The sequence below is a fragment of the Neofelis nebulosa genome, chromosome 9 (assembly GCF_028018385.1).
Source record: "Neofelis nebulosa isolate mNeoNeb1 chromosome 9, mNeoNeb1.pri, whole genome shotgun sequence".
Lineage (NCBI taxonomy): Eukaryota > Metazoa > Chordata > Mammalia > Carnivora > Felidae > Neofelis > Neofelis nebulosa.
In genome coordinates, this window is record NC_080790.1 from 44,281,654 (window position 1) to 44,425,832 (window position 144,179).

At 36.2% G+C, this 144,179-nt stretch overlaps 1 long non-coding RNA gene across 1 annotated transcript; it reads left to right on the plus strand.

The window, feature by feature from the left end:
* Nucleotides 1-3,510: 3,510 nt before the first annotated feature.
* On the plus strand, nt 3,511-121,448 carry LOC131484836 (uncharacterized). The gene is made up of 3 exons (XR_009248465.1): nt 3,511-3,795; nt 112,546-112,875; nt 119,953-121,448. It is a non-coding gene; the product is annotated as an uncharacterized LOC131484836 (long non-coding RNA).
* Nucleotides 121,449-144,179: the final 22,731 nt, after the last annotated feature.

Here is a 144,179-nt window from a genome sequence, read left to right on the forward strand (position 1 = left end):
AAAGAGATCATATAAATAAGAAAATTGAACCCTTGTGACTTACTGACATTTTTATGGGATCAGAAGTCAGATTGTGGCCCCAAAGGAGAAGATTTCTTTTCAGTGATTAACATATTACCCAGAACTCTCTGGCTTCCTGGAATTCTCAGTAAAAATTCCAAATCTCTTGGCAATAACTTTCAAGCATCACAATATCTGCCAATAAAAGAATGATCATTCAAGTTGTGTTAAGCATGCTCTCACTTTGGTTGTCTGAGAGTCCGATTAGGGAAGACCAAATTGCTATTGTTCTGTGAGTATTGCTTGACATGAAGAATGTATCTGGAGTGGAAATCACTCAGTGCTACTTGGTGCAATAAACTAGGTGTGTACCTTGTTTGGGGAGAATGTTTATCATGGTACAAAGACCTCATTTCAAATGAGAAAAAAATTCAGGTTAAAAAGTATTTATGATTTAGAGCTCAGGATTTCCATCCCCTAAATTTATGATCTTTGGATAAATAAATGTGGTAAGACACTATGTGCAGCTTTCTTGGAAAACAAAGTTTCACTTAGGGAACCTGAAGGTGATATACTAAAGGGCACTAAGGCATTTGAAAAATTACAAATAGGCTATGGCAATGGGGAAAAGCTATATGGACCCACCCAGATAAAATCTTTGGGGAATGTAGCACAAAAAGAAAGTGAGCAAAGGATCCTGTGAGAGCCAGATGCTCATTCTTATATGAAGAGAACTACCTCAAGCAAGATCCACTTCAATCTGGTTGGAAAGAAGTTTGAATCAGGAAATAACTGTTGTCATGTTCTATGTAGACAAGGAAACTACATGACATAATAAGCCATTAATTGTTTTGCATTCTGGTATCATTTTCCAGATGCATACAGTCAAAATAACTTAATGAAAACATAAAAAAGTAATCATAGAGACAATATTCACTTCTTTGGAATTAAACAGAGCAGGATTTGACTCCAGTTGTGTCATTTCATCTTTTTTTTTTTTTTATAGAGAGAGTGTGTGTGTGTGTACCTGTGAATGGGGTAGGGGCAGGGGGAGAGGGAGAGAATTTTTTTTTTTTTTAAACGTTTTATTTATTTTTGAGACAGAGAGAGACACAGCATGAATGGGGGAGGGGCAGAGAGAGAGGCAGACACAAAATCGGAAGCAGGCTCCAGGCTCTGAGCCATCAGCCCAGAGCCCGACGCGGGGCTCGAACTCGCGGACCGCGAGATCGTGACCTGAGCTGAAGTCGGACCCTTAACCGACTGAGCCACCCAGGCGCCCCGAGGGAGAGAATCTTAAACAAGCCTAGTGCTGAGAGCCTGACCTGGGGCTTGATCTCATGACCATGGGATCCTGACCTGAGCCAAAATTAAGAGTCAGAAGCTTAACCAACTGGGCCACCCAGGTGCCCCCCAGTTGTATGATCTTGATAATACCATCTAACTTCTTTGGTTCTTAGTTTACTCACTTTTTTTTTTAACCCAGGAATAACATTTCCTGCCTTCATGGAATTGTGAGTATTAAATGAGTTATTCCACATAAAGGATTATGTATGTTAACGTCAAAGTGCTGTAACATTTTTGAGTACTCAAAAAATATTTTCAGTGGTAGTACTAGAAGTAGCAGAATATATGACCTGAGGCCCAGAGAACTGATGATTTGTAAGGTCAATGGTTGGTGGCAGAATTGAGTTTCAAATTAGATCTCCAATCTCCCTTCCAGGGATTTTTCTACTACATCACATGCCCTAAAAAAGCTCATCTCTGAGCTTTGATGATTTCATGTTCCAATATGATCAGGACCTATCTGGCCTCTTCAACCATGAACTTCCCTTATAGTCTAATAAAAAAAAAATGACACAAATATATAGAGGCAAGCAGCAGTAGCAAGTCAGGATTTCATCAAGGAAAAATAACAAAGTCCAGTTAGCTAATGCTGCACTCAATTTGCCAGTTTAGCTTTAACTTCTCCAAGTATTTTGTACATGAGATGCCCATCTTCATTCAAACTGTTGCATTTGAATTTGTAATATTACTTTCAAATTCAATTTTATTAAAATTGAAGCAAAAAAAGAAAAAAAAGAAAAAGAAAAAGAAAAGAAAAACAGAGGGTGCCTGGGTGGCTCAGTCAGTTAAGAGTCCAACTTTAGATCTTGCAGTGCATGAGTTCGGACTTCACATCGGGCTCTGTGCTAACAGCTCAGAGCCTGGAGTCTGCTCCCTCTCTCTCTGCCCCTCCCCTGCTTGCCCTTGGTCTCTCTGTATCTCAAAAATGAATAAACATTAAAAAAAAATTAAAGAAATAAATTGAAAAAACCAAAGCAAATTGAAAGATGGGTTCTTTGAAATAAGGCAGAAGTAGAATTCAGAAACCACAAATGACCTCTTATTTATGCATTTACATACTTAAGTATTTATTCTCTTAAAAGATGTAAAAGAACTTATAATTAAAATCATTCCATTGGTCAATTTTTCTGCCTCAACTGCTCCCAGGTGTCCTCTGATATTTTCTGGAGTCCTGCAGGTTGCCAAGCACTTGTGGTGCTGGATCTGTGGTGAATCAGTGAAGGTGTGGCAGCCTGAGATTTTATTCTAGCTATGGACCTGGATGTTGATAATTTTGCCTTATCTAAGTATATTAGGCAGAATAATGACCTGTCAAAGATGTCTACACCCTGATCCATGGTATCTCCGAATACATTACTTTATATGGTAAAGGGATTTTGCAGATATGCTTCAAGTTGAGATGGGAGAGGATCCTGGATTATCCAGGTGTGCCCAGTCTAAGTATATGAGTCATTAGCAGTGGAGAATTTTCTCTGGCCACAAGGAGAGATGAGGCAGAAAGAGGTCAAAGAGATTTCAAGCATAAGAAGTATTTGTGCCATTGTTGCCTTTCAAGATGGAGGAAGGGATCCACTAGCCAAAGAAGGCAGACATCCTCTAGAAGCTGAGAAAGTCCCCCGGGCCAACAGCCAGCAAGGGAATAGGGCCTGCAGTCCTATAATAACACGGAACTGAATTGTATCAACAAATTGTATTAACGTGGAAGCAGGATTTTCCCTTGAGCTGACACTCTGATTTCTAAGCAGACAAATCAGCTGGACCCACTCGGCTTCTGATCTGAAGAAATGCAAGATACAAATTTGACTCATTTTTAGATACTAGCTTTATAATTTCATCACAACAGTATGCATATAGGTTTTTGTTGTTTGTGGTTTTTTTCTTTTAATTTTTTTAACGTTTGTTTATTATTGACAGAGACAGAGACAAAGCATGAGCATGGGAGGGGCAGAGAGAGGGGGAGACACAGAATCTGAAGCAGGCTCCAGGCTCTGAGCTGTCAGCACAAAGCCCGACGTGGGGCTCGAACCCACAAACCGGGAGATCACGACCTGAGCCAAAATCGGACGCTTAGCCAACTGAGCCACCCAGGTGCCCCAATGTTTTTTGTTTGTTTGTTTTGTTTTGTTTCTTAATGCTATTTTGACCCAGTTTTGATGCCCTCAGTAGAGGCAGGTCAGTTCTCTTTCTTAAGCAGCTGAATCCAGGTCCCAATCAATTCCCCTATCTGGCTCTTACCCTCTGGGCCACCACACACCCACCCTAATACTCCCAGGTTCAGTTACCAGACTCTCAGGGACAGCCCCTGTGCTCTAGAACCTGCTCACCTCACCCATTCCTTTCCCTGGAAACCACAACAAATGTGCCTGCCAGTGGTTTCCTTCTCTTTGCCTCCTGACTGACCCCAGCGCTTCCCCCAGAGTGTCATGGCCGTCTTCTTCTCAGGCAACTGTGAGTAAACATAAAACCCTTACCAGTGTCTCTTTCTTCAGCTGTATCTGGTCTCATTATACCTCACCTGAACTAATGTGGGTAGAACACAGGGATAGAAAACTAATACATGAGGTTACACCAAGGTTATACAATGACTGTCATATGTTCCAACCCTCACAATTCACTTAACTGTCCTGAAAAGGAGGCCATAGGTTTATTGGGGTACTTGATGGCACTTTCTTCCCTTCCCCCTCATTAGCAATTCTGCTGCAACTCTGTCCTGTTGTAACATTTTTATTTACTGGTGAGACAGAATTAAGAATATAGGCTTCAGAGTGATGTTCAACCTATTTCTGTGAAACTCTAATATCTCTAAACATGTATTTCCTCATCTATGAAATTAATAAAGTTGCCTTACCAGGTTGCTGTGAGCATGAAGTGAATAAAATGTGTTAGTATATGCCTTTGCTTGGTAGAGTGCCTGATATTCAATAACATAATATAGTAGCTACTGTTTACTGTTATAATTAACTTTGGGATTATTCTTGTCCCACTGAGTCTCTCCTTTCCCTTTTACTGGCTCTCTATTCTCATCTTTCACTTAAAAGATAGATTCACAGCAAAGTTTATGTATCAGCATTCTCACCATCTTCTCCTTCTCTTTTTCTCCCTTCCCCAACCACATTCAGGGGTAAAGGCCAAAGAAGAAAATGCTTCAGTAATTTGACAAACATGCCAAAAAAGTACCAAAATGATTTAAAGAACCATAAAAACATTATTCGAAGTGAAAGAAGTCAGGCAAAAGAACCACATATGTTTTCCAGGATTTCCTTTTTAATTCCCAGACAAGTTCTTGTTTCCCCAGCTGAAATCACAACCTTAGGCGATGAGACATTGCCAGCAGTTAGCTGTTGTTTTGGAAATGCCTTGGAGGTAGGCTGCAACTCCTTTGTGAGTTGAGCTTAAATCAAATGAAATAGCCACCATATGTTTGACAATAGAAGTTTACCGGGTAACTGCAAGTTCACACAAATACTGACTATACCCTAGAGATGGTGCTTTTAACAGATCTCCAAGTGGTCATATATTACTGTTGTCCACAATGCTGCCAGATCCTGGTAACAGTAGCACTGGGATGGGAGGAGATATGGGAAAAGCCATACATGAAAATGCCCCAGACTGCTGATATTAAAGTGTCTGTAGATTCCCTGGGATAGAGAATTTTCCGTTGATTCCGTGACTTCATTTAATTGCCAAATGTCTGCACTGGTTGATTTTAGTTGTTTTGCTTTTATTTTTATTATTTATACAGAGAGCAAGTTCACCTATTCCTCATTTCACTGTTCTAGAACTGATTAAACATTATTTTTAAATGCATCATTAATCTCTTCTATGTTTGCTGATTTTTCATCTATTGTATCTATCAGTTAATCATAGAAATTTGTTAAATCTCAATTTGATGATAGATATTTTTTTTTTAGTTCTGTCAATTTTTGTTTTATATGTTTTGAGACTATCTTGGGGACTTGATTTGATTTGATAAGGATTTTGATTATGTATAGTATAGTTATACCAGCTTTAATTTGATTATAACTTCCCTAGCATATATTCTTCCAATTTCTAAATTTTATGCATAGTTAAGTCATATCTTTTTCTTATAACAAGTATCTGAAGTAAAAATTTCTATTCTGACAGTCTTTCAAAATGTAACTTTTGGTCCATTTACTTTTATTGTAGCTGTATTACCCCATTTAGAGTTCCCTCTGTTACCTTATTTTGTGCTACTTGTACCCCTTTTAAAAATGTCTCTTCTTTCCTACCTTAATTTGAGTAATTTTTCTTAGTTAACTATCCAGTAGTTTGGAGGTTATATACTTTATTTCTATTTTATTATTTTAGATATTTTGATGTGCACATTTAAGGTATAATCGCAACAGTCTTCTTACTTTTCTTACCTTAAAATATTAACAAAGATTATAAAGCACTTCAACTATAATTGGTAAAAGTACATGGTATTGTTTTTGTTCTTTTAGATCTGCATTGATATATTTTTAAAATTTATTTATTTACTTTGAGAGTGAGTGAGTGTAAGTGGGGGAGGGGCAGAGAGAGAGGGAGAGAGAGAATCTCAAGAAGGCTCAGCACTGTCAGCACAGAGCCAGATGCAGGGCTTGAACTCATGAACTGTTAGCTGAAATCAAGAGTCAGATGCTTAACCAACTAGGCCACCCAGGTGTTCCAACTACAAGTAATTCAAAATTACTTGTTCACATTTACCCATATATTCACCATTTTCATTGTTCATCATTAGTTTACGTTTCTCAGATATTATACCTTGGATACTTTCCTTCTGTCTGAACTATAACCTTAAACTTTTCATGAGTAAGTGTTGGTTGGTAGACAATTATCTTTTTGTTTGAACAAATCTTTATTTTTCCCCTATTGCCAAAAGAATGTTTTGTAAGCTATACAATCCTAGATTGAACAAGAATATTAATATATTGACAGTGTCATTTTTGGTCATCTGGTTTCTATTATTTTTGTTAGAAGGCAGCTGTCAGTCCAATGTTTACTCCTTTTTAGAATATCTGTCTTTTCTCCCTGGTTGAAATATTTTTCCTTTGCAGTATTAGACTCATTCTGATGTATCTTGATGGGGATTCATTTTTATTTGTCATGATTGGGATTTTTGGCATCTTGAATCCATGATGTTCATGTCTTTTATAAATTCTTGAAAATGTTTGTTATGGACTGAATTGTGTCTAACCAAATTAATATGTTGAAGTCCTAATCTCCAGTGCAATAGTATTTAGAGATGCCTTTGAGAGGTAACAGACTTACATCAGGTCATGAGGTTTGGGCCCTAATGTTGGGATTAGTGCCCCTTTAAGAAAAGACCTCAGGTTGTTTTTTTTTTAATATCTTTGTCATGTGAGGACACAGAAAGAAAATAGCTGCCTGCAAGCCAGGAAGGAGTTTTCACCAGAAATCAAATTTGCTGGCACCTTGAAACTTGGACTTCCCAGCTTTAAAACTGTGAAAAATAAATTTTAGTGGTTTACACTATCTAGTCTATGGTATTTTGTTATGGCAGCCCAAAATGACCAAGACAGTTCTAAATCATTATTACTTCAAATATTTCTTTGCCTAATTTTTTCTCTACTCTTTTCATTTAACACTTTTCATCTGTTTCACTTTCCTACTTTCTAGACATTTTTCCCCCAAATCTATCTTACAAGTAATTATTTAGTCTCTAATCCTGTTCAATGTGTTCTTTTAAGAAATTTTGTGTTAGTTTTCAGTTTTAGAGGTTATGTTTGATTATTTTGTGAGTATAATTAACTTGTTTTTAAGTTTCAGATGTTAAGTTTGCAATTCCTTCTTTTTTATTTAAGTATATTTAACAAATTGTTATGTTCTTCACTTGATAAATCACAGTATCTGAAGATTTAGGGATTTGATTTTATATTTTCTGCTACTGTTTTTTTAGTGGTTCATGTGTGTTTGTGATCGAGAGAGAGAGAGAGAGAGAGAGAGAGAGAGAGAGAGAGAGAGAGAGATTTTTGAATGGAGATATTGTAGTTTTTAAAATTAGTCTATCAGGAAGCTTTACTGCCTGATTGAAGATAAGTTCCTCCAAAAGAGAAATGTTTCCTTTAATCAAGAACATGAGAACACTGAAAAGCCACTTTTTAACTCAAAATCCCCTTAGAACACTAGGAACATGCAAACTGGGACTTCACATACAGGTGATCACATACAGTTTAGTGATCATGAATTATTTCTAACATAGATTTTTCACTGTAGGGCCTGTTTTGACTTGAATTATATACTGTTAGTAACAAAGGAATATTGGGTTTATTTCTAATTCATCTTTACATGGAAGGTGCTGTATTTCAGGGTCAACGTTGTGCTAATGGTAGGCTTGTTTCTCTTGGATTCTCCACTTGGATGAGTCCTAGACTTCCTTCCTCTTCTCTACACACTGAGGGGCTGCTAAAATCAAAACTCTGTGGTCTTCAGTTTCAGCAAATGTTCTCAAAGGAAAAATTGCTTTAATGCCAAATTTACCTGTCGGAATTCCTACTTCCTTAAGCCATCTTTGACCTTGAAATATTTATTATTAGACCATCAGGTCATTGATACAGTTCAAGAAATTATTTTAAAGCGATTTTTTTCAAATGTTTAGAACATGAGTGTCATACAGTTTCCTATTATTTCATCCTGCCTGAAACAGAAGTAAAAAGAGTTGGTGTGATTCTATTGTACATAGAATTTCTGTTACCTAAAATTACTACTCTGTTGTATAATTATCTATATTTTGTGTGTGTGCATATATGAAATACATATTATATATTGTATATATTTACTCTGAACCTGGTATCTTCCCCTCTCTTTACTGGCCCCCACCATATCCATCCTTTGTTAATCACTCTTCCCAGTCTAAGTACGTTGGCAGTTATAACATCAAATGGATTTCACTCTGCCATGTGACCTGACACTACACAGAGCTGATATTAGGATTAGTATCAAATAAAAATTGTTGTTTATTAACTGACTACAGTGCTGGTGGTTTCCTCAAATCTAAAATTGGGGGCCTTAATTAAAAGTGAAGACAAACAGGGATGCCTGAGTGTCTTAGTCGGTTAAGTGACTGACTCTTGATTTCGGCTCAGGTCATGATCTCACAGTTTGTGAGTTCAAGCCCCACGTTGGGCTCCAGAACCTGCTTGAGATTTTCTCGCTCTCTCCTCTCTCTCTGTCCCTACCCCATTCACTTGCTGCCTCTTTAAATAAATAAACTTAAAAAAAAAATTTTAAATGAAATCAAACAAAGGAGGGCTATGCACATGAAGTATTTACAAATGTGATTTTCTAACACCGTATCCCCCCTTCTGCTGAGGTCGTTCTCTGATGTTCATGAATCTTGTTCCTCAGTAAATCAGATCTGCTTCTTTTTGTCTTTGATGATTTCAGTAGTTTGTATATATGGCAATTCATGATACACAACATTTAATCTTATTTGGCATTAAATAAACTCTTACAAATTAAAGGATTAATTATTTTTCTTCAATTTCAGGAAATGCTCAGGTTCGGATATTTCCTCCCCACTGTGTAATTATTAGTGTTCCTGGTGCTCTTATTACACTGATGTTGACACTTTAACTTCTGCCTCCCTCATTTCATCGCTTTATCCTTTCCTTCTAAGTGCTGGGTAAAGTTCTTTACATTGATCCACTGACTTACTCATTTATTCTCTGAATGTGTTCATTTTGATGGCCAACCTATCCACTGAATGCTTTCGTTTAACCTCCTGCCTCCACCACTTATGATGAGCTTTCCTTTTCTTAGCCTCCTGCTAAGTGATGAGAGTTCATGGCAGTTTAAGTGCTCTGGCTGCTCTAATGGCATACTACCACCCCCAAATTGCTCAGCCCAATTCTAACCGCATCTTTCAGTGCACTTAACTTAAGATTATTAACGATAAAATGTCTCCCATATAAACGGGGAGATGATTATGGGGAGTGGTTGCTGCTGTTGCTTATTTCTTTTAGTTTTGCTTTTGTTTAATTTACAATGGGATTTTTCATGAATAGTACTATTATAACAATCTAAAATTCAGCTTGGTAATATTTTCATCTCTGTCCCTAGAATTAGCTTTATTTTATAAAATTGAAGATTTTGACTTCTACTTAAAAATTGGATTCATTCTTCTTATAAAAATATATGAAATACTGTATATTAATGTCTATTTAGTCAAAACAAAGATAACACCTACATAGCCTGCAAAAGAAAAAAAATATTGAATATGAAAATTTTTCATTGTATTAGTGTTCCTGCTCTTTTAACAGTGTTTAATCATGTTAATACAACTCCACCATATGTTATTTTTGACATATCAAAGTGGTTTTACTCTCAAAATATTTTTTCACTTGTTTGCCATGAATATAGTCTCTCTTGATGAATGTCTCACCTAAATATGCACCTGGAAAAAAAAAATCACTGTTGTTAGGTGGAATTACCTGTAAAATGTCAATTAGATTAAGTTTGTTGGCCGTGTTGTTCTATATCCTTACCTATTTTCTGTCCTTAAATGTTATATGACTATTTAAATTACCTGTATCATATTGGCTGAGTTGTGCTAGTTTGCACCTTTAGAGGAATTGATCTAGTTCATCTACATTGTTAAATTTATGTTTATAGAGGGGCGCCTGGGTGGCTCAGTCGGTTATGCGTCCGACTTCAGCTCAGGTCACGATCTCACGCTCCGTGAGTTCGAGCCCCGCGTCGGGCTCTGTGCTGACTGCTCAGAGCCTGGAGCCTGTTTCAGATTCTGTGTCTCCCTCTTTCTCTGACCCTCCCCCGTTCATGCTCTGTCTGTCTCGGTCTCAAAAATAAATAAATGTTAAAAAAATTAAAAAAAAAATTTATGTTTATAGAATACTTAATTGAATTTCTTTATTATCCTTTTTATGTCTGTAGTCTATAGTGAGGTCTCTAATACTAGTTTTATATTATTTATGGCTTTTTCTTTTTTTTCCTCAATCACGCTAAATGTTTGTCAATTTTCATTGATATTTTCAGAGAACCAATCTATGTTTCATTGACTTTCTGTATTTTATCTATTTTTATTAATTTCTCCTGATTTTTCTTATTTACTTTCTTCTGGTTTGTTTACCCTTTCTCTTCTAAGTTCTTGAGATGGAAGTTTACAGTATGGATTTGAACGTTTTCTCTTTTCAAAGATATGCATTTAGCAGTATGAACTTTCTTCTCAGCACTGCTGACCTGCATACCATACATTGTGATATGTTGTGTTTTTATTTTCATTCAGTTCCATGTACTTTAGAATATCTATTTAGACTTCCACCTGGCATCATGATTACTTAGAAGAGGGGGAGGTGTTATTTGTTTGTTTGTTTGTTTTTAGTTTGGAAATATATGCACATTTTTCTGTTATCTTTATTGGTTTCTAGTTTAATTCATTGTTGCTAGGAACACACTCTATATGACTTCTTTTTCTTTTTAATTATTCAGTTTTTTTTTTAATGGCCCAGAACATTGTCTATTTTGGTGTATGTATTGTCATCACTTGAATGTGCTATTAAGTAGAGTAATTATGTTTAATTATTGATAGTTTAGGACACAAGCCTGACATTTTTATTTTCTATTCTCCATTTTTGTTTCAGTGTTTTCTTTTTTATGCCTTCCTTTCAATAACTTAAACATTTTTTTTGAATTTCATTTTTATTTCCATATAGTGTTTTTGGATGTATCTTTTTCCAACTTTTATAGGGGTTGATATAGGTTTTATATTATATATACATAACATATTCCAGACCACTGGTGTCATAATCTTACAGTTTGAGTGAAGTACAGAAACCCTGCCTTCTTCATGTCTCCATACCCTCCTGCATTTACAATATAGCTTCTTCAATATTTTGTTTACATATATTTAAGCAAAATCAGATGGTGTTATAATTTTTTGCTTCAAACATCAAACACAATTTATAACACCCAAGAGAAGGTAAGCCTACTACATTTAACCCGTATTTTTGCTTACTGTGTTCTTTCTTCATTCTAGATATGCTAAAGGTCCTTCCTTGTTATTTACTTTCTGTTTAGAGAACATCCTTTAGCCATTCATTTAGAGTGAGTCTGATGGTGACAAATCTTCATTTTTCTTCATATCAGAATTTTTTGAGAGAGAGAGAGAGAGACAGAGAGAGCGCGAGCAAGGGAGGGGCAGAGAAAGAGGGAGACACAGAATCTGAAGCAGTTTCAAGGCTCTGAGCTGTCAGCACAGAGGCCAATGTGGAGCTTGAACCCAAAGACCGTGAGATCATGACCTGAGCCGAAGTCAGATGCTTAGCCAACTGAGCCACCCAGGCACGCCTTCAACTGAGAAGTTCTTAATTACCTCTTCATTCTTGAAGGATATTTTTTCTGGGTGTATAGGTTTCCAGGTTGACAATATTTACGTTTAGCACCTGAAAAATATTCTGCAATGTCCTTTTGGTTTCCATGGTTTCTAATGAGAAATCTACTGTCCTGCAAATGTTTTTCCTTTACAGGCAAATTGTCATTTCTCTCTTATTGCCTTAAAGAACTTTTGTCTCTAGCTTTCAGGTGGCTCGTAGTGTGGATTTCTTTGTATATATACTATTTGGGGTTTACTCATTTTTTAAAATCTGTAGACTTATATATCTTACCAAATTTGGAATTTCAGTGATGGTCTCTTTGAGTATATTTACAGCCCAACATCTTTCTCCTTTTTTTCTTTGATTTCAACAATACATTCATGCTAGAGTTTTTGTTATAGTCCCACAGTTCCCTTAGGCTATCAGTTTTATCTGGCTACTTTCTCTCACTATCTACATTTGCTAATTTCTATTACTCTATCTCCTGTTAGCTGATTTTTTTCCTCTGTCTCTCCTCTCTGCTGCTGTGTTCATCTACTAAGATTTTTATTTGAGTTACTGTATTTTCCTGTTTTATAATTTCCATATAGTTCTTCTTTTTATCTTCTATTTCTTTGTTGATTTTTAAATTTCTTGGATGGAACTTTTTATTCTTTTAAATTTTGTTTCAAGCCTGTTTGTAGTTTTTCACTTATATCATACTGATTAGTTATCTTTTTTTGTCAGATGATTCTAAAATCTAACATCTTGGTGTTTATTAATTTGTCTAGTCAATTTGAGATCTTTCTGGTCCTTAGCATGAGTGCTTTTTCAATTGTATCCTGATCATTTTTGTATTATGTCAAAGGATCTTAATTATACCATATATTCTAGCTGACTTTTTCTGACACCACTCTGGCAGAAGAAGGGGATTGCTACATAGTTACTGATAGTAGGAGATAGAAGCCTAGATTCTCTACTTGGATACTGTGGATACCTGAGGGAAGGGGGCTCCTCATTACTGTTGAGTAGGGGTGAGAATTCTGGCTCCCTATGTGGTCTCCACTGACACTGTAGTTGCATTGATCTCATAATTGCTGGGAAATGAGGAAAATGCTGATTGTCCACTAGACCTCTTCTGATACCACTTTTTTGGGGAGGACTATGGTTCTTGTTACTGCTGTGGCTAGAAATCTTGGCTTTGCACATGGTTTCTATTGCCACTGGAATAAGTGTCCAATGTTAGTGTCCAGTAGGAATGAAGGTCCTGGCTTCCTGTTCATCCTTCTGACACCACCCAGCACAGTTAGGGCATATATCATTACAGTCTTCCAAGAAAAGATGTCTAGGATTCCCACTTGATCTTTGTTGTCATGAGTACAGGTGGAACCACAGTTTTTTTCTGTGGTGCTTGGCTGGAGTAGAGAATACTGTCAAAGGGTTTTCTTCCTTGCTGGGCTACCACTTCCTGGTCTTTGACTAGGGAATTCAGGTTTTTGTTGTTGTGTTTATTGTCATTATTGTTTTTCCTCTTGGGTCTGTGCCCCTTAGTGTTTCAGTGTCCTAGCTTCTTTGCCTCCAAAACTGGAATATGTGACATAAAAGGAAATTATTTTTTTAATATTATTTTTTTGAGAGAGATAGAGAGAGAGAGACAGAGACAGAGATGGAGTACAAACAGTGGAAGGCAGAGAGAGAGAGAGACACAGAATCTGAAGCAGGCTCCAGGCTCTGAACTATCAGCACAGAGCTGGATGTGGGGCTCAAACTCACAAACTGTGACATCATGACCTGAGCCAAAGTTGGATGCTTACTTAAGCAACTGAGCCGCCTAGATGCCCCCATAAAAGGAAATTTCAGAGAACTCACCACCATGTCATTCCTGAAATTCCAAGTTCAGTAGGACTTCTGCCTTCTTCTCCACACTTTCCAGAGTCTCCTTTTTGGGTTTCATGTGTAATATTGAGAGTATTTAGTTGTATCTAGGAAAATAGGGAAACATACCTACTCCATTTTCCTGAAAGCATAAGTTCCAGATTGAATGTTGTATATAATTATATTGTATTTCCAATACTGGATTATTATTTATAGCTCTTTTAAAATAATTTTGTAGTTTACCATAGAGTTGCAGTATACATCTTTAATAGTAACAGTCTACCTTCAAGTAATATTATACTACTTCATGTATAGAATTAAAGCTTTATTAAAAATGGACTCCCAGTTTCCTCTATCCTTTTTTGCCATCATTATTTTAATATATATTTACCTTTTACATATGCTATAAATATACTGACCATTGATAATCTTTTTGTTTAGACAGTCATTTTTTGAAGTAATTAAAATGCCAAAATAATATTGTATTTACCTTCAAGTATGTCACTCAGAGCACTCTTCCATTTCTTTGTGTAGGTGAAATTTGCTTTTTGGTGTCATAGTCTTTCTGCCTGGAGAAATTCCTCTTGACATTTCTTAGAAGGGATGCTGGCAATGAATTTTTTGTTAGTCTTTATCTGGAAAAAAATCATTATTCCTCCTTTATGTTTTGAAGATATATTTGCTGTTAGGATTTTTTTTTCTTTTTTGCACTTTAAAGACATCATTCCATTTTCTTCTGATTTGCATAATAACTTCTAACAAAAAGCCTGTTGTAATACTTATCTTTGTTCCTCTATATATAATGTGTCTTTTATTCCTCATTACCTTCCATATTTTTTCTTTATTTTTAGTTTTCAAGAGTTTTATTAGGATATATCGTGTGTGTGGGGGGGGGAGGGATGTGGCTGGGAGGGGAGATTTATGTTGTTTAGTCTTACAGAAGATCCTTGGATCTGTTGTTTGGTATCTTTCATTAATTTTACAAAATTATCTGCTCTTATCTGCTCAAACATCTTTCTTCTTTTCTCTGTCTTGCTCTTCCTTCTGGGATTACAATTACATATGTGTTAGACCAAATGAAACTGCCTCGTCTATCTTGGAAACTTCAGTTGTTTTTATTTGCTTTTCTCTTTGTACTCCAATTTACATTGTGGCTATTGATCTAGAATCATATTCACTGATTCTTTTCTCAGCTGTCAGTCTATTGATGACCTATTGAAACTAGTTTTCATGTTACTGTATTTTTATGTCTACCATTTATATTTGATCCTTCATTATAGTTTCTGCTAAAATTCATCACCTGTTCATTCATATAATGGACCTTTTCCAGTAGATCATTAAATATTTTAATCATAATTATTTATATCTCCTGTCCTAATATCACTGTAATATTTGAATCTTATTCTGTTGACAGTTTTGTCCCTTGACAATATTTTTATTTTTCCCTATTCATTTGTATGTTTCATCATTTTTGGTCAAAAGAGATATACCTTTTGTAAGGTAGTAGAGATTGAGTTAAATCTTATTTATTCTTGGAAATGGGCTTTCCTCTTATTTTTCTAGTCCTTTGCATGGAGGATTGAGTGAATTGAGCTGAGATTAGAGTTTTTGCTACTAAGGTTTTACTCAGTACATCACTAGTCTTTAAATTTTTCTAGCATTGCCTTCTGTTTAGAGTGGAGCTAGAGAATTGTTTATAATATTTGCTGAATTCTGCATTTAAATTTCCTCTCTGTTCCTGTATCACAAAGAGCATTTTGCTTCTTGCTTTTGCTCCTTCCCCTGCAGTATTTTGGACTGCTCTTTCTTGTTCTTTTACACTTGCTAGCTTTGTGGCAGAGCCAGGGGAGGTGGAGGAGAGGGGTCACATGAAGGAGAAAGTCTTCTCTGTTTTTCTGGTTCAGCCTTAATCTTATGCAGATGGTACATCCCTGAGTCTCAGGGATAGTCTTTCTCAGAGATCTGGCCCTGTCCCCAGTGGAAAGGGATCTTTGATGATCTGGATGTTTTCCTGTCCCTTCCCCAAGGAAAGAGGGATTTCTTTTGTTTCCTTTAAACAGTTATTATTATTATTATTATTATTTTTAATGTTTATTATTTTTGAGAGAGAGACAGAGTGAGAGTGGAGGGATGGGGGTGGGTCGGAGGAGGGGCCGAGACAGAGGGAGACACAGAATCTGAAACAGGCTCCAGGCTGAGCTGTCAGCACAGAGCCCTTTGCAGGCTTGAACTCACAACCAAGAGATCATGACCTGAGCCGAAGTCGGATGTTTAATGCTTAACCTACTGAGTCTCCCAGGCACCCCTCCTTTTGCCAGTTTTGATAGGTATTTATCTGTACTGAGAATATGACAGAGTTTATTGTTCTTTCCCCAGCTGATGTTGAATTTTCTTCCTTGGGGAGTAGAGAAGAAGTATCCGGGCAAGGTTTCAAGTTTTGCTCCCATGGCAGCTGCTGTTCCCCTTACCCAGGTCTTTATAATAAGAGATACTCTTTCTAGTCTCTTGCCCTGCTCCCAGTATTTCTCATGATAACTTAGTGACGCCAGTGGAGAGGAGCCAATGAACTGGAACTCTTGTGTTTGCAGTTTCCAAAATTTCTATACTTTCATACTAGTCTATAATCAGCATTCAGATATTGATTTATATTTATTAAAAATTCACAATGAGTTATATGATGATTTGTGTCTTCCATAGATAAGCAAGCAACTCCTTTACTCTCTCCTTGGAAGAGTATCTTATATTTTGGGCTAGTTGATTTTCTTGTGAGTTCAGCTCTGATACATTCAAGAAGGTTGTAATTTTGTAGATTACTGTTTTTTTGTTGTTATTGTAAGTGTGGGTGGGAGTGATGGTCTTTTCAACTTTCCATATCCCAAGACAAAGTTGAAAGTTATGGTGACATTTTAAAGTAAATTGTGCAATGGGATTTGTAACTCTAAGATAAAAGATACACTTTTGCCAAAATTTGGAAATGACTAAGTAACTAAATATGAGGATAAAGATAATACAGCCCTTAGTTTCTGAAATGTTATATGAAGTTAATGAATATGAAACATTATGTTTTAGTTTATCCAGAGTGACCACATTACTCTTTCTGTATTAAATGAGGCTCCATATATCAAAGCTCTAAGAACAGTCTCCAAGAAGGAAACTTATACTACTCATGGTATCTAAAGCTCTCCCATGTCTTTCTGAAGAACAGAGAAAGAGGGATCAAGGAGGTGTTTGTAGCCATTAGAAAAATAAGCTGACTCTAAGTGCTAGCTAAATTCCTGAAATTAAATATATATGTATATGTATATATACATATATATATTTATATACATATATATATACATACATTTATATATGTGTATATATACATACATTATGTATGTGTATATATATATAAATACATTTATATATATATTATATACATATATATACACATATATATGTATATTATATAATATATATATATATTTATTTATTTATTTATTTATTTTTTTACATACAACGATAAATGATGAAACTTACTTCCCAGAACCTTCTCTACTTGGGGACTTCAATTTACAAATCTCTCTCACAACATGCTTCCCTAAACTTCCGGGATAATTTTATCCATAGACACAAGTAGAAAACCCACCTTTGGTTTATTTTCATAGCCCCATGTGTTTTAGGACTTCTAAAGGAAGTACTGTTTTGATTCTTGCAAGAGGTATAATACAATTACACCCTCAAATATTTCTATAAACAAGTGGATTTTTTTGAAGGAGGATAACATGGATTACATTTCCAATTAAACTAGTCAATCCTAAATTTTAAGTAACAATCAATATTATAAATATTTTCTTTCAAAATCAACCTGTGCTTATCCTTGAAAAATTCTTGCCCTTAGAGTATTCTAGAAATTATTACAAAACAACAACAACAACAACAACAACAACAACAACCAAACCAGACAAGCAAAAGGGTGAAGGAAGATTGCTGAAACCTTGACTTTCATTTTGCTTTAGCTTTGAGAGAAGCAGCTATTTTTATCTTGCTGATTTATTTATGAGACATAAGAAAGAAGTCGGTAGTGGAACATTTCCTCTGAACTGGATTTGAGCATCAAGGAGAAAACCATAAGGGACGCTTTGGTTACAATAAGAACCGACCCTACTAGTACCCTGATTGTGAAACACAGCTTTTGTGACTGATGTTGTTGTTTGAAAGGGTTTCCTTTCTTGATTAGCTTTCATTCTCACCTGTTCTATACTACCTGGTCCCTGCTGAGCTGACCCTGAGAATAAAGGTGTTTTTGTAAAGTTTTCAATTCTGTTCCCTGCCAGTTGGAGTTCAAAGTTTGTCTGAACTCCATGGAGCTTTCTTGATTCACATGCAACTTTTCGGCTTTTGAAATTTACCCAGTAAGAAAAGAACAAGGTTTGTGGCCAGTATCAGATGAAAATACTAGGACAATTGTGAGATCTTGTAAAGCCCATTGTATGCAGCATATCTCACAAATGTAACAGGAAGGACCCCATCTGACATTCATGGCTCCTATAGGTTACTCTGTCCACAGTCCAGCATGTATTAAAGAAAAATATATCTCTTATTTACTTGTCTTTTCTGAGTGGTTCTTTATGTGGGTAAATATTCTGCACTTTAAGAGATTTTTTTTTAATTTAGTAAAACACCTCAGTTAGTTTCAAGATATGTAAATAATGGCCTTGTCCGGAGATAGAGAACTCTTCTTCTTAACAGGTTAATGAAAATGTTTAGGTTTTTGACTAACACCTGAGGGAAAGGGATAGAGGAAATCTAATAATATGGTGAGAGACTGGGCCTGGAGAGTAAATACATGAAGATCTCTGAGGTACTGTAATGAAGAGAGAGATCTAGTATCAAATTTAGAGTTTTTCTTCATCACGCACTAGTATACAATTTCCCAACCCCTGCTACCCCAAACCTTCAATGACTACCTGCCATACAATATTATGTGTTGTAATATTTGATGCTAGAGATGGGTGGATGAAGCAAAGAGAGACCATACAATAGAAGGATACAGCACAATGGTGAGTCACTAGATGCAGGAACTAAGTAAACAGGCAGGTTTAAAGGCTTCTGCTTTAGCCTCTGGTTTTCTTCCTTGACTAACAGGAAAAGACTATTGAATGAATTGCTGATGCTTATGCTCAGAATCATATAGCATATCAGTTTTCTTCCAACAGTCAAGGCCAGTAAGAATGGAACGAGTCATTAATAGCTAGATTCTAAGCATTGTGGCAAATTAAAATGTCTTTTAAAATATTTGGTATTTAAATGAAAAGTGAGAAAACAGGTAACAAATATAGGGATTAAATGGGTCAAATTAGAAATTTGCTGGGCAAAAAAAGCAGTATGAAGTTGGGACATGCTCAGACCTTTACTCATTTACCACTGTGGTAGATATTAGTGCTGTTCACCAATATTTCCGGTTGCTTTCCTTACCTGTTTCCATGATCCAGAAAGTAAATATCTTTATAAAAGCGCAATCTTGGTTCTTCAGATGAAGGACAGGTAACCTGGAAAAATGCGTGGACTCTCAACATACTTTATGTAAGCAAGAAATCAATCTTGGTTGTTTAAAACCACTAATATTTTGAGATTGTTACCAAACAAATCCTAATTAATGCCATCACCTGCATTCACATTGTTTTTAGAGATGTCACAAAGTAGTTGTATGATACACTTATCCTATCTTAGGCTTTAACAGACTTCTTTCCTCAGCATTTGTAAAACTTGTTTGAGAATTATTTTTATTTGCAGGTAGCATCACTACATGTGCTTAATCCTCCCACTCCTCAAACATCAAGCCATTAGCATTATCTAAGGCATAGATCAATTCTTGTCAATGGTGTCTTAATGAAAGTGTGTTGCAATTATTTTGAGGTATGTCTCAAGTGATCTATTTACTAATTATTATTAAATACATAAGTTCATGAGTGGAATAACGTTTTCCAAATTAAAGTGGGTTCAAATTTATTACATAATGGAAATTTTACTTCTTGCATTCTAATATTGAATTGAGGTGAAAGGTGTAAAAATAAAGTTAGTTCATACAGCAAACCTGGCTATACCCATTGGACCACACTGCACTCAGGACTGCCATCTTGTGAGTTTCATGATGAAAACAAGTGTTGCAGTTCTCTGTCTCTGGTTGTAGAATACCAGAGGTGGAACAGACCTTGTACAATCTACTGATTTTATATTGTTTTTTGTAGTCATGTGAAGGCCATAGAGCAGGCAAAATTAAGTTCTTATTGGGCAAATGTCAAACCCACCTTTTCTACTTCACACAAAACATTTTCATTTGTGTTCACATATATATCATCTGCTTAAAATATAATCTGACAACACAATGTGACACATTGTGACAACACAATGAAAATTCTTGATAGGTCAACCCTCTTATTTACTGGTTTAAAAAGCTTAAAAAAGTGAAGCACTGCTTAAACAGAGTAAATTTTATAACTTAGACTTAAACTTAATTTTCTTAAACACTGTTTAGTATTATCCAAATAATATTTAATTCAATAACAGACAGCAAACCCATTTTGCTTTTTATTTTATTTTCTCTTTTCACCTTCCACGGATACATCAAAACCAGGCTATTTACAACCATGATTGTTAGATAAAAGAGCTTTCTTTTTTTAATAAGTACTCTACTTCATCCTTGTAGTTTCAAGTAAAAGAAAGCTTAATTATTCTTTTTCTTCTGACCTATGACCAAATTTCAGAAAACATTCAGAGGCAATGTAATTAAATAGAAAGAACCAGGGCTTTAGAATGAACAGATCTGAGTGGCCATCTGAATTGTTAATTAAGATTTTTCAGAATCATTTTCTTCATCTAAAAAGTGAGGAGAATAATACCCTATCACATATATGAATTACACAGATCATCCAGCAGGGTTCCTTGAACACAGTAGACAACTCACAAATACCAAATCCCTCCTCTTGAAGTTTACCTTTGAATTTATCAAATAATAAATATATCAGACCATTTATTCAAAGGCAGAGTAGAACAGTGCTCAGGAGAAGTGGGCATATGGGCAGCCTGCTTTGGTTCAAATATGGCTTCAATATATGCTTGCCATTGGACTGTGGTCAAATTATTTAACTTCCCTGTGCCTTAGTTTCTTTACCTGCAGAACAGGGATGGAAAAGTATCTACTTCATAGAATTGTTATGACAATTAAATCAATGTATACATTTAGAAAACTTTCAAAAGTACCTGACACCGATTAATTAGCCAATAAATTATGTGTTGTTGTTATTGTTAAACATTCACAATATGTAAAGACCTACCCTGAGATTTGGGGCAATATGGAAAAGGCAGATTTACTTAACTAATTAGTCATGTCAAAATGATTTTGAAGATAATGTACAAATTTCTTATGAGTATAGGCTGCTTTAAAGTACTTTTGATACCTTGAAAAAAACCTCATTGATAAGCTGGCATCTTTTGAAAAACTATTGATGGCAATGAATATATTAGCATTCTAATTTTATCACAATACAAATGTAATAAAACCTGTTTTATTTTAAAATATTTCATTATTCAAGCTTCAAAAGAATTCAAAATCTGCGTTAGTCCGAATTTACTCAAATTAGCCTTGTTTGACACTTTCCTATAATTTGATAGACTCTTGACTGCAGAAAGAAACCCCAATTATTGAAGTCATATTGTGACTTAACACACAAACACACCCAAGAGATGAGGATTTGCCAATGTGTTATCCATTCAGGTTAAATGATTTTGGGTTCCACTCCAGTAAAATTCTGCTTGAAGCATAACTGTGTTGCCAATGTTCTCTCATATGATGAAAAATGAGTATACCAGCCAACTCTGGTCTGAAAACTAAATTAGAAATGAACTTTGAAGAAAAAAATCCCTCACTTCTAGAGAAAAATAAGATCTTAAAAATGAATTAAACCTAGAAATCAAACATTGATAAGGGCCTTGTATCCATTAAAGCAAGTACTATTAAAACTATTCATTCATCTGAGTTTAAAGGGTAATGCTAACACTTTCAACCTAAAGGCCAATTTCATCCTTGATGTCTTGAAAATTATCATTGGAAGCAGTGATAGCATTCAATTATAGGGATGCTTTCCAAGAGAGCACTAACAATCCCCACATGTACCCCTGATTTTGCCAAAGTCATACAACATTTTTATCATAAAATCTTATCTGTTTGCTTTACAATTTTTATTAACAAATAATGGAAAGAATAGCTCAGATTTAGCGTTTGATCTGTTTCCAAGTGTTGACTGTTGGACTCAGTGAAAATCAAGCAGGAGAGAAGAAAGGAAGGAAGAGGAAAGAACAGTCATTAGAGTAGATGGTAACATAGAAAAGAAAATAGGCCAAAATGAATTGTCAAATGGCAGAAGGTAAGTGTTAGTAAAGGACAGGGACATGTCAATTTAACTGGCAGTACCTAGGCATATCCCTCATAAAAAGATAGTCACAAGCAGGAATGGATCCAAGTTTTGATTTATCACTGATGCCAGACAAAGATAAGGACTCCCATAAATAGTACCCCTGTTATCTTGCAATAGCTTGACAAGCCTCTTCAAATGAGGAGAGGGGGAAAAAATAGGCAAATATACTATTCCTCACAGGATCAGAGAAATGCAATCTGACAGAAAGTTCACATATTAGCTGTTGGGCATCAATCAGTTGACTTCAGGCCAGAACACAAAGAGCAAATTGCTCTCCAGGTATCTCAAATATTGAGCAATAGAGCTGAATACTGAGACCATGGAGAAATCATCATTTTTGGAGAATGATTAATGGTTAAAAAATCTTGAGTACCCACTGTGACCATACATTGTCCTTGGCACTTGATTTGTGATGTAGAGAAAACAATTTGTACTTGGATGAAAATCTATGCATTGTCTAGAACATACCCTTTAGAGTTTTCTGGTTCTGGTTTTATGGGGGGGCCATTTTACAACTCTCTAAATTGTAGATAACTAATAGCAATGAAAAACATGCCTACAAACATGTAAATTTTTTGTACCAGAGGTTCAAGTGACTTCCCTAAGGTGGAAATAGCTAGTTGGACCTCTGTTCGTATGTTCATGATTCTAGGTTTATAAATATTTCTCTTCTTTGTATTCTCCTATAAACTGGTTGTAACATCTCACCTATTTCCTCATTGAAATGATGAGTTAAATAATATATTTAACACATACTTATGTTTTATGTACTTGGGAGTCTTTTTTTTTTTTTTTGAGAATTAGACTGAGATGAAAGGAAATTTACACATACTCTTTTTCAATCCCATCACCCTATAGGTAAACAAACTGAGTCCCAATGTGATAAAATGACTTTTGTGAAGTTGCCCACTTACTGGCAGAGCTAACACTAGAACCTAATCCTTTCCCAACCACACCCAAAGCTGCATGAATTAGCCTTTTTATTTACTATTAAGACTTTACTTTTTAAATATAATTTTTGATTTTTTTTTTTTTAATTTTAGAGAGAGTGCAAGTGGGGGAGAGCAGCAGAGAGGGAGAGAGAATCTCAAGCAGGTTCCGTAGTCAGCGTGGAGCCCCACACGGGTCTTGATCTCATGACCCCGGCACCATGACCAGAGCTAAAATCGAGAGTCATATGCTCAGCCTACTGAGCCACCCAGGAACCCCAAGCCTTTGCATTAAAAAAAAAAAAAAAAAAAAAATTTAACGTTTATTCATTTTTGAGAGACGGAGTACAAGTGGGGGAGGGGCATAGAGAGAGGGAGGCACAGAATCCGAGGCAAGCTCCAGGCTCTGAGCTGTCAGCACAGCGTCCCACATGGGACTTGAACTCAGTGAATCGTGAGATCATGACCTGAGCTGAAGTCGGACGCTTAACCGACTGAGCCACCCAGTAACCACCCCCCCAAAGCCTTTGCATTTTAAAGCAGTTTTAGGTTCACAGCAAAACTGAGGGAAAGGCAGAGAGATGTCCCATATACTCCCTGACTCCACATGTGAATAGCCTCCTCCATTATCACTATCCCCCACCAGATGGTACATTTGTTAAAATTGATGAGCCTGTATTGACATACAATCATTTGGGTTCACTCTTGGTGTTGTACATTTTGTGGGTTTGGTCAAATATATAATGACATGTAACTATCATGAAGGTATCATGATAGGGTATTTTCATTATCCTAAAAAAAATTTCTGTGCCCTGCCTAGTCATCCCTACTCACATACACACAACCCCTGGCAACCACTGATCTTTTAACTGTCTCCAGTTTTGCCTTCTCTAGAATGTTGTATAGTTGCAATCACACAGTATGCAGCCTTTTCATATTGGCTTCTTGAATTCACTTTTTAGTTAGCTTTTTAAAGAGAGAGAGGCATATAGCCCAGAGAATGGATGGATCATAATAAAATTTCAGGCAACTGTACACTGGTGTGTTTGGGAGTACAGGATTTTGAGAGAGAAAGGAACCTTTTTGGACATCTTTTCATGTCTGAAATAAATCTTTCAAGATGATACCTAATTCACTTATATGTAAACTTAGCTCTGCGTGTATAGTAGAGTAAATGGCAAGACCTGAGAATTAACTGACAGTCTGGGAATCACTGGGAGCTAATAATTATGCTGGCTTCCCCTCCTGATTCCAAAGTGCAAACATGCTTTAAACAGATTGCCAGTTCCCCCAGGGAAGAGAGAAGGAAATGGCTGGATTAAAGTCAGAAAGCAGGGAGCCAAAAAAATCTAGTATTCATTACCATCCCCATCAATGAATATTTATCGAGCTCCCACAGAGAACCTAGTATCAGGGCTCAGGAATTCAGAGAAGTAAATACAATTTAGAGCAGTAAAAGTTCTCTCTATCCAAGTCTGCCACATTGCAGTGGGGAAGAACCCTAGATGCCAAAGGAAAGAGAGGAAAGAGCCAGGAAAAAGCAGACTTTCTCTTCCCTCTTCCTCAATGTTCAGAAAGGAATACATTCTGTCCTGTAGGCTTGATTTCTCATTTTTGTTTAAATACCTGAACGTGAAGATGTCCATTTTTTAGTTTCAAAATTTATATTCACTAAGGCTATCTTGGTGTTTTTAAAAAACTTCCAAGTGCCTTCAGACTCTCAGATTTGGTGATAATTTGACCCGTAATGTGAAGAATAACAAAATCTGTGTGATGGCAGATATTCTCGACAAAGAATTCCTTTACGTAAGATCTTCACTTTCCAAGAAATGACACTTCATAGACAGACTTTTGTACCTAAGCAGGATGGTGTGGCTTTGAAAAAGGGTGGAATTTTGCATCTTCTATGAAAATCCTATCTTTGAATTATAAGAGTGTGTGGCTTCTAGTACTATAATTAGAAAGGATCATTGGATTACTTGTGTGCTGGCAGTCATGCTTATGAAAGCCTACCGATTCTTGATGAGAATTTCCAATTATTTCAAAAAAACGTCAGGCTCTGTGGCTCCTCCTCCGGGGGTTCCTCGTATAACAAGGTGAATTCAGTTCATGCTGATGCTGGAAACTGCTGGCACAACCAGAGTCCCCCTTTTGTCCAGACAAGATAGATCTGGTGGTCACTGGAGAACTCAGGCTTCTCAAATGATGCCCACCCTCCCTTCTCCATCATGCTTGTCTCCTGTCATGGGCCTCAGCTGATTTTTCCTGGAGTGAGACAGTTATGCTTCATCTCTGGGCTAGCGATTAGACCTAGGAAGGGAGAAGGTTTACTTTGATATTATTCATTCCTGGCAATTCTGTGTTCTCAGTGGAAGGAGACACTCAATTTTAAGAAAAAAAAAATTGCTTTAGGTTTCATGTTTGAAACTAGGGTAATAGAATTAAGCCATTTTTTTCACAAGATCATTTTCCATGGAAATGCTGCCCCTAAGTGAAACATGCATAATTGGTGTATCTCGTTTAAGTCCTCCAAAACAAGTGAGTAAAGAACATGCCATCATGCCCCACATCTCTCTATTCTGTCTCCTCCTTCTGTTTACTGTCATTCTGTATTCATCCTTCTTTTTAAAAATTTATTTTGAGAGAGAGAGAGAGAGAGAGAGAGAGAGAGAGAGAGAGAAAGAGAGAGAGAGAGCAAGCAGGGGAGAGTCTGAGAGAGAGGGAGAGAGAGAATCCCAAGCAGGCTCCACGCTGTCAGCACAGAGCCCTGTGTGAACCTCAAACTCGCAGTGAGATCATGACCTGAGCCGAAATCAAGAGTCAGATGCTTAACCGACTGAGGCACCCAGGCATTCTCATCCTCATTTTTATGTTCTTTCTTCACGTCAGAGTTTCTCAACCTTGGGACTATTGACAGAACCAAATAATTCTTCACTATAGGGGACTATCCTGTTCAATATAAGGTGTTTAGCAACATCCCAGGAGCTAGCACCAGGAGCTAGCTGCACTCCCCAAAGTTGTGACAACCAACCAAACTATGTTTCCAGATGTTGCCAAATTTCCCCTGGGGGTTAAATCTCTCCTGGTTGATAATTACTAATCTAACCCTGGATATAATTCTTCCAACTCTGCCGTAATCAGCTGTATAATCATGGCCATGTGACTCCACCTCTATGGGCAACAGTTTTAACACTTTAGTAGTTGCAGAATTTTCTACACGGCATCCCTCTTCATTCTTTAAACCCATTCTCCTGCTCAGGGCTTAAGCTTACCAGTGGGCCCAGTTCATATTTCCTTTAACACCTCTACATTATATATGTATATACTTTACACACTCTACCTGCATTGTAGCCAAAGTTAAATCTGCTTTTTTCACTAACATAGTTCTGCCAGCTTCACTCAACATTTCAGTAATATGTATTCCAGAGACACTGAGTTTTGGATAATAAATGAATGAATGAAATTATGAAATGTTGAATTAATTGCTGAATCAATGAAAGAATGTATTAATAATTTTAATGGCTTGAGTTACCTTCACATGACAAAAGTACTGCGCACCTTCTAAAAGCAATTTTTCCTCAGTTTCTTCTGCTTATGTCTAGAGATTGACTGAATGAAAAGATTTTTAAGTCATCACATCAGTTTTTCCTACATTATTTTGTCCAAATATCAAAGCAACCTTATTGCTAACCAAACAACTCTCATCTCACTTTCAATCTCCGTTGTATATGGCCTCTGCTTCCCCAGGTTACTACCCCTGGATTATATAATAAGGAAGCTGGACCAAATAATAACAAAAAGGAAAAAAAAATCTTGTTAAAAACTTACTAGTGAAAACACTGGAAGGGTTATTTAGAAAGTTCCACTTCTGGGGCGCCTGAGTGGCTCAGTCAGTTAAGTGCTGGACTTTAGGTCATAATCTTATGGTGGGTTTGAGCCCTACATCTGTGCTGACAGCTCAGAACCTGGAAGCTATCTAGGATTCTGTCTTTCCCTCTCTCTCTGTCCCTCCCCCACTTGCACTTTCTCAAAAATAAATAAACATTAAAAGAAAAAAAAGAAAATGCCACTTCTAATTCATTAAATTATTACCCCTGTCCAGCCTTATATATCTTGCTTCTTCTCCTTCCTCTGTCCCCTGGGTTAAATCTTTCCCAACAAAATACATTTCTGAAGAAGTTATAAAGAAGCAATTATTTCCATTGGGGTTTTTATCTCTAGAGGAAAGCATCATTTCTGATGGCCAAAATTGCCTGTCCTGCCTGTACAACTTCCTGAGCTTTTATGTAAATATAACCACAGCTTTTTTTTTTTGCTAAAAAAAATCACACATTTTTAGTGAATCCATAGTTTAATAAATAAATTTTTCCAGGGTGCCTGGGTGGCTCAGTCGATTAAGCATCTGACTTCAGTTCAGGTCATGATATCCCAGACTGTGGGTTCAAGCACCACATCAGGCTCTGAACCTGCTTCGGATTATGTCTCCCTCCCTCTCTGCCCTTCCCTGACTCATGCTGTGTCTCTCAAAAATGAATAAACATTAAAAACAAACAAACAAACAAACAAACAAACAAACAAACAAACCTTTCCTTGGAGTACCCGGGTGGTTCAGTCAATTAAGTGTCTGAATTTGGCTTAGGTCATGTTCTCACTGTTCCTGAGTTGGAGCTCCATGTTGGGCTCTGTGCTGACAGCTGAGAGCCTGGAGCCTACTTCAGATTCTGTGTCTCTCTCTGCCCCTTCCCTGCTTTCTCTCTGTCTCTGTCTCTGTCTCTGTCTCTCAAAAACAAATGAACAAAAAAAAAAAATTTTTAAATATGTAAACCTTTCCTTTACAAGCATCAAATATAGGTTTAAACTGTATGCCTTGAAGTTGGCTTAAGATCCTATGGTTTTATCATTTCAAGCTCCAATAAGTTTCAAAGTTGAATGGTTATATCCTACTCTGAAGGTCTTAGAATTTGGATACTTAGGTACCCATGAATAAACAATTAGTGCTTCTCAATTATGTAAAAAGCCATAGATAACAAACAAAATGAATGGGCTCTCTTCCTAGGGGCAGGAAGATGAACTCAACTTGACTGAGAATAATGCTAAGGAAAATGAGATCAATGCTTAGATGCATATGAGAAAAACAATTACTGCATAGGCTAGACTTGCTTGGCCAGGACCTTTGCCTCCTATGTTATGGTGCAAAGTCACTGGGAGAAAGATTACCTTTGAGATGACTGCCTCTGCACTGTTGAAGACCTTGTTTACAGTGAATACCTCAACTGAGTGTTCCTACTTAGAGAATCATCCTCATCAATGTTATTTGGGTTGTGTTAATGGTTTGAAGCATGAAAACATAGTATTATTGAAATATAACTTGTGGGTTATCTAATGCAATCATTTTTTATAGTCAAGGAGTATTTAATGCAGGAAAATGACCCATAAACCATCTCTCCAGCAATATACTGTTTGTTTTCAAAAATTTAATGTAAATTTCACCTAAATTTGGTAAAAAGATTGATGACAATCACAGTGTAGAATTTTGACTGTTTGATTAATGTCTTTTAATCATTCAAAATCTTTCCTAATTTCCTTTATGAGCCAAAGGACATTATTACAATACAAGTCATTCCTAATATTCTATATAAATGGATACTATAAATCCAGTCAACTGGTCTTCTGCTATTCCTTGAATAAGAATTCAGCCTTTGTTCTTGCTGCTTTCTTTGCTTGGGATTCTCTTTCCCTAGAATCTGCATTGATGGCTCCTTTATTTTCTGTTCAAACTTCATCATATCCCTGAAGCCTTCTCTGTCTACTGCACGTAATATAACATCATGCCATTTCTGGCATTTCCTATCTCTTTATTCTGTTTTATTTTTCTCAAAAAAATACATTGTATTATTTGCTTGTTTTCTTGTGTCTTCTAATAGAATGTAGGTGCCATGAGAGCAAGGGCTTTGTTTTGTTTTCTCTTGTATTAATGGCACCTGGAAGAGGGACTGACACATCATAGGCACTTACTACATATTTGTTGAAGAAGTCAACTAGATCATCAATTATCAAGTCAAATTAAAGTTGTATTTTTAAAGAAATCAATCAGAACTGAAGAAGAATATTTAGTAATTTAGATCTGTTATAAGACTCTCCACCAGATCCCCAGACTTTAAATTAGAAGCCAAATCCTTCTGATACCTTATGATGAATTTAAAAAGCATATTTCCTTACTTTTATCAAACATTGAGGAAAATAAAGTTCACATAAAAATAAGGATTTCTGGATTACTTTGAATATCTGAATCCCACTCTCTATAGTTGGAGCCAAACAGTGGCTCATTCACATACATCAGTTGTATGCTCTGTTGACCATCACAACCTGCAGACCTCTTATGGTTTCTTTAATCTGGCCGCTTCTAGTTATGTCATTTGCTTGGCTACTGAAAGCATTTTAAGTTACAAAGTTTGCTAACTGAACTGCTGAGTGCTTTGTCTAACCACTTAGAGGAATTAATGACTAATCACTGAAAAGGTGAATCATCACAACTAGAGTTATTAATGGTCACCAACACACCTTTAATACACAACTCACAAAACAACACTAAAGCAGAGAGTTGGGGGACCGGGCTTGTTTGGCAGTGATCACGCGAGTGGAATCTGTCAGACACTATCAACACTCCTGCAACACATCTGTGCCATCGCATTCTTCCCTCATTGAGCCCTTCTTTCAAGTTTACATACCCAAACTCTCAACCCTGAATAGAGTTAGCATACCGTTCTTGAAATGGTAACCTACAGTCTTTAGCTATGATTAGTCCAGTGACTTGTATAGAGCAGTGAAAGAAGAGGACATGGAGCCGGTTAAAATGACAAAATAGGCAGTAAGGGAAATTTCAGACTTCTCAATTTGGTCAAGTAAAACTCTGTCTCAGATGCCACATCTGTGAAATAATCACTGTTGCTTATTGAGAACTCAATATACATGATTCTAGATACTTTATACATATTAACTTATTTTACCTTTGCAATGACCCAATAAGCAGTTAATTAACTAGGTCGAGACCTAAAGCTAGGAAATGTGAACCAGGATTTAAACCCAGATATTCCAGCATTAGAGAACATTTTGCCACCACATGCCAGAGCATTGTCTTCATAAAACCCACTAATGTATGTGAAGTTCTTTTTAAATTAAAAAAGATTATTTTACAAACCTGATTACCCTTTATTCTTCTACAAATGAACTTTGAGAGTTTGGAGGTTGTGGCAGAGAAGTGCAGCTACTCTTATACCCTGAGGGAAGAATGGTCTTCCTCTATGGAGAAGGTCTCCTCCTGTTTGACCCAGTGCTCAGCTTCAGAAGGGAAGCACGTGGAGTGGTGTCAATGTGAAATGAACAAACCTTTTAGAACTTCTGTAAAAAGGAAGAGAGTTTAATTCAAGCCCAAGTTAGGACAGCTTCCCTGCCTGAGATATACAGTCTTCACAAAGAAGACAATGCTCCATAAGTGAAGGTTTGGAGGTGTGGGGATATATACATTTTTTTTTTTTACATTGAAAGTTACAAATTATTAGACAAAGGACATTTCAGAAAGTTGCAGACCTTAAGTTCTAGTGTATGCAGGGATATATGACTTGAATCTTATGGAAGTCAGAGAAGTTTCTTACTTTTTCTTTTGTGTTCAGAATGTACCCTTTTGGTCATTTTCTTTAACGAAGCAGGTGTACAATGTGTGCTTGGGGCAGAAATAGAGTCCATGCTTTGGGGTTTCGCAGAGTCATTTTGACCTTGGTAAAAATGTTAAAGTATAGCTTCCCTAGGAGCCTAGGAACAGGGCCCACAACCAGTAAAAGTTGAAAATTTCCTTTATCAATAGTGAGAGAGAAGGGAACATTTGCCTAGATAGACGATTGAGCCATATCAACCTGGCTGTCAGTGGGGTGACAGATGTCACAGCCAGATAGTCCTTACATCCCTTATGTAAAGTTCTTAGCATAGCTCCTGACAGGTAAGTTGTCAATATAGTCGAGTTATTATGTAACTTAGAACTTTGAAGTCCCAGTGGGTTTCTTTTTTAGTTTCCTTTTCTTTTTTTGTTTTTCGGTATAGTCTCCTTTGCCCCATTTACAACATCCCCAAAACAATGCTCTTGTTAAAATTCAAGACTCCTTCATTGGCATTTCCTGAGCCAATTGTGGAACCTGAGTCTCTCTCCATCTGCTTCTAGCTCCTATAACTGGATTTCTATTTCATTTTGGTCTGCTTTCTAAATTCGTCATCCAACAACCTGTCTAATACCCCCAGCAACACCTGCATCCATGAATTAATCTTGCCAGGCCCTTCCCAATTTCTGGAGCCCTGCCCCTGGGACTTTGTGTTCCACTTGGTAAATAGAGTTCTGAAACTGGTCCAAGCTCTGTTCTGTAATAAAATATGCAAGCTCAAGATGCTATTAATGAAGCTACGGCAAAAACCCAGGGGTTCTACCTCCAAGCTGCTGTCTGAGTCAGTGGTTAAAATAATCTAAAATACCAAATCTAATTTTCCTACACACATGCTTATATATCCAAACAAGTATATTAGAATTCTGTGGGTTTTAGACTATCCCTCAACAGAATATTAGACAACAGGAACATACACATTTATTAGATAAGATTCTTTAAATTATTCTATCATCTCAACTATGCCATTATATATTTTGTACTTGATTTTTCTCATACCAAACTAAATTGAAAAATTATTAAAAAACAAAACTATCTAGGCATCTCTAGAAAAAAGAAAAACAGCAAAAACACTTTCTCCATTTAATCACCCAGCTATGAAATCACCACGTGATTTCTCAGTTCTGTTGGCTTTAAGTGAGCATGAGGAGTGAGTTGTCACAAAAGACTCCTCAGGTTGCTTCCATATCCTGGTTATTGTAAATATTGCTGTGATAAACATAGAAATGCATATATCTTTTTTCATTAATGTTTTCCTTTTGGGGGATAAATACCCAATAGTGGTATTACTGGATCATATGGCATTTCTGTTTTTAATTTTTTGAGGAACCACCATAGTGTTTTCCACAGTGGTTGCATTTTTGCATTTATATTCTCACCAACAGTGCACAAAGGTATCCTTTTCTCCACATCCTTGCCAAAAGTTGTTATTTCTTGTCTTTTTGATTCTAGACATTCTAATTGTTATGAGGTAACATGTCATTGTGGTTTAAATTTGAATTTCCCTAATGATCAGTGATGTTGATCATATCTTCCTGTGTCTGTTGGCCATTTCTATGCCTTTTTGGAAAAATGTCTATTTAGGTCCTCTGCCTATTTTTTAATCAGATTGTTCTCTTTCTTTCCTTCTTTTCTCTTTTCTTTCTTTCTTTTCTCTCTTTCCCTCTCTCTCTCTCTCTCTCTCTCTTTCTTTCTTTCTTTTTTGGTGTTGAGTAGTATAAGTTCTTTATATATTTTGGGTATTAATTGCTTATCAGATACATCATTTGCAAAAATCTCCCATTCAGTAGGTTGTTTCTTTGTTTTTTGATGAACTTTTTTTTTCTGTGCAAAAGCTTTTTTCTTTTGTTATATATAGTCCCAGTAGTTTACTTTTTGCTTTTGTTTCCCTTGTGTGAGACCTATCCATAAATATGTTGCTAGGAGTGATGTCCAAAAGACTACTGCCTATGTTTTCCTTTAATAGTTTTATGATTTCATGCCTCACATTTATGTTTTTAATCCATTTAGAGTTTATTGTTGTGTGTTGTGTTAAAAAAAATAGTCTACTTTCATTCTTTTGCTTGTTAATTATACTTCAATTAAAAAACTATGCCAAAAATAAGAAAAAAAAACATAAATCATACATAGCAGGAAACAAAGTATTATGGGCTGGTAATGCTAAGAGAATAATAAGGTGGCATTATAATAACATTATAACAACAAAAAGTCTTTTCAATGTATGCTGGGTCTTTTCAAACTATAGCCAAATCCCAAATTATGACCTATACAATTTAAGGGAACTTCACAACGTAGGAATATAATCTTTATGTTGTGGAGACTAAGTTTTTAAATAGTAAGATCCCAGGAAGTTTTCAAGAAGGAACATTTTATCCACCAGCATTGCAACTAGGGCAATAGGGAGTATTTTGAGATTGGACACAAAAAGAAATGAACTAAGACACAGACATAGAGAGCATAATAATGGATTGTGGAAGGAGAGAAAAATAACTGAAAACCAATGGCCAAAGCCAAATGTATTCAAATGTTGTAATGTGAAAATAACTTTCATATGATCATTTGAGGAGTAAAAAGACTAAAGATTTTATAGAGTAGATTGAGGAAGGTAAGTCAAAGTTCAGTTTTGTCCCATGAATTATTCACTGTTCGAATTCACCAATGCTGTATGACAATAATCAGAAGGATATAGAGGCAGCAAAGCTAGGGTCACAGCATTTGGATCGACAGTTGGGATTAATGAAGAGGGAATTTGAGGAATAAGGATGGAGGCTTAGGTTTTACAGGTTCACAGTGAAGAGCTTATGGTCCTTAAGGATCATTCACAATACACAAGGAATATTTTTCAAATTTTGATAGCTTGAGAATAGTTTTAAATCTGGAGACAGGTTTTCTTTCTGTTCTTCTCCTCTTGTTTCTAAGAGAGTATATGGATAGGGCAAGAGTTAAGGATACCTAGATCAGGATTTCCTTAGAATTTTAACCAAGAACTAGAGTTGAAATAATTTTGAGGTTTGAAACTTCCCTGTGACAGCAATGGCTGTAGATCATTAAGATGTTCCATCAAGAGAGAATCTGCTGTGAGGAGAATTGTTGCTGACAGACTGCAGCTGCCACAATTTCAGGATCCAACCGAGCATTTTTGATGAAGCTACCGTACCCTTTACTGCTCCCAACCAATGACTGCACACAAGGATAAGGCTAGAGACGGGCAATCACTGCCTGGAGCAGGTCTCCCCTGATGAAAAGCTTTGCTTTGGGGGCTCTCAATAAGCCTGGACAAGACTTTGTCTCCATCCATCATCCTCCCTCTTTCCTTCCCTTCTTTTCCAAGGTCAGACTGCATTATCATCCAAAGGCTCTGCTTGACTGCTCCTGCTCCTTCTTTCATTACCGTCAGAAATGTTTCCCCCAGTAAATCTTCTGAACTTTTAAATCTGTCTTGACGTCTTACCTTTTGGGAGACCCAAACTGACACATTAACTCATTTATCAAAATAGTGAAAACATATCTGAGGAACTGTGTTTAACTAATGGATACATCTCTACTCCATATCCAAAATCTTCTAGAGGTCATGACACCACTACAAAGAGGCGGGCGAAGCAATCCACAGTAACCACATTGATCCAGAGAGGTCTTCAAAAACTTCCTTGGTCTTTCTTAGAAGAAAGGAGACACTATAGCTCACATTCATATAAGTGGATATAGCCATTTTCCTTGTAATAGCCTGGATTATCTACAGAGGGATTCTGAAATGTGAAACAAATTAATTTGGAACAAGTCAATGATGATTGATTGTATTTTCAACCTGTTTTTCCTTCATATCTACTTAAACATAGGCATTAGAATATTATTTTTTTCTTTATTTTGTACAAGTGAGTTAGTGATTGTTGTAGATATTTTCAAGAACATCTTCTTATTAATTGCTTTTTTTGTAAGGCCAATTACTTTTGTTCTTCTTAGTGGTTAAAATTCACTTAAATACTGTGCTGGGATAACTGGCAAGGAAAGGTACTCTATTTCCTACATGTAATTAAAAGTATGTTGAACCCCAAAGTCTGAAACTACAAATAATAAATCCTAGCAGTAAACATTATAATATTTATTGATACTTCAGTAAACAATAAGTCAAACACTATAAAAAAGAGTTTACACAGTAAATGAACAAACATATTAACAGCATTAATTGTGATGATTAATGTATATTATAGTAACTAGGGTGAGACCAGATGCTTATCTAACGATTTGGGGGAGAAAAACAGCTTATTTTAAGGAGGGTTTATTTGGAATTGAGATGGCATCTTAGAACCAAGAGAAAATACCAGGCAATGCACTATGAACATACCCGAGTATTAAAACATATCAGATAAATAATGTCATGTTTCAGTAGACTCCAATTACCTTTAGACCCATTATTACTGCTATTCTTAATGCTTCATCAGGAATACATTTTTTTCCTTCAAGTTTATTTTCAATTTTGTTACTGTATTCTTTAGTTCACTTTATTAAGCACCAGTCAGGTATGAAGCCTTGTGAATATCAACAGCAACAAAATGAACAAGATATAGTTTCTGAACTCTGAGATCTAATATGATTATTTTAAATACATCATGGAGTATAGTTCCCTGTTAAAAAGCAAATAGTTCTACAACTACAGACAAAGGAGATATGTGATTGCCTACCAAAGTGACAATATATTATTTAGACCAAGACACTTTTGAGAATGAAAAGATGAGCCATTAATTGTTATTCTGAATCAAAGGGCATTCACTGGGACTGACCAGACAATCTAGGATATTTAATCATCTATCTGAAACCAAATTCCCTGGAATGTATCTTTTTCTATAAAATGTCATATGCACTCTCCTCTGCTGTGTATCCACATCTCTCAGGTTTGGCAGATTCACCCTAAACAGAAACAGAAGAAGGTCAGGCATAGTGTTGGTGCTTAACTAGTATCCTCCTGAAAGTATGGAGAGAAGTTAAACTCGTCTGAATTGTTAATATCACTTTCATGAAGCATCCAATACATGTGACTGACTCTATGAGAGAATGAAAGGACAGCACATGAGTGATTAGATATTTTATTCTTATTCTATCATTTTATTAGATATATATTCAGTGGTGAGACACCAAAAAACAGCCTACCAGCAATTTCAATAGGGTTAAAATTTATTAACTTACTATTTTTATTCTCAAAGAATAGGGGTAAGAAGTCTTCAGACTGACCTAAACTTATCCACAATTGGGAGATCCAGTGTGGTCTAAGTCACTGGAGACTTAGATCTAAGTCTAAGAGAATTAAGTCACCAGCTTTAATAAAAAGCATCTTTTGTGAAAATTTCAACCCACCAAAATATCTGTCACCTGAATTCCACCAGACTTTACAATATTCTTTTATACTTATGTCTTTTTAAGCTTACCTTCATATGTTTTCTATCAATTTAAATATTAACTCACTTAAGTCAGTAATAGGACTCAGGGGTCACACAAAATCTTTCCTCTATGAATAATATTTTTTGCTCATCATGTGAACATTTAATCCTTTCCTTGACTATAAATAAGCAGCCAAAGTTTATAACTGACTATTCATGTACTACAGTAAAACAAAGAACATAAAGAACACCGTAGCTGCTCATAAACTGAAGCTTTGGTCTGAATTACATCATTCATATTATTTCTCAGAACTGAGTCCACATGAAATCATTTTTTTACATTCAAATGATCAAAAAGTCCTTTTCACATACTGAAAAGTTACTTTACTCCTATGGCTCTATGCTGTAAATACAGTTGAATGTGGAAGACGAATATTATCTTAAGTTCCTAACAGCAGACATGATGGTATATATACACTGGGTCAACTGTGGCATCCCTGGAAGGGTTGCCATCCCTGGCTCTCCTTTCAAGAAACAATTTATTATTCAACTGCAAGAAGTGTAGTTAGCCAACAGCTTGGAGCTGTGAGTGCATTTAGGATCCACCTCAGCTTTTGGGTGATGGCCATATATTTCTGGGGCAGCTCCCAGACAAGGAGTTAGATAGTAGGCTAGTATATCTTGGATATTTCTCTATACATTGAGATTCTTCTAATGGGCAATCTCTTCTCTGGAGGCCCCCAGTTGAGTTGGCCAAGACTTTGTCAGTACTGTGTTACTCCTGCCCAACCCTTCTTCCTCCCTTTTGTTATCTTTCACAGGCATTAATCTCCAATAAACCTCTCCACTCTCAGCTTCATCTCAACACGTGTTTTATAATAGGCCCAACTAAGACACACAAACTATTTTAAAAAGTGTCTGTGCCTTATGTCTGGTGCCATTAGTTCTTCCTTCATAAATTATTTCAAGGTCTGCTATGTAGTATTTTTCAATAAGCCAGCTCTGGGATTGCTTATCCCTAAGCTTTTTTGGACAATAGTCCTCACAGAGAGTTTTATGAAAGCTATAGGCCATCTATATTAGAAAACCATACATAAAAATTAAAACTGATATGCATTTTCAGGGTTTCATGGAGCCATGTTTTAAAACTGGCAAGTGGACCCATGCAATAAAAATCATTCCCTTAAAGAAAATGTCAAATTTTGTGTGGTTTGGAATACAGAGGAGAGATTGAAGGCTTCTCACTTGGTGACCATGCCTGTAGCGTCTGAACTGCCTGGTGTGTTAAGTGTCTATTCAATATCCAGTTTATTGGTCAGAAATTTTCAGTGGCTCCTATTGTACACATACAGAAAAAAAGCAGTCTTTTGTCAGCCAACATTTACTTTAGATAAGGCCAGCCAGTGTTTCTTGCCTGTCACACCCTTTGTGTTATTCTTCTTCAGTTATACCAGATTCTAACTAGTCCCTTTGTGTACTCAATTCCTAAACTTCTAAATCTTTTCTCACCATAATACCTATTCATTGAATTTATTTTATACTACTTCCTCCCATTTCTATCAGTTCCTATTAATTTTTTAAAGATCAAATGCAATCCATCCTTCTTCCTATGGCTTTCCTAGAATTTACACATCAATCTGTTACTCTCCCAATTTATTCACTCTTTGTATATTAAAAAAGAAAAAGTAGCAGGCATATCACCCAGTGTTTGTCTCCAGAAATAGGTTATATTGAACTTCTTTTGCCAGAATTTATTATTTCCCACCCCCCCAGAAGAAGGTCAAGGACACAGAATTAGAGTACATTAGCTGCCTAGCACCACAAACAAATGACATACCTTCTACTTCTTCTTCTTTTTTTTTTTTTCCTACTAGTGTTTTTCCAGTAATTTTGGCTGGTCATTTTAAACAACAAGCCAAGGAAAAGTAAGGAAGAATTGCACATTAGGCACCTCGTGGAAAAATATTTTTAATATGTATGGAGATATTACCATACATAAATGCATATTTGTTGTTACATTTTGCTTCACTGTGTTTCATTCTGCCTACAAGGAACTAAACTTACTTATGAAAGAATCCCAGAAAATCACTTTAAGTTTTGCTACTATAACAAAAGAAGTTTCAGAAAGAAGTAGAGGCATGCCCATAACCCCTGTCTCATAATAAATTCATGTACAAGATAGTTTAAAAGTAGCTCCATTTCATGGACTGTTCTATATCAAGAGAAAAGGCTGTAATTGATATTTGGAGCTCAATGAGAATGAGCTTATCATATCCTCACCTAAGTACAGGTTTTATTAAGAGAGGAAAGGAAAAAAAAAAAACCTGTGAGGATTCTGGATAGGGAAGGAATGTGCAAACAGATAAAGTAGAGAAAAGAGGAGTGGGAAGAGGAAAAGAAACAAAATAAAATAAAAGGATAAAAGGAAATTCTAGTTGTGAAAATACATGGAAGGAAATGAGAGTGGAGGGAGAAGAATGCAAATATTGATGACTGTATATTTTTCCTTATTAATCTACATATTCTAAATCCAAAAGAGCTAAAAAAAATCCATCAAGTTCCACTTTAGGCAAGTGGACCAAGAAAAACTCACATTCCAAGAACAATCAAAAAAGCTTAATAAGAAAAATAAAATATTTAAAGTCACTGGAGAGTTACTAAGATAAAGATCCCAAATAGAGAAGTCAAGTAACTTGATCTTGGAATATGGGCTCTTTTTGTTCTGGGTAACTGGTTATTAGGTAAGCAAAAGTGGTGGTTGAGAAGCTAAAGTGCTGAATTAACTTTCAGTAATCCCAGGACTAGAGAAGCTAAATTGTACTTAAGGAGAGATCCTAGTAAACACCTTAAGCTTTCAGTTAGACCCAGACGTGCTGTCTTCAAGGACTTAGGGTGAAACAACATAAACAACCTGGCAAGAATGAGCACCTCTCTGTATAAATTTAACTCTTGGAAAGTAGAGGTGATCTGTCCTAGAAGATACATTTAATTCTCAGTGAAGAATAAACTCATATACATTTTATTTACAATTTAAAAAAAAGTCCAAAATTTAATCAACGACAACCAGGCCTAACAAAAGAAAAGAAATAACCAAATGTAAAAGAAACAATACAAAATAAGCAGACCAGGGTGTGGAATACTCTTAAAAAGTTAAAAGTATACCTAGAACTCGATCATTCCACTGCTATAGGTGAATCTCATTTTCTAGAGTTTTATGTCAATGGAATTATGTAGTATATACTCTTTTTCATTTGACTGCTTTTATTCAGTATCATTATTTTGAGACTTATCGATACCACTAAGTGTAAGTAAGTCCATCTCTTTTGTTGATTGGTTTAATGTTCCACATTTGTTTATAGATTTGTACATGTATTTACGTACCATACTTGTTTATGTATTAAACTGATGAGAGGCATTTGGTTGTGTCCAGAGTTTGGCTATTATAAATAAAGCTGCTATGAATATTTATGGACAAATATTCATAAGGTATAAGCTTTCATTCACTTGGATAAATAGGAATGGAATGACTAGATCATCAGGATATCTGTTCTCACTGCTTTTAGTCTATATAGTATTGGAAGTCCTAGCTACCATAATAAAGCAAGAAAAAGATATTAAAGCATAATTAGAAAGAAAAAAATCAAACCGTTATTTCAGTGGCATGATGGTGTATATAGAAAAATACCAAGGAAACTACAAAAACTCCTAGAAAAAATAAGTTCAGCAAGTTTGTAGTATACCAAATCATCACAAAAAAAATCACTCGTGTTTCTACGTACTATCAATGAACGCTGGAAACCAAAATTAAAAATAAAGTATGAGTTGCAAACATTCTAAAAATAAAATCCAGGGTGCCTGAGTGGCTCAATTGGTTAAGCGTCTGACTTGATTTTGGCTCAGGTCATTATCTCACAGTCATGAGATACAGCCCTGCAATGTAGGTGAGCACAGAACCTGCTTAAGATTCTCTCTCCCTCCCCCCCCGCCCCCTAATATTAAAATAAATAAATAATAAATAAATAAAATAAAATCTAAGAAATCTAACAAGATGTATGCTGAAAACTACAAAAGACCTTATTATGGTGGCTAGGATTTCCAGTATTTTCCACTTTTCCAGACTAAAAATGATGAGAAAAGATATCCTGACCTTCTTCTTGATCTTAGGGTTATAGAACTTAGTTTTTCACAATTAACAATGGCCATAGGTGTAGATATTTTATAGATGCTACATATCATGTTGGGGAAGTTCTATTTCTAGTTTCTGACAATTTTATCATGACTTGAATTTAGCCAAATGCTTTCTTCTGTATTAATTAACAGGACCATGTGATTTTTTGTCTTTATTGTGTTAATGTGATGCTTTGCAATTGATTGATTTTTGACTAATGATCTAATCTTTAATCCCTATAATGAACTCCACTTGTTTATGGTGTATAATTTTTTTATGTATTTGTCGTCGTCGTCTTCTTCTTCTTCTTCTCCTTCTTCTTTTTTAGAAAGAGTGCACATGCGTGCATGAGTTGGGGAGGGGAGGACAGGGAGAGGGAGAGAGAATCTTAAGCTTTCAGTTAGACCCAACATGGAGTCTGACATGGGGCTTGATCTCATGACTTGATCTCAAGATCATGACCTGAGCCAAAATCAAGAGTTGGATGCTTAACTAACTGAGTGACCTAGGGTCCCCTATATATTTCTGTTTTCTATTTGTTAATATTTTGTTGAAGATTTTTTTTAAGTTTGTTTGTTTATTTTTGAGAGAGAGCTAGAGAGAGAGAGAATGTGGGGTAAGGGCAGAAAGAGAGAGAGAGAGAGAGAGAGAGAGAGAGAACAAGAGAGAGAATCCCAAGCAGGCTCTGTGCTGTCAGCGCAGAGCCTGAGGTAGGGCTTGATCCCACAAACTGTGAGATCATGACCTGAGCTGAGATCAAGAGTTGGGTGTTTAACTGACTGAGTCAACCAGGTGTCCCTGTTGAAGATTTTTTAACTATATTCACAAGTGATCTTGTTCTATAATCGCTTTTGTTTGTTTGTTGTACAGTCTGGTTTTGTGACTGATGTATTACTGGTCTCATAAAATGATTAGAGAAGTGTGATAAATGTTCCTCTTCTGCTAATTTCTGCAAGAGATTATTTAGAATTGGTGTTAATTCTTCTTTAAACATTTGGTAGAATTCTTTGAAATCATCTCGGCCTGGAGTTCTTTTTCAGGAGTTTTTTTTCTTTTGTTTTACTAGTAAATTAAAAGTTTTAATAGTTATAGGGGCATTTAAATTGTATATTACATATTGACTGAGCTGGTTTATGCATTTACAGGAATTGGTTCATTTCATCTATGTTGTCTAATTTATCTGTCAAGAGTTGTTCATAGTGTTCCCTTATCTTTTTGAGGTCTACAAGGTTAATAGTGATATCTGGTACTTCATTTTTGATACTGGTTATTTGTATCTTCTTGTTCTTTTTTTTGTTTTGTTTTGTTACTCATGTTAGAGGCATGTTACTCATGTTAGAGGCATGTTACTCATGTTACTCATGTTTTGTTACTCATGTTTGTTACTCATGTCAATTTTATTAAGGTTTCCAAATAACCAGCTTTTTCTTTCATTGACTTTCTCCATTATTGAGCTGTCAATTTCATTAAATTCTGCTTATATTTCATTTTGTAAAAATAGTTATTTGTGTTGAGAGAGAGAGAGAGAGAGAGAAAGAAAAAGAGGGAAAGAGAGGCAGAAAGAGAGGGAGAGAAAGAATCCCAAGCAGGCCCTGCACTGTCAGCATGGAGCCCAATGTTGGCCTCAATCCCATGAACTGTGAGATCATGACCTGAGCTGAAATCAAGAGTTGGACACTTAACTGACTGAGGCATCCAGGTGCCCCTGCTTATATTTCTTTTTATATTTTTTGCCTGATTTGGGTTTATATTACCCCTTTATTCCTAGTTTCTTACAGTTAGAGCTTAGATAACTAAATTAAAACTTCTTTTTTTCTAGTGTAGACATTTGGTGTTAAAGACTTGCCTCTCCGTACTGCCTTAACTGTATTCTGCAAATTTTTATATATCCTATTGCCATCTATATTTGGTTCAGTATAATTTTTAATGTTGCTCTAGACTTCTACTTTCATCAATGGATTATTTAAAAGTGTAACTCCAGATGTTGGAGATTTCTGGTAGATCTTTCTATTTTTACTTAATCTGACAATCTCTGCCCTTTATTGAGGGTGTTTAGATAATTTATATTTAATATGATTATCGATATGCATAGGTTTAAGTTTGTCATCGTGCTATTTGTTTTCCATTTATCCCATCTGTCTTTCCCTTCCTTTTCTCTATTTTCTTTCCTTCTTTTGATTGAATGCTTTCTGTATTTCTATTTTTCTTTATGGTTTAATAGGTATATCATTTTAGCAGTTGCTCTAAGGTTCAGATTATGTATCTTTAACTTATACGTATAGTTTCCTACAATATTATACTTTTATTTCTTTCTTTCTGGTCTTTGTGCTATTGTTTTCATATATTTTGTTTATATATATCTTATAAACTACACAGCAAATTATTACTATTTTAAAAGAGATTTTAAATATAAGAAAAATATCTCACTGTTTACTCATGTAGTTGGCATTTGTCATGGTCATCATTTCTTTGTGTAGGTCCATATTTATTTTATTTATGATATCATTTTCCTTCTGCCTGAAGACGTTCCTTAACATTTCTTGAGTTCAGGCCTTTTGGTGATAAATTCTTTCAACATTATTGCTGGATGTAGAATTCTAGGTTGACTCTTTTTTAAATTCAATACTTCAAAGATAGTGCTCCACTTCCTTTCCATCTGCATTGCTTCTGAGGAGATATGTGCTCTAAACTTCATCATTATTCTTGTACACGTTATGTCTGTTTCTCTTGATGTTTTTAAGATATTTTTCTTTATCATGCATTGTGAGAAATTTGATTATGATGTAGTTTTCTTCCTATTTCTTGTGCTTAAGTTTCATTGAGATTCCTGGAGCTGTGTTGCTTTTTAAATATAATTTGGAATGCTTTTAGTCTTTATTTCTTTGGATAATTTTGTAACACCCTTATCTTTCAGGACTTTGAATTACACACACATTAGTCTGCTTGAATTTTTCTACAGCTAAATGATGTTATTTTTATTTTAAAAAACTTTTGCATTTTGAGTTTCATTTAGGTAGTTTTTAATCACTAGGAGTTCAAGTATACCAATCTTTTGTCTGCAATATCTAATGTGCCATTAATTGCAACCAGTGTATTTTCACCTTTAATGTTATAATTTTCATATCCATAGAGTCAAATTGACTATATTTTTTTATATTTTCCATGTCTCTATTTAATTTTTGAACATACAGAATATAGTTATAACTATTGTTCTAATTTCCTTTTCTGCTAATTATAATATTTTTTTAGTTCTGATATGGTTTCAATTGATTTATTTTTCTACTATGTTAGGTCATATTTTTCTACCTCTTTGTATACCTTGTAACTTTTTTTTATTGGATGCTAGACTTGAATTTTACCTTGTAGGTGTGGATAAATTTGTATTTCTATAGATATGTTTAAGTTTTGATTTAGGATACAATTAAGTTATTTGGAATCCATTTGATCTTCTCAGATTTCTTTTTTAGATTTGTAAGTGAGAACAGAACAGTATTTAATATACCATTAGTCATTCCCCATTACTGAGGCAAGTATCTTCTGAGTATTCCATTCAGTGATCCATTGATTGTAATGTTTTCCAGCCTGGTTTGTAGGAATAGGAAATATTCCTATCCATCTGCCTGCTGATTAATGTTCTCTCTAATCATTTGGCATGGTTCTTTCCTTATATTTTCCTAATATTTTCCACTGTTATTTCCTTATATGTGTGCAGTGATCAGTCTTAAATGAGCTTTGTGCTACCCAGAGTCTCAGTTAAACTCCTAAATTCAAGAAATCCACTGAAAGAAGTTCCATAGTCTGTAAACTCTCTCAAGATAGTAGTCTGTGGCAATTGAAGAGCTTGCCTATTTGTCCCCATACCTCAGGAATCATTCTTTTTAATGACCTGGTTTCTAGTGTCTTGAAAATTATTTTTCGTACAAAAAGTTGTTGTTGTTGTTGTTGTTGTTATTGTTATATGCAATAGGATAAATCTTATCCATGCTGCTCCATCTTGGAAAGCAATGAAAGTCCTTTCAGCAATATCAGTACAGCAGTATAAAGGATTGGGGAAATGTCAGTCTTTTAAATAAATAATATTATATTAGTTAATCTTACTCATACCTCATACCATATAAAGAAATCAACATTTGTTGACTTAAATTTTACCATGTACATTCTATATTAATATACATACTTAATTTTTAAAAGATTGAGACACAGTGTATGCATAGAAAAAGAAGCTATGAAATCCATATCAGTACAGAACTTCTAATATTATGGAGAAGATGCAGAGAGTAGCCAAAATGGTATGACCTATTTTCTGATTTATTTAACAAATATGAATCAAATACCTTTCAGTGAAGTGCTTTTGAGTAACATAAAGAGGATAAATAAGGTCACTGTTCTCTAGAAACTTAGTTGAAATACATAATAGCTATATAAAAGATTTTTTAGGTGAGGAGGAAGCAAAATGCTAGCTTTCAAAGAAAAGAAATGCTATTATAGTTGAATTGACCAAGAAAATAGATAAATAATAGAAGACGTGGGTAGATAAGAAGCCATAAGCAAAAAAGTATCAGAGAAGGAATTTGGGTTATTTGGGGTCAGAAATTGGTGTAATATTATATCAAATATTTTGGAATAGAAATTGTGCAAATAAATGTATTAATAAATGCATCGTCGTAGGCACATATATAAAATGAAGGGTTTTATCTCAAATATAATGGCTGGAGTTTTATAAGCTTAATCCATTTGAGCTTCAGTGGGAAGCTGATTTGGTATAGGGTTAATTAAAAGAGGAGATTTTGACAGAGAGCATCAGGAAGGGTATTCAGGAAATGGAAGTTAGAACTCACAAATAATTATTTGGAATTACAAAACCAAAAATGTTACAGAGTTTGGAAATGGCAAAAAGAAATATATATCTGATTAAAGCAGAGACACGAGGTAAAAATATACATGAGATTAATCAATCAAGAACTAGTAAGTGAATGACAGCTGCATCTTTAGCACTTGGCAAGGTGTGCTCTGGGATACAAATGTGTCCTCATCAATTTTATTCAAGAATTATTGATGCTTATGATGTGCAAGATAGAACTACTTCAAAGGGCTTAAATCAAGACCAGCAAAGAGGGGCATAAATAATGCAGAGATAGAAGCATTTTAAAGCAGTATCAACTAGGTCCAACTGAGAGGTAGGAATAAATGGTGCTGGGGGAATATACTTGATGGGCTGGAATTGTTAGTACAGATTTCATGAATGAGAAGATATTATTTTATCCAAGCCTAATGTGAGATTTGTATAAGAAAAGTCTTTCAGGTAGAGGAATAAAAAAAAAAGGGTAAATGATAGGTGAAAGAAGAGTGGAAAAATAACTCACCAGAAAAATGGAAGATGCAAGATTACCAGGATGTAAGAAAGAAGAATCACTCCAGCCCCCTAAGCTCTCTATTTCCCTTAAGCTCCTATAGCATTAAACCCCAAGTCCATTTCTATTGGCCCTCAACTTAAAATGTTCCCTAACTGCTCAGTTTATGGAGCTTATTTCCCCTACCAAGCTAACAATGTCAGTATAGGCACCTACAGTCCATGTATTCCCAAAGTAATATGTTTGGGTTATAAAGAGTTTAAGCCCTGGAGTTGGACAATGTGCATTAAAATCTTGAATCAACTTCTTGCTAGATAAGTTATCTTGGGCAATTAACTTCATGTTTCCGAGCCTCAGAAAAATATGTTTACCAACCATAAAAATTAGTAAAAATGACTTTATCATTCTCCTAAATGTTGATAGTAATAATATTAACAGTAATATTATTGATGATTGATAGTATGAATTGATAGTTGATAGTAATAATATTAATCTATCTGTATACTATCTTGTTTGAGGGTTAAGTGACTGGTATAAAGCTTTTGTGAGTACAGTGCCTTGAATAGATATCACTGCCATAATTTTATCGCTTGGCACCAAGTGGAATGGTATTTTAGGTTGTATTATCTCTCAAAATAGCAAAACTAATCAGAAAGATGTACCTGCTCAGCTATAGAGAAATTGTTCTATTAATTATGGTATAATCATTCAATGTAGTAATATCATTTTTACATTATAATTATAATTAAATTATATTATTATTGTTCTATAATTATGCAGCCATTAAAAATCACATATCTACTGGCTTTATAACAATATGGGCAAAAGCTCAAAATATGGAGCCAAGACAAAAGATGGAGTACAAAACTCTTTAACCCCTATCAATGTTTTTAAAGTCTAGAAAGTAAAATAACATTAATAGTGATTCCATCCAGGTTATAACTTTGTGAGCAATTTCATTATTCTTAAATACTATTTTTATTTTCCAAATTATGTTACTCAATGAATGTGCATTAATAAAACATAAAAATACATAAAGTATCATTTTAATTTTTTTTAACATTTATTCATTTTTGAGAGTGAGACAGAGCATGACTGGGGGAGGGACAGAGAGAGACACAAAATCAGAAGCAGGCTCCAGGCTCTGAGCTTTAAGCATAGAGCCTGACACGGGGCTCAAACTCACAAACCGTGAGATCATGACCTGGGCTGAAGTCAGATGCTTAACTGATGAGACACCCAGGTGCCCCTAAGTACCACTATTTTAAAACAATACAACTTACCCACAGCATGGAGCTTGAAAAAGGCATCAGAAATCTAATTCTTTGTTGTTTCTGCAGCCTTATTTGCTAAACTTACATATCACTTTCACTCTTCATTCACAGGTACTCAGTTAGTGCTAGCACATACTTTAAATACATCTGCAGGTGTAATTGAACAAAAAAGACAAAATATATTCATGTAAGCACAAAATGCAACATCCTTGAGAAGTATGCAAAATATCCAAAAATCTATTAATGGCATTGTATTGCAATAGGATTGGCAGCTGTGTAAATTCAATTTTCTGATCTATTCTTTAAACTAATTAATTAGAATTCTTGCTGACATATGTTCATGTCGAGGACCACATGTTCACTGCTGATATTCCCACAATAGCTAGTCACAAAGAGTTTCTCATTTGTCTCTCTAGGTTAGGCAGAAAGAGAAAGAAAGGTGAATTCCACAGATTCCAGGTGTGTGAGAAGCAAAACTAAAATTCAATAAATTCAACTCAAATATGAGATTATTAGGGAAATTTAGAAAGTAGCAATCTATAAAAGAGAGATGAATTAAAGATGCATTGATTAAAGACAGGGTTTTTTAAATTGTTGTTCTTGTTGTTTTGGTTTTTGGTTTTTTGTTTTGCATGCCCATCAGGATTTTAATTAGTTAACATTCATTTTGAATATCTAAGAGGAAGTTGTGGTAAGCAGATTTTCTCATACATATTTGACCCCTTTGCTACAAATCTCTCACCTTATTTTACAATTTAATTGAGATTATTGACATATTATAATGTGTATCCATTTGAGTTTTGACAAATGTGCACAACTATGCACCACCATAATCAAGTTACAGAACATTTCTGACTTACAAAAAATTGTCTAATGCCTCTTTCAGGTCAAATGACTCCCTCTACGCACCCATACTTTGGGCAACTACTGTTTTGTTTTTTGTCATATAGATTAGTTTTACCTTCTTTAGAGTTAAATGAAAATAGAACTATATAGTGTGTACTCTTGTGTCTAGCTTTGTTCACTCAGCATGTCTTTGAGATACATTCATATTTGGCTTTATTAGTAGTTCATTCTTTTTTATTACTAAGTGGTAATTCATATACTTAGGTATTCCACAAATTTCTCTCTTCACCTGCTGGTGGGCATTTAAGATGTTCTGAGGTAATGACTTTTATGAATGAAGGCACCATGTAGCTCTGGGTATAAGGCATTATGTGGAAACACATTGTCTTTTCTCTTGAATACTCCATCTAGAAATAGAATTTCTGGGCCATATGGTCAATTTATGTTTATGTTTATGTATTTGGGCAATTTTATCCTTGACATGATGTAATTATTTATGTACACTCTGGGTTCTGTTATATTGTTCTGAAAAGTGTGGATGGTTGCTTTAGTAGGCAATTAATTTGACTAAACACAAATTTAAAAATCTCATGCCTCTGGTGTATGACAGCTAAAATCTCAATTTCTTAAGTCTTATTTCCAATGAGTTTTGTTTTGCCTTATGTAACTATGATTTGTAGATGAACTAGAAATTTGGGCTGGGTTTAAATATAGAAATAGGAGTAACCATTCTCTTGCTTTCTTATTTCTGGTGTTTCCTATGCATACACACTTCTGTACCCAGTGTACTTCCTCTGGTTCTTTCATGCAGAACTGGTCTTTCTATGAGATTTCTAGCTGTCTGACACTGAAGCCTTTGGGATTATCTCTGTCCTTGTGATCAAGTTGCAGAAAAGGGAAAACTTACTCCACGCTTGTCACTTGTTCCAAGTTTTGACTGCCCCTTAAAACTGCTATTTTTTCTTCAGTTGCCAGACTCTGAAGTTGCTTCTGGAATTTTAAAATATTATTTGTGGGAATATTGGCTTACTAAAATGTCATACTTTTATACCATGTATAGAGAGCATTTTTAAATTGCAAGGATTGAGGATTTTAATTCATATAAGGCTATATTGGTTTCCTTTTTCTTCCCGAAAATTCATTTTTGATAGTTTCTGGTTTTTCAGGGATTTTTTTTCATTTTATCTAAAGTTATTATTAAAGTGTTGCTGGAAACACTTCCCTTTTATCTATTTAATATTTATAGCAGTGATTTTCAACTGGGAGTGACTATGCCCCCCTCCTCCAGGAGACATTTGGCAATGTTTGGAAATGTTTTTGATGGCCAGGACTTGGGTTGCTACTGGCATCTAGTAAGTAGAGGCCAGAGATGCTGCTAAACGTCTTAAAATGTGCACAACAGCATTGCCACAACAAATAATTTTCTGGTCCAAAATAGCAAAAGCCAAAGTTAAGAATGGGGTCTGACGTGATATTCCCTCTTTGATTCCTGATATGATTAGCTTGTTAATTTTATGCATTTTTATCAATCTAGCCAAAATTCATCAATTGTACAAGCTTTTGGTTTCATTGAATTTTATTGTTGTTTGTTTTCTATTTCATTGAATTCCATTCTTGTTTTTATCATTTTATTTCTTCTACTTGAAGTTAAATTTGCCTTTCTTTCTCTACCTTTTATGGTGGAAGCTTAGATAACTGATTTTAAATCTTTCCTTTTCTAATATTAACCTTTAAATCCACGTATTTCTCTGTAAGCACTGCTATAGCATCTCACATATTTTTAATCAATCCGAAATATTTTCTAATTCTCTTTAGATAGTTTTTTGGCCAACAGATTATTAAAAAGCATGTTATCTAATTTCCAAATATTTGGGGATATTCTAAATATCCTATTGTCGGTTGAGTTCTAGCAAAGTCTGTTCAGAGACAAACTATATATGATTTCTGTATTATCAGAGACATACTCTCTATGATTTCGATCTTTATAAATTTACTGAAAAAAATGTATATTATTTTGGGTGAGTGAAGTGTTCCATAAATGTCAATTAGGTCAGGTAATTTGATACATTTGTTCCACTTTTGTATATCCTTACTGATTTTCTTTCTTTTTTTTTTAATCACTTACTAAGGGAATAGAGATTAAACCACAGCTATAATTGGAGACTTGTCTATCTCTGTTTTTAATTCTGTTGGTTTTTGTTTTATGTATTTTGAAGCTCCATTATTGCATGCTTGCACATTCAGAATTGTTATGACTCTTATCATTGTGTAATTGTCTTTGTATCCCTGGTAATATTTCTTTTTATGAAATCTATTTTGCTGGATATTAATTTAACCTCTATATCTCTTTCTTTTTCCATTCTTTTACCTTGAACTTATTTTTATCTTCATATTTACAAGTTTTTTGTAGACAGGCTAAAGTTCTATTTTAGTTTTTTATTCACAGTGAGAATTTCTTCCTTGTATTTGGACTATTTTATATTTAAGGAAGTTATCAATGTTGTTGGTTTTTAAAGGTCAAAGTATATTAATTGTTTTTAAATCACCAAAATGCTTTTTGTTTTTTATTTATGTCATCTGGCTTTGTTCTTTTATCTACCTTATCCTGACTTCTTTTGGAGTAATTGTACACTTTTTCAAGATTACACTTTTTTCTTTTTCAATTTTTTATTTAAATGCTAGTTAATATAGAGTATAACATTGGTTTGAGGAGAATTTAGTGATTTATCACTTACATATAATGCCCAGTACTCATCATAACAAGTGTCCTCCTTAATTCCCATCACCTATTTAGTCATCCCTCCCCCCACATCCCTCCAGCAACCCTCAGTTTGCTCTCTATCATTTTAATCATTACTATTAGCTTATTTGCTATTTATTTTAATTTAGTGGTTACCCTATGGTTTACATTATGCATCTTTAACTTATGAAAGTCTACCTTTAAATAATATACCACGTTACATACATAAAACTTTATAACAGTATACTTCCATTCCTCCCGGTCAGTAACCAGTTATTTTTTTTGTTAGTGGAGAACTAAGTCTCATAGAAGTTACATCCTTATGGGAAGAAGCAGGTGTTTTTTCTCTTTATTATGATTCCTTGTTCACAAGCACAAATTAATTTTGTAATGTTCCCTATCATTTCTTTTAATGTTTTAGCCATTATTCTATTGTTTCAGAGAGTACTACTTTATACTCTCCAAACCAAGTGAATCTGTAAGCTCTCATTTCAAGAAGTTATCATTTATATATTTCCAGATATATGAAAGTTTTATATAATAAGATCCATTAAATATCATGTTTAAAACGATAGTGAGGGCATCTCCCAAGTAGTGGAGATTTTAGTTTTCTGTAACCATTGTATTTTCACATTATTCTAGAAATCACATGTTGTACTGGCATTGAGAATTTGGAGATATGAACTTGATATCCCCAAAGCGATATAAAGACATACACCTTGCATATGTTCTACTTTAGTTAATGATTCCTAAATTTTCTAAAGAAAGGAAGCTCATCTATTTTAATTCTGTTAACCTGCCATAGCATTCAACTACATTAAGGAATGAGCAAAGGTGTTTAAAGGTAGGAAAAACATCCTGTTTATTGACTGTTGTTTACTTCTAACTGAAGGAAGAGTTTTGGTTTCGAACTATGTAAAACTGAACACTGCCTGATGATAATGGCAGAAGTTCTCAGTAGGCAAAATAATGACTGCTTCATTTAATAGTTGTGTTGGGCACATAAATCTATTGAGAATTCCTAACAATGCCATCGCTCAGTGTCAAGTACACACATTTTGTGGCATCCTATTCAGTGAGTTCTTAGCTATATCCTTTAAATTACTGTGCAAAAAGACATTCAGGGCAGGAATCTTTGAATATGCTACCATTACCATTAGGAGCTTTGATTTGTTTACTTCCTGTAGAGTCACCCAATGTAGAAAGGCTGTTAATAATTGAGGCTAATAGCAATAAATTTACTTCTATGCCAACACTACATAAATTATTTTAAGTTTATTTATTTATTTTTGACACACACAGAGGGAGAGTGAGTGCATGAGTCAGTGGGGGAAAGGCAGAGAGAGAGGGAGAGAGAGAGAATCCCAAGCAGGCTCCACGCTGTCAGCACAGAGCCAGACATAGGCTCAATCTCACAAACCAGGAGATCATGACCTGAGCCAAAGTCAAGTGTCAGACACTTAACTGACTGAGCCACTCAAGTGCCCCAACAACACTAAATAAATTAAATCAATTCTATAAAATATTTGAAAGATATTTCAGAGGACCAATATACAGAATATGTGAAGAATTTATAGAAATTAAAAAAAAGTTTGAAAAAACCACAGAAATTGAACAAAGGATAAAAACAGAAGTTTTACAATAGAAAAATGTAAATGATGTAAATTTATAATGGTGATCAAAAAATGCAAATTAAAGTAGTAACTAAAATAGTAACTAATAGTAACTAATAATAAATGAGTTTTCCCTCATTATTAGATCAACAAATTTTTAAAGAGACAGAATATTATGAAACATATGGGAAATGGTTATCTTCACTCATTGTGGTTTAGAAAATAGTTTGTTATGGCTCTTTTAAGGGAAATTTGGCATTATAAAGCCAAAAGAAAAATTGAATTCTTTGTTCTCTGGATGCTTTGTCCAGAGGGAAAATGTCAGGTGCAAATGAGGTGACACAAACTATAAAGAAGCTTATAAATGAAGAATGACCAACATCTTGTTTAGTTAGGAGGAAAAATAATCAGAAATCAAACGTAGAGCATACAGGATTTCAGTTACTGAATGATGTATAGATACAAACGGTATCCAACATTTGCACTTCTGGTCCAGCTCTGGGAACTACTACCTGGGCTTACATCCTCATCTCTGTTTACCAGATTGGCTTTGTCACTTATCATGCCTCAACTGCAGTGTTTTTATCTATAATTGGAGATAATCATACTACCTTACTTTTATTGTAAACATTAAATGAGACACAAAATACTTAACATAGAGCTTGACACATAATGAGCACTAAATACGTGTTACTTATCATTATTATACTTAATATCCTACAGTAATGATTCATTCTGTACATAAATATATATGTGTAAAGATGCTTTTTGAGTCATTGCTGATTATTTGAAAAATGTTAACAAACTATGTGACCATCAATAGGTTAATAGCTAAATAAATGACCACATATCTGAAATGTTTCATAAAATACCAAAGTGAGTTTTTATGTGAAAACATCAAGTCACAAAACAAAATGTGTAGTATACAAAGGATATTTATGTGAAAAATTATTTGTATTCATACATAACATGTATGTAGTGCATAAAGAACTATCAGGAATGGTATGCCTCAAACTATAAACACTAGTTATCTGTAAACAAAGGAGAAGGGGTGAAATGGCAGTTTAATACCATGTTTTGTACCTTTCAACACAATAAAAATCTATTCACATATCCTTTGTGTAATTAAGAAACAAAATAAACCCAGCATCTCTGAGCACTCCCACTGCTCTCTCCTCTTGGTTCTCTGATGCTCAGACTGCTTTTGCTTGGGTCATAAACTTCAGCTTGTGTTATGTGTCTCACCCTTGTTTGAAAGTTATGTTCATAGTGACTCTTCCACTTTTGATCCTTTCCTCGATACAAGCTCCATATATAATTCTGGGCAAGAGACTCTTGAAATGAATTAATTACCTGACGGTGACCAACTGGTTCTAGTTTGCATGGGATTTCCTTGGTTTTGGCAGAAAAAAGTTGTCATTCTTTACCGGACCCTACTCCTTATACCTTCATCTCCAAGAGCACCATGTCAAAGATGATAGTAATGATATATTTTCAGAAAGACATTTTAAAAAATTAAATACATCTTCTTCTTTGGAGACCATCTCTATTCCTTTTCTCACTATTTTATAATATAGATATCATAACCTACTCTGCATCAGTTTGCAGCACAGCAAAATTTGTGTGTCTTACTTTCCTCTAGAATTTCAAAAGTAAATCAAAGATTTGGAAAGTGAGTGCCCTGGAAGATACACTTATAAAATTGCTGTTTACTGTGTGTCCCTATGTATGGCTCGGAGCTAGAATGACCCCATGGACCATTGGTAATAATAGAAAGAAAGAAGAAAAATGTCCTGCCAAGTAGAAATAATACATTTTGCAAAAGTGGCTTTTAGTAAATATCCACTTCCTCCCAATTTCTTCACCTATAAAATGCTTTGACATGAATGTAGTCCCCAGAAAGCCCAAAATCTAAAATTATGTCTTTGGCTGCTTCTTTGAAGGGTGAAATGCCAGGTGCAAATAAGGTGACAAGAGAGAGCATAAGTTTTTCTTAGGGTTGACATTCTGTTTAGTTAGAAGGAGAAATGTATTGTTGTTTTTTAAGCTTTCAGTTACATTTATTCTTTTAATAAATTCTCCATCTGTGTTTACTGTTTTCTTGGCTTGTGCTAGATACTAAAGATACAACAAGAAATATGATTAACATGGTTCCTGATCTTAATGTCCCTAATGTCTAGTGGGAGACAGGCTTTGGATAAGCAGTTATAATAAGATGTGGAAAGTGTGCTTATATGCAAAATATAGGGTCTGTCTTAGAGCTCATAGGAGGGACACCAAATTTAAGATTCTATCATACTGGTCTTTAGAAGCAGAAAATAATATTTGGGATTGAAGGGATTTTAATTATTGTATTAGTCTGGATTCTCCAGAAAAACAAAACCAATAGAATAGGTATATATTCCCTTACACATATGCGTACACACACACACACACACACACACACACACACACACATATATCCTCACACAATTATGGAGGCCAAGATCTGCAATTGGTAAGCTGAAGACCTTGGAGAGCTGATAGTATAGTTCTATCCTGAGTCGATAGGCCTGAGAACTAGGAGAACCCGTGGTATAACTTCTAATCCAAGTCCAAAGGCAGTAGAAGACTAATGTTTCAGTTCAAAGACAGGCAGAGAGAAAGAATTTTTCTTATTCAGCATTTTATGTATTCAGGCTTTCAGTGGATTGGATGAAGCCCACTTATATTGCGGTGGGGGGGGGCAATCTGTTTTACTTAGTCTGCTGATTTGAATGTTAATCTCATCTAGAAACACCATTATAGACACACACAGACATATTGTTTAGCCAAATACCTGGGCACCCTGTGACTCAGGTCACATTCATACACAAAATTAACTATCATAGAAATCATATGGCTTAGAACCTTGTTTTACTAATGAGGCCAAGGTAGATAATGTAACTTGGCCAATGACACAAGAGATTGGAACGCAGGTTTTCTGTTTCCAGGCTAGTATCTGTTCCACGGAAACATAGGATAAATTTGTTTTCAGTATTATATTCTCTGTGGGCACAGAACTCCTTACCTCACAGATTTCACTTCTTTAGTGCTCACATGGAACTTGCCTTTTTGACAAAGCCTGTATTATGGACCAAGGGTGATGTTTTTTATCTTCATCCAACCATGAGTTCTAATTCCTCAGGGCCTGGCTTTCTGAATGAAATTTAGCATCAAATCCATTTAGTATTATCCACAAGTGTATATCCACAAGTGTATAAAAGTGTATATTATCCACAAGTGTATAAAAGTCTAGGGGCTTTTTCAAAATAAATATTCCTGGTCCCTGGGTCTAGTAGTTTGGTTTAAGTCTGATAGATCTTTCAAATACCTTTCAAATATACAACAGATCAGGTCACTACCTCTACTGCACATATGACTGGCTCCAGTGGAAAATTCATGGGATTCATATGTAGTCCTTGCTGAGGAAATGTTGTATCCCTAAAGCCTCAACATGTTAGCATTTTATCAAACCCCTACCATGTTTTCTCTGCCCTCAAGATCAATTTCTTTCTTTCTTTATGTTCTCCTACAAGAGGTAAGTATAGACACTTTCCTAGCAGCCAACTTAATAGTCAATGATCTCTACCTTCTGTTACAAGGATTCAGTGACAGAACTGTATCCCTACCGGGATTCAGACATGACTCTCTGTTTCAGAGAATCTGGTGTTATGGGCTTATAAGCAATAGGTTTGCATGGATACTTTGATGACTACTCTTTCTGTTTAGCAGAATTGGGGTGACTAGTAGATCTATGGCAATAGTAGAAGTGTTCTGGACCAGTTATGAGATAGCTTCAGGGACCTTGAGTAAAACTTGAGGAAGAGGCTCAGTAAGGACTGGAGAATCTGGGACAGTAAAGTTGCAGAGGCAACGCATTGAAATCAACATATTATTTAAACAGGGCCTATGGTAGGTGGAATAATGGTGCCTCAGAGATAACTACACGTGTATCCCAGAACCTATGGATATGCTAGTTTTCATGTCAACAGGGATTTTGCAGATGTGATCTTCATCATGCAGGTGGGCTGAATCTAATCACATGAGTGCTTAAAAACAGAAGAGGACCTTTCCCTGCTACAGTTAGAGAGAGGTGGTTAGGATAAAGGTCAGAGAAATGCAAGGTTGCTGGCTTTGAAAATAAATGTAGGGACCAGGAGTCAAGGAATGTAGGCAACCTCTAGAAGATGGAATAGGCAGGGAAACGAAATCTCGCCAAGATCCTCTAAAAAGGAATACAGCCTGGCCAGCACCTTGATTTTAGCCCGCTTAGAACCATGTCAGACTTCTGACATCCAGAACTTTAAAATAATAAATTTGTATTATTCAAGCCAATAAGTTCATGGCAATTTGTTACAACAACAATAAAAAACTAATACAAAGTCTTTAACCAAGTATGATATTTTATGTCAAGATTAAGATAGAACTACTGGAAAACATTCCCCTCCTGGTGAAAAAAAAAGTCCCTGTCCTGTTGTATAAAACTGTTTTCCAAGTTTCTTTTTGTTTCTTTTTTAAGTTTATTTATTTATTTTGAGAGAGACAGAGGCAATGTGAACCAGGGATGGGCAGAGAGAGAACCCCAGGCAGGCTTATCCAATGTGGAGCTTGGAACCCATGAACTGTGAGATCATGACCTGAACCAAAACCAAGAGTCAGATGCTTAACTGACTGAGCCACCCAGGCACCTCTTCTTTTCCAAGCTGTTTTGATGGTTTGAGTTTAACCTGACTGCAGAGCTTCTCATGCCTGCTAACTCTGACTATAAAGCAGCAGGGTGTGGCCTCAACCCCTGTATTTTCAGCACAGAGCACCAGGCAGAACAGCTGTGGGTCTCATCCACACCTTCTCATAAAGTTGAACTGATGTCATGAACAATCAGAACTATTTTCAATTGAGTGCATTCGAGGGGGTTGTTCTCAAACGAAGAATTAAGTCAAATTATTCATACTAAACTAGGAACATGAGGGCAGGAAGCTCCACAGTTGGAAGTCACATTAGGAGCTCTGTTACGTTCTACAGCCTGGTGAATGTATGTCCGCTTGGTGTAAACTCTTTTCTATCCAGAGGTAGCATGTATACCCTATGGGATTTCATTTTTGTGTACCCTGAATTGTACATAACAATCAGAGAGAGACATTTAAACAGTAGAGGTTGCACACATCTTTGTATTCAATGAAAATTTGCCTTACACAGTGTAGGTAGGGGAGATGAAGACATGAATCTGCTCTTTCCAACTTGTTCTCTGTACTGAATCAGCCTTTTACAGTGTAAGCATCTCACCCTGCTGAATATCATTTTACAATTTTCATTTAAATCATGGCCCCTAATCATAAACCAGCTACTTTAACAGGTACTTAATCAAAGGCATTCTTTCAGGGTTGATTTTATCTTGATGCTATTGTTTCCTTATATAATGACCATAGAAACTTAACTCTAAAGGAAGATTCATCAATGCATGTGTGTGAACACGCATGTCTCACAAGGTCCCTAAATTCCAAGGACTTCCTATCTAGTTGCAAGAAACCAGCACATAAAATATTTAAATAACAACAGAAGTGTTAATATGCTCCATAATGGGAAATGTGGTCAGAGCGCCCTAATGAATTTCAGATGATAGAGTTGCTATTGCTGTACTAATCAGCAAAGGCCATTATGGAGGAATCTAGCATATAAACAGGTGTTGCTTTATCTCTTCTGTTTAATATGCAACTTATATGTTAATTTGTTTTATGTTTTAATCTGAACTTAAAATGTTTTAGAGGCTACCATGTATCATGTGTTGTACTAGTTTCTTTGTAGATAGCAAATAAACATTAGTAGGCAAATTTTTATTATTATTATTATTATTATTTGTTATTATTATTATTATTATTATTATCCTCTATTTTTTTTTTATTCTCACAGTACGTGTGGAATGGCTAGATTCTACAAAAACCCGCCTCTGGCCCTGTCAATTTAGAAGTGACATTATGCATAGATAGAGGCAGAATAGCTGACTATGACATGTAGCTTATACCTAGAATGATATTTATATCCTCTAAAAGACCCCAGATATCTCCACAAATATGATCTCAATTCATTCTCAAAATCCTCTAACATTAGTGATTTTTCCTTTTACTATAGACCTTTGATCCTTTTACTGATTTGATGTAAATCACCTTGAGGGTCATAGTTATTTACACCTCAGAGTGAAGGAAGAACCTGACAATTGATGGACAAAAACAAGAGTTGAAGACATGTGAGTACTTGGATGCAGGTGTGAATTGACTTTGATAAAGGAGGAAAAGGAAAGAAAGAATAAATTTGAGACCTCTAAAAACTCTTTTCTCTTGCTTTACCTTTACCAAGAATTCCCTTGCTTAAAAACAAATGCAGTTAGACTTTTCAATGGATGCAACTTAAAAAACCCTGAAAGATGGCCTGAAATAAAATAATAAATGTCAAGAAGATGATGGATGCATGAAGAGCCCTGAATCCAAATGGTACCACATTCCATTTATCTGAAATGATTCATAGTCAGGATTACCAGACTGTAACAGGTGGCTACTTTTAAATACAGATGCTAAATGTCATACCTGCAGATGGTTCATCAGTAGAACATGTAAAAAACATCTTAATTATATATTATGAAGTCTTTTCATAAAAAATTAAAAGATAGGCATTCATTATGCTTGTTTGAGTTATATCACTGAGTACAGATGCTGTTATGAGTTAGCTGGTGCTTTAATCAAAACAAGTATCAGTGGATCAATTTAATGATATGAAAGTTCTGACTTAGGTTGAAAAGTTTCTGGCAATGCAAATTTCTTGCAGTTTCCTGATTTATGCATCAAAAGAGAGGGCTCTCCTTCACCAGAATCCCACATCGGTATGTGTTAAAGAAAAAGATACTCAGCTAGTTATCCTTAAATAGAAGCATTTCAGATTGACTTGGAATACTCCTGGAGGCATATCACACCTGAAGCCTAAAACTGGAAACATTTAATTCCTTACATGGACTTTGGAATCATTGTGGCTGATTTATAAAAGAGCAGAGGTCACTCATGCACGCATATACTTTATAGTCAAATTATTTTTTGTTTTACTATGTCTGGCCAATTTGTGCAATAGACATTGCTGGAATGACTTACTATTGCCACTCAAAGATAGAGATTTAATTCAATTTAGCATATTAAAAAAAGTGTGTTAGACTCTGAATGTGATTCCTCATAGAGATAGCTCTCCAAATGTTGTGAGACTCAGCAAATCCTCCCGGATTGTATATGGCCCCAGGTGATATCAATAGTGTATTTGTTAACTTATTATTCTCATTACCTGATATATTCATGTCTTACTTCATTATAATGAGCAATAGATGTTTAAAGCCCAACTATAATACAGTGTTAAATCCTCTAGATCCATTGCCTTGTCTGATAAATAGGGGAAAAATGAAAGCTGTGTGTGTTATTGTTTAGGTGTGTGTGTGTGTGTGTGTGTGTGTGTGTGTGTGTGAGAGAGAGAGAGAGAGAGAGAGAGAGATATTTAGACATATTTTCATAAACTAAAAGTACCTTTTAAATACAAGGTTTACTATGATTGGTTTTGACATAAAATCAAATCTAAGGGAACTTCCTTAGAGCTCTGAGCAAGTTGATTTGCAGGCAGGAAGCTCAGAGTCAACCCTGCCAGGAATTAAGAGTAAATGCCTGGAAATTTCTCTAAGGGAAGTACTATTATTTCTTTCTTGTCCTCCTATTTTTAGTTAAAATGAGAAAGCAAACAGAACACTGGATTTTTAATTATGATGACATAAACAATATAACGACATTAAAAAGTAAACCAGTACAGAATCTAAAAATGACAAGTAGTATTCCAAATTCACTGTTCCCATCTCCCAGAAGTACCACTGTAAAGTGTTTCTTGTATATCCTCCTTGTAACTTTCTTTGCAAAGCAAGCACATATATTTACATATCTACTGATATTTATAAACCTTTCCTTTACATATATAGTAGGATGCCTCACCAGAAGAAATGCATGCCAGAATTTCAATTTGTATTTTTTATTCTTACTTGCCAAGAGATGTACCAGCTATTTCACCATATTAACATAAACAGATAATCACCTTATAATCACAAACAGTGAGTAGATGTACAGTGAATTGACTGATTGTCTAAGGAAGTGAGGTATAATAAATTTCTATACTTTGAAGCTGTCCTACTACCTTAGTAGCTGTGGAACCAGATGGGTTTTCTAGGTCTATGAGGTGGCAAATTCTGGAACCTATATCAGTGCAGCCCTCTGAGATCCACCTTATATTTGGGGGGCTTGCAGTGAACTTAAGAGAAAAGATAGATTATAATAACTCAACTTGGGGAAGTCAGGCTTATCACTGTTGTGGAAGAGAGATTGGCATGTGCTCACAGTGGTCAGAGGCAAGCTTCATCTGTTGAATCATGCATGTCCAGACTTAAAGTAAGATAATGGTGAAGTACATGAACACATGTTTTCAGTGGAGAGGATCACAGGCATTCCAAAGGTAAATCTTAGAGTTCATGATAATAGGGCATGTGAAGGGTTGCATAATTAACTAACACAAATAAGATTTCACCTTCTCTCTTAATGGGCAACTCTATCTGTCAAGAATGTAAGTAACAACAGGGATCTGTTTATTCTGACCTATTGCTAATTCTCTGAACAAATGACATACATTTTAGCTGGTTTAACAGTTAACAGTTAAAAGTTCTGTTCATGCTTGTGTAGCAAATTTGGGATCATACTATCCTCAGATCATTACAAGTTTCTTTTCTCACTTCAAATGCCTCCCATATCTTCTCACATCAGCACATGCACATCCGTACTTCTTTATTCTCAATTGCTGCATAATCTTCACATTGTGCAAAAGTATCATGAATTACTTTTAAAAATCCTGATTGTCATTTAAATTGTTTTCAGTTCTTTGTGAATACAAACAATGCTGCAATGGCCATGCCCATACATGTATTTATGTTAATGTAATCCACAGACTAAATTCCCAGCAGATGAATCCTTGGGCAAAGAGATAATGCATTTTCAGTTTGATAGCTATTGCCAAATGGTACTCCAAATGATTGTATCCATTTATACACCCAGCAATGATATGTGAGAGTCAGGATTTCTTTCTAAGTAGTGAAACATTGCAGATGCGGTCTAAAAGTTCTGAATAATGTTACTTAAGGTCAAGATTACCCATCTCAAAACACCTACACTCCCCACCCCTACAAAGCCTTGATCCAAGTCAGTTCTTTCTGCACTGTGAAGAGATGAAGTGGATGTTTTCTGCTTAGGTCTTTATCTCCAAGGCTAAATTTAGCCCCAAGTATATTTTTCTTATGAAAGCAGCTGCTGTTTTGTTGTTGTTGTTGTTGTTTGGTATTTTTTTTTTAATTTTTGTAAGCACCTACACTCACAATTTTGCAGGCACAAATGTCAAGAAGGTGTGTGGCCTACCTACTGATTCACACCTCTGTTTGAGAAAAACACCTCCAAGCAGTCTAAGGTGTTGGCCTAGTGCTACTTGGACACTACCCCTTCTTACCCACTCCCCCTTAACACATCCACACACAGGTACTGCTCACACCTACTCATTTGTGGCATCTCAAGTTAATCCTGTCAATTCATTTACTTGTCACATAAGCATGAGAAAATAATATCACTAGGAAAGAAACTGTCATTAGTGAGGTGATACATTTCTAGATGCTTTTTCAGCAGGGGAAGAGGACAGTTTCAGAACACTTGCACAGACAAGTATTTAGATCAAATTTAGCCAAAATGATCTCTTTCCTATCAAAATCCATCCAGATTTAGTTGCTTCAGGAATGATTATTGCTCATGTCACATACTTTCTTTTCCACCTGGAATTTTCCCCTTTCACTTGATGGTAATCAAAAGAGTAGCTATCCTATGTGTAGAAGAACATAAAAAAGAAATTTGGGGAAACACTGCTGGGTTTGCTGTTTAAGAAGGTGAATCTTGCATGAAGACCATTTCACCTCCTGTCTTTGACTTGAAATATTTGGCATCATTATAGCTCTATTGCTTCTTACCATAATGCTCCACCAGAACGAGTGTGATGGTTAGGATCTGAATTCCCTTATTATATCTAGGATATTAGAGAGTTACTTCACCCACAGTCAGACAAAATTTTGAGCACTGGGGATACTGAATGAAACAGACAAGTTTTCCCCAGTTTTATACCATGGGAGTAAAGGCATTAAGTTACGGAGTAATTAATGCAATTTTACATAGAGAAAGAACATGAAAGTAAAATAGGATAATATAATACTTTGGTCCAGGCTGTGTAGAGAACAACATCAGAGGGGAGCATGATGAGCAGTGGTGAAAGGAAGATCACACAACATAAGGTTAGAGAGAAAGCTGGACCAGCTCATAGAGGACCACAGTAAGGAGGGTGGACATTAGCTATTATGAATACAGGCTCATAGTATTGTCAGATCCAACTGGAACAGTTTGGTAAATGCCTGCATATTTTCTTGCCTTCCAACATTTTTAGGCCATATTTCTCATGATTAATATGAAGGCTTTCTGCCTTTCCAGGTTTATATTACCTATTTGCTCTGAACATGGGCTCTAACCCATGTTAAGTTTTGGTACCTTGGTGATGATAGAAATTTAATCCACCTGAAAAGTCTTCATATGCATTGCCTGATACCACAGAGCACAATGTGTGAAGAATGTATAAAAAAAAATTAAACATTTTTGATGATACCTCTGAAAACATATTTTTTCCTCTGAAGTGGCACTGAAGAGCAAATTAAAAGACTCATATTTCCACACTTTGTTGCCATTTTATCATGAAATGTGTATTGTTAGGGTGAGAGAAAAGGCTGAACTGGGAAGTTATTGTCAAAGGTTATCCAAGGTGAAAAGTTATCCTCACTTCAGTTAAAAGATGTTCCTTTGAGCCAGGCTTGAGCCACTGGTCTGTTCTCATGATGTTATTAGCATCATATGGTCAATAAATTATGTATGATCTTTTGAGGCAGAACTTTACTGATCCTTTCTGTATTATTTCAGACCCTTAGGAGGTGATATATTAGGAGGATATATATTAGGAGCACAGAGTAATAAATATGAGGTGGCTGTTTTCTACCACCTTCTACTGAGTGCTTGTCACTCTTTTCTTCTCACTGCTTATATTATGGTCACCATTAATAATATCCTACTGGGTGAATATCTTTACATGTATAAAAGGAAGATGCAAATCCTATCTCTCCATAATTTTTAGAAAACTATAAAGGTGTAGAAAACCAAACTGACTACTTAAAGTTTATCAGACACTTGTTAGAGAAAATGCACATATTCTAGCAGAGGTTGATTCCCTTCTTCATATACATGTAGCCTTCTAAACTACTGAATTTACCAACAATTATGTAGTGTCTTCAAGAGGCTGACAGCATGTCACCTTATGCCCCTTTCTCTCCCTTCTCTACCTAAGTGCTCTTTCTGTCACTATAAAATCTTTCTCCATTGTAATCAACCACAATTTATAAATATAGAAATGTAAGGGAGTTAATACTGCAAAAGTCAAGAGTGAACCAATAGAGAATAAAAATCACTCAAATGTCTGGCTGTTGGCTCCATGTTAGCTATGGCAATGGTGGGGTAACTTGGCCATGTGTCTCTTTTTATTTAGCAGGCTAGCCCAGGATCATTTCCATGATGGTGGATTGTAGTGTTCTCAAGAGAGGATAAGAGGGGCGCCTGGGTGGCTCGGTCAGTTAAGCGTCCGACTTCAGCTCAGGTCATGATCTCACGGTCCGGGAGTTCGAGCCCTGCGTCAGGCTCTGTGCTGACAGCTCAGAGCCTGGAGCCTGTTTCAGATTCTGTGTCTCTCTCTCTCTCTGCTCCTCCCCTGTTCATGCTCTGTCTCTCTCTGTCTCAAAAATAAATAAACGTTAAAAAAATTAAAAAAAAAAAAAAAAGAGAGGATAAGAGGACAGTCCTCACTGCACTAACACTTTCGAGCTTATGCCATTTGCTAAAGAACACTTTTAGCCATTTGCTAAAGAAAAGCTCATATCCAATTCAAGTGATGGTGAAGTAGATTACACTCCATCTCTTAATGAAAGGCACTAAAATGTCATGTGGCAAAGAGACATGCATACAGGGATGAGTTCAACTTGTGGCCATTTTTGTTTGTTTGTTTTGGCCACAGGCCATACTTTTAGAGCAGTAATAAAATAATAAAATGTTTAATAATAAAAAATGATAGCAAATACCATTTTCTTCATTTTTACTTTAATAATAATAATTTTAATTTTTACTGGTGTGTATGATATTGGTTATAGGATAAAATATTGTTTCTCAAAATATCTCCCTGATATTTTATAATTCTATTACTGTTCTCTTTTTCCTTCTATGACTACTGTTTCTAGATCTAACTACTTAATTTATCTTAGTCATCCTTATATTTCACTAAACTTTGGTATCTACTTGGTTTCTACTGGCCTTTTTCCTACATAGATTTTCTTGAAAAGACCTCATTTACTATAGGGTTTCAAATATATTATTTATAAAATAATTTCCAAATATTTATCCTATTCCAGATATACTCTAATGTCCAATTTTCTAAAGTACTTAATGGACATTTCTGCTTATATAATATTTTGTTAATTAAAATTGAGGAAGTCCAAAAACGTATGTCCATATACTTTATCCACTCTGTTCTGAGTCATAATTTCCAGATGCTGAAATTTAAACTTTATTCACATTATTTTTTTCTCTCCTTCTTTCATATACAATTTCACCTATTAAGAAATGATCAAAGGGTCTACTTTGGGCATTGTAATAGATAGCCAGTGGAGCTGACTTACTTTACAACAATATAGGAACTCCTAAAATTTATTATTATTATTTTTTTAATGTTTATTTACTTTTGAGAGAGAGAGGCAGAGCACAAGCGGAGGAGGGACAGAGAGAGAGGGAGATACAGAATCCAAACCAAGCTCCAGGCTCTGAGCTGTCAGCACAGAGCCTGACACGGGGCTTCAACCCACGAACCTCGAGATCATGACCTGAGCCGAAGTCAGACGCCCAACCTACTGAACCACCCAGGTGTCCCTGAGCTCCTAAAATTGAATCCAGAAATGTCCTGGTCCAAATCCTCACTAATGTTCTCATAGTCAACTTTCCTTTCATTTATTGGCAATACCCCAATATATGTCAAATAATATTCCCACTTTCTCTAATTTAGTAAGAGCCCATTTCTATTGCTTTTTAACCTAAGAATTCTGGCTAACTTAACAACTGTAACTAAACAAGTGATATAGTCAATTGATCCTCAAAGATCCTATTTTCCATAGTTTGGAATTTAAAAATAGGTGAAATACAGTGAAAATCCTATGTACATAGTGAGCTAGGAAACTGACGGTGCATGTTGAATGATTCTTATTTGTATGAACCTAAGATAAAGTCACCTTTGAAACTTTGAGGAAGTAAGATAGGTGTTACCATTCCACCTATGTAAAGTAAATGAGGAGTTAAAAAAAAAAAAGATAGAATGGTTGTTTCTAAATGGCATTAAATAACTGGGCAAGAAAAAACAAACTTTAACCTTAAAATCCTTGCCTCAGGTCAGGAACTGAAACTGGGGAAGTATGAGATACACTGAAATAATTTCTTATTCCTTATAACTGCAGGCTGGCACTCCCAAAAACCAAGGTCACAGAGTCATTCTGTGGGTTAATGAATTACAACTCTAGTTGAATGCACAACATTGTCAAATCTCTTACATGAAAGTCAAGATCCTGATTTTTTTTAAGTTATAACCTAATAATTGTAATCAGAATTTCTTGGAGGGCCCAGAGGACTTCTGAAATGTTGTCCAAAAGAGCTGCCTTGCTTGAGGAGGTCATGACCCTCTTTTCATTACTGTTCACTTGGAAACAGGAATTTGCATTCAAAATTGTGTACAGAGTGAAAAGCAGAATCAAACTTATATCCAAGAAGAAATACAGTAGTTTATTAATTTATATTATTAAAAATAATGGATTGATTTAGTGGATGCTTAATTAAGGAAGTAAGGTCATTATTTTTAATCAGGGTCAATTTGTTGAGATATCTACACTTATAGCACATTCCATATTAAATAAGGTGTTGATGCATTGGCTGCTTTATTACTTTTTTAACAGTTTGCTAGATTGGCCAATGAAACTTCAGTTTATAGCTAACCTACAAAAATGACTTATGAGGTCAGAGAAAATTTGGCATAATGTAGGCAAAGATTTGTAAATGTTTGTGAAATAGGAATATTGTGTCTCCTGCCTTCCTATACTTTACTTCACTGTGTTATCTGATAGTGTTTCACAAGACTCTTATTTTTCTTATCATCAGGAATAAATTTATATGGTAAACACCAAAATGTTTAGAACACAACTTATAGCTATTTTCTATTGACCAAAATAGGTAGGAAGGTTTATAGTTAAAATTGAATACCTCTTCTCAGCAGAACTGAGGGAAGTTTAAGACTGTGGAATGGAAATGGAAGCAATTAAACTTAGAAGCAAAATGGACCTTATCAGCATTATAGACCTAGCTGATGATGGAATGTAACTGTTTAAGTACAGATATGATCATGTAAACATATTTTTGGAAATAGGTTGATCCATAGAGATCCCTAGCTGAAGTTAACATATCATAAATGACTGAGGAAGAAAACTAACAGCTTGTAAAGGCTTTACTTAATTTACTCATCTAAAATAACTTCAGCTATAACACTCAATGTAATTCCAAGGGCCCATGTAAGTTCACAGACACTATGTCTTAAATGAAGTTAGTGTTTGTTGCTTAAAATCAATGAACCTTATTTGACATAGTCACTCTATGCACCACTTTTGGCTGAAAAGATACTTTCGCATTCTCATTTGGTGATTTCCAGGTGGCCATTTGATAAATTAGCTATTTATAGGATCTTGTTCCAAAGGGTATAAAGTGAGGAGAGGTCTCTTCCACTACAGGATTATCAGGTAAGAAGGACATCATTAGCCTTAAAAGCCATAGAATTCTAGGATATAGAGGAAAAATAATTAGATCCTAGATTTCACTAAAAATAAGTATAGTTATGTGCAAAAGACAAAGATTAAAGTGCACATACATAAGATCAGGGGATTGTCAACATTTATTGATGCTTCTAGGTATTGGAGAATGAACAAATAATAATACTTAGTTTCACTATGAGGAAGTAATATTTGCTGAGTTATTTGTGAGGACTATTTACTATTACTAGCATATAGTAATATGCTAGTGCATACTAGCATACGCACAATAATGGTTATGTGTAATATAAGTATGTGCCAGATTAATTTGAAAATTTTTATTTGATTATGATTCTGAACACTGCTCCTGTGTTCAGTTTTCTGTTGCTAGGCTGGCATTATCACCTGATCACACTGTAAAAAATAGAAAAGAATACTGAATGTAACATTTTATAAATGTTTGCTGAAAGAACTGTGCCTCCCACTCCTTAACATAGGCATCAGGGACAGTTTTCATTTTTAAAATCCTATGTAGAGTTCTACTCTGAAAGCTCTGGAGCAGATGAGGAGGGAGGAGACATAAGGGAGGTTTCATATCTCATGGGTCCAGTGCAGGCCCAGGTGTAGGTGTATTTGGGATGCAACCCTACAGGTAATCAGGTGGGAGTTGACCTAGACCAGGAAATATTAAGTATAGACTCATATCTAAAAAAGAAAAAATGAAAGGGATCAAAGCTACGAAGTCAAACCTATTGTCAAATCCAAGTGGAAAGCAACTCAGATTAGAGAAACAGGTCAAAAGTTTAAGGGAAGGTGAGTTCCTTTTATCAAACATTCTGAATGTCTGCAGTGTTCTTGGTATCTGGGGATAACTACTCTGAAGAATTTACAGCCTCATGGGAGAGACATACATGTAAATAAGTCATTAGAACACAACCAAGGAAATTTAATCTTAGAAAATGGAACATAGTATTGCACAAGGGTCATTTAAGGCAGCTGGAGTGGAGGAAACCAAAAGCTTTCAGGTACTCAAGCTCAGACTTAAAGAATACATATGGGAGTTAGATCAATAACTGATATCTGTATGATCAATTTGGGGATACTCCAGCATGGACAGTTAGGATACCTAGAACAAAGTCAAGACAGCACAAAGAATGCTAGAAACTGTGGGTAGGTAAGTGCTGCTAGACTGAAATGCAAAAGAATATATAGCAAGAGTTGATGTTAGAGATGGTGGAGGCCAGAGGATGTGGGTAGAAGAAGAAGGTGATGTCTGGAAAATTAAATAAAATTCTGTAGGTGACAGGTACCCATTGAAAAATTTGAAAGGTTTTGTTAGGAGATAAATATTTTTCTTCGATCTAGGACTTTCTCTAAATAAACTCCCCTTGCCTCTTTCTTCATCCTTTACTCACAACTTTCCACTGAATGTAAGTGGGAGTTATCTATTGATGGTTCTGAGGGAAAACATCTGTTCTGAGGTTATCTTTTGGATATGCATGCCTTCTAAGAAAGTGTCTTATGATATGCTCCTCTGGTGAGTGGTTTAGCTTAGAGGGAGAAGTTTTGACACTGTAGAGGAGAACCATTCACCCCACTGTGCCTCTGACTCAGCAGAGTTGTCTGCCTAATTGAGAGGAGAGTGTCAGCCTGCCCCTTCACTCTGGGTATGAAGCCACATTCATTAATCAGCTATTCTATAATAAAGCTAACGTTTTGATCTCTAACTAATTTGTTCTAACATAGGTAGGGAAGAAAAATAGTGATGATATCCAAGTGGAAATATCTGGTTGAGGTTGGATATATGAGCCCAAGAACCCATAGGAGGTGATTTGGTTGGGAGGTGGTAAGTGAAATCATGAGAGTGAGGGAAGTTACTCAGAAGTACTATAGGATATGAGAGGAACAATGAATAAGAACAGACAATGGACAAAACAACATTTGTATGACATGTGATAAAATATGACCCCCTTAATAGACAAAGATCTACAGAAGAGGGAAAGCCAAAAGGTACTCCCTTAAGCAAAAGGAGTAGTATTTGTAAGAAAAAAGGGATAACCAAATATATCAAAAGTTATATTAACAAAAGTAATGTTCACCAACAAAAGTATTGAAAAACTAATTGAACGTAATCATCAGTACCTCACTAATGGTATTTGAGAGTACTTTTAATCTCTGATTAAGGATGACATGACCAGCCTCCAAAAGAATGAAAACTATAATGAAAAATAAATTCAATTATATTAAAATTAAGAACACTTATTTATTGATTCAAACAAAACAAAACAAACAGAAAAGCCAGCTCATAGATAACAGAGAAGAGATTGGTGGTTGCCAGAGGAGAGGGAGGTGTGGGATGGGTGAAATGTATGAAGAGAGTCAAGAGGTATAAACTTCCAGTGATAAAACAAATAAGTCATGGAGATATAACATACAGCATGGTGACTATAGTTAATAATACCTATTGCATGTTTGAAAGTCGCTAACAGAGTAAATCCATCCTAAGATGGATGGTAACTGAATTTATTGTGATGATCATTCCTCAGCATTACAAATATCAAATCGTTATTTTGTATACCTGAAATTAATATAATGTTATATGTTGATTACACCTCAATTTTAAAAAAGTACTTTTGTTCATTAAAAGATGCCATAGAGAAAGTGAAGACACACCACACTCTGACAAAAAGAAAAAAAAATTGCAACATCTATAGCTAATAAAGACTTAGTATCTGATATATATAGAATTTCTATCTTCACCAACAACAAAAAGCATGATTCATGGAAAAGAAAATGTGAGCATTTAACTATAGAAGAGAAAACATGAATAAGGGATAAACATGAAAAGACGGTAAAACTCACTAGTAGTCAGGGCAATGCAAGTTAAAATACAAAACAAAAAACAAAAAAAAGTTCAATGACTGATAAAATTAAATGTTGACTGAGATACTTTGCAGATTAATAACTCTCATACCCTGCTGACAGGAGTGTAGATTGATAAAATCCTTTTAGAAACATTTTGGGCTTTCTAGCAAAGCTGAATATGCACAAGTCCTGTGATCCAGCATGTCAGCTCACAGGTGTGTCAGTATCTAGAACAAATCTTGTGCAAGAAGATATGTTTAGAAAGCTTATATTAACATTTTTAATAATGTAAAACTGTATAAATAATCATAAAATCTTAATGAATTGATAAAAATGATATATGACACCTCACATAAAAATCATAACTGCACAGGTCAACATGAAATTAAACATCTTAGGGGGACCTGGGTGGCTCAGTCAGTTAAGCGTCCCACTCTTGATTTCGGCTGAGGTCATGATCTCAGTTCCTGAGATCGAGACCCACATCGGGCTCTGTGCTGACAGTGTGGGGAGCCTGCTTGATATTCTATCCCTCTCTCTCTGCCCTTCCCCCTGAATGACCGTGTGCTCTTTCTCTCAAAATAAATAAACATTTTTAAGAAAGAAATTAAACATCTTGATAATTAAAAAAAAATCAAGAACAAGCACAGTTAGACAAAACATTAAGTTAAAAGCTAGGCAAAAGTAAACAATGCATTATTTAAGGATACATCCACAGGTGGTACAACTATAAAGAAATGGCAGGGAATTATTCACTCAAGAGTTAAAAGGGTGGTCACCTGATGGAAGGAGCGGTTTGGATCAGGCTATGATGGTCGACAGGCATAGAAGGCTTCTGGGAGAACAAGTGACATATGTTCATTGGTCTAGGTACACAGGTGTTCGCATTATTTTTCTTTAAAATATATATTTCCTAAATTCAAGAAAAATTCCAAATGAAAATAAATAGGATATTAGAAGGAGGTCATTGCTTTGCAACATCTTGCTATTATTAAAAGAAATTATTTTTAGAGAAGTCACAGTAAATGGGACTTCTATATTTTGCAATCAGATATTTTGGAATGAAATCACTCCTGCTATAAAACAGTTGGAAATGCAAATACAACAACATTATTTTACACGTACAGCTGAGCTTGCAAAAGAAGTCAAGAAGAATTCATGGAGGCCTAAAACAAAGCTGCAACTCTGAAATCTCGAGTGGTAAGCACAACAGAGCCAGAACTACAGTACTACTAACAGCAGTGCAGATTACAATGGTTGTCACAGGGACAGGAGAGAAGTCATTGAACCGATAGAAGAAGGTGTGGTGGAATCGAGAATCTTGCATCAAGTTGGAACTCTCCAAAAGCTCTGTCTCAGTAAAAGTCTGAATAAGAGGGACAATAACAAAACAAAACAGAAGTATTCTGACGAATAAAATTTCTTTGTCTCTGTGTTGAGTCAGGATGGGACAATTATATCAAGGAATTTTGCTCTAAAGAGAACAGAGATTTGGCTCAAGCAAAACCAATAAGCAGTAAAGAAAATAATGTCATAATATATTATCGACCTTCCTATAGGCCCAGGTGATTTCACGGGTAGGATCTAGCAAATGCTCAAGCAATACATATAATCTCAATTTTATACAAGTTGTTTTTAGAGAAAAAAAAAAAAAATATATATATATATATATATGTGGTAGTCTCAACAGATGCAAAAAAATGTATTGTCTGAAGTCCAGCATTTTTTTTCAAACTCTCAAAAACCATGAGTTACATAAAAAATCCTTTTAACTTAATAAATGCCAAGTAACAAAACCCCAAATCTATTCAGTGAAGAACAGTACATTTGCCATATATCAGAAATAAAACTTGGGGTGCTTTTTTTTAAATCACTGTATGGTTCGAATTTCCTTTAGATTATAATAATTCAAGGGGAAATGTGAGGTATGAGCTTTAGGAGGGAAGAAATAAAACTGTCAATATTTTCAAGCAATAAAATCATCTACATTGAAAATCTAGCAGAATCTACATACATCAAGCTAGGAAGGAATTTGCAATGTTCAGAAATCCAGGCCAAGTGTTTCATAAAGAGAATGATCAACAGAATCTAATGCTGGTCAGTCAAGTGAATGAGGTATAAACAACAAACGTTTGATTTGGTATTGTGCGCATGATTGGTATCTTGGATAAGATTAATTTATGTGGAATGGTGGGAAAAAATAGATGAAGAAAGGCAAGAATATAGTGAGTTTTTTGCTTTGTTTTGTTTTCTCAAGGAGTGTTGTGGTAAAGAGAAATAAATTATGGAAGCAGCTAGAGGGAATATGTGTTTTGTATTGTTTAAAGATGAGAGTTATATGATGTAGGAAATAATCCTGGGGATGGGGCAAGGGAACAAGAGATACAAAAGAAACTAGAGCAAAGCACAGGGAAGTTGTCATGTAGCCATGAGAAGATGACATTCATTTTAACACGAGTTAATGTGGACTCTATGAGTTCAAATAGATAATTGTTAACTTTGGGAATAGCAAGGGGAAATAGGATTGGGAGGAGTGTACAGGGGAGTTCAAATACCTGAAATGTTTAATTTCTAATCTTAAAAAAATTGGAAGTGAATAAAATGGGGTTGTGGGCACATGTGTGGAAGTATTTTTCTTGAGTTGAAGACAAAAGGAAAAAAGAAACAGAATAGGTGGAAGTACAGAAAAGTGGTTAGATCATTTCTAGTAAACTCCTATTGCCCATCCAGTAGGCATCACGGCCCTCTGAGAGATGTGGAAGGCTGGATAGGAGACTTTGAATGGTCGAAGTTCAAGTCGCATGAATTCGTAGCCACACAGATCGGCTTGGTCGATGCTTTCTCCCAGCAGTACTCAGATATGAGGGGATAGAGAACTAGCTGAGGTGTTAGGGTAGAGTTGCAATTTTGCTGAAGAGCCCCACCGTTAAGGAAGGTGTTGAGGTGAAGGAGTAAGAGGGAGAAACTAGATCATACATTTCTCTGGGCTGAGCAACAGAGCAATGGCCACTAGTTTACCTCATTTGGGAACATTAAATGGTTACATACCAACCATGACACAAAAGTGCAAAATTACATTGAATTTTAAGTACAACATAACCCTTATATTTATAATGTAAGTTGTTTCTCCTTATATTTAATTATTAAGGTAATATATGCTCAATATAAGGTAATATATGCTCAAACATACAAGGATTCCCCCCCTTACACATCTGAAAATTATGAAGTCTTCATTTCTTCTAGTTATCTTTTGCTCCAGTTTCCTTCTTCCAATGAATTTTCAATCTTAGAATTGTATTATTTCTCTGCAAATGGCAGGTTGCAATAAATTGCACCTTTGGAATTATGCAGTATAGCAGCCTTAATGGCTATTGTTCTTTTTCTGGGGTGCTTTGTCCTTTATAGGCTTTATACTGATTTCTTTATTCTAAGTGCCACTGACATAAAGCAGTTGCATGATAAGACTTTCAAAGATTTAGCTTAACAAAGGAGGACTACTATGGAAGAAATCACTTAGAATTGATTAATAAATATAATTACTATAAAAAATCCATCTGCCATTTCCTCCAGTGGGAAATGATCACTGCCTCTGCCCAGAGCTGCTTTTGCATATGGTGAGAAAATAATGTCATTTATTCAGTGCTTTACCGAACAGAGGGCCCCCACCCCCACCCAAATCAAACCTCTGCCCAAGAAGCTTTAATAATTTGCTAATTTAATATGACATATTTTATGAAACATAATCAAAGTTTTATGCAGGGATCCTTCCTTCTACTTTTCTCTCAAAGAAGAATGGGCAGTATTAAAATTAATTCTCCCATTGTCCAGAACAAACACACATACATCATGATATTCATTTCTTTGAACATACATGGATTTATGTTGTACATGTGTGTAAAAAAATTTTAATGTAATCAGTATATTCATACCATGTGTAAATGTTTAGGGCTGGACTTGGATTTTGTGGTTGAATGATGTATAATGAATATCTTTCCATGTTAGATTTATACTAACTTATTGTGATGATGATATAGCATTCTATGTGATATATAATTCTTCTTTAACAATTTAGTAACTAAGGACTTTTTCCCCCCTAAAATTTTGCTAATTACAAACATGGCTGCAAATAAGCTCCTTGAAAATATACTTGTAAAGGGTTATGCAACACTATCATGATTGGATAAGGGACCAAGTAGGTGGGTCTTGTTTCTTGCCTGCCCCCAGCTTTAGTCAAAGGAGCACCATTTTTACCTGTTGTACACACTGGGTTTCCATAAATATAGCTAGTTGATTAAAAAAAAGTTTTTGCATATTAAAAAATATGTAATACATAACAACACAATTACAATATATAAAAGTTAAAGAACTGCATTATAACACGCCATATTTTATTTTCATGTTAAATGGATAAGGGCAAGGCTGTATCAATGAAATTCCAATGCTTTTCTGAAAGGTGTTCATCTATAAGGAGTCTTAGTACAATTATTATTCCACAGTTGTCTGCTTATTTGGTTTGGTAACATTTTGTTTAAAGTCTCCATTTACCATTCTTCCCAATTTGGATGAAGACTTTTCCAATCTTAAGTAACAATACATTCTGTCATTAGATGTGATCAGAACCTGGAAGCATCAAAGTGACCTAACAATAGAACTTTTAGAACCAGCCATATCAGGATAGTAGGAAGAAGAATCAATCCTTGAAGCTCACATAAATTCATTTTGACACACTTGGATACCACATGTGAGATCTATCTCTATGTGTTGTTCTGTGAGTGTGTGTGTACGTGTACGATATAGCTAAATATGCACAAAGTCCTTTGGTCAGCTATACTAAGTGGTCCTAGCATGTCACTTTTTGAATTAGTAGATTTCACTTTAATGGTTTCCCCAGCTACCTTTAATTGTATCTGATAGTGATGTTGAAAAAACTCCAGGAGAACTGGACTGCAAGCACACTTCCTGTTGCAAATAACAAGTAAACTGGTTCTTAGCTCTCCTGGACTAACTGTGCCTTGACTTTGTCCAGCTCATTCTACCTTCAGTTGTTTTACAATATAGCCCTTGCCATCAAATACCATTTTGGTAGTACTTTATTATATAAATTGTTACTAAAATTCACAAAATAATGTGAAGTCACTTGATCTGTTCTTGGATCTCAGAATGTTTTGTCTGCTCAGTAATTTGTATGGTTCTTAAGTCTAAACTGTCTTCCACATAGATAACAAGTATGTTGAACACATGACAGCACAGTTCTCTCTCTGTTGCCTCAGTATGCAGAACTTAGGCTTAAGGACAAAGGAACGCATTTTCTTGGGGAAGAGAATAGTTTGACTAATATACTAATTAATATTAATTATAATTTACTACTAATAATTAGCAAATTAGTCAAAATTCACTAGGGTAAAATTCTATCCTAAAAGCTGTCTTGAATTTCAAGTGAGAAGACCTGTTTTCTAGCCAAGAGTTGGTCTGTTGCCAATTGTGAAACTGAGTTTTTCTTCTCAGGAATGGGAATTTCCCTATGCTCTTGACTTAATGAATGCTTTGTAAGCATAGAAGTGTTCAATAAACAGAGGTGGATTTTTTTTTTCTTTTTTCATTTAGAGAGATTTTTCCAACCATGAGTAGTTTGAGATGTTTTAGTCATTGAAGATTTACAGTTCTCATTTTTTAAAAAGGCCATTTCTGTTAAGGTTTGAACAATCTTATACAGACAAAGAAGGGCATTTATGCCTCCAATGGGTAGTTTTCCTTTAACTTTGGTCTAGAAAGCACTGTCATCAAGCAAGTTCTTAACAGTTAAGGTAATGAGAGCCCATCTATAAGAAGAAGGGATTTATGATAAAAATATAAGAAATGGCAATCTAACTACATCAAAGTCAAGTCCACAGGCTTAATCCACCAAAATCTAGCCCAGTGTCAGACATAAAATAGGCATTTGAAGAGTACTAAGCAGTAAGCTAGATAAAAAGATGATCAAGTCATGGATTCTGTCATTGGGAAGGTCTAAGTACAGTCAGGACAACTAACACATGGAAACACAAGATGTACAATTCTATGATATTTTTGTGTAAATCTGTATGATGTAATTCAGTAAGAGAAATGTGGCAAATATTATGGGAGCAGAAAAGAATAACTGATTGGTTCTCCCTGCTGAAGTTAGATAAGTGTTCACCAATGGTCATAGTTATTCCTTGGACCAGCTCTAGGTCACCTAATGACCTTAAAAGGCTGACTGCAGCTTCCCCAGATACCCTCATACTCCTTCTCTCCAGACAGGAAAGGAAAAGAACAAAGACCAGTCAAGATTTTGCATGGTAGCATTTGGAATAGTAAGTTTACAATGAAATACTTTTCTTGTATGTTGGAAAAAAAATAGAAGTCCCAGATCAGCTACCTAGTCTGTCCTTGAGGATGTATGTATTCTTAGCAAGTTATTCCTATTACTTAAAAGAAATCCCACAGGGACAGCATCACTCCTTCCAGTCTATCAGTTGTGATCAGTGTGCTTAACTGTCCATTGATTTGCTGACAGCCTGTAATAAAAATTTTTAAATCTACCACATGGCTTGAAAGAGAAAAAATGTCTACATTATCTTTTTCAGCCTTGAAAGGAATACATTTTAAAAGTATAAACTTTAGACACCAATAAGCTTTACAAGGTCATAGTCTGGATGTTTATGCAAATGTATTGGGAGATTAGTTAAGGAGAACCCACCCACAAAAATTTTTATGTCTAAAATTTTGAAAACAGGAAATAATTGTCAATGAGAATTCATTTTCAATTATTTTTTAAAACAAAAGTTATTTAAATTCCAGTTAGTTAACATACAACATAATATTAGTTTCAGGTGTACAATATCACTATATTCAACCCTTCCATACAATACCCAGCGCTCATCACAAGGGCCCTACTTAATCCCCATCACACATTTCACCCATTTCCCCATCCACTTCCCCTCTGGTAACCATCAGTTTGTTCTCTAGAGTTAAGAGTCTGTTTCCTGGTTTGCCTCTCTCTCTTTTTCTCCCTATGTTCATCTGTTTTGTTTCTTCAGGTTCACATATGAGTGAAGTTAAATAAACTTATTTGTTCACTTAACATTTATGATCAGAGAGAATCCTCTCTCCATTGTAGTTCCCATGAAAGGACAAAAACTTTTTTTCCCTCTCCATTTTGCCTCTAGAATCTTGAATGATGCCTGCATTTTAGTAGACACCCCACAAATACGAATATTATGAATAAATAAATGGCAGGTTTAATAGGTGGCACGTACAAGAATGTTTATAACAGCACAGTTCCTAAGAGCAAACACTTAAAAAGTGAGAAAAACAATCTGAACACCTCTTAATGGAAGAGTGGATACATGAACTGCACTATATTCACACAATGGAATATTATACAGAATTAAGAACAAATAAGCCATAGATGCACATGACAATATGGATAAATATTAACAATATCATACAAAAAAGATAAATTTGAAAATATTACATATACCCTAATATCCTTTTTATAAGGTTTAAAAAAAGTGAATAAATTTAGAGATACCTATATATGCAGTGAGAAACTTATACAAAGAAATGTAAGGGAAAGATAAACATGGGTTTGAGAGTGATTGTTCTCTTGGGTAAGTGGAGAAGGATGGGGAGGATAAATTGCTGAAGGAGTATCATATAGTTACATAAATAAAGATTACTATAAAGTTCTAAACTTTTGTTTTGAGTAATGAGTTCCAATAACCAATTAACTGAACAAATAAAAAAAAAAAAACATAAATAAAAGCCCATGATCAGAGTGTGTCATGAATTAAGGATTACAGTCAATTTAATTCTGTGACCTGAGATAATAACACACTAAATAGAAGTGACTCTCACATCCAAGCTAACAATGTGTTGAGCAGAATTTAAGCTAGACTCTAACATCAAATACTCTCTAGCTGATTCTAAAAGGCCATAGCTAATGGCATTTCAAGTATCTGCCGGATCAGGTGCTTTTCAATCTAACTAGTATTATTTCTTTAGGTTTTTGTTTCCCTATTTCTTCTTTAACCTATGTTTTCTTTCATTGCTATAAAGTGATTGCACTAATGGTACCTGGCTTTCTGAGACAGTAAATAGAGTTTCATCTCAGGTTACCTTGGTCTTGCTGACACACAGTTGCCTCTCTATTGCTTACTGCCCTGTTTTCTGTGCCCTGACTTTTCCTAGTTCATAACAGCTCAGTTCTCTGATGTAACTACTCACCCACGTCCCACAATTTGTGAACTCAAGAGTGCTTTTGTTCCAGTTATAACTGTGTCTGTAGGAATCTATCATCAATTTCAGCCTCATTTCTAACCTGGGGTGTAGGATCTTATCCATTATATCCCCAGTTTTTGTTACTGACTAGGTTTGTGAATTCTAGAGTTAAACTTTGGTGATGAACATAGGTTTGGGGGGGAATCCAAGCCCTTCATATTTCTACCATGTTTTCAGTTCATTTTCTCCTTACTTCCTCCTGCCAACATGATACACTGCATTTCTAGTATGACATTCAACATATAATTTGGCCCCAACAACTTATTTAAAGTCTTATTTCACAAGATGTATGAAGATGAAGTTTTTCTCTAGCCAGGCTAAATGAATCAGCTCCAAGGCTAAATTATAATTTTCTTTCTTTCTTTGGACTGTTCCTTTTTCTTGAATATGTTTTACTATGGGTAGCTGAATATCTCCATTAGTCACTCAAGAAATACTTGTTGGTTTACACCTATGTCCAATGTATTCGTTAATTAAATGAAATATATATTTAACATTCATTATGTGTTAGTTACAAGAATACAGCAGTTAACCAAAGTCCTTACTCTCAAGAAAAATATATCCAGGGAAGAGAGACAATTAAAAACAAGTTTGGGGCGCCTGGGTGGCGCAGTCGGTTGAGCGTCCGACTTCAGCCAGGTCACGATCTCGCGGTCCCTGAGTTCGAGCCCCGCGTCAGGCTCTGGGCTGTTTGAGCCCGCGTCAGGCTCTGGGCTAATGGCTCGGAGCCTGGAGCCTGTTTCCGATTCTGTGTCTCCCTCTCTCTCTGCCCCTCCCCCGTTCATGCTCTGTCTCTCTCTGTCCCAAAAATAAATAAAAAACGTTGAAAAAAAAAATTAAAAAAAAAAATAAATAAAATAAAAAATAAAAACAAGTTTATAATGTGTTGGATGTCAATAAGTGCTATAAAGAAAATTCTAACAGGATGAAGAAGGGGAAAAGGAAGAGAGTGCTATTTTAGGTAGAAAGGTCAAATTTCCTTGATAAGGGTAAATTGACAGACATGAATGAAACAGAGGATGAGCATATACAAATACACGGGAGAACTTTCCAGACAAAAAAGAAAACAAAAACCGAAAAACCCAAAAGGCCCTTAGATAGGAGTGGTCATTGTACTTGAGAACAACAAGGAAGGGAATGAGGAGTGAGAGGAAGGGTTGTTTTTTGGGGAAGCAAGTATTACAGCATAAAAGGAAGGTAAGGGGAAGGGAGGAGAGGATAAGGGGTGGGAAGCTGAGAGGAGGGGAAAGGAAAGGGAGGGGAGTGGAGGGGAAAGGGAGGCGAGGGAAGTGGAAGGGGAAGGTAGTTGAATGAATGAGTTTGTCCTCCTATAGCAATGATAATTCAAATGAACCTGAAATTCTTGAGTCATTATCTTTATCTACCACCCCTTTTAAAACCTCTTTACATTACTGCATGGCTTCTGGCATTTAGTGCTTTTATGATTTATCCCTTATCCTTTCTATTATAGAATTTAACCAAGATACATGTAAGTTAATATTGGCTGGCGCATAGTGAGCATTTAGCACAGGGAATATTACTTTATATTATTAATTTGATAATTGTATCTTCTTTTCATTTTCCTTCCATTCTGAAATTTTTATTGTATTAGTATATTATTTCCACTAGATTTATCTGCCACATCACTCTTTAATTTTTTTATTGAGGTAAAATACACATAACATAAAATTAACAATTTTCAAGTGAACAATTCAATGGCATTTAGTATATTCACAATATTGTGAAATCATCATCTCTATCTAGTTCCAAAATATTTTAATCATCCCAAAGAAAACCTCATACACATTAAGCAGCTATTTCCCACTCCATTTCCCTAGTCCCTAGCAACCACCAATCTGTTTTCCTTATGGATTTACCTGTTTGAATATTTCATATAAATGGAATCATATAATATGTGATCTTTTGTGCCGGATTTCTTTCGCTTAGCATAATTTTCTTGAAGTTCATCCAAGTTGTAACATGTATCAATATTTCATTTCTGTTTTAAGGCTAACTTTTATTTGTATGTATATAAGATAATTTCTCTTCCACTCATCACTTGAAATTTTGAGTGTTTTCATCTTTTGATTGTGAATAATGCTGCTATGAACATTCAGATAGAGGTATTTGTTTGAGTGCCTGTCTAAATCTTTTGAGTAAATACCTAGCAGTAGAATTGCTGGGTCATATGATTATTCTATATTTAATTTTTGAGGAGCTGACAAAATATTTTCCTCCATGGCTACATGATTTTATATTCCTGCCAGCAATGTACACGTGTTCCAGTTTTGCCACATTCTTGGTAATATTTTAATTCCCACTTAAAAAAATCATTATTAATGTAGCAGTCCCAGTGAGTGTGAAATGGTGTCTCATTGTGATTTTGATTTGCTTTTCCCTAGGGAATAATGATGTTGAGCATCTTTTCATGTACATATTGGCCATTTGTATATCTTTTTTAGAGAAATATCTATTGAATTCCTTTCCTCATTTTTAAATAACCTTGTTTGTATTTTTTGTTGAATTCCAAGTGTTCCTTATATATGCTTAATGGTACACAATTATCAGGTACATGATTTGTAAATATTTTTTTCCCATTCCATACATCTCTTTTTTACTTTCTTAATGGTATCCCTGATATACAAAAATTTCAATTTTGGTGAAGTCCAATTTCTCTATTTTTTCTCATTACCAATATTTTTGATGTTACATTTAAAAATTCATTGCCAAATCCAAAGTGATGAAGATTTACTCCTATGTTTTCTTTTAGACAATTTTGGTTTTAGTCTTTAAATTTATGTCAGTGATCCATTTAGATTTCATATTTTTATATTTTGTGAAGTAGGGATAAAACTTTTTTTTTTTTTTTTTTTTTTTTTTTTTGTAGATGGATATGTAGTCATCCCAGCACCATTTGTTAAGGAGATTATGGTTTCCTTGTTGAATTGTCTTGGCACCTTTGTTGAATATCAATTGACCATAGATGTATCATTTTATTTATAGATTCTTATTTCCATTCCATTAGTCTATATATGTTTATCCTTATACTAGTGACACCCTCTTTTTTAATGTATCTTTTTAGTATATTTTGAAATTAGAAAGTAAAGTTTGTGTGTGTGTGTGTGTTTCAATATAGTTTTGGCAATTCCATATGAATTTGAAGATTGATTTTTCCATTTCTATAAAAAGGGCCATTGGAATATTGATAGGAGTTTCATTGATTCTGTAGATTTCTTTGGAGTAGTATTGATATTTTAACAATATAAAGTCTTCCAATCCATGAGCATGGGCTATCTTTTCATTTATTTAGGTCTTCTTTAATTTTTTTAGCAATATTTTTAAGTTTTAATATACATGTTTTTACCTTCTCAGTTAAGTTACACTTAAGTATTTTTTCTCTTTGTATGTTATTTACAGTGGAATAATTTTCTTAATTTCCCTTTAGGATTGTATATTGCTGATGTATACAAACACAACTGATTTTTGTGTGTTGATGTTGTATACTGAATTTTTGCTGAATTTGTTCATTAGCTCTAGTAGCTTTCTTGTGGATTCTTATGGATTTTTTGTATATAGAATTATATCATCTTCAAATAGAGAAAGTTTTGCTAATTCTTTCCAGTTTGTGTGCTTTTTATTTTTTTCTTACCTAATTGCTCTTGCTAGTATTTCTGATAAAATATTGAATAGCAGTGGTAAAAAAGAAAGAAAGAAAGAAAGAAAGAAAGAAAGAAAGAAAGAAAGAAAGAAAGAAAGAAGAGAAAGAAAGAAGAGAAAGAGAAAAGAAAAAAAAAAAGTGCATCCTTGCCTTGTTCCCAATCTTAGGAGGAAAGTTTTAGTATTTCACCACTGACAATGATGGTAGCTATGGGTTTTTAATCAAAGCCTTTTTTAATGTTGAAGTTGCCATTTATTAACAATTTTCTGAGTGTTTAATCATGAGAGGGTGTTAGATTTTGTCAAATGCTTTTTGAGTTAAGAGAGATGGTTATGTGGATTATTTTCTTTATTCTATGATCTAGGTGAGGTACTACACTGATTGGTTTATGTTGAACAACCCCTGCATTCCTAGGACACATCTATATTTTTAAAGGATTTTGGTCTTTAACAATGTTTTTTGTTTTTTGGTTTTTGTTTTTTTTTCTTGTGGAGGAGTCTTAGGTATCAGGGTACTTCTGGTCTAACAGAATGTGTCAGAAAGTATTTCCCCTTTGATTGTTTGGAAAAGGTTTAGAAGGATTAATCCTTCTTTAAAATATGGGTAGAATTCATCAGTGAAGCCATCTGGTCCTGGACTTTTCTCTGTTGTGATTACTGATTTAATCCCTTTACTTGAAATAGGTCTGTTGAGATTTTCTTTTATTTTGTTTAATTTGGCTATTTTAGGTAATTTGTGTGCTCCTAAGAATTTATCTATTTCATCTAGATTATCTAATTTATTGTTATGCAATCATTCATAACATTCTCTTATAATCCTATAAGATCAATAGTAATGTTTATTTCTATTTCTATAAGATCAATAGTAATGTCTCCACTTCTATTTCTGATTGTAGTTATTTGTGTCTTCTGCATTTTGCTTTTAATCTTTAGCTATCAGCTAAAGGTTTTTCAATTCTCTTGACATTTTAAAAGAACCAAACTGATTTCATTAATTATCCCTGTTTTTCTATTTCATAAATGTCTGGTCTAATTTTTATTTCCTTCCTTTTGCTAGCTTTGGTTTAGTTTCCTTTTTTTCTAGTTCTTTAAATGTTAAGTTAGTTATTGATTTAAGAACTTTTTTCTTTTTTAATGTAGGCATTAATTTCCCTATGCATACTGCTTTCACTGCATCCCATTGTTTTGATGTGTTGTGGGGGTTTTTTGTTTGTTTGTTTGTTTCAAGTATTTCCAATTTCACTTAGGATTTTTTCTTTGACCTGTTGATAGTTTTAAAACGTGTTAATTTCCACATATTGGTGAATTTTACAGTTTTATTTCTGTTATTGATTTCCAGCTTCATTCCTTTGTGCTCAGAGAAGATACTTTGTATGATTTCAATCTTTTTAACCATAGATACTTTTTTGTTGATATATGATCTATCCTGGATAATGTTTCATGTGTACTTTGTCTCCTTTATTAGAGTCCTTAACTTATTAATGATGGTTGTTTCAAGTCCCCAGTCTAATTCTAACATCCCTACCACGGTTGAGACTGGTTCTGATGCTTGTTCTGTCTCTTCAAACTGTGCTTTTTACTTCTGAGTGTGGTTTACAAATTTTTTCTTGATAGCCAGACATCAGGCACCAGGTAAAATTAACTGCAGTAAACAGGCATTTAGTAATGTTAGTAATGTGATCATAAGGTAAGGTATTGTTCTGTAGTCCTATGATTAGGTCTTAGTCATTTAGAGAAACTATGCATCTATACTATAAACTTCAGAAGTGCCTCTCAGTTTTTTCCCCCTGCTGTAGGTAGGGCAGAATGGCTAGAGTCGTTGGAGTTGAGCATTTCCCTTTTTCCGGGTCAGCTAGGCTCTGATAAAAGCCAAATAGTTTAGGCTCTGGTAAAAAATAGTTTAGGCTCTCTGAGGCAATCTTTTGTAAGATTAGAATACTCAGGCACATTTCAAAATGGCTCCTTCTCCCCCACTCCTGCTGGAAGCCCAAGGGGATTTTTTTCTAATATTCTTTGTGAAAACCTGGTTGAGTGAGCTTCTGGACATAAAACTCACAAAAGTGTAAGAGTCTCTTTATGACTGGGTCCTCCTTGCATTTTAATAACTTAGTTTTGTCCACTCTGAGCCTCTAACAATCAGTTACAGTTCAGGTTTTACTACCCCAGTACTGGTTCTTCCAGAGGTTTCTGCTCAGGGTTTCTGTTGCAGTAACTTTTGAAACTCTGTATTCACCTATCTCTCCAACTTGGGAGGCAGAGGTTTGTCCTGGGAGCTCACTTCTCTGATGGATCTTAGAAGAGTTGTTGATTTTTCAATTTGTTCAGCTTTTTATTTTTTTTTAAAGGCAGAGTGGTAACTTCTAAGCACCTTACATGATGAACCAGAAAACAGGAATCCTCTTTTGTCTCTAGTAATATAGCTTTTGACTTAAAACCTGTTTTGAGCAATATTAGCATAACCACTCCAGTTCCTTTTTGGTTACTATTTGCATGAAATATCATTTTCCACTTTTTTTACTCTCAACCCATTTTGTCTTTTGATCTAACATGAGTTTCTTGTAGAAAGTGTATAGCCGAATTATGTTTTTAAATCCATTCTATTTTTGCCCTTTGTTTGAAGAGTTTATTCCATTTACTTTTAAAGTATTTTTTTGATTAAGGAAGGACATACTCCTGCCCTTTGCTATATATTTTCTGTCTCATAGATTTTTTGTTCCTCATTTCTTCCACTACTGTAATCTTCTGTGTTTAACTGATTGTTTGTAGTGTGCTATTTTGATTCGCTTCTAATTCTTTAATGTACATTTTTAGATATGTTCATAGTCATTATCATGATGATTAAAGATAACATCTTAAATTTATAAAAATCTGGTTTGAATTTATATTAACTAAGTTTTAATAACATGCAAACACCCTGCTTTTATACAGCTCTATTATTTCTCCCTTGATGTTGTTATTGTCACAAATTACATATTTATACATTATATGCCCATTAGTATAGATATATAATTGTTTTATGTATTTGTCTTTTATCACATAGGATAAAAAGGAGTTAGAAATAAAAAATACAATAACACTGTTTTTTAATTGACCTATGTAGTTCATTTTATGAGTGGTTTGTTTTGCACGCCTTCAGATTGCTATCTTGTGACATTTCATCTCAGCTTGTAAATTCCCTTCAGCATGTTTCATAACGTATGTCTGCTAGTGACCAGCTCCTTCAACTTTTGTGTATCTGAGAATGTCTTAATTTCTCCCCTACTTTTTTTTTAATTTTTAAATGTTTTTATTATTTATTTTTGAGAGAGAGAGACAGAGCATGAACAGGGGAGGGGCAGAGAGAGAGGGAGACACAGAATCTGAAGCAGGCTCCAAGCCCTCAGCAGAGGTGTGGAACTCACAAGCCAGGAGGTCATGACCTGAGTCTGAGCCAAAATAGGTCTACCCAGATGCCACTCCCTCACTTTTAAAATAAGCAGAGTTTTGCCAGACATGGACTTTTTGGTTGACAGTGTTTTCACTTAACATTTAAAAAATACTATCCTTCTCCTTTCTGGCCTCCTTGATTTCTAGAATATTGCTGTTAATTTAATTGAGGATCATTTCTACATAATTATCACTTCTCTTTTGCTGCTTTCAAAATTTACTTTGTCTTTAGCCTTCAACAATTTAATTATAATGTGTTTGCATGTGGATCTCTGAGTTTATCCTTCTTGGAATACATTGAGTTTCCTGAATGTGAAGATTCATGTTTTGTTTTTTGTTTTTTGCTTGTCAATATCAGGAAGTTTTATTTCTTTAAATATTCTTTTTGCCCTCTTCCTCTCTCCACTCATTCAGGATACCTGTAACCCATATTTTGGTAGGTTTATGATGTCCCACCGGTCTCATTTTCTCCATTCTTTTCTCTTTTTGCTCCTCAGATATCCCCAATTTAATATAAGTTCTATATTCAAATTTACTGATTCTCCTTTAGTCTGCTCAAGTCTGCTATTAAAATGAATTTTTCATTTCAGTTATCCTTTTAAGCTCCATCATTTCTTTTTGGGTCCTTTTTATAAATGGACATTTTATTGATATTCTTTATTTGTTCATACACCATTCGTGTGGTTTTCTTTAGTTCTTTGAGCATATTTAAGATAGTAGATTTAAGGTATCTAAAAATTGCAGTGTCTAGACTTCCTCAGGAACAAGTTTTGTTGATTTCTACTGTAACTAGTCCATGCTTTCTTATTTTTATATATGCTTTGTATTTTATTATTGTTGAAAATTGGACATTTTGCGTATTATAATGTAGTAACTCTGAAAATCAGGTTCTTGCTCCCCCCCTCCCCCACTCAGGGTTTGTTTTTGTTGCTTGCTGTGGGTTGTAGCTCTTTGTTGTTTCATAATTTTTCTAAACTTGTTTTGTTAAATCTCTATATTTTGCTATGTATAGTCTCTGTAGTCTCTTTTTCTTTAGCTTATGCTCAGCTAGTGTTTAGAGAGAGAGAAAGAGAAAGAGCTTCCCAATTCTTCACACATCGGCACTGGACTAGAGCACTCTTCAACTTGGCCAGGCGTTTTGTAACTCTTTCTTAATCTTCCCTTCTTGTTTTCACTGAGTCTAAGGATCAGGATCACTGGGAGTGAAGGTTTGGGGTCTTCTCAGGATTTTTTTAAAGCACACATCCTGCCACAGGCATGCATGTGACTTTCTAAATCTTCCCGTGTACATGAACCCTTTGAATGTCCTAATTTACCAAAGACCCCACCCCAACACTTTCTCCCAGGTATTAGACACTCTACTGTTTGCCTCAATTATAATCCTTTTCCCCCAGGTGGTTGTGGGTTGGGTGTTTGACTTACAATATTTTGGAAGAGTGTCTTCTGCTTTTCTGCCAGGAGTCATGTCTGTAGTTTGAGGAAAAACAAAGAAGCATGCACTTGTCTCAGCTCTCTTGAGGTAGCCCCCTTCAGGCAGTTAGAACACACAAACACAATTTCTTTTTTTATAAATAAGGTCTGTTCTCCTCTCTCTGGAAGGAGGGACCAGAGGTCCACACAGGGATTGTGGGAATAGTCATCAAAACAACCCACTGAACCAGGGAAGGGGTAGGGTCAGGCAAATAAAAAAGCCACAAAGTTTCCCTACCATTTTCAGTTTTTCTTTATTCAGCATTCAGTGGGTTACATTAAACCTTTGTGTGACTGTTTTCCTGAGTTCTGAGTTGACTATAATCATTTTTCCTTGATTAATCCAAGTTTCTGTGAGAGGACAAGCCTCCTAGAGTTATCTAATTTGCCTATTTTAGGTGATGTCATTTTTCACACATCAGTTTTTGCTCTTCATATTAATCTCTTTTTTAAACCTTTTTTTCTGAGTTCTAGGAGATTTGCTCAAGCTAAATAATGACTTTTTTTCCCTTTTACTTTAAATCTTGTATTTACTCCTTTTAGTGGGTTTTCATTCAAATATTATGTATTTCATCTTCAAACTTTTCCACTCTCATTATTTCTCCCTTCTGCTACATATAATGACTCATAGATTCCACATAAGACCAATCATTAGCTATTTCCTAGGCCCTTCTCTTATGTTTGTGCCATATATAAGACCAGTCCTTGTTTTTTAACAAGGTAGATTTCTCTTACTGCAAATATATTCTCATTATAGTTAGTAAAAAAAATTTTGAAGAGTGCATTGTTACATTTCTCTTTCAGTCTTTTTCTTTCCAATTTTAAGAGCTGGTTCCTTTTCCTGTGTGTTCAAAACTATCTTATTAGAAAAGTGGAAGATTTTGCATGAGCCTACCACCAAAAGGCAATTTATAATGAGAATCTATATTTCCTTAGCTATTTTAATGCTACACATTATGTCTCTTGATTTTCCTGATCTTAGTTCAGAAATTAGTTTTTCTCTAAGATGCTAGATATAGTTTGTGACAATCATTAGGATTCCATTATATCACTTTAAATCATTAAGCAACTAAAGACAAAGAAACAAAGAAAAATGTATCTGTATGTTTCCTTATCTATCAATATTATCCTACATCTATATGAGCAAAAATTTCTGAACTCTGAAGTATAAGGAATTACTGAAACATAGAAATAAGCAGCATTTCTAAAAGCAATGCAACTGCTTGGGTGAATGTAGAAAGAGGTAAAAAGAACTTTGGTATACCCAAAAGGGAGAAGGTAGCATTTACAGAAATATGGAATTTTTAGAATCACCTGGATCCAAAAGTTATTTGTTCCATTCTACTTCCAAACAGAAAACATGAAAATCTCTCTTTAAAAGATAATTAAATGAAATAATAATTTAAAAGGAATTCCACACAAAAAGATTTGGCATATACTTTGGTAACTAGTTTAAATGTTTCTTAATGTTTGGAGACAGAAAATTCCTCCCAAAATCTAAGTATTACTCTCTCACCACACACACACACACACACACACACGCACGCATGCATGCACACACACACACACACACACACACACACACACTTTAAAAAATATATCACCCAGCATTTTACCCTTTTGGCAATGCTCTGAATCAGTGGAATATTTGAATGTCCCTATCAGTAAGTTAAGGGAATTAATATAAAATCCTGGGGCTATCATGACAATGTTGTAATTGTCCCTGGTGACTTTTAGATTTGTGTCAGAAAGGCACAAGATCAACTAAAATTCCAATTAAAATGAAGTGTAATAAAGTTCTGTACAAAAGGCTGACTTCATTAAATGCCAGCATTAAATATGTATTTCTTTTAAGAACAAGGCTTTTGGACTCCATGAAGAGAACTTTTTTTTTTTTAACTGAATAAACAAGGCAATTTTAGGCATGGAATAGACTTAACTCACTCCAAACCTGAATCCTGAGAAGAATTTCTTAACTTGCTATATTTCTTAACTTGCTATTATAACTAACAAGTCCCTTTAGCAAAGTTCTAATTTTCTCAGACATTGATTTAAATATTGTTTAGAACAGTGGTTCCCAATTGTGCTGTACATTAGTATCACCTGGGGAGATTTTGTAACTCCTGATGCCCTGATTGTACCTCATACCAATTAAATCAGAGAATCTGTAAGTGGGAGCAAATCATCAGAAATAGTTAAAGATTCCTAGGTGAATATAATGTACAACAAAGTTTAAGAACCACTGTTTTAGAATTATCATAGAGTACAGATAGGTAGAAATCATCTCATATGTTATAATTAAATTTCTGGCCTCCTCTCCCAAATAGTCTGATTTGGGAGCATTTGAGTCTGGTGTGGAGCATTACAGGTGATTTGGATGTGAGTGATCCAAGAACACAATGAAGAAATACTAGCATATAACAAAGGGATATTCAAAAAGCAGTCCTTGGAACCACAGCAACAGGATTAACCTTGAGCTTATTAGAAATGCAAATGCATAGTCCCCATTGCCACCTACTGAATGAGAATCTCTTAGAGGCATAGAAACCTGTTTTCGGTCAAGCTTCCCAACTGGTTCCTATACACACTAGATCTGAGAACCATTGAGCATATAAAACTAGGGGATAAACAAGTTGTTACTGGTCAGGACCACCTTTTAACCCACTATACTAATTTTTTGGCTGTTTCACACCATTCACTGTGGTGCAGCTACATGCACTGTAGAAAGCGATGGGGAAAGAGAGCTAAAAGACCATCTTTACATGGAAGTTTGTGTGTATCATAGGTACTCAAAAATTATACTACACTGAACTAGCTTTTTCTAAAAATATAGAATAATTAGGGTTGAGCATTATTCAGTTATATCATTAGAGACAGAGAAGATAAGAGGTCATATATTCTCTAGTTTGTGTTCCCTTTTTCTCAGGTACTTCTCTATATCTAAATTACCTCTCTTGCCAAAGAAGGATAAATTGGAGTAAATCACTTACTAAGATTTGTTATAATTCAGATAGGCTTTGACTCTGAGGAATGTTGACAATCTAGATGAAACCAATGAGAAAAGCAGTACTTAATCTGGGGTACAGAACTAGCATCAAAGAGGCGTGGCAAAATGAGTCTTGTTGTCTAAGCCAACACAGGTTATAGACAATAAACATCTCCCAACAACAGTGATCATTGAAGTGTGGTGTGAGGTAGTGTCTGTGGTATCTTTGGAGCAGGTCCCAGCCACACACGACTTGATAGAGACAGAAGTTAAGCTCTTATTTTGCTATCAAGATTTAGATAAGGAATCAAAGCTCTATCCAAATGAACTGAAATTCACAGAAGTACTTCTCTCCCAGAAGAAAAGAGTATTAGAGAAAGAAGCCCATGTTAGGAAAGCAAGGAGGGGTTAAAAGAAGGTTATGCCTTTATGGGGATGCATATGTCAAAGACTAATTCCAGATATTCCCAAAACAAATGAACTGACAAACAAAATAATTATTTATGACAAGATTAATTCAAATTCCCGTTTGGGGCTTTTGAGCTAAATCTCTGGATTTAGTTCCAACACCTGTTTCAGAGAACGTATTGAAAGAAACAATCTCTAAGATTTCCTCCTGCTATGAATGATTCTGTTTATGTTCCTCCAAATTCTATTTTTTTTTTAACATTTTTTAATGTTTATTTATTTATTTATTTTTAACGTTTTTTTTAAATTTTTTATTTTTGAGACAGAGAGAGACAGAGCATGAACGGGGGTGGGTCACAGAGAGAAGGAGACACAGAATCTGAAACAGGCTCCAGGCTCTGAGCTGTCAGCACAGAGCCCGACGCGGGGCTCGAACCCACGAACTGTGAGATCATGACCTGAGCCGAAGTCGGCCGCTTAACCAACTGAGCCACCCAGGCGCCCCCCAAATTCTATTTTTAAAAAGAGAAGAGACTCCTAGGGAAATAATTCATAGGGAAATAATTGAGATATAAAGGGAATTATAAATAGAAAATAATGGCTTCAAGCATCTATAGTGACTCTTTATTGCTTTGCAGTTGGAAAGAGGATGGGGTGAGGTTTTATTTAGTTTTGGATATTTCACAAGGTAAATTCAAAATTTATTAAAGGGTGTATAATTAAGGGTCTTCCCTTCCCCCCCTTTTTTGATGTATGATTATGGCTTTTAAGCCTTATCCTCTTCTTCCCATTTCCATATCTGGATAGGATATGGAGAAAGTTTGCTCATTTTCCCTCCTTTGGTGCCTGTGAAAAATTCAAACCTGATTAAATCCCAGCCAATGCACATGTGCTAGCCACTATAAAAGCCCAATCCTTTCCTTCTGCCTTGCTCAAGTCAGCTAGAACCTATTTATGCCTTCCTACACTCTCGAGGAGTCCCTTCTGTAAGTAAAAAGTCTTTTCATAACCTCTTGGTGTGTAGTGTCATTGGTCCTGGCATACAAACCAAATTTTGGGTGGGGCTGTATCTTCTTTTTGTGGAATGTTTAGAACTTTGGTGCTGTGGGCAGGATGTCTAGCCAATGACCACCACAAGCAGGGATCTTTCTTTTGCTTTGGTTTACTAATCAGCTCTGCTGCCTGCAGGTGAGCAATAATTTTGAGCTGCTGCTTGCTAGCTAGCATGCTCTTTGAGCTATATTGCTGCCTGCTGGTAAATGTGTGCTTTGAGCTGGGTGGCTTTGTGCTGCATTTACTGAGTTCTACAAAGCCTCTGTTACACAGTACTATGGGAATGAAGCCCTCCTTAAAGTGCCCCTGAATAGTGTGTCTCAGCTGAATGTGTATTTTGATTCCAGCATAAGCCGTGACAGATGCTAGGTTCACTAGAATGACTTTCACCCTATGACCCTTGGTTGCATGTCTCAACCCAGCATTGGCCTCTGTTAGATACAGGACTCAGAGGCGAGTCTCATAACCTGCACCATATGTAGACCCACTTGCTTAGAGAAAAAGTTGTTACTATGTAACATACTGAGGTCTACACTCCTCAAAGCAGATGATTCACTAGGACTCTATTGTTTGCTGTTGTTGCTGCTGTTGCCTATGCTTCTAACACACACAAAAAATCCCCATCCCCAGAACTCTGGGGAAATATGTATGATATGCCTCGGGCAGAGCCAAGGGGTTAATCATCAGTTGTGTTGGGGGGAGGATTTAACTCTGATGAAACTGATTTGAGACTCTCTGGAGGAATAATCCAATAAATACGATCAGGGTAGAAAGGATCCCCCCAAATATATCTAGTAACCACAAAAAAGAAGGAAGGAAGGAAACCTGGATACAGATTAAGAAAAAAAGCTGAAACAAATGTTCATAATTGACCTAATTAGAAATCCCAAAATTTACCAAAAAATTTTATACACCAAAAAGATAAAAAAGTATCATTGGTTTTTATGCCTCCACATTTTAGAATTTCAATTAACTTTAACATTTCCTAAAAAATGCATCAATTGGCAAACATTCATGGCCTTAATCAATAGTGGAGCTCAAATTAGAGTTACACCTGGGTATCCCACTAAATTTAAACAAGACATCTTAGGGGAGTTACTGAATATAAAATAAAGGACAAATAGTTATGCTTTACCTTAACCATCAGAACGATTGCCTTGCCTAAATTTCCCATGGTCATAGAACCCAGTACCCTAAAATATCTCAGAGTAAGCACGGTGGCTCTGACCCAATGAGTAATAAGATATATTTTAATTTAAAATTAAATGAAGGGGCACCTGGGTGGCTCAGTCGTTTGAGCGACCTACTTCAGCTCAGGTCATGATCTCACGGTTTGTAAGTTCAAGCCCCGCGTCGGGCTCTGTGTTGACAGCTCAGAGCCTGGATCCTGTTTCGGATTCTGTGTCTCCCTCTCTCTCTGCCCCTCCCCCACTCATGCTCTGCTTCTGTCTCAAAAATAAATAAACATTAAAAATTTTTAAATTAAATGAAGGCTTTGGAATTTAGGCATTAGCTTGACCACATAACTGGAAGACCAACCCCCCTTCCTCAAGTAAAATAGTTAACATAGATCAATATAAATCAAAGCAGATTTTCTAGATTGAAACCCATTTATACAATAACTATTTGGTGAAGGGATGATTATCTCCACTATTTTTCCATTTAACTGCCAATTTGGTCTGTTCTTAAACTTGAAAAGAACGAATGGTGGATTATTGCAACCTTAATGCTGTGGTCCCATCGATATTATTATAATGATTCAGTTCATCCAAACAGCAATGGGTAAATATTTTGCGGCTGTAGATTTGGCCAAAATGTTCTGTTCAATGCCAATTTCAACAGCATCTCAAGCAATTTACCTTTCAATGTGATACAGTGCCCCTTCCCATGAGGTACCTCATCAGCTCTGCCATCAGATACAGTCTTTCCAGATAAGATCTGAACCACATGCAGCTTTCTTTAGGAGCACAAGTATGACATCAAACTAATGATAGCCTCCTCTGAGGATATCCATTTGACACACTCATTCAGAACATACAAATAAGGATCTTACAAAAAAGGGGGGAGGGGTGGGTAAGCTATTGCCCCATAACAGAGTGAAAGGTTCTGCCACATCAGTTTAATTTTGGAAAATTACTTGGTAAACCAGGGCCACTCAATTCCTGGTAATGTTAAGGTACAGCTATCAACTCTTTCAGCTTCCATATTGTTAAAACAAGATCAACGTCTTTTCAACTTTTTGGGGGTTGTAAGTAAAATTCAAAAATTTTTAAATGGACTTTACAAATCTGTTTAGTATGTTATTTGCAAATTGTACTACCTCGAAGGGGGCTCCTCCAACAGAAGGCTCTAGAATCTGTCCAAATTGCAATACAGTATGCATTCCCATTGTTGCCTCCTATAAGCTCCTTCACTTTAGAAGGCATACCAATTTCTTTTCATATGTCCTGGAATCTCTAGATGACCCATGGTGGCCATGCATTTACCATAGGCTTCAGATACAAGAGTCTTCACACCTCAACCCCATGCTGTATGCCATTAGCAGTTGTAGCTGGCTACACTCTGGGCTTTACTGGAAGTTGAGGCTCTTCTAGTCACTGAAACTGTGACCCTCCCTAATGGCTTGATAGTCCCAACCCCATTTCATGAGTATTCTCATTGTAGCACTGCTTTGTGATACCTCCTATATTAGATGCTAAATTTCCATATATAGAGAGACCCCTGTCTGGACTTTATTTTTTCTATTGATGTTTATCTCTTCATGACTAAAACCTCCCAGAGTTAATTATTGAAACATTATAGCATACCTACTGCTAAATATTTAATAGGGTTATTCCCCGTTCTATTTCTGATTCCCGGTTAATACTAGGGCTTATCCTGGCCCAAATCTCTTCTCTTCGTAGGTTAAACCATTTCTCTAATGCCATATGATGACTGCTATATTGAATCTCTAGGATGATTCTGTCAAGGATTAGACTACCACCACCATATATACTTGACAGTGACCACTTATATTAAGTGCCCACTTGTGCCATCTTACTGGTATGCCTATTAGACCAAAAGCTATTGCTAAGAACATATTGCTACAATATCTTCAGATATTGTACTTAATCTGCTTTACTTCATTTCCTTTAACTGCCTGTTGCTGGATGTTTCTGCCAACATAGTCATTCACCTGCAAGTGGGTCTAATCTTAAATTCCCAGTCTGGCACAATTCAGGGAGGACCAAGTCCTTATTATCAACCTATTCCTGCAAGATTATATTGGGACACTCACTACTATAATTTAAGTTGTGTAAAGCTCTCATATCCTATCACACAGAAGGAAAATTAATATATATATATATGAATTTATATGTATATATACACAAATATATATATAAATATATCAATTATATATATATATATATATATATGAAAAACAGAAATAATACTTTAGGAATCTCAAAAGAATTTCAGAACAGCTTCTTTGGAGACTTCTTTTTATTCTTAAGACTCTTAATGGGAGTTAAAACATTTATATTTCACAATAAAGTTTCATAGTTTTATTTTTTAATTGCATTTTATCTCTTATTCAAGTCTTGGCTGAGTTTCAAGAGGTTTACTAATTTGCAGTTGGTGTCTTAATTATTAGTGCACTTTGCTGAGCCTCTCCAGAAGGAAGCCAACTCTCCACATTTGGTCAGGTTCCCTTGTAAGGTAAATATGTCAGGTGTACATGAGTGAGAAGAGCCCCAAATACTGTTTTTAATCGAAGCCAAGTAATCTCAGCAGCTGTTTATTTTTTATTTGTTTGTTTTTAATTAGAACAAAGAAATAAAATTCCATTTGTTCAAAGTTAGTCTTAATTGTACTTTCTCAAATTTATTTTCCCTGATTTTATTTTCCTGCAGTTAAGTAGTTTGTAATAATACACAGTAGTATTGTTGGCTTTTATCTGTTGCCTACAGTTTAATTTTATACATGACTTTTACATTAAGGGATTTGAATTTTGTTTTATGGGTATTTGTTTTTGCTGCTGTTTTTCACTGACTACAAGTCTCCCCACATTTATTGTTTAAGGTAACATATGGCAACACCTAGTTTAATATGACAGAGCTCTTCTTATCATGTATCATTTTTCCCTTCCCCCATCTTTTCTGCCAGTAGGTTTGAGTGATGAGTAGCCAACATCACTGGGTGCGGGTAGAATGTCTCCAGAAGATGGACATGGATATCCCATTCTCCCAGGCACTTATAGAGAAATGTTCCTGATTTGGAATGCAGCACAATGTATCCATAGTGCTGCCATTTCAGAAGAGGATTCCACATACCCACTGACCATTCTACACTCATTCCTAGTCTATCCTACATGATGCTGGTTGATGTACAACAGCCTATCACAGGACATTCACCAATGCACATTGCATGACCCTCCACCGCAACAGACAACTTAACCACAGCTCTTCAAGGAATTCACAGAAAATAGTGATTATATCATCTCTGTTTATTAACATACTTAATTTATTTTTTGGTCCTGAGTCATCACATCTTATATTCAATGCAGTCATTTCGATACATTGAGGACCTAAAGATACCAGGATAATTGGTAAGATCACAAGCTTTACAGTGAAGCAGGAATGGCTCCCATCTGAGCCATATCATAGCACTTAAGATCCATGTGACTTTGAACAAATTACTTAAACCTTCTGAAGTCTAATATCATCCATAAAATAGGAATATAGTGCAATCCTACTTGTGTTAAGAAGATTATATATGAGTGGTTTTAAAATTTTTCTTCTCAGCAGAATACTCTCTAAAAATGAAATTATGCATAGAACTTACATGTAGAAGCCTAACATTAAAAACAGATATTAAAAAATTAAGTATTTAGCAAAAATTTAATGTTGTTGAATCATTTATTAAAATATTTAAGAAAGAGAACACAGGGTACGTTTATTTGGAAGTTGTGGAAGTTTCTAGATGAGCCAGACTCTATTCACTCAAGATACTTCTGATGAATGCCACACCTTTTGTTTGACATTGTAATGTATGCTGGGGGTACAGTGATAAATGGGGCAGAAAAATTCATTCCCCCCCCAGGGATTTTACACTCTAGTAGGGCAAATGGCAATTGACAGATAAATGTATTTATGATACCTATCTGGGAATAGTAGGTTCTTTGATGGGAATAAAAATGAAGTGATGTGCTAGAGAATGAGGAGATTTATTTCTGAAAGGATGGTAAGGTAAAGTACCTCAGAAAGAAGGTAACATTTGAACAGAAACATCCTTAACTTGAGGGATTTATGTTCATATGTGAAAGAAGGACACTGTCAATATATGGAGAAAGAATATTCAAAATAAAAGGACAACTCACCTGTGCTAAGGCAGAATTGTTGACCTATTTGAGAAAAAGCAAGGACACTAACGTAGCAGGAGAGAATGAAGCCAGGGATAAGTGACATGAAATGCAATCAGAGCTAAAGGCTATACCAGGTAGGGTCTCTATAAGTTATAGTAAGGGGTTAAAATTTTATGCTGAATGAGATAAAACCCCATTGAGGGAAGTGAGAAGTGGTATGATCAGACTCATGCTTTTGGAGGATTAATGGCCTGTTTGAGAAGAGTCTTTAGAACACAAAATAGAAGCAGGAGTATAGAAGACAGGAGTTGATTTGGATCAGTGTGGTCACAATGGAGAGCTATGGAGTGACATGATGTGAGACCTATTTTGAAGGAAGAACCAACAGATTTGCAGACGGATTGGATTTGAGCTCAAGGATATCTCCAGAATAAAGCCTGTACAAAAGACAACCAAGCAGTGGTGGTGGAAAAGTCACAGCTCATTTTCTACAGGATTATTGCAAGGAAAGTTTGGGAACAGAGAACATTTGGAAATTCTTCTACATGTTGCCATGCGATATCCATATGGAAGTGGATCATTGGAGAAATGTTAAATATTAAGGCATCTATGCCCATATAGGTGTGGCTGTATATGCCTTGAGGAGGAAGTGTGGAGATGGGAACAGAGATCATAAGGCTGTGCCATCCTTTGTTTTGCCTCACTTCAGTAGAGTGGTGTCTCCAGAAACTGGTTTTTTTTTGGGGGGGGAGGGTCTGTGGTCTTATTGGATGTGATGACAAAGGGACTTTTCTTGAAGTGTTTTTGAAACTCAATATGGTTTTTGAAATATATTTTATAATTAATAAAAATAGCACAAGTTTCTAAGAAGCATATAAGACAACTGAAATGATATGAGGCTTGGTCCCATCAGAGGCTCCCAAATTGTCTCTCCTCACTTCATATCACCCCCAACATCACTACCAGAGTATTTTGCCCCAAACACAGAAATCCTGTATGAAATCACTTGTGGGAAAACTACCATGGAAAACATTTTGGTAAACACCTCATAAAATGAATTTTTCATATATCCTGTGATCCAGCCTTGTATATTCTAGAGAAATGCTTACTTATTCAGAAAGCAGGTACACAAATGTTTTTAGAGCCTCTGATCACAATAGCAAAAACCTGAAGTTGCATAAATGCCTGTTAGTGTGAGTGGATGAAAAAATATGGCATGTCAAACAATATAATATTTTCTAGCAGTCAAAACCAATAAACTACAGCAGCATGCAATGATGTAGACTTAGTAGTACAGTGTTAAGGGAGAAAAGTAAATCCCAAAATAACCCATAAGTGTGATACTTTTCTTCTAAAGTTATAAACAGATAAGTAAGCTTCTGAATACTGAAGTGAAAATATAATTTAAAAAATCACATTTAGAGGTGCCTGGGTGGCTCATTCGGTTGAGCGTCCGACTTCGGCCCAGGTCATGATCTCGCAGCCCATGAGTTTGAGCCCCGCATCGGGCTCTGTGCTGACAGCTCAGAGCCTGGAGCCTGCTTCACATTCTGTGTCTCCCTCTCTCTGCCCCTCCCCCACTCATTCTCTCTCTCTCTCTCTCTCTCTCTCTCTCTCTCTCTCTCTCTGTCAAAAATAAACTTTAAAGGGGCGCCTGGGTGGCGCAGTCGGTTAAGCGTCCGACTTCAGCCAGGTCACGATCTCGCGGTCCGTGAGTTCGAGCCCCGCGTCAGGCTCTGGGCTGATGGCTCGGAGCCTGGAGCCTGTTTCCGATTCTGTGTCTCCCTCTCTCTCTGCCCCTCCCCCGTTCATGCTCTGTCTCTCTCTGTCCCAAAAATAAATTAAAAATGTTGAAAAAAAAAAATTTAAAAAAAAAAAAAATAAATAAAAAAAATAAATAAACTTTAAAAAAATAAAAATAAATAAATAAATAATCACATTTAAAAACAAAAGCACGATGAACACAGGATTTAAGATGTGAGCCCTGTGACTGTGGAGAGCCAGAGGATATATTGGTAGAAGTGATGTGATTCAATGCAGGTAACTGTTTAGGTCCTTGGTTTTCTGTTTGGGATAGTGGGTTCATGGGTAAATATTACATATTTTAACATATAACTATCTATCTTAAAAACTTAAAGGGAGGAGGTTACTCATGGAACAATGGATAGAACTTGTCATGGATCAAAGATTATGATTTATCCAAGTCAGTTCAAGGTCCTTTGTAGAAAACAAAGGACTCATGTTCTCCAAAGCAGCAGAATCCAAATGTTTATTTATATAGGCCTATTTATGAAATATTATTTCCATGCCCACTCAAAATTCATACACATGATAACCTTAAAACTTATATACATATTCTTACACCTATCGATTTATAAATTTTAAATAATTTGTATATGAGAATTATTTATGTGCTATAAAATTATCTCACTTTAGTATTTTATATATTATATATACCTCAAAATAGATACTTTAAAAGAATTAAAAGATAAGTATATTAAATATTCTAAATACTAAAAATGTGTTAGAAACAGTGCATAAATTATATACAAATTTTGAGTTTATTTATTCTGAGAGAGACAGAGCATGAGCCGAGGAGGGGCAGAGAAAGAGAGAGAGAGAGAGAGAGAGAGAGAGAGAGAGAGAGAGTCAGTCCCAAGCAGGCTCTGTAGGGTCAGTGCAGAGCCCGACATGGGGCTTGAACCCATGAAACTGTGAGATGATGACCTGAGCCGAAATCAAGTGTGAGATGCTTAACTACTGAGCCACACAGGCACCCAGGCATAAATTATATAAATACATATGAAGGTAAAACTATATGATTAAAAATGGTTTATTATTTTGAATAATAAGTTTTGAAAAAATTCATCTAACTTGTTAAATTACTTCAAAATGAACATATGGTTCTAAGCCCAAAGTATTGTGATACTTGATCTTGATGGCTATGTACCTGAAAATATGCCTCATGATGAAAATGAAGAATCAAATAGAAAAATTTGTTCATTGGTTCATGTTATGAACCACATTTTACAAACTTGTCCACCAACTATACAAAGGCTTGTAACTGCTTTTGAAATTCAATATGTAAACCTTATTATACTGAGTTGTTCTTGAAAAAAAATGAAAAGCTTCCATCTTTTATTTTTTATTTTTATTTTATTTTTTTTTAATTAATTAATTAATTTATTTATTTTTTAATATATGAAATTTACTGTCAAATTGGTTTCCATACAACACCCAGTGCTCATCCCAAAAGGTGCCCTCCTCAATACCCATCACCCACCCTGCCCTCCCTCCCACCCCCCATCAACCCTCAGTTTGTTCTCAGTTTTTAACAGTCTCTTATGCTTTGGCTCTCTCCCACTCTAACCTCTTTTTTTTTTTTTTCCCTTCCCCTCCCCCATGGGTTTCTGTTACGTTTCTCAGGATCCACATAAGAGTGAAATCATATGGTATCTGTCTTTCTCTGTATGGCTTATTTCACTTAGCATCACACTCTCCAGTTCCATCCACGTTGCTACAAAAGGCCATATTTCATTCTTTCTCATTGCCACGTAGTATTCCATTGTGTATATAAACCACAATTTCTTTATCCATTCATCAGTTGATGGACATTTAGGCTCTTTCCATAATTTGGCGATTGTTGAGAGTGCTGCTATAAACATTGGGGTACAAGTGCCCCTGTGCATCAGTACTCCTGTATCCCTTGGGTAAATTCCTAGCAGTGCTATTGCTGGGTCATAGGGTAGGTCTATTTTTAATTTTCTGAGGAACCTCCACACTGCTTTCCAGAGCGGCTGCACCAATTTGCATTCCCACCAACAGTGCAAGAGGGTTCCCGTCTCTCCACATCCTCTCCAGCATCTATAGTCTCCTGATGTCTTCATTTTGGCCACTCTGACTGGCGTGAGGTGGTATCTGAGTGTGGTTTTGATTTGTATTTCCCTGATGAGGAGCGACGTTGAACATCTTTTCATGTGCCTGTTGGCCATCCGGATGTCTTCTTTAGAGAAGTGTCTATTCATGTTTTCTGCCCATTTCTTCACTGGGTTATTTGTTTTTCGGGTGTGGAGTTTGATGAGCTCTTTATAGATTTTGGATACTAGCCCTTTGTCCGATGTGTCATTTGCAAATATCTTTTCCCATTGCGTTGGTTGCCTTTTAGTTTTGTTGGTTGTTTCCTTTGCTGTGCAGAAGCTTTTTATCTTCATAAGGTCCCAGTAATTCACTTTTGCTTTTAATTCCCTTGCCTTTGGGGATGTGCCGAGTAAGAGATTGCTACGGCTGAGGTCAGAGAGGTCTTTTCCTGCTTTCTCCTCTAAGGTTTTGATGGTTTCCTGTCTCACATTCAGGTCCTTTATCCATTTTGAGTTTATTTTTGTGAATGGTGTGAGAAAGTGGTCTAGTTTCAACCTTCTGCATGTTGCTGCCCAGTTCTCCCAGCACCATTTGTTAAAGAGACTGTCTTTTTTCCATTGGATGTTCTTTCCTGCTTTGTCAAAAATGAGTTGGCCATACGTTTGTGGGTCTAGTTCTGGGGTTTCTATTCGATTCCATTGGTCTATGTGTCTGTTTTTATGCCAATACCATGCTGTCTTGATGATGACAGCTTTGTAGTAGAGGCTAAAGTCTGGGATTGTGATGCCTCCTGCTTTGGTCTTCTTCTTCAAAATTACTTTGGCTATTCAGGGCCTTTTGTGGTTCCATATGAATTTTAGGATTGCTTGTTCTAGTTTCGAGAAGAATGCTGGTGCAATTTTGATTGGGATTGCATTGAATGTGTAGATAGCTTTGGGTAGTATTGACATTTTGACAATATTTATTCTTCCAATCCATGAGCAGGGAATGTCTTTCCATTTCTTTATATCTTCTTCAATTACCTGCATAAGCTTTCTATAGTTTTCAGCATACAGATCTTTTACATCTTTGGTTAGATTTATTCCTAGGTATTTTATGCTTCTTGGTGCAATTGTGAATGGGATCAGTTTCTTTATTTGTCTTTCTGTTGCTTCATTGTTAGTGTATAAGAATGCAAGTGATTTCTGTACATTGATTTTGTATCCGGCAACTTTGCTGAATTCATGTATCAGTTCTAGCAGACTTTTGGTGGAGTATCGGATTTTCCATGTATAATATCATGTCATCTGCAAAAAGCGAAAGCTTGACTTCATCTTTGCCAATTTGGATGCCTTTGATTTCCTTTTGTTGTCTGATTGCTGATGCTAGAACTTCCAGCACTATATTAAACAGCAGCGGTGAGAGTGGGCATCCCTGTCGTGTTCCTGATCTCAGGGAAAAAGCTCTCAGTTTTTCCCCATTGAGGATGATGTTAGCTGTGGGCTTTTCATAAATGGCTTTTATGATCTTTAAGTATGTTCCTTCTATCCCGACTTTCTCCAGGGTTTTTATTAAGAAAGGGTGCTGGATTTTGTCAAAGGCCTTTTCTGCATCGATTGACAGGATCATATGGTTCTTCTCTTTTTTTTTGTTAATGTGATGTATCACGTTGATCGATTTGCGAATGTTGAACCAGCCCTGCATCCCAGGAATGAATCCCACTTGATCATGGTGAATAATTCTTTTTATATACCGTTGAATTCGATTTGCTAGTATCTTATTGAGAATTTTTGCATCCATATTCATCAGGGATATTGGCCTGTAGTTCTCTTTTTTTACTGGGTCTCTGTCTGGTTTAGGAATCAAAGTAATACTGGCTTCATAGAATGAGTCTGGAAGTTTTCCTTCCCTTTCTATTTCTTGGAATAGCTTGAGAAGGATAGGTATTATCTCTGCTTTAAACGTCTGGTAGAACTCCCCTGGGAAGCCATCTGGTCCTGGACTCTTATTTGTTGGGAGATTTTTGATAACCGATTCAATTTCTTCGCTGGTTATGGGTCTGTTCAAGCTTTCTATTTCCTCCTGATTGAGTTTTGGAAGAGTGTGGGTGTTTAGGAATTTGTCCATTTCTTCCAGGTTGTCCAATTTGTTGGCATATAATTTTTCATAGTATTCCCTGATAATTGTTTGTATCTCTGAGGGATTGGTTGTAATAATTCCATTTTCATTCATGATTTTATCTATTTGGGTCATCTCCCTTTTCTTTTTGAGAAGCCTGGCTAGAGGTTTGTCAATTTTGTTTATTTTTTCAAAAAACCAACTCTTGGTTTCATTGATCTGCTCTACAGATTTTTTAGCTTCTATATTGTTTATTTCTGCTCTGATCTTTATGATTTCTCTTCTTCTGCTGGGTTTAGGCTGCCTTTGCTGTTCTGCTTCTATTTCCTTTAGGTGTGCTGTTAGATTTTGTATTTGGGATTTTTCTTGTTTCTTGAGATAGGCCTGGATTGCAATGTATTTTCCTCTCAGGACTGCCTTCGCTGCGTCCCAAAGCGTTTGGATTGTTGTATTTTCATTTTCGTTTGTTTCCATATATTTTTTAATTTCTTCTCTAATTGCCTGGTTGACCCACTCATTCGTTAGTAGGGTGTTCTTTAACCTCCATGCTTTTGGAGGTTTTCCAGACTTTTTCCTGTGGTTGATTTCAAGCTTCATAGCATTGTGGTCTGAAAGTATGCATGGTATAATTTCAATTCTTGTAAACTTATGAAGGGCTGTTTTGTGACCCAGTATATGATCTATCTTGGAGAATGTTCCATGTGCACTCGAGAAGAAAGTATATTCTGTTGCTTTGGGATGCAGAGTTCTAAATATATCTGTCAAGTCCATCTGATCCAATGTATCATTCAGGGCCCTTGTTTCTTTATTGACTGTGTGTCTAGATGATCTATCCATTTCTGTAAGTGGGGTGTTAAAGTCCCTTCCAATGACCACATTCTTATCAATAAGGTTGCTTATGTTTATGAGTAACTGTTTTATATATCTGGGGGCTCCGGTATTTGGCGCATAGACATTTATAATTGTTAGCTCTTCCTGATGGATAGACCCTGTAATTATTATATAATGCCCTTCTTCATCTCTTGTTACAGCCTTTAATTTAAAGTCTAGTTTGTCTGATATAAGTATGGCTACTCCAGCTTTCTTTTGGCTTCCAGTAGCATGATAAATAGTTCTCCATCCCCTCACTCTCAATCTAAAGGTGTCCTCAGATCTCAAATGAGTCTCTTGTAGACAGCAAATAGATGGGTCTTGTTTTTTTATCCATTCTGATACCCTATGTCTTTTGGTTGGCGCATTTAATCCATTTACATTCAGTGTTATTATAGAAAGATACGGGTTTAGAGTCATTGTGATGTCTGTATGTTTTATGCTTGTAGTGATGTCTCTGGTACTTTGTCTCACAGGATCCCCCTTAGGATCTCTTGTAGGGCTGGTTTCGTGGTGACAAATTCCTTCAGTTTTTGTTTGTTTGGGAAGACCTTTATCTCTCCTTCTATTCTAAATGACAGACTTGCTGGATAAAGGATTCTCGGCTGCATATTTTTTTCTGTTTAGCACACTGAAGATATCGTGCCAAGCCTTTCTGGCCTGCCAAGTTTCAAAGGAGAGATCAGTCACGAGTCTTATAGGTCTCCCTTTATATGTGAGGGCACGTTTATCCCTTGCTGCTTTCAGAATTTTCTCTTTATCCTTGTATTTTGCCAGTTTCACTATGATATGTCGTGCAGAAGATAGATTCAAGTTACGTCTGAAGGGAGTTCTCTGTGCCTCTTGGATTTCAATGCCTTTTTCCTTCCCCAGTTCAGGGAAGTTCTCAGCTATAATTTCTTCAAGTACCCCTTCAGCACCTTTCCCTCTCTCTTCCTCCTCTGGGATACCAATTATGCGTATATTATTTCTTTTTAGTGTATCACTTAGTTCTCTAATTTTCCCCTCATACTCCTGGATTTTTTTATCTCTCTTTCTTTCAGCTTCCTCTTTCTCCATAACTTTATCTTCTAGTTCACCTATTCTCTCCTCTGCCTCTTCAATCCGAGCCGTCGTGGTTTCCATTTTGTTTTGCATTTCGTTTAAAGCGTTTTTCAGCTCCTCGTGACTGTTCCTTAGTCCCTTGATCTCTGTAGCAAGAGATTCTCTGCTGTCCTGTATACTGTTTTCAAGCCCAGCGATTAATTTTATGACTATTATTCTAAATTCACTTTCTGTTATATTATTTAAATCCTTTTTGATCAGTTCATTAGCTGTTGTTATTTCCTGGAGATTCTTCGGAGGGGAATTCTTCCGTTTGGTCATTTTGGACAGTCCCTGGAGTGGTGAGGACCCGCAGGGCACTTCCCCCGTGCTGTGGTGTATAACTGGAGTTGGTGGGCGGGGCCGCAGTCCGACCTGATGTCTGCCCCCAGCCCACCGCTGGGGCCACAGTCAGACTGGTGTGTGCCTTCTCTTCCCCTCTCCTAGGGGCGGGATTCACTGTGGGGTGGTGTGGCCCCTCTGGGCTACTTGCACACTGCCAGGCTTGTGGTGCTGGGGAGCTGGCGTATTAGCTGGGGTGGGTAGGCAAGGTGCACGGGGGCGGGAGGGGCAGGCTTAGCTCGCTTCTCCTTAGGTGATCCACTTCAGGAGGGGCCCTGTGGCAGCGGGAGGGAGTCAGATCCGCTGCGGGAGGTTTGGCTCCGCAGAAGCACAGAGTTGGGTGTTTGCGCAGAGCGAGCAAGTTCCCTGGCAGGAACTGGTTCTCTTTGGGATTTTGGCTGGGGGATGGGCGGGGGAGATGGCGCTGGCGAGCGCCTTTGTTCCCCGCCAAGCTGAGCTCTGCCGTCCGTCCGGGGGCTCAGCAGCTCTCCCTCCCTTTGTCCTCCAGCCTTCCCGCTTTCTGAGCAGAGCTGTTAACTTATGACCTCCCAGACGCTAAGTCGCGCTTGCTGTCGGAACACAGTCCGTCCGGCCCCTCCGCTTTTGCCAGCCCGACTCGGGGGCTCTGCTTGGCCGGCGAGCCGCCCCTCCGCCCCGGCTCCCTCCCGCCAGTCCGTGGAGCGCGCACCGCCTCGCTGCCCTTCCTACCCTCTTCCGTGGGCCTCTCGTCTGCGCTTGGCTCCGGAGACTCCGTTCTGCTAATCCTCTGGCGGTTTTCTGGGTTCTTTAGGCAGGTGTAGGTGGAATCTAAGTGATCAGCAGGACGCGCGGTGAGCCCAGCGTCCTCCTACGCCGCCATCTTCCGGAACTCCATCTTTTATTTTTTAATGCTTATTTATGTATTTTGAGAGAGTGCACACACATGCACACGTATGTACATGAGAGAGGGAGAGGGAGCAGAGAAAGAGAGAGGGAGAGAGAGAGTCCCAAGCAGGCTCTTCACTGTCAGTGCAGAGACCAAGGAGGGGCTCAGTCTCACAAACCAATAGATTATGACCTGAGCCAGAATCAAGAGTTGGACACCCAACCAACTGAGCCACCCAGGTACCCCAAAAGCTTCGATCTTTTATTTTTTATATACTCTTTTTTAAGTTTTATTTATTTTTTGAGAAAGAGAGAGAGAAAGATCATGTAAGCAAGGGGAGGGACAGAGACAGAGCGAGAGAGGATCCCAAGCAGGCTTCATGCTGTCAGTATGGAGCTTAATGTGGGGCTCAATCTCATGAATTATGAGATCATGACCTGAGCCAAAACCAAAAATCGGATGCTTAACCAACTGAGCCACCCAGGTTCTGCACCCCGGTCCCTGACCCATTTTTTATTTTGACACAGGTTGAAAATTCTACTCCCCAGTTCTTTGAGAGGGCAAGTTTGAAAAAATTTATAGTTAGGGTGTGTGTGTGTGTGTGTGTGTGTGTGTGTGTAATTTTCAGAGATAAAAATCACAAAACAGAGAATATTCACAATCACTTTTATGTTTTCTATGTTGAAAAGTTAGTTTTACTTGTAATTTTACATCTTCTTTACCTTCAAAGGGTATATTTTGGCTTCTCTTTAAAAAAATACAACTAGATGGATGTTAAAAATACCTATCACATAAAAAATACAGCAAAGTTGGTACATTCCTTATTTGTTTTTGAATATATAACTTTTTAAGCTCAGCAACTCTATAGAACCCTGTCCCAAGATAACTAGTAAACTCATGTGTGGAATAAAGGATTTTTTAAGCCAATTGCTGTGCTTTGCAGGTGAAGGGCCTACAGGACCACATCCAACATGTCTCCATTAACTTTGTAAACTCTCATTTGTCTGGTCACAGCCTCCTTCCTAAGCCACATTTGGGAGCCTTTCCTCTCTTCTAGATGCACCATGTAGCTAAACTTTTCCCACATTCCACCTATTTTTCTGAGCATGGTAAATTCTTGGCAACTCCCTTTCTCTAGAAAACTCTCACTGATTCACCAACATTCAAAATACATGACAGTACTTCTTTGAAATCTTTCTTCAACTTCCGATGAATAATTAATCTTTTTTGGTGGTCTATGTATTTACAGTCACTGACTAATCTCTACACAGTGCATATCACAATATATTATGGTTATCAGTCCATATGGCTGCTTCCCCTGCCAGACAGTGATCAACCCAGAGGAACTCAAATTTTCTAAAACATGAACCAATTTTATTTAACTCTATACTTCCTCTACAGTATCTGGCATATAGAAAGAACTCAATAAATCCTTGTTAAATGATTAATTAACTAATTAATTAATATACAAGTGCTTCAGTAAGTCAGTGATTGGTTAAATGGAATGTAAAGAAGGGACATTGAATTCCGGTGAAAATTCTGAGACAGTAACATAATTTTATCAAGTTTGGGCATTGAATCTATTTGGATAATGAAGATGGTACCAATACATGCTTTACAATCATCCTTGGGGTATTTTGATAAACAAGCAAAATAGCCCATCTTATTTCAACTTCTTATCAACACATGTTGAGTAGAAACATCCTGTGATTGACCCTGAGAATTGAAAAACTAAATGATAATGAGAAAAATTAGTGCTAGGTATAGTAAGGATATAATATACATGTAACAAGGATAGTGGCATCCAAGAGCTATTATTCTCATAGAAAACAACCAGAAAGCATCCAGTTAGCATCAATCAAGTCAGAACATGCCTGACACATGTCCCAAGAAAGCTAAAGAAGAAGATAGGAATAACTACCTTCTGATGTTTTTATGAGGTAGAATTGTTAAAAGGGTTTTATAGGCACACCTGGGTGGCTCAGTCGGTTGAGCATCCGACTTCGGCTCAGGTCATGATCTCACGGTTTGTGGGTTCGGCCCCTCATCGGGCTCTGTGCTGACAGCTCGGAGCCTGGAGCCTGTTTCAGATTCTGTGTCTCCCTCTCTCTCTGCCTCTCCCCCACTTGCGCTCTGTCTCCCTCTGTCTCAAAAATAAATAAACATTAAAGAAAATACATGTAAAAAAGGGCTTTATAAATTTAAAAACACCATCAGTTGAAAAAAAAATGTTCAGAATGTTACAGGGGAAAATTTTCAACAGGCCAGTGGAAATAAATACTCTTTATTCTAGAGAGTAAATGGATAGCAGTTGGGCTGGGCCTGGAAATGATTCCATATCCTGTAGTCACATACATAAAGCACCACAGTTGTGAAGCTGCCTCCATGCCAAGACATGATGGATGACAAGGGAGCTTTCATTTGTCCATAAGAGCCAACATTAGAGCTTGGGAGGGCCTTAGCTCATACCGCCATTTAGGATCCCTCTGAAAATTAAAGGTTCTGAGGGCCCACACTGTCACTTTATTGAGAAACATTTAATGTATTGACTCATCTTCAAAAATGATGGGTGATGTTGTGTGCCCAGCCATGACATCTTTTTCTAATTTGATGTATTAAGTAATGCTACATCCAGCCTCATTAAGTGATCACCTTAATTATGACAATGGATAACTACGATCATTAAACCAATGACATCTGTCACCATCAGCCACATGAGTAATGAATGAATTATAAGATCAAATTTATATCAACTTCCTAATGTCTGGTGATTGAGAGTGAGTAGTGACATAGCAGGGTTAAGAACATATCTCAGAAGCTTTAAAGATAAAACATGAGATAGTATTTGATCTAATTCTCCATAACATTAATGGAATGAGGTAATTCATCTCCTAAGGTGGATACAGTGAGGGAAATATTCATGAACCATCCAAATCAACATATTTGACCAATCTCTTGTTTTCTCCACCAGTGGTATAGACCAAATGAAAAGTCAGAATGTAACAATGGCTGTCTGAATATTAAAATTTTTTCTTCATAACCCATCACTCCTCATTGCTTTTTTAGATATCTCTATTCAACTGCTATCTGTCCAAGCAAGTGATATGTAGCAACCTCCTCTTCCTTTCAGGGCCTGGCCTTCCAGACTGCCTTGCCATTGTCCAATATCAAAACTAAACTCCCCTGTCCTATGTCGCCTGACAGGATCTGTCTTCTTTTTAAAAGTGTCAAGAAGTAATTTTTAGTAATATTGCAATAAATTTCTCATATTTTGACAAAACTGACTAGGAACAGTGAACACACTGTCATAGATCCAATTATTTTTGAATTCTGAGCTGAACCAGCAAACTGATGTTCAACAGAAATAAATATAAAGTTCTAAGTTCAGACAGCAAATATCAAAGGAGATGATGTCACACTTCTAGAATCCCCTTTTCTCTCTCTCTTGACTACTGGGCAGCTCAGAATAACTTGTGTAGTCACTTCCCCAGATACCATTATTAAGTTATCCCTCTGAATGTTTTTGTCTTGTCTTGTATCATTTTAAGTTTTATATTTAACTTAAAATACAATTTAATTTTTTTCTTTATTTTATACTTCCACATGTTTTGTTATAATTGTCCTCAATGTTTTAGAAGTCAGTGGAATGCAATTGAAAATTAATTAAGAAAAGAGAACTAGAATAACTTAGATCAGCAACCATTCCTATGTAAAAATCACAGAGCTAGGTGTTAATAGTAAGTTAGTGTGAATACAAGTATGTCTAACTCTTAAAAATTAGTATAAATGAGAGTCAAATGTATACATCAGAAGTAGTGCTTTCACCATACTCTGTACTGATTAGACCATATTTAGAATATTAAGTTTGAATCTAAAAAAACATATAATAAGAAATCTGTTAACTATTGGTGATACATTCCTTCCACCAGAGTAGTGGTAGGAGGGAAGAGTTTGCCTTGAAAGGCTTTGAAGTCATCTTGGCAACTCTGTCACATAAGCCCCCGGAGGGAGTCCTCCATATAAAGTACGTTAGATTCAGATTGAGCTGAAGAAAATACATTGGTTTATCAGTACACAGTACAGATTCAGCCAACATGTGTCCATCTAAAATGCTTCTTCATGTTTCTGCTTTCTTGTTGCTTTTGAGGTTGTCAGATGGGATGGGGCTAATAATGTTCATAAAATATTCCAAAAATTTTAAACACGAACACAAGTAAACCATGCATGCAGCAGATCAGCAAACACATGAATACACAGACTGAGATGACTATCACTGAGCTAAGGTAACTTCCTATGAATGGAAAAGAATTGATCAGCTTTACTCTGAAGAAAGCCATGGTAAAAGCCTTGGAGGTTGAAAGTATGTGAATAGCAGGTTTGTTTGGTTTTAGTTTTGATTTTGTTTTGAATTAAGAAGAGACTCAGAGTAGATGAATAGATGGACTAAATGTCTTCTAATTTTACCCCAATTTAACTTCAGATTGTGATAGATTACTATGGCATTTCCCAAAACAGTAACTCCCATTTTTCTATCATCCTTAAAATATGATTTCAATTCTTATATCTGGTAATCAAAATCCTCCAAGATCTGACCTCAATGAAAGTACTCTATTGCCCATTCTGACTCAATAAAAAACTTGGATAAAAAGAGGCATCTATCTATCCCCCCATTGTAGAAAGATTAAACAATATAACATAAGGAAAGGACATAGTTATTGAGAAGCAGCTATCATCATCATCATCTTCATTATTTTCTTCCTCAGGTGTTCTGTCATTTCACAGATTTTATTGATCTCTTTCCATAAAGTACACACAATTCTGGGCACTGGAGAGAGAGAGTATTAATCTATTCATTCTGAATAAAAGAATTGTAATATTAATACATTTATTTTAGATAATTTTAATGTTTTGCTACTCTTTACCTTTAAGACAGGACGTGAGTCACAAGAAAACCATTGATATTAATGGTAACAACAACAAACAACAAACAAACAAGGTCTACTTTGTTTAATGTTCTGAGGCTAATGTCAATGTAGCCTCCCCACCTTACCTCTCTCTCTGATCTTGAGTAGTCCTTAGTCCTCGAGAAAGGCAGAATCACAGAGTGGTTAGGATTTTATATTCTGGAGCCTAATGACCTAAGTTTGAATCCTGGTTCTGTCATTGACTAGCAGTGTGACCTGGGGCAAGTTACATTCTTTCTCTGTGCCTCAGTTTTCTATGTTGTAAAATGGTGTTTCTAATAATGTGTCTACCTTATAGAGTTATTGTGAGCATTAATGAGGTAAAATCCTTAAAATAGGTCTTGACACCTCATATGTTCCAGATGGGATGATGCTGATGATTATGACAATCACAATGATGATGGTAAAGTGAGAAATACCTTTGAGATGGTTACTTGAAAGATGTCCCATAATAAATACAAATGTAATTACACTTACTAGGCTGAGATTACTGAGACAAAATAATAGACTTAGATATTTATGGCAAGATTAAAATAAGAACCACAAAAACAAATATATCTCAGTGAGCCTTTAGTTAAAAATAAGTTACTAAAAGCTCTTCTACCTCCTCACAGCCCCAAAAAGTCAGCTAATGAAAGTATATTAGATATCTATTGCTATGTAAAAGATTAACCCAAATCTTAGCATCTTAGAGGCATCTGGGAGACTCAGTTGATTAAGCATCAGTCTCTTGATTTCCACTTGGATCATGATCTCACAGTTCCTGAGTTCAAGCCTTACATTAGGCTCTGTGCTGACAGCTCAGAGCTTGGAGCCTGCTTTGGATTCTGTGTCTCCCTCTCTCTCTGCCCCTCCCCGGCTTGTTCTCTCTCTCTCTCTCTAATAATAAATAAACATTAAAAAAGTTTAAAAGCAAAATTTAGCATCTTATAAAAATACATTTATTATTTCATAATTTCTATAGGTCAGGAATTTGGGTATGGCTTAAGTATGTCCTGCTCAGAGTGTCCCAAAACATTGCAATCACGTTGTTACCCAGGTTCACAGACATTTCAAGGTTCAATTGGCACAGGATTTGCTTCAAAGCTCACTCAGTGGTTGTTAGTAGGATTCAGTTCTCTGAAGGCTGTAGGACTGTGAGCCTTAGCTCTTCACTGGTTGTTGGCTGAAGATCACGGGCCTCTCCATTAGACCCCTCATAACATGGCAGTTGGCTTCCATCTGAGCAAACAGAGAGCAAGTGAGGATGAGCTCTAGAAGCCTGAATCTGTCATAGCCTAATCTCAGAGTTGATATCCCTTCACTGTGGTCAAATTCTATTCCTCTGAAGTAAGTCATTCAGTCTAGCCCTCCCTCAAGGTGAGGAGATTAAATCGTGTGAGAATGGTGGAGGGGGGGGGGTGTATCACTGGGGACCATATGAGAAACTGCCTAACACAACCTTATATGAAACATAATTGGCTCATAGACTGCTACCATAGGAGGTTTGATATTCTGTGTATACTTATATAACTTGACTTAGTTGGTCATGAAGTGACCAGGCAGCAATCCTTCAGTTGCTCTAGTTAGAAAGGATGGTGAATATGAAATGTCTATTGTATATTTTTGTTTTTTATATTTTGAAGAGGGTAGGGAAAAGGTGTATTTCAAGGTTGGACTAAACTTAGAAATGCTTTATTTTCCCAATCTCTAGAATCTTTGAGAAGAGGATAATATAATATTCTTCCTACTATTATATCATAGATCAAACAAGAGAGAAGGAGGGAAGGAGGGGAGGGAGGGAATCAGAACTGAGGGGGTACATAACAGAGAGCACAGCTTGGGAGACACTATTCCCACTTGGTAATTTGTAACTCCTTTTCATATTTACAACATTCCTGGGTAGGTCCTATTATTTTTCTCTTTTTGCAGATGAGGAGACTGAGGCATAAATAGATAAAACAACTTGCCTAAGGTCCTAGGCAAAGTGAGGATTGTTAATGGCAAAGCTAGTATTTGAGCAGAGACATCAGGCTCCAGATCCAGCACACCAAACCATTGGTGAAGATGCTCTACTTAAAATGTGGTTGTACCAGTGACCATTCCATCCTTTGTTCATGCAACAAGAACAGCACAGGGCAAAGGTAAAATCAATGGCCTTGAACACAAAAGAACATTAAAATAAGCCAAAGCAGAGGCATTTTCTTTAGCTGTCCTTGGTTATAGTTTCACCAATTGCCCATGAAGATGAACACTGTTCAGGTGAGTCGTTTGTTGGTGTTATGTAGTTATAACCAATTTAAATATATAGTTTATTATTCTTATTCTATGGGGTGAGTTCAGTTACTCTCAAGTAATTTTTTCATTGACAGTATAAAGCTCCTATAAATGAGACTTTATCTGGGATTGTAACAAATGAGCAGATAAATTTTGACCATAAAGTATTATATTGTTGTCTGTAGTGGGAAAAATTTATAATCTGTAATTCATACATAGTGATACCTTAAAAAAGACTTATTCTTGCCTTACTGTGTAAACATATGTCTTCTCTCTCTCTCTCTCTCTCTCTGTCTCTCTCTCTGTCTCTCTCTCTCTCTCTCTCATACACACACACACACCCACACACACACACACACACTTCTTGTTAATTGACAGGGTAGTAACAAAGGGAATAAAGAAATTTGCAAAGTCAAATTATCCCCCAAAAGTGCACTGAATTTCAGTTATGGTCTTCCAAAATTTACTGAGCATTCAGTATATTCCAAGGAGTGTTCTCTTGATACCCTAGCTCAAACACAGCCTTATTTTCACCACTCAGGGCACTATAACGCTAATGCTGTAGAAGTTAATCAGGTTTGAAAAAAGATGATGGTCACGACGTATGTGTGTGTCCATATGAGGAATAAGACACACCAGGTGATTCTGAGAAAGAAAATAATGAAGAGCAGATTGCTAAGCATATAGAAGAGGGTGAGTGCAGGGGAGAATAGAAGGACTAAGTCACCTCACCCTGCTGCTTCTCTTCCTGCTTCCTCTGTTTCCCTCCCTTTTTCCTACAAAAGATTACGTGTTCCTTGGGGATTTTCAATTAAACAGGAACATGAATACATTAACCTTTCTTGTTTACAATACATCCATCAGAACAGCCTTGGCATGCCTTTGAATTCCAAAGCTAGGCTCTAAAGGAAGCTACTATGATATCCAGCAAATGCAAAAATTTGTCCAGATAAGGCTGGAAGAACCTACAGTATGGTGCATAAATGAAAAGACTTATTTTAAAAAAAGTATTTTAAAAGTTAAGTTTCTAGTTGGAAGAAAAGTGCCAGAACTCTGTGCTTATCTGAAGAAATTTTCACTAAAATAAGATTATACTAAATAGCCTCTATCCATATTTTAACTATGATACACATGGGTGAAACTCTTCTTATTTACCCAGTGGTTTCACAGGTACTCCTCACAACAACCTAGGAAATAGGAGAAATGAAGGGAAAAGAAAGGAAGTAGTGTTAATCGAGATATGTATCAGGCTCTGTGTTAGGGGCAAGTATTTTTATATTCCCATTTTTATAGATGAGAAAGTCAAGATCTAGTAAAGCTAAATGGCCAGCTACAGGAGCTCTTAAGGTGGACATTTTTGGGTTTTGTGGACAGGATAGGTCTTTGATGTATGGGACTGCCCTGAACATTGCTGTACATGTTGGGTGTCTGACGGCCCTGCATGCAAAGCAGCATTGTATTCCCCAATCAACCTGACAACTAGAAGTCTCCACATGTTTTCACATGCCATCCATTAGCGTAGGTATGGAAAGAGGGGCATACACACCACCTCTGTCTGAGGATTGGGACTGCAGACTGCATTTGCTGACACAGAGCTCTCTTTGCCCATATCTGCTGAGAAGTTTTCTTGACTTTCTTGCATTGGCATAGACAGGATTGCTGGCTTTGTCACGCTGAAAGAGTTGGGGCCTAATCTAGAGTCAGAACTTGCATTGTGTGGGTATGAATGAGCAACACCATTTAGGGGTTGGCCGTTGTAGGAAATGAGTGGCGTAGGAAGAGAAAGAAAGTTCTGCACAGGGTCGTTGTCCTGGGTAAGGAGTTCGAGTGTGGTTCTGGGCAGCAAGGCAGGGTTCATTTATGGTGTCAGTTTGGGTCCATGATACCAAGACAGAAATAGAATGCAAGGGATTTGTTAGGGAAATGCCTATGAAGGTAGAGCAGAAAGGGCAGGCAGGGAAAGTCTTCAGATGTGGTTGCAGATCTCAACTCATGTGAAAGGAGAGATGGAATCAAGAGGATTGAATAAGAAGAGGCTTGACTACAGAGCAGTTTTGAGAAAGTCTCAGGCAAGAGATGGGCCTAGACAGTTGCCTGTCAGAGTTTCCTGTGAGGCAGAAATAACTTTACTCAGACATTGCTGGAGGCAGCCTAGGCATGAATGCTGAAGCAAATCTAGAGGTTGAACCCCAGGGGCTCTCAGCAAACCATACTGCTCACAGCAGATTCTCTCTGGAAGGGGATCAGAGCAGGCACTTCATGGCTGCCTCCATCATGCTTCAGAGGGAGGGTCCTCAGAGGAAGGAATAAGGTAGAAAGGAAATGGGTGGGCATTACTGTGGAGACATAAAGTGTGTTCTCTTTGTATAAATAAATAGAAAATGACCATAAGGGAAGCTCTTAATGGCCACCCTTGTGCAAACAGAACTAAATGCCAAAACAGCCCTCTCTGTCAATCTATGCAAGCAAGACCAACATTACTTGAAGGTGGAAGATGAAGCCAGATACCAGCGAGGATGGGGAAAGACCAAGAAGGTGGCGGGGGTGGGGGCGGGGGGCGCTGTCCCAAACTAACTCCTCAACGTATATCTTCACTTCTACCTTATAGCATTCTACCTTTTATTTACTGGGTTATGTGAGGCCAGCAGCCCAATTCCATTCAAGAACATCTTTCATTTTGAATATATCTATTGATGTGCTTATAATCAGAAGTATTCTCCCAAAGTATTTGAGAAAATGTATGACTGGAAGCAGTATACCACACATACTAAGAACCCAGAGCACTCTAGTGAAACTGTCTGTAAACAGCAAATTACTATTCTCTAAGCCATAAGGAGGATCATGGATAATAACAAAACCTGCAGCTGAAAAAGTAGGTTCCTGTTAGTGGAGAGATCTAGGTGGAAGAATAAGATATGGCAGCTGGAAGAAATGGACACAAATACAGTTCATCACATTTTTGCTGAGAGCCACTACTACATACAGAGTATATATAGAAGTGTGGCTTAAACTAGTGGTTCTTGAAGCATGGTACTCTGACCAGCAGCAACAGCATTATCTTGTTAGATGTGCAAAGTCTTGGGCCCTACTCCAGAAATCCTGAATCAGAGATTCTGAGATGGGGGGCAACAACCTGTGTTTGAACAAGCCTTCCAGAGAATTCTGATACAACTCTGTCCCCAAGCTTGGGAACAACTGGCCTAAATCATATTTTCACAGTAACCTTCATAATCTGACCTCTCTGCCTGTGTTAGTGTTACTTGGACCTTGGCTTATCTTTTCCCTTTTCCCTTCAAGTTAGACATAACCTACACTCCCATTTACCTCATTCCACCACACTCTCATCAACATTAACTACACACACACATTCACTCAGGGACCACACAATTGATTTTTAATTTTCCATATATATAATCCATCTATCTTCATAAAAAGTTTACAGGCTCGCATCAATTATCCCCACAGTCTGGACCTCAACCTCATCCAACAGTCTTCCAAGAAAAGCCCATTTCCCCAAATGTAAGAAGATAATATCTTACCTTTCCTCTGTAAGTAGACATAGGTCACACCTATGGTTAGAAAGTATCCTCCTATTTTGATGAGTACTAGAATAAGGATTGTTTTGGGTTGGAGACAGTGTGGGTAGTAGAAAGTGGTAAATCCATTCTGACACCTGCATTTTCCTAAGAAGTGTGAAAAAAAAAAAGTGAGCGTGTGTGTAAAATGATCCTCAAAGGGGTGTGGTTGAAAGAAAGGGATTGAAAGACTAGAGCTGTCATTTGAGGATACTTTTACTGCAAACAGCAGGTAAAGTGGGGTCCTAACAATTCCAGGTAAATTCAGAGTTCTTTATGTGGTGAGCTGGATAGCATTATGCTTCATGCATTTTCCTTTTTATTCCTTTTGTTCCTTGTTGGTGATCTCCCACAGCCTTTAGTGAAATCTTAGCCTCCTCTAGTTGTTAAGAGAAAACAAGAAATGGACTTGGTATAAATATTTGCATAGTTTTCAGGAAAAAGAAGAACACATCTTGGGGGCCAGTGTGGTTGTAGCAATAATAAACATTGTAAGAGACCCCAAGTATATGGTAAACTTTGTGGGGAACTGTAAATCCACAGTTCACTTGCCTATGGATTCTCCTTCATGCTTCCTGACTTTAGCAGATTCTAAAAGCAATGGAAATTAGAGTCCAAAATATAATTTTAAGTCATTTACGTGGTTTGCATGACGCCCATAGCATGTGTTTCAAATTGCTTCCTAAAAGCAACTTTCAGTACTGCAAAAATACAGTCATGAATTGTTGGCTGAAATTAGCTCCCTAACTTAGCTACAGGAGCATAATTACTCACATCAAGGAAAAGCAGACCAGACACACAAAGAACTTGTTGAGGGGGAAAAATGCACCACTGAGCCCTGGTAGACTGAACACTGCTAAATGGTTTTGTCGGATCCAATTTTGATGATTATTTAGCAATCTCCTACCCGCAGCATCAAAGTTCCCAGGGCATATCCTAAATTGAAGGATATTTGTAATAAAAAGATATAAGCCTCCAACTCTCATTTTTACCAAACATTAATAAAAATCGAATTAGAAGCAAGTGCCTTGAAAGGCTACTGGCAAAAGGTTTGAGGATTGTAACAATGTGAATCTGATAAGAAAAGGAAATGCTCTTCTTTTTTTCTTCCTTTTTTATTATAGTAATAATATAAAAAAAACTTCTTTTTTTAAAAAAAAGTTGTGAAAAGGGCAAAAAAAATCTCACATTCTAATATACCTAGAAAGAATGGATTCTTTTTTTTTTTCACTTTGCAGAGAATACACAGATCTGAAAGGCAGCTACCATGATTAAAAGCTGCACAACTACCTCAAACCACAATAGAGATTCTGACTCCAAATGCCCTTTTCATTATTCTTAATGAAATGCAACTTCATTTTCCCACACTCTTGAAATTGTGTTAGCTGAGAGTTCAAACATGCAAATGAAGCCAAACACTCAAAAGAATACCTCCATTCTCTGTTTCCAAAGGCCATGTGAGGACACCAGCTTGTGCCAAGTGAACACATGAGAGGCAGAAAAGGAGGATGATGGATTATTAACTTTTTACTTAATCTCTTTTGGACTTAGACTGGTTCTCTGGCTGATTTTGTCTTCATACACTCTCATGAATATAGTTAAACTGGTTTTAGATCCTATCAAGCCAAATTTTTCAGAAAGACTACCATTTCAGATTGATATCCTTCTAGGACCAATGCCAAGGTCCTTAGAGGTCCCTTTGTGCTCTCCTATTTTATCTAAATACACATACCATGTTGTTCCCAGAGGTGCAGCAGAAAGATCATTGGATTCGGCATTGGAAGACCTGAGTCACAAGTCCAGTCCAAAGGATTCCTTAACCTATGTATGCTCTTAACTGGAAGGACATAATACAAACAGGAGAATGCTCCTATTGCCCTTATATGGGTTAGCAACACCAAACAACTTGATCATCCCGTTTATTGTATCCCTCCTTGTTTCCTTGCCTTATTTCTCAATATGAAAGGAGTTTGAGATGATAGACAGGTAGAGTTAAGGATGCAGGGTAGAGGGTTTAGAAGAAAGTCTGGCATCAGACCTAAGCGGTGACTTATACCTCTTACAAGCCCAGAAGACTACACATACATGACTTCTTCTATCATCTTACTCCTTCTCCACCAACCCCCAACAGGCTTACCATTGATAGAGCAGTCTTGTTTCTGTTCCTTGATATCGTCAAGATCCTTCCAAACACAGTATTTTTGTTCTTGCCAGAACACTTAGCCTGGAATGTTCTGTTTCCAAATTTTCATGTAACTAGCTTGTCCCCATTGTTCAAGTCTACACTTTGATCTCCCCTTTTAAGAGGATCCTATCTGATCCACTCTTCTAAAATAACACCTACACACACATGCACTCTCTCTAGACTATTATCCTCTCTTACCTTCCCCATAGTACTTATCATTCTCTAGTTTTATTCTGAGTATTTCTTTGTCCATTGCCTGTCTCTCTCTGATCACACTAGAAGGGAAACATCATTTGAACAGAGATATTATCCAATTTGTTTACTGCCTTATCTTTAGGGTCTAGAATATTGTAAAATCTGTCTCACCATTGAGTTCTCATATTGCCTTGTATTCAGTTGCTCAAAATACCTAGATCAAAAAATGAATTATTAGAAGCATTAGAAATGATCCATACCCCTGGTTTGCTTATAGTTAAGTTGTGGAGACTTGCATTAACTATACAGAAAACTTGATAGCAAAAGTTTTAATACGATTTCAAGAAAAACAAAAACAGAGACCCATCACAATGCCTAATGAGGGAGCAGAGTAACAAATAGGTCTTTTTTTTATGCCCCCTAGGACAAAAGACCACTAGAGAATTTTGTTCCTTTGATCTATTTTTATAGACAAATGGGAAATATATTCTTAAAGGTATTTTTCTGAGAATGGATTTCTTCACATGTTTTAAAACTTTTCCTTCTGCTCCTGTGATGGCCCTTAGCTTATTATTTCCATTAAAGTGGAAGCACTAATGGTTGACATTCTCAATGCCGTTTTAAAGATACTTGGAATTACAGGATTCAGATTTGTCTGCTTCCTTCCCCTTGCCACATGAAGCATTTATTTAGTTGAGCCTATTCTTCACTGGCCTGAGAAATCAACATTTGGCACCTTACATGAAGTAGCCCAGGGCTCATTCAGAAAATTGCCTTTTGTTTTCTTAAGAAACTGGAAATAATCTTGGGGTAATATCATTTTCTCTGATATGGTTTCCAACCATACATTGGACATATTATGGATATATTGCACATATATACCCCCAGTTTCCATCTGAGAGAAACACTCAGCATGTCCACCACTGCAGAAGTGCTAGATTTCTTATTCATATTCTGTCACACAAGATAGTGCTCCCTTTCCCACAGCTGATTAGATGGTACCAGTGGCCCTAGGGTTCGTAAAGTGGCTGACCTCATCTAAACTTTCTGATCCCCATAGTTGTATTCTCTGATGTAAAATGATGATCCTTGCCTTTTTTTCACCAGGCTGCCATGTCTCTGTGTCACATTCACATGTGAGTCTGAGAGATCAGAAGAGTTCTACTCCAAGATTTCAAAACTTTTGGTGGATCCAAAACAAGAAAAATGACTATTTTAAAATATACCAATTTTGTCTAGTTCTGCTAACAAGAGAAACAATTCACTTGTGGGGAGGTGTAATTCTTCTCTTACTTGAGGATCCAGGTTATGTGGTTACCCAGAGGTAAGGTCTAGAGCCTGGACTAGAAGAGAGAGGCCTGATTAATGCTGCATAAAACATAACATGTTGCCTTTACTTGGGAGAGGGTAAGCCATTAATTACCTTTCTTCAGTGGGACCTAGAGAAAGGAGATTTTGTTTTTCTACTTTCTTTTTCCTTTTTTTTAAAATTTATTTTTTTATCATTTTTTTCTTTTTTCTCACTTTATATCCAAAGGTGAAAGAAGATATAAAAGCAGAGACTAAAGAGAATTAGATGGATAATATGCTACAAGGGCCTTAGCAGAAAAACAAGTCCTTAGGAAGTCCCTGTGAGGATAGATTTTTTTGTCTAATGAACTCTAGTAGCAATTCAGCCCAGTACTGTGGCTTGAGTTAATTTTTTTTTTTCATTCTTTCTCCATTAGTAAATGCATCTGTTGCTGCCAAGACTTCAGTAAAATTTATAAGACACTAGAAGTTTGTATCAGTAGTGCTACCTTAGTGGCAAATATTTATGGAGAGACTTCAGCAGCATGGAGAGGACTTGAGTCAGTAGGAGACCTAGAACCTTGTAGGGTTTCCACCAGCATAGACGCGTGCACATTCGTTGAGTCTGGGAGGCTTATACCCAGAGAGGAAACTGAACATCCTGAATTCACAGCATGGAGTTAAGGCAAAGGGTATTCTCAGCAGGTGGGGCAATTTAGAGAAACTCAGTTTACATATGTAAAAGTGCTTCAAAGTCTTCATTACAGGAGTGTTTTAAAGATTGTCAGTCCTTTAAGAGTAGATTTAAGGGCTCCAAGCAATGTATCCACATGGTCATACACTTGGGTAAAACTTGTATGAGATTTTAACTAGGTTTGGCTAAGGCCCCTGTCCTCCCACTTTGATTTCACACCCCCATTCTACTCACTGTCTTGTACAGTAAAATGGGAGCAGGATGGAATCTTTAGGATATTGTTAAGAGAAACTTCGGAATATTACTGCATCATGAAAATGCATTATGAAAAACATTATGAAATGTTTTAACAAAACAATAAATTAGAAACATTTTAAAGATATTGTAGCAGATGCTGTGGGACCCCATCCATGTATGCCCGGGTCTTCATATTGTAGTGCCTAAAGCTGATGTCCAACTGCCATTATTTGCTTTTTTTCCCCTGGGATCTTTTATTGGTAGCCAAAGAATATCAATATTAGTCTGGGGTAACTAATCTCAAAATGACTGAGGATGCTGACATATCAGTCCTTCAGCTCCCACACCTTAATCACTCAGATTGGATACATCTGAAGCACCTACTTATACTGGGTCCCCAGGTTTCCAAACTGGTTTAAGCTCAGTAACCCACAATGGTTACTTGCTTGATAGCATTGCCTTTCATTCTCTTTCTTTTCTTCCCTATGGCTTTTCTCCACTTCTTACTGATACTTCCAGGAATCAGTGCCCAAATTAAACTACTTACACTGAAATCCTTATTTCAGATCTGCTTCTAGGACACACCAAACTAAGATGAGTACTCTCTTTTGTCATGTTTCCATCAATTTTTTTAACTGAGAAAAAAATCAGGTAAAAATAATGGAATATGTATGAAACAGAAGTTGTAAATAAGATTGATAAAGTCAATATAAATCATTCTGACAAAAAATGAATTGTAACAAACATATTCTTCAGAGCATACTGGAGCAGTATTTCTTTAAGAGGTATTCTATTTTGAATAGAAATAATAATACGCTGTTGGATTTTTGTTTTCTAATTGATGAAGGAATTTTAATCATAGGAACACATTAGAAAAATATGAATTGTCTGCTGATTTGACACACTCACAGAACATGAGACTAAGAATAAACCACCATAATGAGGAGGACATGGGTGACACATGGGTTAATGAGAATTATCAATTAAAAGAGTGTTTAAGATGAGCCATTGCACATGAAAATCTGAAATGCCCAGAAATGGTGCAGTCTCTTGTGGGGAGAAGCAATCTTCCAGGAGCCCTGATCATCTTTGCATGTTCACACTGGGTACAGTAAGAATGCAAACCTTGGCAACTCTTTATCTGGGCCATTTCTCAGGGTTGTGTTTAGAGTGAGGAAACTTGAAGGATGAGGTAATGTCTCCCCTTGGACAAATAGCGGGCTTACTTTCATGTACTATAAACGTGGTGAATCCCTCAAGCTTTCCTGCAACACAGCTCACGGCAGGTGCATGGATGCTTAAGATCTTTGTGTGACCCCCATAGAAGGTGTAGTGAAGCTGCCCAAACCTGTACAAACCTACATTAATCTCTAGCTACTGCTTTTGCTGTGACTAATAAAATCCTTTGTCCTTTGCCTCTGACCCACCATAAGGTCTCTGTTGCAACTCCTAATCTCTGCCACTGAAGCACAGAGACAGCTACATGCAATACACAAATGAATGGGCATGGCTGTGTTCCTATAAAACTAATCATGGACACTGAAATTTTAATTTCATGTAATTTGGTTGTGCCATAAAATATTTTTCTTTAGATTTTTTCCCCAACCATTTAAAAGGCAAAAAATCATTCTAAGCTTGCAGGCTATTATTAGTAGGTTCCTGATTTAGACCTAAAAAAGAAGTAGATAAACTAGATTAAATATAGCCATTGAGTAGGCCAATCTGAAAAATTAAAATGATGCCAGGCATGAATGTGAATGCTATAAAGAAAGAGAACAAAAGGAAGGTGTTTTATTCTATAAATGCATATTTTCAAGACTGCATGCTTGAGTATGTCTATGTTCTGAGCATATCTATCATTTCTCCTATTCTCGGGGATACTGCAATGAAAATAAGTCAGATTCACATTGCCTCATCTTCTCCATCTTTGGGATTCACTACTGGACTGAGAGGCAGGGAGATGCACCCTTTCATAGTATTGTGCTCAATAGATGAGTATTGTAGTTGCTGGGGTGACATGTTGTCTCAACTGTTCCTAATTATTGCCAAAGTGATTTAGGTTGTCTTGAGTAAGGAGCCAAAAGAGGCTTCTCTACATTCTATCAAAGGTTCTCATGATACACTAAGAAATAATGTAATATAGAGGAAAACATGATGCTGGATCTGGGTGAACATTCCAGTTCTACAAATTATTGTATGATTGTGTACAAGGTAATTACCCTTTCTGACCTCCATTATCCAATCTGAAAGATGGAAATAGTAGTACTATCTACTTCAATAGACTTGTGGGGAGATTAATGATATGACCTATATAAACTACCTAGCTAACTTCTATCCCCTAAACAAGTAGCTAATGTGTTAAAATTATCTATCACTCCTTCCCCCCTCCCCCCCAACCCACATCAAGTCCTTGCCCCTAATGAAGAACTTTCACAGTTTGCTTCAGGTCTGGTCCTCATTCATGTTTTCATTTTTCTATTCGGGCAAGTGTAAATCATGCACTATGCCAGGTGCTGGAATTACACAGATGGAAAGCACCATCCCTACTCTCAAAATTCACTGTTTGCCAGATGTCTGGGTGGCTCAGTGGGTTAAGCATCTGATTCTTGATTCGGCTCAGGTCATTCTCCAGACTTAGGAGATTGAGTCCCATGTCGGGCTCTGTGCTGAGCATGGAGCCTGCTTGGGATTCTCTCTCTCCCTCTCTCTCTCTGCTCTTCCCCTACTCACATTCTCTCTCTCTCTCTCTCTCTCTCTCTCTCTCATTCTCTCAAAAATAAATAAACATTAAAAAAAGTTCATTATTTGCAGTTGGGGGTAGGAGAGGATGGGGGAAGAAAGGCAAACAGACGCATCCACCATAACCTACTGTCAATGAAGCAATGATACGGTAAATATATCTGGGAACAAAGAGTATTGGGGGGGGGGAGTGGGGCATGAAAAGGGAAAGGAGGAAATAAAGAAACCAACATGTCCTAATGTCCTACTATGTGCCAAGTGCTCTATCAAGAGCTTTGTATCTGTTAGCTCACCTAAGTAGATTAGGCTCTGAAAGACCTTGTTTTTTTGTTGAAGAATATTGAATTGAACTTTGAAGAGTGCTGGAAATATGCCTCATGGAGAACAGGAGTGGTCAGACTTTAGGAAAACTCCAGAACATCACAGGGAGCCAGAATCATCATTGGGGGAAAGGGGAGAAGGCTTTATAAAATTTTCAATATTTAAAACATGCAAAAATTCTTTAGGAATAATACAAGGAATATCTGTATCCACCATCCAATTTAAGAAATGAAAATTTGTCAGCAAAGTTAAATCCCTGTCAGTTGCATAGCAGTTCTGAAGCTATCTCTGAACCCCTTATAGGCAAGCTATCAGCAAGTGATGGCTTCAGTGGTAGGAGGGGGTTCTACACAATAGGGCTCAAGATGCCTCACCTTAATTTCAGCTCTGGCTTTACAGACATGTTTTCAAATTCTGCAGCATTAAAACTTGGGGCTTTTAATGTATCATTTTAGCCAAATGCTGTGCAAAACTATTTTAAAAAGGTGACAAAGTCTCCTTCTCTAGAGGTTATTAAAGATAATACAGAAATACTCATTTCCTGGGATGGTTTATATGTGGAGCTGCCTGCAGACAGGGCTTTGGTCTGAATGATCTTTGTATTCATTTCTCCTTATTTTAATCTTATTACTAAATCCCTAGGAGTTAATGCTCTTCTGCTTGCTATAAAAGCAGGCAAACTAAAGTGGCAGATAAAAATTGAAATTCCTAGTCTGATGCTTTTTATTAAAAGAGAAAAAAGTTAAATAGGATTCCATTTATTATGGTCAGTAAACTTATATAGTGGAATCATGTCTACATGAGAAAAGAGAAATGGAAAATTGAAGTTGTTAACTAGATCATTCAAGTACCTTTCAAATACTTTTTTGGCTCTCAATTATCTAGTTATTTTAAGTCAACATAATATTTGGTCATATTTAGCTGACTTAAGCCTTTGTTTTGATGAGAATAGACATATTTTATTTATTTTTTTAATTTAGCTGCAAGACAAATGTACCTAACTTTTGTATTAAACCAGAGGGCATAGACATAATCATTGTAGAAATTATGTATCTTTACTATTTGCAATCAGCATTTTTGCTGTGTTATAAGTGATGGAATGCTTACTTGCAACAAGGTTCACCTGTTAGAAACTCACACTCATCATGAGTCTCTTTTCTCCCAGGCCAGGAGTGTAGGAGTTCACAAGGGAGGAACTGTCTGTCGGCAGGAAATAGCTGTGAAATCTATTTTAAGTTATTAATTAGAAGTGACATTTGGCCTTCTAGCGAACTCTGCACCCCATTTCTACAAAACCAGCCCAGTGAAGAAATGCTTAGCAAACATGACCAAAATAGGTCCTGACTGAATATGCCAACAGGATCCTCAGTTTTTCACAGGTTTATGTGAATTATTTCAGGTCATTTGTCCTGATTTTTATTCCGGAATATACGTTATCCGAGTACCTTTGTCCACAATAAGTCAACATTAAGGATGGCTGGTGCATTTCCCAGCAGCTTTTTTGGGTCTGTTGAGATGTGGTTAAGTACACTGGTTTTAGAGTCAGAACAAACAAGTCCTGACCTCATGCTAATTGGTGACATTAAGTGATTTACTTAATTGCACTCATCCATGGTTCCTCATTTACAAAAGGGAGTTTAACATCCTTTTCTTAAGCCTGTTGTGATAATCAAAAGAGATAAGATATGAACTAAGCCCAGCTCTGATTAAAACCTTGAGCAAGTTAGTTCTCTGTGACCAGTTTCTGCACTTATAAAATGAGGATAATATTAATGTCAAGCTGACAAAGTTATTGTAAAAACTAAATTAGTATACACTTACACATATATTTACATAAATTTTACTTCTATATTTATATATGTGCATATACTAATTTGATATATATATTCCCCATATATGTATAAAATATATGTATCATATACAGAAATAACTCAAATGAATTGATCATACTGTAGAGGCTCAATACAAGTAGCTATTGTTTGGTGGTAATAATGTTGACATTCCCAAAAAAAGTAATTATTTTATTATTATTAATAGCCTCGGTCTAAGAAAAAGAAGACTACTTCTAGGTCAGCCACCAATTAGTTTTTTGATCTGCGACAATTCACTCCTTAGTAAATATTGCTTTGTACATAGGTAGGTGATAGTAAGCCCTGAGTTCCCTATTGCCATTGATTTAGCATACAATATGGTTTTAACTGTGGTAGATACCAACAGTGTGAAGAAAAATACCCCCTTCTCTAGTGGAGAATATAATCTAACAAACACCCAGACATGCCTATTTCACAAGCTGACATGGGCAGCCGTGTGTGCTTGTGTCCGTGTGTGTGTGTGTATGTGTGTGAAGTGCTCCTGAAGGACATCTGCAGAAGCAATTCATTCTGTCAGCAGCAAGATACAGTTGTGACTATGTCAAAAGAACATTTAAAAAAATGTAAAAACTATATGCAAGGAGATAAACTCCCATAAAAATTTAATGCAGAAATGGATCAGTTCCTTTTCCAATGGAACATCCACTGTCAAAGATAAGGAAGTACTGTTACCGCAGTTTTACCACCACAGGCTCCAGTGAACCTCTTTAAAACTGGAAGTAATGAACAATTCAGAGGATTTAAATACTAATCTCCTAAAGAGAAATTGACCCTCTAAGTGTTTTGATGGTCATAAAATGTTAATCAAATTTAGTCTCTTTAGATCCACCATGTTTGACAGGAAAAATAAATGTATTCAAAGGCAAACAATGGTTTCCCTCAGTGAACCCTCAAGAAGTTCATAAATAAGTTCTTACGTAAATTTTGAAGCAGGTAAAAGCCTGCCAGCCTGCCATCTCTGCCTTCCAAATATTTTGCATCTCAGACCTTACTTCTGCTTTTCTATCTACTATGGTCAACTCTAGGGCCTTCTGATTACCTGGGAACCAGTCTCTACACATCACTTCCAATTACACCTGCCTTCCCCAACCTCTGGCCCTGCCTGGGTCCTTTCAGACTTAAATTCAGAACATTTTTCCAGTCTGCTTTACTTGAATGCAATTTCTCCTTGTCTTTATGATCTACTAATTAACCTGAACAGCTCTCCCACCTAGATGTCAAAGATAGATTTGATTTTCACACTACTTACACAGTGTCTACTGTCCATAAAGATCTGCTCGAAGCACTAGCAGGATGGACTGATACTGAGATTATGATAGGAAAAGATAGGATAAAATAGGAAGAGAGGGAAAGGTTAGGACCTGACTTACCTAGGTGGGGAAAAACAAGTATTTTGTTTTTGTTTTTGTTTTTGTTTTTTCCATTTCTGGGAATTTGTCCTTTAATTCTTTCAACCGATTATATATACAAACAATGTATACAAGGATATACATCAAACTTAACAACAAATCCCTCTGAGTAAAGGGTTGAGAGATGGGGTAGGAGGAGGAGCCTTTGACTTTTTACTTCAAAAATAAGTGTTTTGGAACAATGCTGGCAGTGTCTGACTGCAGCAAACACCCTCAGGCTTAGGGTTCCTCTTAGGAATGTAACAGATCCCACTTACTCCCCCTCAGGCTTCCCTCAGGAATTTGTCAAGAGACCTGACTAAAAATAAGTAGCCAGTAAAATGTATGACCCACAAGGAATGATATGGCCGTAGACCACCCTTCATACAATGAAAATGAGCCAACCAGGAATGGACAACCCAGCACCTAGTTATCCATCCAATAAGGGTAGAACCTGAAAAGGAGCAAGGGGGAACGTAAGGGGAGGTGGCCAGAACCGTATAAAAACAAGGACCCTTGCCAATAATCAGGGGAATTCACTTCCAAATGCCCCCTCTCTATAAAGAGAGCTCTCATACTATTCTTCCTTTCTGATCTTATCCTCTAATAAACTTTTGCCTGCTGCTCATTTTGTGCCCACCTCTTCGTTCTTCAAAGCAGTGAGATGAGACAAGGAATCACGGGTATTGTGGTAAAAAATCCTACAACAGGATGACTTTCCAACCCTGTGTTTGAGGAGCTTAAAATTTAGCTGAGGAAGTAAGACACAAGTTAAACAATTTAGAGAATTAAATAGAACAGAATTGAAAAAGAGGGAATTTTTTAAAAGAACAGAAACATGTTAAACCGTTGGGTCTCCAACATTCTTATGAGACATTTATTTGATGTCCAGGAGGCTTCTCCCAATAAAAACCAAAAAATTTATGTTATTAATGACAATTATCAATTCAGTCCAAAAAACTATTCAAATATGAAATGTTTATAATATAACACCTCTGTATTATTTTAACCACACCTAATTGTCATAAAGAAATTGTTGCTAAGGAAAATATATTAGGAATGTTAAATTGAAATTTCTCACAACTATAAGCTTTATTAAAGGTTTATAGTGTGTTAGCACTTCCCTGGAAAATAGGAGGAAAGAGGGCTTCTCCTCAGAGTAGGGAGAGTGTGTTATAAACTGCTGGAATCCAGGGACATATTCACTTCCTATCTGCATAAGAATAAGAGGAAGCTTTTTTCCATTTGCATAAAGAATGACACCTCTAAGGTCAATCACTCCCCTGGTGCTCAGAACTAGAGAAAAAAGAAAAAAAGGATTGTCCCTTTGAGGGAGCAGGGATTCAGTTCCTAAGAACAAGTCATTCATAAGTCAAGTTCTCCCCAAATATGGAACTGCAGGTGAAAGTAATAAATAGCAGTGTCCTCCACTGTACAATGAGGGGTTTGAACTAGAACATTTCTAATTTTCCATTTAGCTCTACTACACTAGGCCTCCTTGCAAGGCATTATGAGCCTGAAATGGTTGATATGGATCCTCCATGCTGTATGAGTGGGGGAAAGGGAGCCATCCTATTTAAGTACAAGTATCCCTGGCTTTTAAAAAGTTCACATGATGCCACTTCATTTTTACAGAAGACTTGAGTTATTACCTGTTTTCTGTATAGAGGTAATGCACACCCTGAGCAGCAAGACTCGTACCACCAAGTCCCTTGGGCTGGTTCTATACTCAGCATCTTAGCATCAAACTGCCATAGCTTTGAACTGAGTCTGTGAGCATCTGTGCTTTATTTCAATTTATTTTGTGCATATGTTAGCAAGATGTGTCCTGGGGCATCTGGGTGGCTTAGTCAGTTGAGCGTCGACTCACTTTTGGGTCAAATCATGATCTCATGGTTCCTGAGTTTGAACCCCATGTGGGGCTCTGCGCTGACAGTGCAGAACCTGCTTGAGATTCTTCTCTCACTCTCTCTCTCTGCCCCTCCCCAGCTCACACTCTCCGTGTCTCAAAATAAATGAACAAACTTAAACAAGAAAAGAGTGTAAATTTTTCAAAAAAAAAAAAAAAAAGATGTGTCCTAAGTTACTATCAGAAAAGCTTAAGAGAGGTTATTTTGGGGGTCTGGAAATGCTGAAAAATTTTTCTATATAAATTAATGGTAATTGCTTCTTCACTTTATGCTATTTTGGCTTACAAAAGCTTCCAAAAGCTCTACCTTTGGATAGTAGAGCAAACGTGTATTATGTCAAAAGTTTTCATGGGTGGGATGCTTGGGTGGCTCAGTCCACTGAGCATCTGACTTCAGCTCAGGTCATGATTTCGAGGTCCATGAGTTTGAGCCCCGCATCAGGCTCTGTGCTGACAGCTCAGAGCCTGGAGCCTGCTTTGGATTCTGTGTCTCCCTTTCTCTCTGCCTCTCCCCTGCTCATGCTTGTCTCTATCTCTCAAAAACAAACATTAAAATTTTTTGTAAAAGTTTTCATGGGTGAGATGGAGCATGGGCTGAGATTTGAGGCGGTCAATAGCACTTGTCTTTGTGGAGAGGAAGTAGCCAGGAATTCATGAGAGGGCAAACATAGGAACCAAGACTTTGGGGTGCTCTCGAGGAAAATTAAAACTCATACAGAAGATCCAAGGGAAGTAACAGAGTCTAGGGAGGAGTCTGGAGAGGAAGGAAGCTGTGTTTATAGAAGGGCTGCTGACCCTACAATGCACTATCGAGTTTATATGACCATCATAGATAGCTTTACACCAAAGGAACTAGTAATGTGAGAATGTCAACTAGAGGCAATTCAGATACTTTTTATCCCTCCAATTATAAAAGATTTTATATAACTTATTGTTAATATTGCAAGATCTTAAAACCAGTTCAACAGACATATTTATATAAGATCCACAACATTAAAATGAGTACAAATGGAGGCAAACTGGCTTCTTCCACAGTGAGGGAAAGAAGTCAATTGACTGAATCTATGTATCTGTAGACAGAATTATTTTGTATTGTTATCAGCTGCAATACACAGAGTCATAAAATAACTCAATGACAATGAAAGACTAAATTCAGAGAGCCTGGAAGGGTATGTTTTTAACAATGCATAGTTTCCTCTGAAGCATGATTTTTTCTCTATGCAGCTTTGATGATTTTTAATGGCAGCTATATTTATAATGCTGGAACCTTCTCTGAAAAGCTTTGATTTCAATTCTCCATCCATAGACCTAGGTCTCTTGTAGCATTTGTAATGTCAAGACAAGAATTGTTAACAGTTTGCAATTACTTAATAAGCCCTCTCTGTTTAGGTAAAAACAAATTCACAGTCTTTCAGGGAATTGTTCTGATAGTAAAAGAACAGAAAGAAGTATAGTGGATGATAGAGTCCATCAGAAATGGAGAAATAAGGCAACATATGGAGAGGCAGGAGATGAAGAGAAGGGCAACCATGATAAATTTATGAGGACGTGATTTTTAACCTGGGACTAGAAAGATGAGTAGATAGGTGGGAGTTTAGGAAGGTGAGTAGGCTCTAGGGAGATGGAAGCAAGTGTTTTTTTAAATATTTTTTTTAATGTTTGTTTATTTTTGATAGACAGAGCGTGAAAGGAGGAAGGGCAGAGAGAGAGGGAGACAGAATCTGAAGCAGGTTCCAGGCTCTGAGCTGTCAGCACAGAGCTTGATGCCTGCTCTTCTCACAAACTTTCTCACAAATCATGACTTGAGCCAAGATCAATTGCTTAACTGACTGAGCCACCCAGGCGCCCAGAAGCAAGGTTTTTAAAGCCCCAAAGTGACTGAGAGTATGGACTGATGGGGGAACTTGTATAATGTAACTAAGAAATGGAAAGATATAACAAGGAAATAACACCCCCCCCCCAAGAAAAACACCCATATTCAGTACAGTCAATTCTAACTCAATTGGTATTCTCTCTAATATACAGGGCTGATTTTTTTTCTTTTCATTTTTAGTCTTTAAGACTACTTTTTTTAGAGCACCTTTGGGTTTATAGCAAAACTGAGGAGGTACAGAAATTTCTCACATACTCCATACCCCTACATTTGCATAGCCTCCCCATTATCAATGTATCACTCACCAGAGTGGTACATTTTTTTACCAAGGATGAATCTACATTGACATGTCAAAATTACCCAAACCCTGTATGATTCACTCTTGGTATTATAGATCCTGTGGGTTTGAAAAAAACGTACAATGATATATATCCATCATTTTAATAACATACAGAGTATTTTCACCTCCTAAAAATCCTCTGTGCACTGCCTATTTGTCTCTCCCTGCCCAACCCCAACAGCCATTGATCTTTTATTGTCTCCATACTTTTGACTTTTCCAGAATGTTATATAGTTGTAATCATATATTATGTAGCATTTTAAGATTAGAATATTTTGTTTAAAATGCATTTAGGATTCCTCTGTGTCTTCTCATGACTTGTTAGTTCATTTTGTTTTAGTGCTGCATAGCATCCCATTATCTGGATATACTACATTTTTTTTTTATCCACTCACCATAAACATCCAAACAGGTTTTTGTGTGGAGATAAGTTTTCAACTCCATTAGGTAAATGCCCAGGAGTATGATTGCTGGATCCTGCGATAAGAATATGTTTAATTTTGTAAGAAACTTCCCAATTGTCTTCCAAAATGGCTATACCAATTTTGCATTTCCAACAGCAATGTGTGAGAGTTCCTGTTTCTCCACATCCTTTCCAGCATTTGGTGTTCCAAATTTGGGCCATTCTAACAAGTGTAGTGGTATCTCATTATTGTTTTAATTTCCATTTTTCTGATGACCTATGATATGGAACATCTTCCCATATGCTATTTATCTTCTATATATCTTCTAACTATGGTGATGTGTCTGCTAAGGTCTTTGGCTCATTGTTAAATTGGGTTATTTTCTTACTGTTGAATTTTAAGTCTCTCTCTCTCTCTCTCTCTCTCTCTCTTTTTTTTTTTTTTTGGATAGCAGTCTTGTATCAGCTATTTCTTTTGTGAATGTTTTCTCCAAGTCTGTGGCTTATCTTCTAATTCTCTTGACTTTGTCTTTCACAGAACAGAAGTTTTTCATTTTAATAGAGTCTAGCTTAGAAATTATTTCTTTCATGGATTGTATCTTTGATGTTATTTCTACAAATGTATGTATCATCATACCCAAGGTCATCTAGATTAGAGTTGATATTAAGAGACTTCTTCCTGGGGAAAGAGTTATGGAAGAGCTGAAGGGAAATCACTGTCATTGAGCATCTAAGTGATTCAAAAATAAGCAGTTAACGTTGCAATTCAATAACACCATTGGACAACTGAAAAGGAAAAAAAAATATTTAACACAACTTGGCTTGCTATGTTTGTTAATAAAATGAAATCCTTAACCATTTCCCTGGAGTTTTTAAGTAAAGACTTTAAAATATAATGTTTAGGTTTATATCGCCCAGACTTAATGTTTTTCTGAAGTCAAAAAATGCTAGAATATTTTATAAAAAAGAAAACTGAAGCCCCATGTGGAAATAATTTGTGCAGTCATATACCTGGATGGTGGGATAGTAGGTAGTAGCTAGACTTATAGTCTCATACACCCATTCCAAGCCATCTCTGCTTCCTGAGAAAACACTGCACCAAAAAGGTTAATGTTTTTTTTTTTTTTGGGGGGGGGGATATCAAAGTCTTTGTTATGTTCCTGTGGCTGTATATTTCTAAGTCAAGAAATACTATGAAACATTTCCTAAGCGCTCTATTGAATGAATAGAGCATCCAACATTCTTGAATACATACGGGAAAATGTTTTGTGCTATGCTCTCTTCCTTATGCAATCATATTTGTCCTTAATTTCTTTCCTAGTGTACATTTAATACAAGTTTTCTTCTACAAAGATCATAATAAGTACTAATTAATAAATAAATAGTAGTAGCAGTAGACTAGTATTCCAACAAATCTAGAAAATAGTGTACAAAAGTAGCATGACTAACTTAATCAAGAGGTTTTTATTTGTTTGTTTGTTTGTTTGTTTTTTTCCTGAGTTACATCCAGACTAATCAAACAGCCCTGAGCCCTGACCAGTGGCTGATTAAAGATAATGAACAGAGGGGCGCCTAGGTAGCTCAGTCAGTTGAGCTTCTGACTTTGGCTCAGGTCATGATCTCACGGTCTGTGAGTTCGAGCACTGTGCTGGCAGCTCAGAGCCTGGAGCCTGCTTCGGATTCTGTGTCTTCCTCTCTCTCTGCCCCTCCCCTGCTCATGTTCTGTCTCTCTCTGTCAAAAATGAAACATTAAAAAAAATTTTTATAAAAAAAAAGATAAAGAACAGAGATTGTGGCAAAGGAACATAAGACACCTGTCATCAATTTGTAAAATCAAAACATGCCCACCCACCCCATCCCAAAAATAAATAAACATTTTTTTCATCTAAAAATAGTCGGGGGGGGGGTGCCTGGGTGGCTTGGTCAGGTAAGTGTCCAACTCTTGATTTCAATTCAGATCTTGATCTCATGGTTCAAGGGTTCAAGCCCTGAATGGAGCTCTGCATCAACAGTGTGGAGCCTGCTTGAGATTATCTCTCTTTCTCTTTCTGCCCCTTCCTCACTCACTCTCTGAAAAATAAATAAACATTTAAAAAATCTAAAAAAGAATCCAACACATCTCCATTCTGATTGTTTTTTGCTCTTTAACAATAAGAATATTGAACATAACTGAAATTATGAAGAATTTATTATATGCCAGGAAAATTTAAAGCACTTTCCATGCAAATAAGCATTTATTCCACAGAACAACTTTATGAATTAAATGTAAACATTGTTATCTCTATTATGTAGATGAGGAACCTGAGGTTGAAGTAAATTTCCAGCTGTGGGCCCAAGATTTAAAAACTAAGCCTTTTCCTTACATCTAATATTCTTGTTCCCACACATGTTCCCATCTCCACATATGTTTTTCCTATCAAACCTCCAGAAAAGCAAGCTAAATCTCATTCACATTGAAGCTTACAGGATCAACAATGACATGAGATTGGAGGTCAGAACCTTAAAACCATAACAGAATGAGAAGGCAAAATCAATCCACAGAAACACAAGACGAAGGGTTTTCTTATTGTGGAGAGGTCTGGTGGCGGACACACAATACAAAGAGGTAAGGATGGAGAGAAGGGGTCAGAGAGGAACCTTGCCCTTTAAAATTTTAAAGAAGATAAAGTCCCCTTAACCCTTAAAATAAAGTAATAAAAAAAAAAAAAAGAATAAAAAGCCCTGCTCTCTTTAACATCAGTAAGAAAACCGAAGAACTCAATTTCCCCTTTTTTTTTTTTTTTTTTTTTTTTTTTTTACGACAGGGAAGCCTAGGCACTGCCCTCCTCCCAAAGGCAGCAAGCAGGAAATGAGAGCTCAGTGTTTCCACTTTCCACACCTAATCACAGTGCTGAAGCTGAGGGCATAAACGCCAGGTTCTGTCAGTTGTGATCACAGTCATCAGAACTGGAGGAGGGAGCTGAGACCCCTGACACTCCCCAAACTTGAGACAGCAGCTGCCTCACATCTTTACCACGTGGACATGGTTGCCAAGCAGTGCCAGGGAGTGAAAGGCAGTCATGCTCCTCTGGTTCATCTCCAGTCCTGTGTTGTCCAATTTGAACCCCTGTCCCTTCCCATTTATCACACCAGTCTTGACAAAGCTGAATGTTGTTTCCTCTTGCTTTAACCTGTTTCAGAAATGCTGACCTTGTTAAAGCAAGTCCTTCTCACATCTTTTTTTGACATTTAATTTTTTTATTCCAGTTGACAGAGCAAAGTGTTAGGTACAGACTTAATAGATACGCAATTAGTCATTCCTGAAATAATTTCTTGCTAATTGGGCAATTATTTTATTTTATATTGATGGAGGAGAAAGGATAAATGCACTTCAATTACAGGGTGAAAGAAGGACAAAGGTCAGGTCAATTAATACTTGACTTCACTACTCACTTATGAAATAGCCAGGGCTGAGTGGCCCTTCATCCCTCATCGATACCTACTGGGGAATGGAAATAGGTGAAAGGGGAGTTTGTGGTCAAACTCTGTTAAGGATGCACAACTGGGGGCTAGAATGGGAAATCAATGATCTTGGAAAGAGTGTATCTATCATGGATAGAATGGGCAAACTCTCATTTGGTTAATGTGTATCTTTCCCTTAGATTTCAAACATACTTTTTCTTTGCCTTTGATTTCTAAGATTTTTAAAATAACTTTTATATTATTACTAAAGCTACTGTTTTCCTGTTGTTGCTACCACACAGTGTGTGGCTTTAAAACAACACAAATTCTTAAATGGGTCTTATGAGCTAAAACCAAGGTGTCAGCAGAGCTACATTCCTTCAAGAGATTCTAGGGAAAAATATGCTTCCTTGTCTTTTTCTAGTTTCTACATCCCTTTGACTGGCTCTTTCCTTGGTCTTTAAACCCTATCACTCCAATCTTTGCATCCTCAAATCTCCTCTCTGACTCAAATCTCCTGCCTTCCTCTTACAAGGGTACTTGTGATTCCATTGAGCCCACCTGAATGATCCAGGATAATCTCTCCATCTCAAGATCCTTAACTTAATCACATCTGCAAAGTATCTTTTGCCATTTTAGGTGACAAGTTTACAGGTTCTGGGGAAGAGGACACAGACATCTTTGGGGGACCATTATTTTGTTTTCCACAGTGGCATTCTCTAAATTTCCACCAAGAAATTGCTCACTTATTTTATACATTGTGCCAATATGCTCTTCTTTTTATCCCTCCCTTCACCTGCTCAGGTCTGTGTTACAAGAAACTATGTTTCCAAGCCCCCTTACACTTCTAATTTCTCGGTAGATTTAATTATGTAATGGAAGGCAGTGGTGTGAGATTAAAGGGCTTGGGAAAGGGAGAAGCCAGGGTATTTCTCCTCACCCTCTGTTTTGTGTGATTTGTTTTGGTATTGACTACATCTCCATCTCCCCTACCTATAGTCAGATTACCTTCAGACTTCGATTAACAGATAACCTTATTGTCCCTCGCTCTAGGGTAAGTGGCAACTTCTTGACAATTGATAGTTTACAGTTTTATCCCATCCTCAGTATGGTTTATTAGGTCTGTTGTATTTATAGTAACCTTGAGTTAAATTCCCTCTCTCTAAAAGACCTAGACTGGTTTCTGTATTACTAACCAAACCCTGACTTATATGCCACCCCATGGAGAGGCTAAATTGGTGAATTTACTGAGAGAGTAATCAGCCCTGAGAATGGGGGATCATGGAGCCTCTGCACTCCAAGCTGGGAAACAGCACCCTGCTGTGCATAGAAGCAGCATATGGCAAGACTCACACTCCATTGCATTTATATTTGATTCTTCCTTTCATATCTCTACAGTGATGCTTATGAACAGCCCATGAAATGAACATGCTATATTTTGATCTTTTATTCCACAGTCTCTGAATTCTGAAAGGTGGCCCTGAATAAGCTGGTTTGACAGTGTTTAAATGAGAGCATTGAGTCTGGTGGCCATATGGAAGGTACTGGTTTCCTTGTTCATATCCTTAAGATCTGAATGGGTCCATCTGCTTTCCCAGCTCTGCTTCAGTTGTAAAGGACACTGGGATTATTTTGTAGGGGAAAAGAAAGGCCCGTTGAAATCTGAACGCAGCAAGGTGCTCTGAATGGGTCAAGGTTACCTAATACATACTGCAGAGTTTTGAGAGAGCTAGGACTCATGCTGCACTCAACTGAGTCCTCTTGCTGTAGCCCCTTCACTATACAAGGCTTCACACTACAATCCTATGTACAAATTTCAACTTTCATACACGAAGAGTAGAAAAATTTTGTTGTAGCAGTCCCAGATAAAATAAACAACCTAGATGGGATTGAGAGGCACAAAAGAAAACCAAGTTACCTGTGAATTTGTGACGATTAAACTTCATTTCTTCTAGTCATAGTAATGAGTCCTCCAACTTAACTTCACACTTGGGCAATTACCCACAAGCATCACAATATCGAACAGAATAGTGTTAAGGAAACTTGAGCAGAGAATATTACCCTTGTTGATTGATTTAACATGGAGCCATACAACTGGAGCTGAAAGGAACGAATGGTCCCTCTGCTGCCAGAACACTATAAACCATTCTCAGCCGGTATTTTCAAAACCTGACTCAAGCATGTAGAAACTGGAGGAATATTGATCTTATATTTAAGAATAAGAAGCTAGAGAGTAAACTATGTGTCTAGAACATAGCAGACACTCAAAAATTATCTTGACTTAATTTACAAAACAGTTTATAATCTTATAGTAATTTATTAGAACTTTTCATTGCTATTGAAATAATTTTATTTCAAAAAAATAATTTTATTTCATTGGTCTATTTTTTTAAAAATTTATAGTTTGTACTAAATAAAATATTTTAATTGCAGAAATACTGCAAAAAAAAAACTAAATAAAAGAAAAAGAAATGACTCATAAACCTACTATCCAGAAATAACCATTGTTACCATTTTGTTACATCTCCTTTCTAGGTTCTGTTCTCTTTTGGTACCAAACTATTTTTTTTTTCGTTGTAGATGTATATTATATCTGAAGGCCCCAGGGGAAATCAATTAGAAAATCAAGGCAAATCCTTGCACATTGTTTCTATTCTTCAAAAATTCCTAATTATTCTTATTTGTTTAATTTTTCAGGCAAGTTTGTAATAATTTTTCCAAGTTACAAAATAACAATATTAGGATGTAGTTGAGAATTGTGCTTAATTTATAAATTAATTTGAAGAATAAATGAAGTTTTATAATATGGCACATTCCTTGAGGGAATGTTTTATGGAAACAAAAGATGTAGCTTTTTGTTTGTCCACATTCTAATGTTTTTCTTGGAAAAAAAGCAAAGATGTCATGTATTTTGGATGCCATTCATACACTGATTTATTCATACACTTGATTTATACTAATTCATATAGGTACAAAACTCTATATACTCATAAATATTCATACATATTTGATACATATGTAAAACTGTGCTTCTAAGCAAACCTGTCATGTAATGACCAGGAACGCACCCTGGTTGGCATATTCTGACAGATGGACCAACAGAAAAATTGTCCATGTTGGACTTGCTGCCACCCACATAACATGGGCCATGATAATATTCCACTTAATACTCAGCTCTTTTTTTTTTTTTTTTTTTGCCACCACATTGATTAAGAAGCACCAAGTCATTCATTAAAGATACATGCTAGCTTTAGGTGACCCAAAACTCCTATCACCACAAACGTGATGGGAGACTCCGTATCTTCTGGTTTCTCAGTCTATAGTGTTTACCAATGCATCTATTGGAAGGTAAACCATTAGAAGGTCAGTAGTAAAAGAAGGCAGAAGCAACATCAAAAGTTACCAATAAGATAATGAAAAATTGTGAACATGTGTGCTTTGGGACATGGGAATGTAAATCCTGTTGACTATAAAAATAAAACTTCCAGTTATTTTACCAGCAAAAATGGGTTTATTCAGGAGTAGCAAAGAATGGCAGTCTTGGACAAGCAAGCTGCACCAAAGCCATAGGCAACTCCACAGAACAAAGGAGAGGAACGCTCTTTTATAGAGGGAAGGGGGACATTGAGAAGGCAGTTAAAAATAAAAAGGTTATTGGAGTAAACTAGGAATTTGAAGTATAGTGGATTTTCATTGGCCAAATTGTGACTGTCTTGGCTAGGCTGTTGCCAGGGTAGGAAGCTTCTTTCCTCCTGCTGGGGTATTATCCACATACAAGATCTCTCTTCCTCTTGGGAGTGCATTTGATATGGAGTGGTAGGGGGTGAGAGCTCCCCCTGCTGGCCTCTCAACTCCATTCTAAAAGAGATTTCCTTTTATTGTCACAATCCCATACCCAGGCTTTCATCACAATAGCATGGTCAGTCTACATCTGTCCTTGTCAGAGCCTGACTGACTACTAGGGAAACAGTCCAAATTAAGTGTTTTATCAATTCTTTTTCTTCAAATCCTATTTTTATTCTTCCTAGTATATGTTTTTGAAAGGAAAAATAATCCAAAGCCCACATACATAACTAAATAAGAATTGTATTATTCATAACCAAAAAAAGTTTGCTATTCCCAAAGTGTGACAGCTTTTGACTATCCACCCTTATAGCACCCTCTTCTTGCCACTTGCCCAATATCTGTAGATAAATCTTGCATCTGGCTGAGAATGTACTCAAGAGCGTGTTATTTCTTAACTCATGCTGTGATAAGGACAAAAATACTTGAATCTATGGTCACCGACTCAGATGACTAACAGTGTCTTTGTCTAGGTCAGCAATAATTGAAACTAGAAGAATGCCACTTGAAAAGAAATCTGGCTAGATGTTTTTTGTTTGTTTGTTTTTTGGTTTTTGTTTTTCCAACTAAGTAGTGGAATTCCTCCTCTAATTACTTGAAAACAAGATGAGGTCAAGTCTATTGGTTGCATTTCAAGCTTCAGGAAAATTCTAGAATTGGCTGTTGTCTTTTCAACAATGATGGGCATCCAAAGTGAGCATCTCAGTCTACAAGTTAAGATCATCAAACAATGTGGAAATTTTAGGATAAAAATGGATCTAGTTTATTCTTGCTAAGCCATTTGACTTACATATCTTTAAACTAGAGACCAACCAAGACATTTTTCTAATTGCAAAAGCAGGGTGGAAGTAAGGAGAAAGCCTTTTTTTTTTGCCTTCCAGTTTCCATAAGTGATCTCCCAAATATATCTCTGTTCACTTGCATTGCCACTGAAGAGGTGGAAAATATTTCTGATTGGTAAATTTGGTGAATATAATTAGACATTCTTGAGTCAGTTCAACCCTTCACATTGGGAAGAGTTATCCTCAGAAAGGGAATATTTTGGATGCTTCTCCAGGAGCAAGCTCTTCTGTAGGCTTTGGGTGCCTACGTCTCCTTTGATAAATCGGCCTACCCTGGGGTTCGGGCTCAAGTAAATGGCCCATTTGGCTTCCACACCAAGAGTTTTCTTTCTTAGCATTTATACAAGAATAAAACATTTAAAAATAAAAAAAAATAATGTTTATTTACTTTCAGGAGAGACAGAGACAGTGTGAGCAGGGGAGGGTCAGAGAGAGAGAGGGAGACACAGAATCTGAAGCAGGCTCCAGGCTCTGAGCTGTCTGCACAGAACCTGACACAGGGCTCAAACCCACGAACTGTGAGATCATGACCTGAGCTGAAGTCAGAGGTTTAACTGACTGAGCCACCGAGGCGCCCCAAAACCGATTTTAATCTCTTAACTGTTTTATTCCTCAACATGTTCAGACCCAGGAAGGAAAGAGGTAAAAGGAACTCCGGTTACTTAAAAAAAAATTTTTTTTTTAATGTGCATTTATTTTTGAGAGAGACAGACAGACAGAGAACGAGCAGGGAAGGGACACAGATTCAGGCACAGAATCTGAAGTGAGCTCCAGGCTCCAAGATGACAGCACAGAGCCTGACACAGGGCTCAAACTTGCAAACTGCAAGATCATGATCTGAGCTAAAGTCGGATGGTTAACCAAGTGAGCCACCCAGGCATCCCTAGGAACTCAGGTTATTTTTTAACTCAAGACTGGATGTGCTATACCAGTCATTTAAAAAGCTAATATCAAGGATTACTATGAAGAGGGCATTAAGTCTTGTGCCCCTGAGCAAGTGAGCATGCATATACTGAGCATATGAAATAAGTATTGCCAAGAGCTAAATCCACAAACACCATAATTTCCCCTGGTGGTTGTTTAGTCTCATTTCTCAACATCTCAGCAGTTAGGAATTTTCTTTGTCACCCTCCATGCAGCATTACATCAAGGGAGAATAAAGACTTTAGACTAATTATTTTCTAACCAGTTTATTTATCAGCTAATGACCAGATCAGTGCTTGAGAATGTCAGGAAACTGTTTAGAACCATTGCCAAATATTAGAATTTAGCTCTAATTTGAGATAAGAAGATTATATAAATCATCATTTTATTTAGAATTGTTTCTACTTTGTATGCCGTTCATGATCAACTAGTGTTAATGAAAGCTTAAAAAACCAACAGAAATCCTCAAACATGTTCTGTTTTTAAGGATTCACAGTTTTACAAGTCCAATGTCCATTATGATCAACCGTCTCTTGATTGTTTTCTTTTTAATGATCTTAATTTGACTTTATACATGAATTTTTCAGAAATGGCCTTTTTATTATAGATGAATCTTTCTATATAAGTGAGTTCCTACCCATAGAAAATAATCTATTGGTTAAGTGGCTGGCCAATAAGGTTAAAAAGGAAACCATGAAAACAAGATCTGGGTTAAAAATAAACTCCAAGTAATCTAAGAAATAGTGATAGAAACAATAACTCCTACTATGATAATTGTTAGTACAAATATTTACACAATCCTTTTACAGGCAGGCTTATAATTAATTTATAATTGATAAAACATTTATGCAAAATCCAAATGACGCTTATATTATTAAAATTTTGCTGTTTAGTAGATCATATAAATTTCATTACTTGACATACTATGTTCTTGGATACAAAGACTCAACATTCCAAAGATGTCCAACATCACTAAGTTCTAGAAATCTATGTAATCCAAATAAAAATACTAATACATTTTTTGTAACTGGGAAGTAATACGGATGTTCATATGAAAATATGCAAACATAACTTAGAAAATTAATATGTGAAAATATAACTCAGATATAAAATAATTAAGAAAATGAAATATTGGTGCAAAAATAGACCTGCTAATCAATTCAACTAGAAAATACAGAAGTAGTGCCTCCAAATGTCTTAGATTTTAGTGAAGAAGATGTGGATAATTTACTATTTCCTATTGAGATAATTTGATAACCATCTGGAAAAGATGAATTATTACCTCCCATCAAAAACCAAAATAAATTCTAGGTAAAATTTTGAGTTTAATGAATAAAAGCAACAATAACAAAACAACCCAAAACACAATAGTAAAGGAAACAAAGAAGATGTATATGTAGTCTATGGCAAATAAGGTATAAATGAAAGATGTTCAATCTCTTAATAAAAGCAATAAGAAACTATCATAAGACTTTTTTATCCCTATTACATTGACAAAATTCAAAATGATTATCATGGTGAAGAAGCAAAAACACTCATAAAATGAAGATGGAGATATGAGAATATAACCTGGCCCATGCTAGCCCATCATTTTAATGGAGAACAATTCAGCAATATATTGATATTTAAAATACACACCTTCTTTGGTCTATAATTATTCTATGCTACATCCTGCAGATAGAGAATATAATTAACAACATTTGAATCAGATCATTTATTATGATCTTGTTTGTAATATCAAAAGACAACATATGCTAAAGGTTGGGCTCTGTGGTACTTTTGTGGTATGACTAAGTTCTATAAACCCGGTTTGCCTAAGAATAAATACGTTTTCACGAATTAGCAAAGGAATAGTATGCTTTAATATTTTAAACTTTTACCTTGGTTCCGAAACATACTATTTCTTAATGTCTTGTTATTGTTAATATACTCAGAACTTCCTGACCCTTCTCAAACTAATATTTACCTTACAGACTGCTCTTTCACATGAGAAGTCATCAGTACCTAAAGTACAGTAACTTTCTAAAGAAAGTTAGCTTCTGTTTAATTATGTGTTTTTGAAAGTTGAATACACTGAGCTATTTACATTCTAGTAACCCTTTAGGTTACCATTGTTCAAAGTATATTCTATGGAGCTTTAGTACTATAGGATACTATGAGAAAAGAGGTTTCAGAGTAAAATAAAATGTGAATTCTACTGCATAAACCTCCTCTTGAAGTTCAATTGAACACATTTACACGTAAAAGTCTCAGTACTTCTATAATAAAGAAACTACTGCAATCCTGTTTTATTTAGTTCTGGCTAAAGTTACCTGGTGACAGAACCCTGTGTTCTTGGGAAAAACAAATTTAACAATCTGTATGACATACTCTTTGGAAAACCTGATTAATCTATCAGATTTGTTTTCTGGGTCCTAAGGGAATAATAAATGAAATAAATCTGTAGATGCAGAGGCATTTGTATTTGGACCATCCAAAAGCAGGAGAGGGAAGCATCTGAGGTAAAACATAGGAGTCAGTGACCTTGGAGAGAGGATAGGGTGGCAAAAGGAAGACCCACAGCATGAAAAGGATAGCATACAACCATGGGATATTCAGAAAGGAGAGAGAGAAAGTGCAAAGAAAAAGGAACAAAAATTGTTTTTTTCTACCTTCACATTTTATCTACATAGCTAGTTTAATACCTGTAAACAGATGGGGACAAGAGCCACACAGGAACAGTAGGCAACAAGGTCTTTAAGGTAGTCAAAGGGTCTCCAGACTGATCTTTAGGAAGACCCTTGGACTCTCTCTTACCACTGTGGAGGTGCTAACCCAATGCTGAGTTTGTGCTGCATGCAGTGCTTACCTGGCCTTGACCCCAGTTGTGGTTGGAGCACTGCATTCCTTTTATCTGCTTCTTAAGGATCACATAATTATAGACTTTCAGGGCTGGAAGGAGCAATAAAGATCATCAAATTCACTGCCTCATTTTTATAAAAGCAGGGAAACCAAAAAGGGAAAATAAGGACACATTTGTCCAAGGGTACCCAGTGAGTTAATATTGGAGCCAAACTGGTTAAGAATGCAAAGTTTGAAATCAGAAGACTATAGATTCAAATATAAGTTTTGCCTTTTATTAGCCATATAAGCTTAGGCAAGTTATTATTTACCCAGCTTCAGTTTTTTTCCTCAAAAAATTTTTCAAAAACAATGAATGAGATAAAATGGGTAAAATGG